The following is a 135,792-nucleotide window of genomic DNA, read 5'->3' on the forward strand; positions in this document are numbered from 1 at the left end:
GTTCGTAGCTTGTTCTTGTACGCTGTGGCTTCTTGATGGAGTTTTGTTCGAAGCTTGTTCTTGTACGCTTTGGCTCCTTGATGGAGTTTTGTTCGTAGCTTGTTCTTGTACGCTGTGGCTTCTTGATGGAGTTTTGTTCGTAGCTTGTTCTTGTACGCTGTGGCTTCTTGATGGAGTTTTGTTCGTAGCTTGTTCTTGTACGCTGTGGCTTCTTGATGGAGTTTTGTTCGTAGCTTGTTCTTGTACGCTTTGGCTTCTTGATGGAGTTTTGTTCGTAGCTTGTTCTTGTACGCTGTGGCTTCTTGATGGAGTTTTGTTCGTAGCTTGTTCTTGTACGTTGTGGCTTCTTGATGGAGTTTTGTTCGTAGCTTGTTCTTGTACGTTGTGGCGTCGCTCGTTTGTAGTCTCATGAATCATGTGATTTTTCCACCATTTTTTGAGGGTTTGCCAATTTCAAGGTTCCCTTCAGAATATTTTCCATGGCCTTTGCACAGTCGATCTACACCCCACAGGAAACGTACCTTTGAAATTTGGGCGAAATTGAAGATATCGACTTGCACAACTGTTCTGGTTTTCTCAGACCTGCTTTCTTAAAGTTTAAAACAGGGACCATATGTTCAAAAGTTACTGTAAAAAATGTAATTTTCGGTGTTACTTTAATTTCGGTGATTTCGGTAGAGAAGCCAAGCATTTCGATAGAGAAACCAAGCATTTCGGTAGAGAAACCAAGCATTTCGGTAGAGAAACCAAGCATTTCGGTAGAGAAACCAAGCATTTCGGTAGAGAAACCAAGCATTTCGGTAGAGAAACCAAGCATTTCGGTAGAGAAACCAAGCATTTCGGTAGAGAAACCAAGCATTTCGGTAGAGAAACCAAGCATTTCGGTAGAGAAACCAAGCATTTCGGTAGAGAAACCAAGCATTTCGGTAGAGAAACCAAGCATTTCGGTAGAGAAATCAAGCATTTCGGTAGAGAAACCAAGCATTTCGGTAGAGAAACCAAGCATTTCGGTAGAGAAATGGTGTACTAGCTGTGCTAGTACTTGTTAGCAACAATCCGAACTAGCGCACACGCTGCACTGCATTGCTTTGTACTGCATTCAAGACTGACGTCATGCGCTTTGTTTTGCTGCGTAATCACAAATGGCACCAGCCCATTTTTGCGGAAAAGAAAAACAAATCTTGCTTGCCCTGTTGTGCTCTTCCAGACAACGGATCGTGCTTCAGCAGTGTTTCTTTTCCTTTCGTAGCTTTGCTGCCAGCCCGAGTGTCACCTCGACACTGTATTTCTTCAGTATGTCTGACCTTACTGTCGACACCGTCAAGGCAATGCCTTGCCAAGCCCTCCGCGGCGAGCCTTCTCAGAGCGGCTTGAATCCGAAAGGAAACTTAGTAAAAGTATTTTACAGGACCGTTTGCTGGCACAACTAGCCCTTGGTAGTGAGGTCTGCTCCGGCCAGGAGAACCAGCAACATGACAGTGCGGACACGGCTCGCGAGCCCAGAAGCCCGACGTGCACCAATGCCTCCTCCGCCAGCTCAGGCGACGCGGGCTCAACGGATCTCTGCGCTCCCGTACGGGACGAGGTGTAGTCGGCTTTGTCGGCCGCCATCTTATTATTATCGGAGAGCATTGCGCCGCTCCTCACCCAAGGCCAAGGCAATGCGGCAGCTGCCGCCACTACGCCAGGCCAAGCTCCTGTTACCCACCCGATCAGCCACCTGCACCAGCTGTGCCCAAGGCTGTGCAAGAACGTATCTTGCGAGGGGAGTTCGTAGATTTTTCAAGTTTGTTGCCTGAAATTCTTGCACACTTCCGGCCCAACACTGTGATTCCGGCTGGTGCACAGCCCGAATAACGATAGCCAGCTAAATATCGTTGAGTCGGATGACGCGAAGCAGGTGCGTCGCAAGGTTCACGATAATTACACATGTAGCTACCCGGCTCGAGGCATGGACCACATACATGTCTGTTATCACGGCTGCTGCCCTACACCGCACTGCTGAACTGATTGCGTACCAGCAGTTGATCCTGACTGCTAACTGCCAGTTCTTCCCAAGCGCGTGGCTAGAGTACGACCGCCAGCTGCGGATGCTCGTGGCCCAGTAACCAGGCACGAAGAGGTTGGACACCATCGACGTGAACCTATGGCAGATAGCTGTCATAGGCCATGCACACCCAAAATGCGCTCAATGTAAGACGGTCCATCCAGGGGCGGTTTGTGTCCTTTTCGTCCCGAAGCCAGCAGCATTTACCTCCAGTGGTCGCAACCATACCAGCGACGGCCAAGAAATCTGCCGCAACTTCAATGGAGGTCGCTGTTCTTCGTCGTCGTGCCGCTTCTCCCACACCTGCAGCCAGTGTGGCAAGGACCACCCATGCATCATGTGCAACCAGCAGCAGCGCAGAGCCAATCGGCCACCCCGCCGCTCCTAGCAGAATGGCTACTGAATCGCTTGACTCGGTACGTAGCTTCTTTCCTATACACTCTGCAGACACCACACTGCTAGCTGACCACTCTGCCCGCCTGTTACGTAACCACTCAGATCAATCATGTGTTGCGTATGTTCTCCATGGCCTGCGCCGTGACTTTACTCTTGGATCTGCCGGCCAACACGACATTTGGTTTTCTCTAATAATCTACCATTGGCTTTCACTCACTCGGCATTTATATCCGAGCAATTAGCTGCTTCCTGCGCTCGCGGCGAGACCACAGGCCCATTTCCGTCACCTCCATTTCAGTTCATGCGCCGCTCTGGTATTGGTGCCATCCCCAAAAAGAACGGCAAGCCGCGAATGATCCACCATCTGTCTAGTCCGGAAGGCACCGGCGCGAACGACAGCATTCCTGCCGAGCCGCTCTCTCTGCACTACGCGAGCATTGACAACGCGATCAACATCATCATGTCATGCCCACAGCCTGTGTATTTGTCCAAGCTCGATGTACGCAGTGCATTTCGGCAGATCCCAGTCCGCCGTCAGGACTTCGCTGGGAAGGCTCCTACTACTACGAGCGCTTTCTGCCTTTCGGCCTCCGCTCCAGCCCAGCCGTCTTTGACTCAGTAGCCACAGTAGTCAACTGGATCATGCAGCACGAGTTTGCTATAGATCACCGGTTTCACTACCTCGATGACTTTCTCGATATCTCCACTGGTTTGGCTGCAGCCAACCAGCAACTCACCATCCCCCTCCGGGCATTCACGTATCTCGGCACTCCTCTTTGCTCCATCCCAGCTCGAAGGGCCATCACCATCATTGACCTTCCTTGGTATTGTCCTAGACTGCGAGCGCCACGAAGCTCGGCTACCAGAGGACAAGCTGTCCGAGATCCGTGCGCCACTCATGGCTACTATCAGCGAGCGCAGCATCGGCCAGCGTCAACTCGAGTCCCTCCTGGGGAAGCTCACTTTTGCTGCCCGAGTCATCGTTCCTGGACACACATTCATGCGTGAACTATGATCAGCGTGCCCTGAACTGTATCTGTGTATGCGAGTGCGGTGCATAAAGCCCACCTTGAGAATGGGTTTGCCGGCCCCTTAGTAGATGCGTGGCTTCTGAAGAGGGCGTTGAAGGGCATCCAGCGATGCCATGGTACGGCTGCACTCACCCCTCGCCTTCCTATAACTATGCCAATCCTACGACACCTGACGGATGCACGCTGGAAAAGTAGTATCCTGAATGGCCATGACAAGCTGCTCTACCAAGCCGCCATGCTGCTTCTTTGGATTTCTTCGGTGCGCTGAATTCACTAATGGCATCACACGGGGCTGTACTAGCTCCCCTGGTGACGGACGCCTGCAACTCTTCCTGCTTTCATCCAAGACGGACCCATTCGGTAAAGGCGTTACTAGTGACATTGGCCCGTCTGTACCGCCGTACTGCCCGGCCCGTGCCATTGTTAGCTACCCATCTGTCACTCGTCGCGAGGGACCGGAGCAACTCTTGTTCGTATTCTCGAACAGACAGCAGCCGACCAGGCAGTCATTCACAGTAACAGTATGGTCTCTTGTCGCTGCGGCCGGTGTACCATCCCAGTCGAACTACTCCGGGCATTTGGTCCACATTGGTGCAGCCACCACCGCTGCTATGGCTAGTGCTCCCGACTCCTTCTTCCGAGTGGCAGGTCAGTGGAAAGAGCGATGCGTGTCTACGCTACATCCAGACTACAACAAGCGCATAGCGCCAGCTATCGTCCCGGCTTGCTGCCGTGCCATGGATGCCATGATCCCCAACTCGGGTGAGTAATGAGCTACTGAACTCTAGCTGCGCAATGCTTGCCTGTGCTGACATTAATTGACCCTTGCTGTGCGTCAATAGTGCTTAGCTAACGGAGTGCTGGTTTCATGGGTCCACTCTCACAACTGGTGTTATCTAGCTATTTGCTGCGGCTCTGCCTTGCGCTATATTACATCCATTTAGCATTGCAGCTCTACGTTGAGCTAACAGCAGCTCTACTTTGAGCTAACAGCAGCTCTACTTTGAGCTAACAGCAGCTCTACTTTGAGCTAACCGCAGCTCTACTTTGAGCTAACAGCAGCTCTACTTTGAGCTAACCGCAGCTCTACTTTGAGCTAACAGCAGCTCTACTTTGAGCTAACAGCAGCTCTACCTTGAGCTAACAGCAGCTCTACTTTGAGCTAACAGCAGCTCTACTTTGAGCTAACAGCAGCTCTACTTTGAGCTAATCGCAGCTCTACTTTGAGCTAACAGCAGCTCTACTTTGAGCTAACCGCAGCTCTACTTTGAGCTAACCGCAGCTCTACTTTGAGCTAACCGCAGCTCTACTTTGAGCTAACAGCAGCTCTACTTTGAGCTAACAGCAGCTCTGCTCTGAGCTAACAGCAGCTCTGCTCTGAGCTAACACCAGCTCTACTTTGAGCTTCAAACCAGTTGTTTCGAAACCAGCACTCCTCAATCCAAAGATGCCTCTTTGTTGACTTGTTTGTGTGAGGGATGGGGCTAATGGTGTACTAGCTGTGCTAGTACTTGTTAGCAACAATCCGAACTAGCGCACACGCTGCACTGCATTGCTTTGTACTGCATTCAAGACTGACGTCATGCGCTTTGTTTTGCTGCGTAATCACAAATGGCACCAGCCCATTTTTGCGGAAAAGAAAAACAAATCTTGCTTGCCCTGTTGTGCTCTTCCAGACAACGGATCGTGCTTCAGCAGTGTTTCTTTTCCCACCATCCCTCCCTATCCAACTTATTCACACCATCATAATATTATCGTACCCACTAACCGGGTCCACTCTCACAACTGGTGTTATCTAGCTATTTGCTGCGGCTCTGCCTTGCGCTATATTACATCAATTTAGCATTGCAGCTCTACGTTGAGCTAACAGCAGCTCTACTTTGAGCTAACAGCAGCTCTACTTTGAGCTAACAGCAGCTCTACTTTGAGCTAACCGCAGCTCTACTTTGAGCTAACAGCAGCTCTACTTTGAGCTAACCGCAGCTCTACTTTGAGCTAACAGCAGCTCTACTTTGAGCTAACAGCAGCTCTACCTTGAGCTAACAGCAGCTCTACTTTGAGCTAACAGCAGCTCTACTTTGAGCTAACAGCAGCTCTACTTTGAGCTAATCGCAGCTCTACTTTGAGCTAACAGCAGCTCTACTTTGAGCTAACCGCAGCTCTACTTTGAGCTAACCGCAGCTCTACTTTGAGCTAACCGCAGCTCTACTTTGAGCTAACAGCAGCTCTACTTTGAGCTAACAGCAGCTCTGCTCTGAGCTAACAGCAGCTCTGCTCTGAGCTAACACCAGCTCTACTTTGAGCTTCAAACCAGTTGTTTCGAAACCAGCACTCCTCAATCCAAAGATGCCTCTTTGTTGACTTGTTTGTGTGAGGGATGGGGCTAACCAAGCATTTCGGTAGAGAAACCAAGCATTTCGGTAGAGAAACCAAGCATTTCGGTAGAGAAACCAAGCATTTCGGTAGAGAAACCAAGCATTTCGGTAGAGAAACCAAGCATTTCGGTAGAGAAACCAAGCATTTCGGTAGAGAAACCAAGCATTTCGGTAGAGAAACCAAGCATTTCGGTAGAGAAACCAAGCATTTCGGTAGAGAAACCAAGCATTTCGGTAGAGAAACCAAGCATTTCGGTAGAGAAACCAAGCATTTCGGTAGAGAAACCAAGCATTTCGGTAGAGAAACCAAGCATTTCGGTAGAGAAACCAAGCATTTCGGTAGAGAAACCAAGCATTTCGGTAGAGAAACCAAGCATTTCGGTAGAGAAACCAAGCATTTCGGTAAACCAAGCACCTACATTAAAAGTACACCTACCGGCACTAGAATGTGCACTGTGTGTGTGTGTGTGTGTGTGTGTGTGTGTGTGTGTGTGTGTGTGTGTGTGTGTGTGTGTGTGTGTGTGTGTGTGTGTGTGTGTGTGTGTGTGTGTGTGTGTGTGTGTGTGTGTGTGTGTGTGTGTGTGTGTGTGTGTGTGTGTGTGTGTGTGTGTGTGTGTGTGTGTGTGTGTGTGTGTGTGTGTGTGTGTGTGTGTGTGTGTGTGTGTGTGTGTGTGTGTGTGTGTGTGTGTGTGTGTGTGTGTGTGTGTGTGTGTGTGTGTGTGTGTGTGTGTGTGTGTGTGTGTGTGTGTGTGTGTGTGTGTGTGTGTGTGTGTGTGTGTGTGTGTGTGTGTGTGTGTGTGTGTGTGTGTGTGTGTGTGTGTGTGTGTGTGTGTGTGTGTGTGTGTGTGTGTGTGTGTGTGTGTGTGTGTGTGTGTGTGTGTGTGTGTGTGTGTGTGTGTGTGTGTGTGTGTGTGTGTGTGTGTGTGTGTGTGTGTGTGTGTGTGTGTGTGTGTGTGTGTGTGTGTGTGTGTGTGTGTGTGTGTGTGTGTGTGTGTGTGTGTGTGTGTGTGTGTGTGTGTGTGTGTGTGTGTGTGTGTGTGTGTGTGTGTGTGTGTGTGTGTGTGTGTGTGTGTGTGTGTGTGTGTGTGTGTGTGTGTGTGTGTGTGTGTGTCTTCCTTTGGCCTCTGCGTCAACGCTGCTAAAACGAAATTTCTCGTGGCAGGTAGCCAAGTCAACATGCCTGATAGAGCCGATATGAACGTCAACGGTGATACTGTGGAGCACGTTCCATCCTTCATTTATCTGGGGTCCGTCGTGACACCGGATGCCCGCTCCTCTACTGACGTCAGTCGCCGCATAGCTGAGGCTTCCAAAGCCTTTGGAGCTCTTCTTCCAGTCTTGTCGGATCGCTCGCTGTCATTAGTCAGTAAGCGAAAGCTATACGTGGCCTGTGTCTTGTCCATTTTGCTGTACGGCAGTGAGTGCTGGACGCCCTTGAAAGCTGATAGTAGACGTTTGGATGCCATCATCGCTGCATCCGCACAATATTAGCCATCCCTCGCAGTCAGCAGCAATCCGATCGCATCACGTCTGCGCAGTTACGTCGTCACTGGGGTGACCCAGTGCCACTCTCTGTTAAGATGCGCCATCGTCGTTTAGAGTGGCTTGGTCATGTGGCTCGGATGTCGGAGGACCGTGTCCCATTGCAGCTGTTGTTTGGTCGTTTGTTGGCTGCGCGCCCCTTCTGCGGTCCCAGGCGTAGGTGGAGAGACGTTGTGGCTACTGACACGAAGTCCATTCCAAACTGGTTTGATTGCGCACAAGACCGGTCAGCTTGGCGAGAGCAGGTTCTGGTTTTTCAGCCTCCTCGGGCAGTAGAGAAATCCGTACTCTGCTCATCTTGCAACCGGGCTTTCTCTCGTCCTCAAGACAAGGCACGGCACAAGTGTTTGGCTGAGCGCCAACTTCCCGTCCACCAACAGCGTGGTTCAGCACAGTGCGTCAGTTGCTGCCGATGGTTCCGTAGTAAGGGTGGGCTTGCAGTTCATCGCTGCCAGCCTGCACTCCCTGAACATGCAGATACGGCATTGACGGCGTCTCTCGCTAGTTGCTGCTTCCAGCATTGTCAACGCTGCAATCGCTGCTTCAAGTCCCGGGCTGGTTTTAACCGCCATAACTGCAACCGTGGAAAACGTCTTGCTGCAGCCGATAGGGAATCACTGCCGCTGATCTGCATGCATTGCCCGAAACGTTTCCGACGACAGCAAGATTTGACGAGGCACCAGAAGTCCTGCCAATGACGGTGCACTCCAAACTCTGGCCCCCTCCGGGGGTGACATTGCCCAATGGGCAGTCATGCTATAGTAGTAGTAGTAGTAGTAGTGTGTGTGTGTGTGTGTGTGTGTGTGTGTGTGTGTGTACGTGTGTGTGTGTGTGTGTGTGTGTGTGTGTGTGTGTGTGTGTGTGTGTGTGTGTGTGTGTGTGTGTGTGTGTGTGTGTGTGTGTGTGTGTGTGTGTGTGTGTGTGTGTGTGTGTGTGTGTGTGTGTGTGTGTGTGTGTGTGTGTGTGTGTGTGTGTGTGTGTGTGTGTGTGTGTGTGTGTGTGTGTGTGTGTGTGTGTGTGTGTGTGTGTGTGTGTGTGTGTGTGTGTGTGTGTGTGTGTGTGTGTGTGTGTGTGTGTGTGTGTGTGTGTGTGTGTGTGTGTGTGTGTGTGTGTGTGTGTGTGTGTGTGTGTGTGTGTGTGTGTGTGTGTGTGTGTGTGTGTGTGTGTGTGTGTGTGTGTGTGTGTGTGTGTGTGTGTGTGTGTGTGTGTGTGTGTGTGTGTGTGTGTGTGTGTGTGTGTGTGTGTGTGTGTGTGTGTGTGTGTGTGTGTGTGTGTGTGTGTGTGTGTGTGTGTGTGTGTGTGTGTGTGTGTGTGTGTGTGTGTGTGTGTGTGTGTGTGTGTGTGTGTGTGTGTGTGTGTGTGTGTGTGTGTGTGTGTACGTGTGTGTGTGTGTGTACGTGTGTGTGTGTGTGTGTGTGTGTGTGTGTGTGTGTGTGTGTGTGTGTGTGTGTGTGTGTGTGTGTGTGTGTGTGTGTGTGTGTGTGTGTGTGTGTGTGTGTGTGTGTGTGTGTGTGTGTGTGTGTGTGTGTGTGTGTGTGTGTGTGTGTGTGTGTGTGTGTGTGTGTGTGTGTGTGTGTGTGTGTGTGTGTGTGTGTGTGTGTGTGTGTGTGTGTGTGTGTGTGTGTGTGTGTGTGTGTGTGTGTGTGTGTGTGTGTGTGTGTGTGTGTGTGTGTGTGTGTACGTGTGTGTGTGTGTGTACGTGTGTGTGTGTGTGTGTGTGTGTGTGTGTGTGTGTGTGTGTGTGTGTGTGTGTGTGTGTGTGTGTGTGTGTGTGTGTGTGTGTGTGTGTGTGTGTGTGTGTGTGTGTGTGTGTGTGTGTGTGTGTGTGTGTGTGTGTGTGTGTGTGTGTGTGTGTGTGTGTGTGTGTGTGTGTGTGTGTGTGTGTGTGTGTGTGTGTGTGTGTGTGTGTGTGTGTGTGTGTGTGTGTGTGTGTGTGTGTGTGTGTGTGTGTGTGTGTGTGTGTGTGTGTGTGTGTGTGTGTGTGTGTGTGTGTGTGTGTGTGTGTGTGTGTGTGTGTGTGTGTGTGTGTGTGTGTGTGTGTGTGTGTGTGTGTGTGTGAAGGGAACACTGATCATCTAATTCTGGATGACACCTGAAACCTGGCAGATCCCTTGTACGGAAATTTTAATGCACCTAAAAGTACATGTTTTACAATAGACACCCTTAGCAAACAACAGTAACGCTATTTTTTACGGTACTCGTACCTTGATCACCCAAATAGCGTTGAAGCTGCAGCGTATAAACGTTATGGGGGCTGATTTATCGTTGTGACCAACGGTACGTGTTTTGGCCAAATATTGCATAGTCCGTACGCATTTCACCTTGTATCGCGTATATGGTGACAAAAATGGTTGTACCGCGCGAAATCAAAGCTACTCTCGTGGCAACAGCGTACTAAAAATAGCGTGCATCTTGCTAAAGGTCGAACCCAAATCACGGTATTTTCCCCCTTACGATAATACCGTTACAACATAACGTTGTTTGCTAAGGGTGTCTAATAACCGGTTTGTCCAACACTAACGATTAAAGGCCGGATAATCTCAAGTCGGAGAGTGCATAAATAAGAACAAAAATGAATGATGTGAAACTGACATGCACCGAACCCTTATTCAGCTGCATCACGTCGTGAATGCGCAAACTAGCCGCCTTATAACTTGGAATTTTATAAGTTATGGAGCAACGTGATAACTCTTGTTGCCTCATGCCCTCCCGGAAAAAGCTTTGGCTTTTGTCTTTCTTGCATCCCCTCATTATTATCGTGTTTTGGTCGGACTTTGAGTAGTGCGCTATCTCCTTGGAACATGCGAGTAAACGTGAACGCTGGTGGTTGTGCATGTGTCTGTATATGCCTGAGTGTGTCTTAGAGTGTGCCTAGGCATGTGTGTGTGTGGGTGCGTGCGTAATGGTAATTCCGTTGCTGGGTTCTTTCCCAGTGACCACCACTGCATAGCGGGATCTCCCAGTGACCACTACTGCATAGCGGGATTTCCCAGTGACCACCACTGCATAGCGGGATTTGTAAATTCAATTACTTCCTGTAAAGCAACAAACTTTCGCGGCGCGCAAATTTAGCGTTTTCATAATTTGGACTGATTCACGATGAGAAACTTTTGCTATTCTATCTCTTCAGTTGTACCTTGTACTGTCTACAATCAATGCACGGAGAGGTTTTATATTCGCGAATGTGTGGTGGTCGCGAAAATAGCGAAATTTAATCTGTAGCGAAAGTTTCTCACTTTACAGTAGTTCATGTCTAGCACAGTTCCCAGACCTGGCTCCGGGCTGTCTAGCACAGTTCCCAGACCTGGCTCTGGGCTGTCTAGCACAGTTCCCAGACCTGGCTCCGGGCTGTCTAGCACAGTTCCCAGACCTGTTTCGGGCTGTCTAGCACAGTTCCCAGACCTGGCTCCGGGCTGTCTACCACAGTTCCCAGACCTGGCTCCGGGCTGTCTAGCACAGTTCCCAGACCTGGCTCCGGGCTGTCTAGCACAGTTCCCAGACTTGGCTCCAGGCTGTCTAGCACAGTTCCCAGACCTGGCTCCGGGCTGAATACCACAGTTCCCAGACCTGGTTCCAGGCTGTCTAGCACAGTTCCCAGACCTGGCTCCGGGCTGACCGTGTATGAAACATAGACACACACAGACACACACAAGATCACCCACACCAACATACACCCCTCATCCTCCCCCCCCCCCCCACACACACTAGCATGGATAAACACACAGATACATTTCACACACTCACATACACGCCTTCCTTCCTTCTTCCTTCTTCTCCACTGCCATGACTGGCTAAGTGGCCCCATACGGGTCAGCTCTTGGATTAGCGCTGTCTCCGGGAAGCGGCACCAGGACCCGACGACCGACGTGACGGCGCATTCCCACGGGTTATAATTGCTATTGAACGCCGCGATGTACAACGATGCCGTGCGAGCTCATCCCCAGTCGGTGTTGGGCGACCACTTGTCAAAACTAAGCAATCTCCGACAGTATATTGATGAGAGCCAAACCAAAGCGTCTCCTGGAGGCCAACGATGTCCATTCCATACTTTTCGAGCTGACGACACACAAGGTCAATTTTTCTCTCCTCGCGAATATTCGAACAAACTTTCCTTGATTTTTTGCTTTGGACGCCGTATTCAAATTTCCGTCAGTGTCGACAAGAGTCCTGACGTTCCACGTTCCCAGAGACAGAACAACCTTTCGAGCCGCTGGTGCACGCGAGTGAAAAGACTCTGGGCGAGGGTTTGCAAGACCTCTACACCCAGGCGAAAGAGGGTCAGCATACACGCACACTCATACACACATGCAAGCACAGCCATACAATTACTTCCAGGATTAAACTTGATGGAAACCAGCTAATCTCTTCCAAGCTTCAATCACAAACTATTCCTACACAAACATGTGAGAGGGAGACTGTCATTACACCGAAAGCTGTCGGTGCCTACAGGCTAAGAAATGCAATCTTTTTGGGAAAACACACACAACAAACAAACTCTCCATAAATAACATACTTTGTGGATAATTAATAGTAACGAGAAATGTGGCGAAAATCATGCTTGCAATTCAAATTGAAATCAGAGACGCCAACAAAATTATTATGCCTGCCATTAATCACACGATCAGTGTCATCATTGCCAGGGTAAATGTAACCATGGTGATACAAATGGTGGGAAGGAGTAGTGAGCCGCTCCTGGGCATCCCGGGTGAATCACTTGTAACGACTTCATGGTTGAGAAGAGGAGCATGGACAAGAAAAAGAAAGAAACACAGGTATGTATGTCAGGTACTACTAGAGGACAATGTGTATAATCAAGAGAAGATAAACAAAAGTGTGCAACTCCGGGATGGGTTGGCCCGCGGCGGAATTATTTGTTGACGTAATCTTTTCTACGATGCACGCGCTGCGTGTCTTATGGAAGGTTTTGCCTCGTGGACTTGGCCGGGCTGTACATTACAAGGTCGGTGCCCAGCACGTGCTCTCACACTGTTCTGCTGCAAAATGCGCATTTTTCTGAAAAAAAGGTGACGTCAACCAAAAATTCCGCCGCGGGCGGGGGTATCTGCAGATTGTGCAAAAAAGATCCGGAGTTGCACACTCTTGTTTTTTCTATCCTTGGTATAATGTACAACGTTATATATATGTAGGACTCAGTATAGAGTCCAAGCACTATATGATGTCCAGCACCCTATATAGAGTCCATTGGTCCAAAATCCACTATACAGAGTCCAGGAGTCCACTCAGTTTTGATCAGCTTCATCCTGCCGCGCAATCCCCTATAAGGAGTACACTTTTTCTACAAGTCCCCTATTCACAGTCCAGGAGTCCAGTTTATCCAGTCACGCCGTCCTGTGTGTTGTGCCCGAAAGAGAACAAACACATTTTCAGTTTTGCTTGCCTCGTGGCAGCGCATTCCTTTCTCCACTTTAGCCATGGCTCCCAGTTCTGCTGTGCAGTTGCTGACAGTAATCTGTCTTGAGGTAACCAAGGAGGATAAGGAGACGTTCAAAATCAAATCTGGAAAGCGTCTTGTGGTTCTCTGAAGACGTTTCATCAGTGCGCGGGATGAAAGCAGAAATTGCAGAACGAGAAAAGTTCAGTGTTGTCCTGAAGACTGAACTGCTGTTACATACTAGAGAGACCGAATATAAGGTAAATAGGTGCGAGGTACATATTGTGACATAACTAACACCAGGGTACTAAAGGTGACACCTACATAGTATCTACTACCACATTACTCCAATGCTTTAGTAAAAAGCTAGCAACCGAATGAAATGGGCAACGCAATATATTAATAAAACAACCGAGTAAATCAATTTCGAATGATCATATATCTTGCTGAATCGAATGATTAACCCAACACTTTAGCAACAAGAAGTTGAAAAGAATGATCAACCCAAACACTCTAGCAACGAGAAGATATTACTGCTGTCTATTCTTGCTCATAACTTTGATAGAATGAATGCTGCTATTGTCACTACTCCGGCTACTAAGGATGCCATGCTATTATAGTAAAATTGTTTCAATCGTATCCCAGCCGCTCCACAGGCATGCTCACTCTGCTAGAACGTCGAGGCAGCTGTGGCTGGTTGTTGTCGGCTCGGGCTTCTTCTTCCGTTGTGCCTGCAGCATCTTTGTCAGACCCAGGGCTACGGCTCCGCTCGGTGGTCGCCTCAGTTGCTGATGGCGGGATAGTCTCCCTGACTTGCCGGCGGTTTCTTATGGCCGTGCGCACACCGTCTTCCACCACCACTTGACGGCCTTCCTGTCGTACGACACACCATTCCTTGGCCGGTTGACTATATCCGTCTTGCAGTACCACTTTACTGCCTGGCTCGAGAGCAGGGAGCTCCCGCACGCCTCTCTTCTGATCGTGTTGATGGGCCATTCGCATTTTTTGGTCAATTTGCTTCTCCCGGTTGATGATTTGACCGTTAGCTAGATTCGGCAATCGTCCTCGAAGGGCCCGTCCAAAGAATGCTTCTCCTGGTGATGTCCCAATCATCCGATTCACGGATGTACGAATGCCGAATAGCGCTTGCTGGAGTCGCTGTCTCAGAGGTAGTGATGAAGGCATCCCACTCAATCGCCTGCGCACGACGCCATGGAATCTCTCCACCATTCCGTTGGAGCATGGATACCGCGGGCTCGACTTGATATGCTTGACTCCTGCTTTCCGGAGAAAAGTTTCTGTTTCGTCCGACACCAGCTGTGGCCCATTGTCGCTAACTAGCTCCACCGGTAGACCATGTCTTGCGAATACTTCCGACAATGCTTGTATTATGACTCTCGACGTGGTGCTGGATAGCAAGAGCAACTCGGGATATCGGGATCCGTAGTCGATGACCGACAAGAAGTGATGATCCTCGATCTCCACGAGGTCCACCGCCACCCGATACCAGACTGGTAGGATTTCTGACGGTTGGAGGGGTTGTGGAGGATTCCGCTGCCTCTTCCAGCATGTCGAGCATGTCCTAGCGAATTCTGAGGCATCTTTGCTCATGGACGGCCACCATACACTTTGTCGCTACGTGTCCAGAAACGTGTCGAGTCCTGGATGGCCTTCGTGTGCGATACGGAGGACTTGGTCATACAAGGTATCGGGTATGACGATGCGATTGTTATGCATGACGATGTCATCAACCACTGACAACGAGTCCCTTATTCGAAAGTATACCTCGTCGCTGCCGTCGCATGTATTCCACTTGCCTTGTAACACTCTGTTCCTGACTCGACTTAGCTGACCATCAGTGTCTGTGGCTAGCCTGACATCTTCGCAAGAGATTGGAGCTTCCCCCAGGATTAAGCCAACATACTCCTTCATTGACCTGGCCTCTGCCGGACTGGCTTCCACTGCTTGGGAGGGGGCTCTCGATAGCGCGTCAGTACAAATCATTGACGTTCCTGGCGTATAGGTCAACTGAAAGTCGTATGGGAGGATTGCCAGCAGCCATCGCTGCAATCGGGCTGGCACCTGATCGAATTCCTTTTTTACGATTGCCACCAGAGGCTTGTGGTCAGTGAATACGATCACTTGTCGCCCCAGTACGAATTGGCGGAATTTTACCAAGCCGAAAACCACAGCCAGCATCTCTCTCTCAAGCTGCGAATACCGTGTCTCGGGATCCTTGAGAGCTTTGCTAGCGCATGACACGGGTTGAAAGCGGCCATGATTGTCCTTCTGCCACAGTATAGCTCCCAGGCCACATGGAGATGCATCCACACTAATGGCCGTCTCCCTGGTTGGCGTGACGTCGAAGAACGACAGACGTAACAATCTAGACGCGGCCTCCTCTTTGAGTGTGTTGAACTCCATCCAGAGCGAGTTGTCTGCGACGAATGGCTCGCGTTTTGCCAATGTCCTGACCGGTGCCGTTGCGTCCGCTAATCCAGGGATGAATTTTCCGAGGTATGTTAGCATACCAAGGAATCGCCGTACATCCGACTGAGATTCTGGCAGAGGCATGTCTAGGATTGCCTTCACTTTGTCTGGGTCAGGATTGACGCCCTGGGCGTTCAGTATGCTGCCAAGGTATCTAACCTCACTTTGCTTCCACTGACATTTGTCGTTGTTCAATTTCAGCTGTGCCGTTTGTAGTCGCTCTAGGACTCGCTGCAGTCGTTCATCGTGTTGCTTGATGCTGTCACCGGTGACCAGTACATCATCTACGTACACGAAGACTCCTGGGATACCAGCGAGCAGGTCAGACATGACCCTTTGGAAGATTTCCGGGGCGCATGAGATGCCGAAGGGTAACCGCTTGAATCGGAACAAACCTTCCTCCGTCGTGAAAGTTGTGTACGGCTGTGAGCTGGATGACAGCGGGATTTGGTGGAATCCAGACTCTGCGTCCAAGACCGAGAAAATCGTTGCACCGTGGATTTGGGCTGTTATTTCCTCAGCGGTAGGCATGGCTCTCTTCTCCCGAATGATGTTTTGGTTCAACTTCCTGTAATCTATACACAAGCGAAGCTTGCCGTTAGATTTGCGGCTAGGAACTATCGGTGAGATCCATGGAGTCGCCTCTTTCACTGGTTCGATAATTCCAGCCTCCAACATTCGACTTAGTTCTGCCTTGACCTCCTCGCGGATGCTGAAAGCATGTCGTCGGCAGGCAGACGCCACAGGCACGGCGTTTGGGTCCACGACCCAATAGCGGGGATCATGAGCTGCGCGTAGCGTTGCCGCAGGCTCCATGGTATAAGCCTCTTCGAATTCGTCTTCGACCACCAATGTATCTTCCTCTATTTTATTGCTGAGTCTGTCTTTCCGGAGGCAGACCTGAGGAAAGTGGCCCACTATCCCACAGTGCCGGCATCTAGTCCGGCCTGCCGGGCAAAAGGATCTTCCCGGGGTATGTTCTCCCCCACAATACTTGCACGCTCCTTTCCGCCTTTTATGTCGAGGAGGTTGTGCCGAGGCTCCTGCCACTTTCCTGGACTCCTCTCCTGACATGACTCTGTTTACCATTGGTGTCGATGATGATGATAGCGGCTGCGGAGTCGGTGCTACTGGCTGCTCGTACAGTAGCGAGTCCAGTATAGATGCTTCCATTCCTACTGCCTTTGCTGATGCCGCAGTTAGCGTCAGATCTGCGGTCGCTAGGAGTTCTCGTCTTATAGCTGATGACTGCAGTCCTTCAATGAACTGGTCTCTGATGACTCCATTCACGATTGTGTCCACATCGGTGCTGTCGAAGCTGCATTGGTGTGCCATAGCCCGAAGGGCCGACAAATAGGCTGTCATAGTCTCCCCATTCCTCTGCTTCCGACCTCTAAACCTGTGCCGTTCTGCTGTCAGGTTGATGGAAGGCTTGAAATACTTCTCCAAGGCCGTTTTCAGAGGAGTGTACGTGTCAGGTGGGACATCCCCTTCTGCCTCAGCTGTGGTCACAACCAAGCCTTTGGTGATCCGCCGGAGGTCGATTCCGCCAATATTCAGCAGCAGTTTCCTCTTCTGCGCGGCTGCGTCGATCTTCTGTAGGTCAAGGTAGGCTTCGAAGTCTTCCAACCACAAGGCGAATTCCTCAGCTTGGTTCGTGTCCTCAGAGACTTGAAAGGAACTTGGGGCTCTGCCGAGAGAACTTGCCATCTTGAGTCCTGCTTGTTCACTGCGCCAATGTTGTCCTGAAGACTGAACTGCTGTTACATACTAGAGAGACCGAATATAAGGTAAATAGGTGCGAGGTACATATTGTGACATAACTAACACCAGGGTACTAAAGGTGACACCTACATAGTATCTACTACCACATTCAGCACAGTTCAAATCTAACGAGTCAGGTACACTGACACTCTCTTTCGTTCGACGCCACAAGGATCCCCTGTTTGGCTGGCCATTGCTGCCAGTAAGACGTTTGAACGGTTTCATCAGAGCGAGGGATGAAAGCAGAAAGCGGAGAAAGAGAAAAGTTCTGCACAGTTCCAACCTGACGAGTCAGATACACTGACACTCTCTTTCGTTCGACGCCACAAGGATACCCCTGTTTGACTGGACAAGAGCTGCCTGTACCACCGTGTCAAAAGGCTGTCCAACTACATGACAGGACGATGACTGAGGTAAGGAAGCTTTTACTCGTTTCGATTGGTCTGCTGTTCTGTCGTTATGCTTGAATTTGTTTCCATTTTCAAGGAGCGTATCGTGTTTGTTTGATGTTGCTTGAATGAATGCCCTAAAAGTAATCAACCACTTCGTAATAGACCTCAAGGACTGCAAGGACTTTGCATCAATCGTATACGATCGTCTAGCTATCATCAATTATTATAATTATTTCATGAGAAATGTATTTTTATCCCTGTGAAAATTATGTGAAACTCCACGACACTCTTCCTCTACAAATTATAGTATGATGTCAAATACAATGGGATCCACAAACGCAGTGCCAGTGTACTAGTAGTAGTAGGAGGATTGCTTGTATGCCAATGACAAGAAAAAGCTTCAAGCTAATACTCGTATTCCCTGAAGTAACCGTTTTGATGTCACGAACATGACATTGTGTCAGTGAAACTGCCTCGTGACAACAAATCATTGCATTTCCATCTTGGGGAAGACTGACTGACAGCAACGCTTTACAGATTGTTCAAATCATCTCATTTCAATTTAGTTGCAGTGAAACACTGTGTACACTACATGTATGTCGGTGTGTCTGTGGGTCTTGAGTGTGCACAAACGATCTTATTCCTCGTATTACTAATAGATTATTGTCCCCACCGTCACCTGTTCACAGGTCTTTGAGTGGATTGATTTTCATTGAGCATCACATTCGTTGAGAACTTGGTAGTTGTGTGCTCCCATGCATCATTACGGTAATAAGCGTATCCTTGTGCTATCTATTTGTTGCAGGTGTGCTGATCTTCAAAAGCTTGCGGAACTGAGTGCTGCTGAACATTTGCATGGCCATGAGCAATGGTGAATCTTTCTATTGCACTCTCAGCATGTGCTAGTATTATGCTGACCACTGCACCATGTTACTCTCTTACACAACTATGTGTATGTAAACGTGCGTGTACCCGTCCCCGTAAGCATTCGTTTCGTATAATTATTTGTTATCCCTCTTGACTTTACGTGTAAATGGGTGGACGTTTGCATGGCTGTTGGAGTTGCGTGTGTATTGTGTCTCTACTCTTTTATTGGTGTTTTCTTGGCGTTCTATAAGTTTGTGTGTGTGTGTGTGTGTGTGTGTGTGTGTGTGTGTGTGTGTGTGTGTGTGTGTGTGTGTGTGTGTGTGTGTGTGTGTGCGCGCAATAGTTTGAAAACAAATAATTGATCCTGGGCTCTACATTATTCTCTTTCGATTCTTGTTTTTTTCTAGGTATTTTCTTGGCGTTGTGTGGGTGTGAACATGTGTGTGTGTGCGTGCACAATAATTTGGCAACACTGCATGATTGAGATATTGTAATTTGCAGCGTCTGCGTAGAGACCACTTGATTTGAGGATGGTGTTTGTAGGGTTTTTCATGTAGTGAAGTGGCTGCAGTGGCGCCTCAATACATATTTTTTATCTTGAGAAGTGAATGATGTAAAGGATAAGGGAGAGGCCGTTTTCTGGTTAATATTCACTGCTTACAGCAGATCCTATGTCTAATTTCGAACTCGATAGGGTATGCCTAATTGGCTGGACTTTATACAGGGAGTGTTGTCCACATAAAGACTCTTTAATCTTTATAGTTGATTTCAAAATTTGGACTCCGTACAGTTGATTTTGGACCAATGGACTCTATATAGGGGTGAAGCCATTTGGCTGGACTCTATACAGGGAGTGATGTCCATCTAAACTGAGCTCACAGTTGATTCCAATTTTGGACTCTGTACTGTGGATTTTGGACCAATGGACTCTATATAGGGGTTGGACATCATATAGGGGCTGGACGCTCTACTGAGTCCAACATATTCATACTCAATCTGTGGACAGCTACCTGTTTCGATCTCATTTGATATCGTAGGCGGCGAAAATAGAAATCGAGTGGTGAGTTGTGACATGGAAAAATGTGCGCACAAGTTATGGGATCCAGTCCACGAACCGAACCATATTTTGAACAGTCAGACTTGCACAATCTAGCACCAAACTGACCATGAGCATTGAAACATCCCACGGCAAGGAAGTGGGAATGTGCAAGCTTGACTGTTAAAAAATACCTTTAGTCAGTCGATGGCTCTTGTAGCATGAGGTCTCCTACTCATCGGTCCAGGGAAGTTCTGGGTAACTTTTCGTGTATCTTATGGCTTGTTTGTATGGGTATGTTGGGTTCTCACTGGGTTTCCGATGGGGGCAGTGCTTTCCGGAGGTAAGACCCAACAAAAGCGGGGGCCAGATTTTAGCTTTTACTGTTTTCTGATGATTGCTTGGGGGTGAAACTCGAAGATAACACACAGTAATCATTTCCTTCCTTTTGTGGGTAGGTCTGTCTGTACAGCCTGGAGCCTTTCTGTTTCAGAGGTCCAATAGAGTGAATCATCCGATGCTGCAAAGGCACTTCATGAGAGGGATAAACAACTAGACAGAGGAACAGTTGGGGCGACATACATACCGCTTGACCAACACACATTGTCAGTGAGCGGCATACCTGTACATTGTCCGCCGTCTCCATAGTAACCAGCGTTGCAAGTGCATGTGAAGTTGCCAACCGTATCATTACACATGGCATTGTAATGACATGCATGATTCCCACGAACACATTCGTCAATATCTACAGAAAGACAAAAAAAAGCAGCCAGCAGTCAATGATGTGGTAACTGTTGCACGTTGAAACACGGCAATATCTTGGTTAATCATTGTTGCCATTGTCACCATCTGAGTTATGCACCCAATGATGGCAAATTTGCCAAACAGCGCCTCCTTCTGCAAGCTAAAATGTTTGCTCTGTAGTACAATTTTTTCTTTCGCAAAGTCATGAGTCGTGGAGACTGCTCCACCTTACGCAGCCACAAAAACTGCAACCTAGCACAATTTGGAAAAACACGTAGCTATAATGTTTTGGATCCGAAATTCACGCTGGAGCCTATTCGGGCATGTGCTTTGCCTGGGTAAGGACACGCCAGCACGATTGAGCATGGAACGATACTTTCAGGCACCCGAGGGGAGGTACCTTGGGAGGCCGAGGGTGACACTGCCAATAAAGCTCCACACCGATCTGTCCCAGACGGACAATGGACAGCTGCGGAGTGCCGAGGACTTGCACCGTTTCACATATGCATTGTTCTTCCCTGCTGAGCTTGCCCCCCACTGAATAGATGTAGTATTATCACCTTTTGTTTCGCTCTTTTTCACCTTCGTTCACTTTTATTTGTCCATATAAGATTAGTTCAAGTAGTTCCCATTCCATTGTTACGTAGATTCACTGATGATTGTAACAAGAAAAGAGTTCTGAACGAATCCTCGCTTTCCCTTCCTTGTGTGCCTTGCGATAATCGTACAACATTTTACACATACATGTCGACATATATGAAATGCTTACTGTGCAATTAGTTGTCTTTGTAGCTAGTAAAGGCCTCTTTTTACGGGCAAACAGAATACAATTGACAGTGGCATGGCGAATGATTAGAACACAACACCAAAAAATGAAAACAATTGTATGTTTGAAACTCGGGTATTGAGCCAATAATAAAAGTAGAAAGGAAAAGGACATATGGAAACGAGTTAAGAGTAACTCTCCACCACTGTAACTTGATACTTTATACAGTCAGTCAAATCGCCTACTGGTCTCGTCATCGTCCAGTGACAATCGACATTCTTTGTTCCGTTGGGACTGTGGCTTTTGCTCGTTTTCGTTGCGCTTGCCTTCCCCTCTTTGGTCTTCCCATAACCTTGAACCTTCCAAGTTGGAAGGCTGTCGGTTAGCGCTACGGAGATGTGTTGAAGCTAGGTGTCAGGACGTCGAATGTCTCAGTACTCTGTCAGTTTTGTGCCTAGTTGTTGCACTTTCTGACTGTATAATATAGTATCTAGTTACAGTGGTGGAGAGTTACTCTTAACTCGTTTCCATATGTCCTTTTCCTTTCTACAATGGTATGTGTGAAAAAACGCAAAAAACGAGAAACAAAAAAACAAACAAAAAACACCAAAACAACCCCAAAAAAGCCCCAAAAAACAGGAAAATACAAGGGCACTGTTCTGCCCACCATCGTCTCCAAAACCTCACAGCCGGCCCTCCGAGATTGCCAACTCTCGCAATGCATTCACAGGACGGTGATATGACGATGGAGCACCGCGGATGCACATGATCGCCGACCGCAATAATGCAAACGCAAGTCGACACCGGACATATGTCATTGTCTGGGCATACAACTTCGTGTCCTTACTCCAAATGAGGCCACACAGGCGCTTAACAAATCTGGAGCACTCTGGCGCACAACAACCGACCGTGGTGAAAACTAGTGGAGTAAATGTCCCACGGTCCACATTGATGATATGCTCAACATACTGCAGCTTCTTCTTCCTCTCATGCTCCGCCAACAGTTTGTCGAGAGGTTTGGTGGCATAGGACGGAGCATCGGGATGAAAAACCCGGACATCCAGGACAGCATTCTGTGCCCTGGTCCACAGCCCTCGAGCCCGGATATCAGCGCGAGCATCGTTGGCGGTGATAGTTGAGGCTGCCAGAAACACCTCTCCCGAAACCGGAGCAAGCTGAGGCTCGACAGCGACATCCGAGCAAACTTCAGTAAGTAAGTCGGCAAGAATATCGCGAACTTCATTGTGCCGAATGGTGGGGACACCACCAGTAGGGCAATACATGGCATGGGCCGGACTAAACGGTTGGCCACAAGAGCAGGTAGTAGGCACATCAACGAATGCCCAGTCATACCGCAACGCCACCGCATCCCTGGAATCTCCCTTCGACAGATGATATCCAAGTTCTCTGATAGGCAGTGTGTTGAGCCAGCTAGAGACACCTCGGGAGGACAAATGCTCCAAACGACGCGCCATATCCGCCGACGCCGACTGCCGCAGCTGGCGGAACTCAGCCTCACTTGCTGTGCCGCGTTGTCTGGCAAAATCCTTCTTGGCTGTCATAGCATCTTGCCGAACACGTTCCGGTGCTTGCTTGGTCCATGATGTGTTGTTCTGTTGCAGAATTTCACTAACCTTGGCTGCTGTCATTGCTCTGGAAGTGTCGCGCCCTGTCCCGCTCATGCTGTGAAAGTGTGGAATGGCCATTCCCCCGAAACGAGTCGGCAGCCTGAGCATCACCAAATCCTCCGTGGTGAATGCATCTCGACCAGTTGCAGCCGGCAAGAACTCAGTTTCGATTACCTTGTCCAACGCTGATACTCCGTCCTCCGGAATGGGAACCGTACAAAAGAGGTAGACCCAACGACCTCGCAGGCCATGAGTCAAAGCTGCATAAGCCGCGTGAGGCTCTGTGCTGGCAAACTTTGCTTATGTGCGTAGCTCCTTGCACCAATCATCAACCCTCTCCCTCACTTGGCTGGCAACATCATCAGGCTCCCCGATGTATGAGCCCAGATATTTAGTGCTGCCGGTGACAATGCGGACACCGGTGCCTTCAAACAGATGTGAAGCCTCCTCCTCCAATCCGGGCTTCACTAGAAGTAGGGTTTTGTCCGGATTGGTGAAATATCCATACAGGCGACCGTGTTCCTGGATTGTTGTCCACCAGTCTCGAATCGCTCTCATCCTGCCAGCACCACTGGAGTCATCTGCATACCAAATCTGCTTAACGGCGTCGTGTTGCTGCTGCATATGCCGAATGATGGGGAGTGTGGCCAATGCATAAAATGCCAGGGACAGCGGGTCTCCCTGGGTAGTACCCTCCTTTGACGAAATCTCCCCGCCACCAGCCACAAACAGACGTGCCTCCGACTGATAGGGGTTTAGAAGAATGGTGGATAGTGCTGGACAGAGGCGCTGAACGTTATGCAGAGCTGCCTGTCGGTTTATGCTGTTGAATGCGTTACTGGCATCCACCAACAGCACTCCCTCAGTGGACGATTCGTTGTAGATGTCTTTCATGGCATGCACTGCTGCTTCAATGCCACCTGGTGATCCAGCGCATTTCTGAAGATGTCCGCAGGCTGCCTCCATGTCAGTGGAAGCAATGCGCAGAATAGCCTTCAATACTATCCGCCTAAGCACCTCGCCCACGCCAATAGGGCGTACGCCAGGCTGCTTGTCAAGGGCGATCAGCCGGCAAGACAGTAACGGCACCAGGCCTTCAGCGGGAAGAACACGGGTAGCAAGAAGACGAGAGAGGTCAGCAATAGCCTGGCACAGACTGGTTGATGCCCCCTTAAAAGAGGAGCACATCCGCCGCCAACATGCTGAGTCCATCCCAGACGGACCTGCAGATCCCTCCAAGTGCATCGCCACGGATTTCAGAAACTCAGCAGTGAGGCCATCGAGACGTAGGCCTTCAACACCGGGGGCATCCCCAGGCAGCATGGCTTCAGAAGGTGGTAGCCGAGCCTCCGGATGCTTGTCCAGTAATGCCTCTTTGACAGGAAAAGAGGAACCATCCCGGAGAGGTACGGTATCTTTGATGTTCAGCACACCACCCACTTCACCACGTCTGACTGGATCCAGGCATCTAAGTGCATCATGCACACGGCCCTGGCACATGAGGTCGGAGAAGTGGCGAGCCTCATCTTCCTCACCTCGCTTGCGGCCTCCCTTACGAGGCCGAAACAGCAAGTCTTGCATGCAGCGGCCTTCGCTCATTAATGACGTCAAATTCCCCGCTTGCCACTATGCCATTCGCCGCTGCAAATGCAGAGTATTCTCCTTTGGTTTGCTATGGCTACGGGTGGACTGCAACATCAGGGAAGGAAGCACGGAGAACCGGTAGAGAGCGATGCAGTCAGTGCCAGCAGAGTCAGTGAACCATCGAAGCTCTGCAACTAATAGAGTGACAAAAGCATTGCCAATGGACCCCGTCAGGATACGAAAGAACTGCTTCCGCCACTGAACGATCTCATCATAGCACGACGTTATGGACAGTTGTCCCTGATCCTCTCGCCCGATGCCCTGCACTGGTAGTATCTCCTGTTCATCTCCAGGAGTAGGAGGAAATCGAGAGTTGGCGCTCTCCTGAGCGGGACTAGACTCAGCATTGTCCTGGTTCACCGCCAAGTGTACTGGAGGCGCTGTAGGAACCAGCGGTGGCATGTCCTGGCTTTTTGTGTTGGCTGGTGAAGATGATGGTGCCGCTGCTAAAGACGCATCCCCGGCTCCAGCGCGAGTTCGACGTTGAGTGGAAATCTCACTTGGGTAAACTCTTCTCAACCAGGCAGGGGGTTGATCGCGCCAATCCACGCTTGGGTGAAGGTCGGCGCCAGACCTAGTTGCGCTGTGTACAGGACCATCCTGACTGGCAGCCTGAGATGTAATGCCGTTGACAACTACACCATCCACCTGGCTGTGGGTAACGCGAGTTCCGGAACTACATGTAGCGCCGTCACCCACACCAGTGCTGTGGCCACAGGACACCCCAGCCCCAACGCCTGGAGTGCTATTGTTGTCTTTGTAGCTATAATAATAATAATTTTAATAATAATTTCAAATGGTGAACGGTACTATTCGGCCAATAAAATGTAAAGAACTCTTTCTCTCCTCTCCTCCATGCGCTCTCACAGCCGACTCACTGCTACCCTCCGTAGCCATTACACACACCAACCAAGAAGGGGTTGCAGGTAGATACTGAAATTCCTCCTGACAGCTGTTTCGCTGTTTTGCTGGAGAATTGTAACTTCTCATTCTCACACTTTGCCCGTAATCTTGCGCCCATGTTTTGTAGTATAAATCTGACCATCTCCACCTGATATCATTCTATTCAATATCACTTTCTCTGATGAGCCTTATGAAGGCGCAACAGCTGTCAGGAGGAATTTCAGTATCTACCTGCAACCCTTTCTTGGTTGGTGTGTGTAATGGCTACCGAGGGTAGCAGTGAGTCGGCTGTGAGAGCGCATGGAGGAGAGGAGAGGAAGAGTTCTTTAACCCTTTGGAGTCCGTAACTTTCTTGCTTCCGCAGAATTTGTGGCAGTCACGAAAATGCGCACTTCCAACATAACTTTGGTTCTACTTCACCGATTTTGAAGATCTTGGGCTCGTTGGAAAGCTCTTGATGAGAGGAATACAATGAGCCCAAACTCGCCAAGAGAACTATTCATTGTCCGCCACAACGCGGCTCAAACGCGAGTCCAGCTCCAGATCTGAGACGAAATCGGTCTCCTGTAGCCATTTCACTGAATCTAGCTCGGAACTGCTCACATTTTTTCGAGTAGAAGCTTACCTTGCCGTGACTTCGCGCCGCGCCGGTCCTGGCACGTGCCGCCTGTCGTGAAGCTGGGAAAATCCCATTTTTCACGCACTGCTGACTCGCAGCACGCAGCGCAGAAATTTCGAACTGTTTGATCGCTCGCCGCTCACTAAAACTTCATCACAGAGACTTCGTACCTGTTCGAGGCGATAGCTGAGAGTTTTCTCTACCATCTAGACCCTTCGATTGTTGAATTTGGTCAAGATTTGGCCGAGAACCGAAAGTTTGACTGCGCCCACATGCATACAAAATGCCCATGGTTCGGAATCGAACCATGGACTCCAAAGGGTTAATAATAATAATAATCTGAAGTCTGAAGAAAACGTTGAACGGTCTCTGCTTGGATGACGACTACACCATAGCTCAGTGGTTAGAGCATCGCTGGCTACAAGCGAGGGTCCCTGGTTCGAGTCCTGGTGGTGACAGTCAATTTTTTCTTCAGACTTTTCCCGTTTGTCTCTTTCCCTCAAACCAGTTAATATTTTATGACTTGGGGCTCCCCGCGTGCTAGTTTGTACGTGAAGTGTGTGGGTTACAGTGAGGGCTGCGTCCCACCCGCCTGTGTGGATTCACAGGAAGTGTGAGTTACGAAGTCTGAAGAAAACGTTGAACGGTCTCTGCTTGGATGACGACTACACCATAGCTCAGTGGTTAGAGCATCGCTGGCTACAAGCGAGGGTCCCTGGTTCGAGTCCTGGTGGTGACAGTCAATTTTTTCTTCAGACTTTTCCCGTTTGTCTCTTTCCCTCAAACCAGTTAATATTTTATGACTTGGGGCTCCCCGCGTGCTAGTTTGTACGTGAAGTGTGTGGGTTACAGTGAGGGCTGCGTCCCACCCGCCTGTGTGGATTCACAGGAAGTGTGAGTTACGAAGTCTGAAGAAAACGTTGAACGGTCTCTGCTTGGATGACGACTACACCATAGCTCAGTGGTTAGAGCATCGCTGGCTACAAGCGAGGGTCCCTGGTTCGAGTCCTGGTGGTGACAGTCAATTTTTTCTTCAGACTTTTCCCGTTTGTCTCTTTCCCTCAAACCAGTTAATATTTTATGACTTGGGGCTCCCCGCGTGCTAGTTTGTACGTGAAGTGTGTGGGTTACAGTGAGGGCTGCGTCCCACCCGCCTGTGTGGATTCACAGGAAGTGTGAGTTACGAAGTCTGAAGAAAACGTTGAACGGTCTCTGCTTGGATGACGACTACACCATAGCTCAGTGGTTAGAGCATCGCTGGCTACAAGCGAGGGTCCCTGGTTCGAGTCCTGGTGGTGACAGTCAATTTTTTCTTCAGACTTTTCCCGTTTGTCTCTTTCCCTCAAACCAGTTAATATTTTATGACTTGGGGCTCCCCGCGTGCTAGTTTGTACGTGAAGTGTGTGGGTTACAGTGAGGGCTGCGTCCCACCCGCCTGTGTGGATTCACAGGAAGTGTGAGTTACGAAGTCTGAAGAAAACGTTGAACGGTCTCTGCTTGGATGACGACTACACCATAGCTCAGTGGTTAGAGCATCGCTGGCTGCAAGCGAGGGTCCCTGGTTCGAGTCCTGGTGGTGACAGTCAATTTTTTCTTCAGACTTTTCCCGTTTGTCTCTTTCCCTCAAACCAGTTAATATTTTATGACTTGGGGCTCCCCGCGTGCTAGTTTGTACGTGAAGTGTGTGGGTTACAGTGAGGGCTGCGTCCCACCCGCCTGTGTGGATTCACAGGAAGTGTGAGTTACGAAGTCTGAAGAAAACGTTGAACGGTCTCTGCTTGGATGACGACTACACCATAGCTCAGTGGTTAGAGCATCGCTGGCTACAAGCGAGGGTCCCTGGTTCGAGTCCTGGTGGTGACAGTCAATTTTTTCTTCAGACTTTTCCCGTTTGTCTCTTTCCCTCAAACCAGTTAATATTTTATGACTTGGGGCTCCCCGCGTGCTAGTTTGTACGTGAAGTGTGTGGGTTACAGTGAGGGCTGCGTCCCACCCGCCTGTGTGGATTCACAGGAAGTGTGAGTTACGAAGTCTGAAGAAAACGTTGAACGGTCTCTGCTTGGATGACGACTACACCATAGCTCAGTGGTTAGAGCATCGCTGGCTACAAGCGAGGGTCCCTGGTTCGAGTCCTGGTGGTGACAGTCAATTTTTTCTTCAGACTTTTCCCGTTTGTCTCTTTCCCTCAAACCAGTTAATATTTTATGACTTGGGGCTCCCCGCGTGCTAGTTTGTACGTGAAGTGTGTGGGTTACAGTGAGGGCTGCGTCCCACCCGCCTGTGTGGATTCACAGGAAGTGTGAGTTACGAAGTCTGAAGAAAACGTTGAACGGTCTCTGCTTGGATGACGACTACACCATAGCTCAGTGGTTAGAGCATCGCTGGCTACAAGCGAGGGTCCCTGGTTCGAGTCCTGGTGGTGACAGTCAATTTTTTCTTCAGACTTTTCCCGTTTGTCTCTTTCCCTCAAACCAGTTAATATTTTATGACTTGGGGCTCCCCGCGTGCTAGTTTGTACGTGAAGTGTGTGGGTTACAGTGAGGGCTGCGTCCCACCCGCCTGTGTGGATTCACAGGAAGTGTGAGTTACGAAGTCTGAAGAAAACGTTGAACGGTCTCTGCTTGGATGACGACTACACCATAGCTCAGTGGTTAGAGCATCGCTGGCTACAAGCGAGGGTCCCTGGTTCGAGTCCTGGTGGTGACAGTCAATTTTTTCTTCAGACTTTTCCCGTTTGTCTCTTTCCCTCAAACCAGTTAATATTTTATGACTTGGGGCTCCCCGCGTGCTAGTTTGTACGTGAAGTGTGTGGGTTACAGTGAGGGCTGCGTCCCACCCGCCTGTGTGGATTCACAGGAAGTGTGAGTTACGAAGTCTGAAGAAAACGTTGAACGGTCTCTGCTTGGATGACGACTACACCATAGCTCAGTGGTTAGAGCATCGCTGGCTACAAGCGAGGGTCCCTGGTTCGAGTCCTGGTGGTGACAGTCAATTTTTTCTTCAGACTTTTCCCGTTTGTCTCTTTCCCTCAAACCAGTTAATATTTTATGACTTGGGGCTCCCCGCGTGCTAGTTTGTACGTGAAGTGTGTGGGTTACAGTGAGGGCTGCGTCCCACCCGCCTGTGTGGATTCACAGGAAGTGTGAGTTACGAAGTCTGAAGAAAACGTTGAACGGTCTCTGCTTGGATGACGACTACACCATAGCTCAGTGGTTAGAGCATCGCTGGCTGCAAGCGAGGGTCCCTGGTTCGAGTCCTGGTGGTGACAGTCAATTTTTTCTTCAGACTTTTCCCGTTTGTCTCTTTCCCTCAAACCAGTTAATATTTTATGACTTGGGGCTCCCCGCGTGCTAGTTTGTACGTGAAGTGTGTGGGTTACAGTGAGGGCTGCGTCCCACCCGCCTGTGTGGATTCACAGGAAGTGTGAGTTACGAAGTCTGAAGAAAACGTTGAACGGTCTCTGCTTGGATGACGACTACACCATAGCTCAGTGGTTAGAGCATCGCTGGCTACAAGCGAGGGTCCCTGGTTCGAGTCCTGGTGGTGACAGTCAATTTTTTCTTCAGACTTTTCCCGTTTGTCTCTTTCCCTCAAACCAGTTAATATTTTATGACTTGGGGCTCCCCGCGTGCTAGTTTGTACGTGAAGTGTGTGGGTTACAGTGAGGGCTGCGTCCCACCCGCCTGTGTGGATTCACAGGAAGTGTGAGTTACGAAGTCTGAAGAAAACGTTGAACGGTCTCTGCTTGGATGACGACTACACCATAGCTCAGTGGTTAGAGCATCGCTGGCTACAAGCGAGGGTCCCTGGTTCGAGTCCTGGTGGTGACAGTCAATTTTTTCTTCAGACTTTTCCCGTTTGTCTCTTTCCCTCAAACCAGTTAATATTTTATGACTTGGGGCTCCCCGCGTGCTAGTTTGTACGTGAAGTGTGTGGGTTACAGTGAGGGCTGCGTCCCACCCGCCTGTGTGGATTCACAGGAAGTGTGAGTTACGAAGTCTGAAGAAAACGTTGAACGGTCTCTGCTTGGATGACGACTACACCATAGCTCAGTGGTTAGAGCATCGCTGGCTACAAGCGAGGGTCCCTGGTTCGAGTCCTGGTGGTGACAGTCAATTTTTTCTTCAGACTTTTCCCGTTTGTCTCTTTCCCTCAAACCAGTTAATATTTTATGACTTGGGGCTCCCCGCGTGCTAGTTTGTACGTGAAGTGTGTGGGTTACAGTGAGGGCTGCGTCCCACCCGCCTGTGTGGATTCACAGGAAGTGTGAGTTACGAAGTCTGAAGAAAACGTTGAACGGTCTCTGCTTGGATGACGACTACACCATAGCTCAGTGGTTAGAGCATCGCTGGCTACAAGCGAGGGTCCCTGGTTCGAGTCCTGGTGGTGACAGTCAATTTTTTCTTCAGACTTTTCCCGTTTGTCTCTTTCCCTCAAACCAGTTAATATTTTATGACTTGGGGCTCCCCGCGTGCTAGTTTGTACGTGAAGTGTGTGGGTTACAGTGAGGGCTGCGTCCCACCCGCCTGTGTGGATTCACAGGAAGTGTGAGTTACGAAGTCTGAAGAAAACGTTGAACGGTCTCTGCTTGGATGACGACTACACCATAGCTCAGTGGTTAGAGCATCGCTGGCTGCAAGCGAGGGTCCCTGGTTCGAGTCCTGGTGGTGACAGTCAATTTTTTCTTCAGACTTTTCCCGTTTGTCTCTTTCCCTCAAACCAGTTAATATTTTATGACTTGGGGCTCCCCGCGTGCTAGTTTGTACGTGAAGTGTGTGGGTTACAGTGAGGGCTGCGTCCCACCCGCCTGTGTGGATTCACAGGAAGTGTGAGTTACGAAGTCTGAAGAAAACGTTGAACGGTCTCTGCTTGGATGACGACTACACCATAGCTCAGTGGTTAGAGCATCGCTGGCTACAAGCGAGGGTCCCTGGTTCGAGTCCTGGTGGTGACAGTCAATTTTTTCTTCAGACTTTTCCCGTTTGTCTCTTTCCCTCAAACCAGTTAATATTTTATGACTTGGGGCTCCCCGCGTGCTAGTTTGTACGTGAAGTGTGTGGGTTACAGTGAGGGCTGCGTCCCACCCGCCTGTGTGGATTCACAGGAAGTGTGAGTTACGAAGTCTGAAGAAAACGTTGAACGGTCTCTGCTTGGATGACGACTACACCATAGCTCAGTGGTTAGAGCATCGCTGGCTACAAGCGAGGGTCCCTGGTTCGAGTCCTGGTGGTGACAGTCAATTTTTTCTTCAGACTTTTCCCGTTTGTCTCTTTCCCTCAAACCAGTTAATATTTTATGACTTGGGGCTCCCCGCGTGCTAGTTTGTACGTGAAGTGTGTGGGTTACAGTGAGGGCTGCGTCCCACCCGCCTGTGTGGATTCACAGGAAGTGTGAGTTACGAAGTCTGAAGAAAACGTTGAACGGTCTCTGCTTGGATGACGACTACACCATAGCTCAGTGGTTAGAGCATCGCTGGCTACAAGCGAGGGTCCCTGGTTCGAGTCCTGGTGGTGACAGTCAATTTTTTCTTCAGACTTTTCCCGTTTGTCTCTTTCCCTCAAACCAGTTAATATTTTATGACTTGGGGCTCCCCGCGTGCTAGTTTGTACGTGAAGTGTGTGGGTTACAGTGAGGGCTGCGTCCCACCCGCCTGTGTGGATTCACAGGAAGTGTGAGTTACGAAGTCTGAAGAAAACGTTGAACGGTCTCTGCTTGGATGACGACTACACCATAGCTCAGTGGTTAGAGCATCGCTGGCTACAAGCGAGGGTCCCTGGTTCGAGTCCTGGTGGTGACAGTCAATTTTTTCTTCAGACTTTTCCCGTTTGTCTCTTTCCCTCAAACCAGTTAATATTTTATGACTTGGGGCTCCCCGCGTGCTAGTTTGTACGTGAAGTGTGTGGGTTACAGTGAGGGCTGCGTCCCACCCGCCTGTGTGGATTCACAGGAAGTGTGAGTTACGAAGTCTGAAGAAAACGTTGAACGGTCTCTGCTTGGATGACGACTACACCATAGCTCAGTGGTTAGAGCATCGCTGGCTACAAGCGAGGGTCCCTGGTTCGAGTCCTGGTGGTGACAGTCAATTTTTTCTTCAGACTTTTCCCGTTTGTCTCTTTCCCTCAAACCAGTTAATATTTTATGACTTGGGGCTCCCCGCGTGCTAGTTTGTACGTGAAGTGTGTGGGTTACAGTGAGGGCTGCGTCCCACCCGCCTGTGTGGATTCACAGGAAGTGTGAGTTACGAAGTCTGAAGAAAACGTTGAACGGTCTCTGCTTGGATGACGACTACACCATAGCTCAGTGGTTAGAGCATCGCTGGCTGCAAGCGAGGGTCCCTGGTTCGAGTCCTGGTGGTGACAGTCAATTTTTTCTTCAGACTTTTCCCGTTTGTCTCTTTCCCTCAAACCAGTTAATATTTTATGACTTGGGGCTCCCCGCGTGCTAGTTTGTACGTGAAGTGTGTGGGTTACAGTGAGGGCTGCGTCCCACCCGCCTGTGTGGATTCACAGGAAGTGTGAGTTACGAAGTCTGAAGAAAACGTTGAACGGTCTCTGCTTGGATGACGACTACACCATAGCTCAGTGGTTAGAGCATCGCTGGCTACAAGCGAGGGTCCCTGGTTCGAGTCCTGGTGGTGACAGTCAATTTTTTCTTCAGACTTTTCCCGTTTGTCTCTTTCCCTCAAACCAGTTAATATTTTATGACTTGGGGCTCCCCGCGTGCTAGTTTGTACGTGAAGTGTGTGGGTTACAGTGAGGGCTGCGTCCCACCCGCCTGTGTGGATTCACAGGAAGTGTGAGTTACGAAGTCTGAAGAAAACGTTGAACGGTCTCTGCTTGGATGACGACTACACCATAGCTCAGTGGTTAGAGCATCGCTGGCTACAAGCGAGGGTCCCTGGTTCGAGTCCTGGTGGTGACAGTCAATTTTTTCTTCAGACTTTTCCCGTTTGTCTCTTTCCCTCAAACCAGTTAATATTTTATGACTTGGGGCTCCCCGCGTGCTAGTTTGTACGTGAAGTGTGTGGGTTACAGTGAGGGCTGCGTCCCACCCGCCTGTGTGGATTCACAGGAAGTGTGAGTTACGAAGTCTGAAGAAAACGTTGAACGGTCTCTGCTTGGATGACGACTACACCATAGCTCAGTGGTTAGAGCATCGCTGGCTACAAGCGAGGGTCCCTGGTTCGAGTCCTGGTGGTGACAGTCAATTTTTTCTTCAGACTTTTCCCGTTTGTCTCTTTCCCTCAAACCAGTTAATATTTTATGACTTGGGGCTCCCCGCGTGCTAGTTTGTACGTGAAGTGTGTGGGTTACAGTGAGGGCTGCGTCCCACCCGCCTGTGTGGATTCACAGGAAGTGTGAGTTACGAAGTCTGAAGAAAACGTTGAACGGTCTCTGCTTGGATGACGACTACACCATAGCTCAGTGGTTAGAGCATCGCTGGCTACAAGCGAGGGTCCCTGGTTCGAGTCCTGGTGGTGACAGTCAATTTTTTCTTCAGACTTTTCCCGTTTGTCTCTTTCCCTCAAACCAGTTAATATTTTATGACTTGGGGCTCCCCGCGTGCTAGTTTGTACGTGAAGTGTGTGGGTTACAGTGAGGGCTGCGTCCCACCCGCCTGTGTGGATTCACAGGAAGTGTGAGTTACGAAGTCTGAAGAAAACGTTGAACGGTCTCTGCTTGGATGACGACTACACCATAGCTCAGTGGTTAGAGCATCGCTGGCTACAAGCGAGGGTCCCTGGTTCGAGTCCTGGTGGTGACAGTCAATTTTTTCTTCAGACTTTTCCCGTTTGTCTCTTTCCCTCAAACCAGTTAATAAATAATAATAATAATATTAATAATAATAGTATTTGATAACCGCAATCAGTAATACAAGCTGGATCGACATTTGGGTACACTTTATTCATATAATGTAAAACTTTGGAGACAATGTGCAATAAAACGATGAAAATGTGAAGAAATGGTGTAGAGAAAATGAGGATTCAAACAAGTTTTCGTACAACACTCATCAGGAATCTTCGTTGTACTAAAGGACAATGAAAACAAAATTGAACTATTATAGAAAATATTAGTTAGAGAAATAACACTAAGAACAACAGCAGTGAAATTTACAAGTGTGAATTTTATCAATGAAGGCGAGAACAATAACGAATGTGTGTACTAACACTAAATTTGCAACTGAAAAATGAACAAAGAAGAGAAAGGTACAGAGTGATAACAAACAACAGCAGTACATTACAGACCCACCCTGCATATCAGCAGCTCCCACACCATCACCAACAATGCAATATACAGCAACCACAACTAATCTACCATCCAAGCCCACTATTGAAAGACCAAGACGATCAACAGCCAACTACAACAGAAGCTACGCACTCAATGGACAAGGGCGCAAGGAGGGACGTGACAGCAGGGTGACGGCCGAGTCCCGTTCAATGGACCAAGTCAGGCGGGATAACAGAGAGAGCGGAGAGGAAGCGGATGATGGGACGTACGGCGAAGGGAGCAATGAGTCGGAGAGCGACGATTGTAGTGATCGTGAGAGTGCCGGTGAGAGTGTTAGTGGTGTGCGTAGGTTTCGTGGTAGCAAGTCTTCAGTGTACAATCATCTGTTGGCCAGTCCTGATTGTTGCAATTCGTATTCCGACTCTTCTTTCACTGTATTGTGCCGTGGTCGTCATTGTTATGGACTACAGTTAAAAGTGTTGGAAGCTATCTATCAGCGTCTGTACAAGCCTAATTTGTGTGTACAGAAGGATAGTATAATTGGGTTGAAACTGTTCAAGTGAAGTGTCATGTTTTGTGCGGCCAAGCTTGGCCGTTAATTTTCTAGGTGTAATGTACTGCTGTTTCCGAGAGCAGCCCCACCAGCAGACACCACATCGGAAGGGGAAACGACAGTACACGTCACTTGTCAAGGTACCGTACTTAAATGACCAGCTTGCAAGGAGGGTTCGTCAAGTGGTCAGGTCGTTTGATAGAGATGTGCGTGTGGTCTTTACGTCCGGTCGCTCAGTAAAGAATATGATGGTCTCGTCGTCATTCAGCAAGCCACAATGCCCCAGGACGGTACAGCGGCAGAGGGAGAAGAGGGGGCGGGGTCGGCCGGCGGAATGTCGTGCATGCGATGGTGGTCTGAAGCGTAATGTTTGTATGTCCCAAGATGTGGTGTACTCTATGAAATGTACCATCTGTCAAGAAGAATACGTCGGGGAAACAGAAAGGACAACACGCAAGAGGACTGAGGAGCACTACAGACAAGCCAAGAACGCGACATTGGAAAAGCCATGGCGAGACCATTATCGACAAAAGCAGCACACCTTCCCATCGTCACCGCAGTTCTCGCCAGCAAGCAACGGTCATAACTTGACCGCAGAATCATGGAGGCACTGTTCATGAGGAAGAGGAAGCCGGCAGTGAACAGTGACAATGGTTGGCGACTGTTGGGTAATGTGTAAATATATCTGTCATAATTTGTGCAAGAATTTTTGCACTGTGTGTGTGTGTGTGTGTGTGTGTGTGTGTGTGTGTGTGTGTGTGTGTGGGTGTAGGTATGTGTGTGAGTGTTGCTAGAAGTGTGTATTTTTCTGCTTTGTACTCACACTAGTAATCCTGCACTATCACTGCACTATATTTTCACTTCATACATATCACAAAGAATAATAATCTCGCTTCCTGTGGTATTGCAACATTTTACGCTATACCATCACACCTTTGGCCACTAGTACTTGTCACATACATATAAACCCCTGTTTTGTCTACAGTAGACCTATTCCTGATGATGGGCCTTGCCCGAAAATTTGATCTAATGTATATCAATTGCAGTGTAGCCTAGAGACCGTTAGAGAGAGTGTGTACAAAGTGTGTGTACAAAGTGTGTGTACAGGATGTATGGATTCATGTATAGAGTGGTGTTCTAACAGTAGATACATACTTTGGCATGTATAGAGTGGTGTTCTAACAGTAGGTACTTACTTTGGCATATTTAGAGTGGTGTTCTAACAGTAGATACTTACTTTGGCATGTATAGAGTGGTGTTCTAACAGTAGGTACTTACTGTGGCATGTATAGTTCCATAAAGCACCGATACATCTATAGCCAGTGTTGCAAGTAAACTCTCCTTTTGGGGCATTGTCACAGCTTTGGGAACAAACTGTTGAATTGAGACCTGCAAGAACGAAAACAAGCTAAATCGTTGGGTAATGAACTGCAAGTATTGGAAGTGGGCCCAACAGAGATATGGCTAGCATAGACGGCTGCTGCGGCAGCCGCTGCGGCCCATCATCAACATGCATCATCCTCCACACTTCTCAAATAACGCCATGAATAGGAGATGCAAGACATGCATCACAATAAACTACCCGCTTATGACACTGCTTAGTCATGATCTCCGCTTGCTCGCCAACAGCTACACTAAGCTCATCATCAATATTATACCCAACAGGTGACGATTCCGAATGCAGAGCATTTATCGGTCAGCTTTGAGTATTTATACAATGTATAAAAACCAGCATTTGCCAAATGGAAGGAAGAAATAGGGACGGGCTGGAATGAGATACTTATACGCATGCAACTGCAGAATAGGCGAAACAGAAATTATCAAAACAGTCCTAACAAAAAAGAACGGTCAACAATTTACTTCAACAAATAAAACTTGAAAAACTGCTGAGTACTGCACTGTAATACTAAAGAGTTTTTGGATTCTAAATTTCGGAATTATTTCTGGAATGTGGTGGCAGGAGTCGAACAAGTAGTCGAACTTCCGGAAGTGTTTTGGCGAAAGGCCATGGTTCTCCAAAATACATTCTCGGCTCTTTCCTGGTTGGGAGCGCATATTTGAACATGTGTGTGTTTTTGTTTTCTGCTGCTCTCGCTGATCATATCTGAAAATTTCCCAAGTGTGTAGTTTTGGTTTTTGCTGGTTTTCGTTGCTCCCGCTGATCTCCCCATGTTGACTACACCTTCTCACACTCCATATTCCTCTGCCATGGAGCCTACTGACAGTACAAGACAGTAGTTCGCCAACCTTGCCTTCAGCTGTTTGATCACTCAGTCCACTGTCAGTTCGTCCTCGTCTTCGAACCGCACCCAAATTCGGTCTGACCTGCACATGGATTTGATCCTGCTCAGGAAACTCCTATTTTGTGCTCAACCCCTTTCTTCGCGGCTCTGTGGGATTCTAGGAGACTGCAAAAGTTCTAGCCTCCGAGCAAATTATGCAAATTGTATTTGAAGTACTATTCTACTAATGAACCTCAGCCGAGAACTACGAAGTCGAAAGCTACACAACAAGTGTTGCCATATACACATCAATTACTAATACTCAATCTACTAATAAATCAATTACTAATAATTATTATAACCTAGCTAACTGCCAACTATGCAAAGCTGGCATCACAGACATTAAAACAACTCATTGTTTTAGCACGAGAATCAAATTGTCAGCTGCGCACTCGCAGCCACACGTTTCCCACCTTCCAACCCGGCAAATATTGAGATTTTGATAAAAACGATTCAAAGCTTTTCAATTATTTTGTAATACTTGAAGTATAAATAACTCGGACGGTGAGCCAATTAAATAATTGTGAAAAGAAGAAGGACAAAATGTTACGAGTTATGACTAACTGTCCACCAACGTAACCAGATTTTATACAGTCAGCGAGTGCAACAAAATGGCACAAAACTGACAAGGAGTACTGAGACCTTCGGCGACCTGACACCTAGCTCCAACACTTCTCCAAGGCGCAAACCAACAACCTTCCAACTTGGAAGGCTCAGGTTCGGAAAGGTCCAAGAGGGACTCAATGCCATTTTGTTGCACTCGCTGACTGTATAAGATCTGGTTACGTTGGTGGACAGTTAGTCATAACTTGTCACACTTTGTCTTTCTTCTTTTCACAATTATATTAATATAAGTTAAAGAATTTGAACTCAGATGGTGAGCCAATTTAGTTATGATGAAGAAAGGAAAAGGACAACATGTTACGAGTTATGACAAACTGTCCACCAACGTAACCAGATCTTATACAGTCAGCCAGTGCGACAAAATGGCACAAAACTAACAAGGAGTACTGAGACATTCTGCGACCTGACACCTAGCTCAAGCACTTCTCCGAGGTGCAAACCAACAAACTTCCAACTTGGAAGGCTCAGGTTCGGTCCAAGAGGGGAAGGAAAGCGCAAGGAAGAAGAGCACGAGTTACGCATCCTGGCAACAAAGAATGCCGAAAGTTACTGAATGATGACGAAACTAGTAGGACTATTGGACAGACCAGCCTTACTACAACTCGACGACGCAAAGCAACAGACCACCCAACTTGGGAGGCTCAAGTTTATTTAATAAACATAGAAGGGGAAGCTAAGCAAAGACGAATTGCGACAAACCGAAACGCCAACATCCTACTGAACTCCACTATCATGTATGATGGACTAGTTATGTACAATAACAAGTAGTTCCACACGGCGTACGTTTTGCAGAATAGGTCATGATGGCTCATCAGGTGTGCAAAGTTGAACTGAGATGGTGAGCCAATTTAGTTATGATGAATAAAGTCAGTGTTGAGCCATTTTGTCGCACTCGCTGTCTGTATAAGATCTGGTTACGTTGGTGGACAGTTGTCATAACTCGTAACATTTTTCCTTTCCCTTTCTTCATCAAGAATAATAAATGCCGGCTTTGAGTATCAAAGCCAAGTTAGCCCACGCGGGCACATGCGCAGTGATGGTCTCATGATGCATACCATTAATTATTATTCTGTGCCGAGTATGATCTGTAATTTGAATTTTTGCACTGCTGCTACTGTTGCCTTTACGTGCGCTGCAGTAGCTTAATGAATGCAGTTTGGTTTGTCTTTCCTTTGGACAAGAAGTGCTTTCCGTGTCAGGCTGGTAATTTCTCTCGCTTTCTGTTCAGTGGTCCGTCCGTGTTCGGATTATCTTGTTATAATGCCTCCACGGCGAGACCGGTCGGCTTTCTCTGCTGCGCAGACCGCCGAGTTCCAGGCTCTTATCACGTCGTCCCTTTCCGCGGTGCTGCCTTAACTAGCTGTTGCCCCAGTTGGCATTGCGGACCCTCTGCTACTCCGCCCGTTCTGGCAGAGCCAGAGCCAGCCGTCTCCTTGTTGGATTCATCGGCAGTAGGCGTTCAGGAGGAGCACGTTTCCGCCTTACCTGCTAGTTTCGCTCCCGCGGTTCGCCGGCCTCCAGTTTCTCAATCTGTCCCTGGCGGGTCGGGCGCAACAGCGTCGTTGTCTCCACCAGCACCAGCCGCGAGCTCCGTCACCTCGTCTGGTCTCACCGCGCCTGGGGCTTCGACTTTGACTCGTCCTCACCTGCCAAAGTCTGGTAAGCCCTCTCGTTCTGTCGATGTTTATAGCCATGTGGCATTGGCTCAGATCGCGAAAGTGTTGCGTGGGGACTTTATAGATTTGAGCTGTTTGTTGCCCCTGGTCATTGCGTCGACCCCCACTGCTGAGCCTCATCCTAAACGGATTCGCGTGTCCGAAGAGGACGGCGATTTAGTTATGACGGCGTCCTCATCGTCACGGCTCAGGATCGCCTCGCTCCAGTCCTGGCTGGAGGGTTGGGCGATTTATTGTTGTATCGTTGCCGATCACCAACCGTCAAAGTCCTCCGAGCTGCTGGGTTACCAGCTCATTATTCTCCAGTCGGCTAAGAAATTCCGGTGGGCTGCGGTGGCCGATTACGACACCCAGTTCCGCCAGAGAGCCTCTCGGTGTTCGGAGGTCCTCTGGAACAAGACCGACATGGACTTGTATGCTCGTTGTTTTACGGGCCAGTCCCTACCTATTTGCTCTGCTTGCCACAGGCCCGGTCTCCTCGCTGCCTCCTGCTTGTCTAGCCCACGTGGCCGGCAGCCACAGTCGGCTGCTAGGGCTTGTGATGCGTTCAACCGCGGACGGTGTAATTTTCGCTCCTGCCGATTTCGTCATGTGTGCTCCTCTTGTGGCGCGGGAGACCATCCACGCAGCCAATGTACTGCCTCCAGCAAGTCCACGTAGCGTGCCTGCGGCTTCTCCCTTGTCTGAGCATCGCCCGTGTACTCCTGTCCATGTCGCCTCCCTGGCGGATGAGCTCCAGTCCCATCCTGACAGGGATTTCGTGGCAACACTCCTCAATGGCCTGCGTCATGGCTTCCACATTGGTTGTACTGGTCCGCGCTCTTCCCTTGTTACTCTAACCTTGTTTCCTCCTATGACAATCCTGATATTGTGAGTGAGTACTTGGCCAAAGAATGTGCTCGTGGCCATTCCGCTGGTCCGTTCTTCCGGCCTCCCTGTGTTCCACTTCGTTCCGCTGGTATTGGTGTTGTCCCCAAGAAGTCAGGTGGCCACCGGCTTATTGTGCATTTGTCTGCTCCTGCGGGCCACAGCATTAATGACTGTATTCCAGCTGACCGCTTCCGCCTTATGCATATAACCGTGGACGACATCGTTCGGCATGTGATTCGTCAGGGAAAGGGTTCTCTAATGTTTAAAGTAGATATTCATCACGCGTTTCGCAATATTCCGGTCAATCCTAATGATTAGCCCCTGCTGGGCATGGTGTGGTAGGGTGTGGCAGGGTGTGGCAGGGTGTGGCAGGGTGTGGCATGGTGTGGCATGGTGTGGCATGGTGTGGCAGGGTGTGGCAGGGTGTGGCATGGTGTGGCATGGTGTGGCATGGTGTGGCATGGTGTGGCATGGTGTGGCAGGGTGTGGCATGTTGTGGCAGGGTGTGGCAGGGTGGTCGTTATTACGTTGATAAGGTCCTCCCATTTGGGATGTGCTCCTCACCGGCTTTGTTCAGTGTTCTCGATGATGCTGTGTGCTGGATCCTGCGGCACAATTATTCTATTCTTTCCATGGAACATTATCTTGATGACTCAGGGTCAGGGTCTATTTTGTCCATGGCAACAGGGGTTTTCCCTACAGTTCGTAGTCCGTGCATGTTGCAGCACACTTTAGGGGTATGCATGGGGGGATCAACACTTTTGCACCAACCTGTATATCCAAAACAAAAGCCAGCAATAAACAAAGTCAACCTTAAGAACTCTATTACTGCTTTGAATGTCCCATGTGACAACAGAACACTTACTCTTTATATATTCTACAGAGTCTGCTACAAATGTGGGTATATTTGGTCGTCCTTGAGGAAACGCTCTGCAAAGTTGATGATCCACAGTTAGGCTGTTGTTTTGGATATACCTGAACACGACATCAAAGTACATGGCAGTTTCAGCTAGTGACATCCTGCTAATTCATTATGAAAACTCCATGAACCCTACATGCAACCTGTATGCACCCTGCAATGGAGAAGTGGTTGACGTTGTGGAAAGACTCACATGCCTGGGGAAACAATTCTTCATCTCCGACAAAACAACTGCAGAGCTGTGACGTCTTTTGACCCAGGCAAGACAGAAAGTGGGCAGGCTTGAACCCATTTGGGAATGATAAATGAGTAAGACAAAAACATTCGTCGAGGAGATAACAATTTAGCTATCGCATCAAGAAGGACGAGCTGGAGTGGCGTCGGATTATTTTTCACTGCCCAGTAATGGAGCCCACGCTATAACAGTCAGACGAGAACAAGGTAGCACTAGACTGAAAAGGAGTTCTGATACATTCCACATTCCATGGCAAAGCAGTGAGCTTGAGCACTGCTGGATAGCACTAAACAACGGCCTTCCAACTTGGGAGATTCATGGATATTATTGATAATTCTAGAGGTGGCGCTTACCTTCCCCTCTTTGGAATTATGACTAATATGTATGAACCTAGGTATATCAGTGTGTGTTTTAGTTGTTATTATGATACGGCATTCCACTGATGAAAATCACAAGAAAACGTTATGGAACTTAACTTAACTTTCTTCATTTTTTCCCGGTGTTATGAGCGTGCAATTGTAATAGGTAGCCGAGTGGTAGGCGCGGTGAAATCAACAATAATTACTTTTATTCTACTTTCAGGTACACACCTGAGATATAATCGTTCGTGAAAGATGAAGCGGCAAAATAAATAACTTTCTCTCCGGTGCTCACCTAGAGGCTGAATCCTTATTCTTCGAGTTAGCTTTCATTGCTATCCAATCTAATCTAATCTTCTCTTCATCAAAACAGAAATGCGCAGCCGCTTTTATGCAGCAGACGACGTACGCTTACATACGGAGATACACTAAATATACATCAGGCAAAGCTCCGTATTAGTTCCGTACTGCTTCCGTATTGGTCGGGCAGGGATACTACACCCTCCCTTCCTACAGATAATCACGCCCTCGTGATTTTCCAAAAAATTAGTGAAGAGTTACGAACACAGCGTCAACCGGAAGATGGCAAATTATATCGGAAATGATAACGTTTAGAGTAGACAGAAGAAATGAACTGATAACAAATCATAAAGTAGAAGCACACCAGGTTCACACGACCTCACGGGGTCAAAAGGGGAAAGAACTGTCCTCCAAATAGGACCTGAAGCCACAGCACTCTTGCTGCACAACGCTGGCACAACCCGCCAGGAACATCGCAGTTCAAAAACCGAACTGAATACACTATAACTATAAGGGGCGTTGTCACACACATTGTCCCACGTTAGCTGGGTAAGCCGTGGCTCACCATGATCAGACGCCTACCAAACTAAACTGGATTCACACACTCGCATAAAGGAAGACTGAAGAGAACAGGGAGACTGAAGGAAGACAGGAAAGAAAATGCCATACCTGGAATCAGCGTTAGTAACCACGGCGGCGGCTGGAGCTACGGCGGAGAGCAAGCCAGGTGTTATCTTCATCTTGGTTGAGCCGGTCACTCAGAGCGGCTAGCTCGGCGTCAGACAAATGACCTCCCTCCTCGTCTTGAATCGTGGTCTTCACATTGTCGATAGCATCGCTTTGCGCGACGTAAAGAGTGATGGTCTAGCCAGGAAGAGTGTTGACGAAAATCTGCATTCCACCACGGAGACAAAGTACCAAGTGAATAGTGGACTCCTGCTGAACGTTGTAGTCACTCAGGGTTCGGCCGTCTGCCAACGGCGTGCCGGCGAAAATCAAACGCTGCTGGTCTTGGGGAATACCCTCCTTGTCTTGGTCAGCAGCCTGCATGTCGTCCTCCTCATCAGCTTCGCCATCACCACCGGTAGTATACGTGTAGGTAGCGGGTCGCTTGGAATCGCCATTGGAGTCTCCAGTGGACGCCATGCGGAGGGAAGGGTGATCCACTCTAGCACCCTGACTGAGCTGCAGGCTAATAAGCAGTACCAGGCCGAGGAAGGCAAGAAACATGATTCTCATCTTGATTCGTCGCACGGAGCTGTAGCGGGTTGAGCCATCGGAGTCTGGGGTCGAATCACGTTGTTTTATTTAAAACTACACCGCTGCCACCAATGTAATAGGTAGCCGAGTGGTAGGCGCGGTGAAATCAACAAGAATTACTTTTATTCTACTTTCAGGTACACACCTGAGATATAATCGTTCGTGAAAGATGAAGCGGCAAAATAAATAACTTTCTCTCCGGTGCTCACCTAGAGGCTGAATCCTTATTCTTCGAGTTAGCTTTCATTGCTATCCAATCTAATCTAATCTAATCTAATATTTTATCAAAACAGAAATGCGCAGCCGCTTTTATGCAGCAGACGACGTACGCTTACATACGGAGATACACTAAATATACATCAGGCAAAGCTCCGTATTAGTTCCGTACTGCTTCCGTATTGGTCGGGCAGGGATACTACACAATTGATCTTTTTTATTGCAATTTTATGATTATTTTCTCCTCATCGATTGTTTAAAGCGGAAAGAGATTGTTCTTAATCGGGCGTATGAGCATGTCCAGGTAAATTGGAAAACGGGTTGAGATATACTCCCCGTGTTATACTTTAACCCAAATGATATGGAATTGAGATTCCCGCGGGTCACGTGATTGTCGCCTTGGGGTTGACCAATGACAGATTAAACAGCGCAGGGTGGAAAGCGCGGTCCGGCCTGCTCAAAGGTGATGGAACTGGTTCCACTAACCGTCGTCAAGTGACGACGAGCAGTGACGACGGGCAGGAACAGATTCCACTGCACGTCGTCAGTGACGACGGTCAGGAACGGATTCCACTGCCCATCGTCACTTGTTGACGGGCAGTATTCACTGAACTGACTCTCTACTTCATGGTCTTTCATTGTTAACTTACCGCGTGGTTGTTACCGTGTGGTTCATAAAATACAAGGCACTAGATTGCGCGGAAACATTGACTAAGTGGAAAAGGAACAAGATCAAAAAAAGATCTGATTACTAAATAACTAAAGCAGAATTGCGACTGTTTACAACCACAACTGTCATCATGGCGCTCCAACATTTGATCTGGAACTGGGAGAAAAGAAGCCCCTTTGTTGAACAATATTTACGATGTGAATGAGCTCCTCCAAAAAATTGAGGAAGGGACTGAGACTTTTACTGCGGAGTCGCTCGCGAAGGAGATCTTGGACAGGCCGGATGAGCCTCAACCAAAGCGCGCAATACTCAGCAACCTGCAGGACCCGCGCAATTTGCCGAGGTTACCGATCAAGACCTGCGAAAAATCCGTAAGAACAGTCAGAATGCCTGACGCCCTGTTGACAACGTCAATGGCAGCAAGAGAAGAAAAACAATCACAATGAACTACTACGATGACTACAGAAAACAATCAGAAAACACAATGCGCATGGGCACTTGGTGTGCATGTCATGTATCTCTTTATTTGGATTGGGTGCACACGGGAAACACGTTCCAGTCAGTCATACTCGGTCAGTATTGCTGTTCATCCAGCCTTTGCTGCTATCGCGGCGGGGGCTGGATTCCGCAGTACTGCCCTCGTACTTGTGCAGGAACCTGTACTTCTCACACGGAAGCGTGATGCGCTCATCAGCAATTTTACAATCGTTTGGATGTCCAGTTATTCAACCTGGCACGACGAACCCATACCAATCAGCAGACCGCTGTTGTTGATGTTGAGTATGCGGACGATGCAAACTTTGAAGATGGTTCGTGGGAGCATGCTGTGTTGGCTTTGACGGCTTTCCAGGATGTTTCTGCCGAATTTGGCCTCCCTGTGAGTATACCCAAGACCAAATTTATGGTGGCTGGTGTTGGTGTTACTGCAGTTGATATTGCTGGCATTCTGCTTCATGGATAGGTTGTGGAAAATGTTCTTCCTTTGTTTATCTGGGTTCTGTCATCACTCCGGATGCGCCTTCTGCGGGAGATGGGTCGAGGCGTTTGTCACTCGCCTCGCGTGCCTTTGGATCGCTCCAGGATGTGTTTGCTAATCGTGATCTTTCACTCCATGTGAAGCGCCAATTGTATAACGCCTGTGTGATGACAGTGTTCCTGTAAGCTTCGGAGTGCTTGTGCCCTTTGCACTGTGGCCTACGGCGCCTCGATAGCTTCTACCACCAATGCATACGTAGCATCCTTTGTGTTTCGCAGACACAGCAGTGGGAGGAACGCATCACCAACGAGCAGGTCCGATAGATGTGGGGTGATCCATCGCTATTGTTCTCCCGGCTTCGGAAGCGGAGGCTTGAATAGATTGGCCATGTGGCTCACATGCCAGATGTTCGTGTGCCCAAGCAGCTGTTGTTTGGCTTCCCGCCGTCGCCTTGGCCTGAGTGTGGCCCCCGTCGTCACTGGAGGGATGTGATTTCGGCTTATCTTCGGCACATTGGCATTGAACATCTGGCTTGGTATGGGATTGGGCTGTCTTATCTGCCACCGTTCGTTTCGCCGGCCAGGTGACAAAGCAAGGCACAAGTGTCGCGCAGAGGGGAGTCTCCCCATTCAGGATCAGCGTGGTGCTGTGCAGTGTGGTACATGCAGGAGGTGGTTTCACTCTCTTGGTGGCTTGCGTGTGCATCATTGTTCGCCCCTGGAACGAACGGAAGCGTCCGCACCGGCATCATCTATCCCGCTCAACGTCCCAGCTTCTCTCTTGTGAGTAGTGTGACATGCAATCGACAATTCAAGTCAGAGCCTGGTTTCAGACGTCACAAGTGCAACCGTGGCCATCGACCAACCAAGTCTGACAGAGCGCCAAATGGTGTTTGCTGTTTTCGCTGCAACCGTCAGTTCCTTCGACAGAGTGACCTGAGTCGTCATCTCCATTTCTTCTCCTGACAATGACTCTGGCTGCTTTTGGAGTGGTGTGGCCCTTGTGGTAACCAAGCTACAGTAGTAGTAGTGTGTGTGTGTGTGTGTGTGTGTGGGTGGGTGTCGTCGCTTGCGCATGTGGGTGTTGGTGCGCGCGCATGTGTGTACGTGACATCATCTTGTATCGGTATTGTGGATTAATGTGTACTGCGATGGACTGCGACAGCACACATTATGTGCCAAGATGTGCTCCTGGTGATTGACAACTGTGTTCTGTTGAGTGGAAAATGAGCAAATGACAGATAGCTTTTGGTACTGTGCGAGTGTGTTAGGCAATCAATAGCCAATTCCAACCTCTTGCATTGGCTGTCAGGTTGAATAGGGTCATCGTGTGCATTTACAACAGTGGTGACTTACTTCCTATTGCACTACAGTAATGGCACATTAGCTTCAGTGTTCATGTCATTCTATACTGGAGTATTCTACGTATTGAACTTTTCAGTAATCCAGTGGCTATTATGGGGGTGGCTTTATTGGTTTTTTGTTTGTATTATGCAGCATCCCGGGTGTTGTGAACCCTCTGGTTCTCTAAAGTGTCAGGAACGAACGACCCTACACGGCACGAGGACAACTATTTATTCTTAACAGTATATTTCACTTCCATCGACTAACAACAATGAACAATGAATGGAACAACTGAATAACTAACACTAAAACCACCAGGTAGTTATAGCGTGACAATGACAGCGTAGATGAGAAAAGCATACACATACAACATACAACTACAGCGCACACAGCAAACCGCGCATAACGCCTGTAGCGTATGTCACGTCGTAATCATCAGCGGTACGGCGGAGTCGGGATACAGCTGCATTGAAACGAACACAATGTCACAAGCGAGAAGGCCTTTCACTCTCGAGAACTTGTCGTTTCACAACATTCTTCCCACCAAAGGGCTTCTCACCGCCGTAAAACAACTCACGAGTCAGAAACGACCGGGGCTCTGACTACACACCCAGAACGAGTCATCCGCTGCTGTGGGGGTGGCCAAGGTGGAATACTACCAGTGCTCACCATTTCGGCCAACTGAGCAATGGTCTGCAGACTTGTGCACTTCAGATCAAGCTCTAACGTTGGCTTCACGAGAGCACATACCGGAATGACTGCGGAGCTACCCAGGATCGCGATGGCAAACTTATCCATCCGCGGTTGGGTTGATTCCGCACTGAACTGCTTCACCTCAACATTCTCAACTCCAACGTGCTCTGCATCGATTGCGGACACCAATGCTGCAGTCACAAATGACGCCTTGGCACCCGAGTCCAGCAACACGCGAAGCTTGCCGCTGTGGGATGTCACACACGGCACTGGACCACTGTCTCGTGGGGCGGGCGCTGGACCAGATAACATACATCCGATCTCCGTGTTCCACACATACTCGCCGCTCACTTTTTCCGTGCTAACTTCTTCCGTGCTAACCAGTATCACCCTTCTCAATTCCTTAGCTTCTGCTGCTTGCGCCTCTACGTCTTGCGCCTCTAACTCTTGCGCCTCTAACTCTTGCGCCTCTAACTGTTGCGCCTCTAACTCTTGCGCCTCTACGTCTTGCGCCTCTACGTCTTGCGCCTCTACGTCTTGCGTCTCTACATCTTGCGCCTCTACGTCTTGCGCTTCTACGTCTTGCGCGTCTACGTCTTGCGCTTCTACGTTGTTCGGCCGAGACTCCAGCTGCTTTTGAGCGTCTCCGACCGATGTTGCCACGCTCTGTACCGACGCAGTGCGCCTTGGATCTGATCCTCCCACTGGCTTCAAGCACTCTTCTGACCGCTGCTTGTCTGTAAGCAAAGTCTTACACGCCTTGTCCGGCGTCCTTCCGGGCGAGGCAAGCAAATCTCGCTTTGCTTCCTCATAATATGTACTGACGGCGATGCGCTCGGCCATCTTCTTGAGCTTTTCGTTAAACTCTGCGCGGAGCGCACCCTCTTGCCGTCTAGCACTGCGCTCTTCAAACACCTCGCTCTGTCGCAGCCTCTTCTCCACGTATTCTCTCAACCTATCGCCTTCAAATCCATACCGAATTCCGTTAGCGATAAAGCTGGCTTCAATGATACATAGTTCCTGTGCCATGCTCGCTTCGTATCCTGGCGTGGTTGCCAAATGTTGTGAACCCTCTGGTTCTCTAAAGTGTCAGGAACGAACGACCCCACACGGCACGAGGACAATAATTAATTCTTAACAGTATATTTCACTTCCATCGACTAACAACAATGAACAATGAATGGAACAACTGAATAACTAACACTAAAACCACCAGGTAGTTATAGCATGAAAATGACAGCGTATATGAGAAAAGCATACACATACAACATACAACTACAGCGCACACAGCAAACCGCACATAGCGCCTGTAGCGTATGCCACGTCGTAAACATCAGCAATACGGCGGAGTCGGGATACAGCTGCATTGAAGCGAACACAATGTCACAAGCGAGAAGGCCTTTCACTCTCGAGAACTTGTCGTTTCACAACACCGGGTCTTAAAAGACCATGGGGAGTACTGCTGTTGTATGTGAAGAAAATACCGTATTATCTCTAATATAAGTACAGTCTCCAATAATAGCACGTCTCCAATAGTAGAACACCTTGGGGCGGCATTCAAAAAATAAAGTGCTCAGTCTCCTTTATAAGCACACTATGTAAATTCATTATCTGTACCGGCGAAAAACCCTGAAATGTGTGTGTCTGACATGAGTTTGGCATGGCAACATGCCTCTGAAATGAGGTTGAAATAATAATGGAACAGTCTCCAATAAAGGAACGTCTCCATTAATAGCACGGGGCGTAGGTACATTGAAAAAATAAAGGACCGTGCTTATATTGGAGATAATACGGTATGATAAGGGAAACTGAGAAAAAAGAAAGAAGAAAGAGAGAAATACTGTGAACAGCAAATCTACAATGATGCATGTACAATCTATTATACAACTAATCTGCTAGAAAGAGACGTAACACAAGCAGGTATTATTATTTCCCCTTTATTCACTTCTTTCGAAGGCGATAAGCCAGACCCACCGGGAAATATTTCCATGGGTGGGACAGCAAAAAGAAAGTGAAAAAACGAAAACAAAAATAAATAAATAAATAAAACCCAAAAACCAAAGGGACAAGAACTAGTTGAAGGAAGAGGAAGAAAGGAAAGAAACTCAATCCGAACTCCAACGTCAAAACAATAATAAAGAATTTGCAGCGACAGGCAAAATACATCAACCAATGAAGGGAGTAGTAACAAAGGAAATATCAGTCTTTATCAGTCGTTATTCAAGTCTCTTAGCTATTGAACATGCAAACGCAGCAGAGGTGCATCTACATGTTAAGGATAGTTCTCAGTATTTTAATCGAACGTTGTATAGCCTCCTGTTGCACAATAGCCAGGTCTCCTCCCTGCACAGTCCGAAGGCATTGAGGAGTCTCCCCCACCAAGCCTCCCAGGGCACCGACAACCACAGGGACTACGTCAACCTGGTTGAGGGACCAAATCCTCGAAATCTCCCGCTTCAAATCATAATATTTCGAGCGCTTTTCAGCCATTTTCTTATTGATGTTGTTCTCACCAGGAACGCTGATGTCTATAATGTAGGCGATGCGCTCCTTGTCATCGACAAGGAGCAGATCGGGCCTGTTTGCTGATAGTTTCAGGTCAGTTGGGACCGAATACTCCCAATAGAGGCGATACTGATTACTCTTGACCAATGCCTTGAGCTGGTGGTCGAATCGTGAAGCACCAGTAGGTAGATCTCGTGCTTTACACATTTCGAAGTGCACATACTTTACTATCCGGTTATGTCGTTCAATGTAACTGGTCCGAGCAAGAACTGGGCAGGCACTGACAATGTGGTCAATTGTTTCTAAGCTGCCCTTGCAAAGCCTGCAATTGGCATCAGTTCGAGGAATTGACTTCATTATGACGTATTGGTAATTTTTCGTTTTGAGGGATTGGTCTTGTGCTGCCATAATCATGCCTTCAGTTGAAGGTTTCAGTGTCCTTGATTTCAACCACATGAAGGTAAGCTCCTTATCCAGGCGATTCTCCTCCAATCGGCTCCAATATCTCCCATGCAGCGGCATAGTGGAAAGTGTTTTGGATTTTCGCTCAGCGCACGCTTGTTTAATGGTATGCTTATTGGGTAAAGCTGGTCCAGCTGCTGGCAGATCCAAACTCGACAGGAACTTAGCGGCCTTTGCAGTTATTGAGTGGCTTTTTGTTGTAGGTTTTTGTTGATGATACTGATAAAGCAGGCTTATTCTGTCTATTGGGCTGGTACTCATGTAGCGGGCCAGGCCACACATGCTCCGGCCGTGCATATCCTCACAAGAGACCAAGCCCCGGCCTCCATCTCCCCTCTTCATGTAGAGCCTGTTGACTGAGGCTTTGGGGTGGTGAAATCCAGACGCAGTCAAGGCTGATCTTGTCACTCGATCTGTGGTCTTGATTTCAGCCTCGGTCCAATTTACGATTCCATAACTATATGTCATAACCGGCATATTATTATTATTATTATTATTGTGGAAGAGAAAAAGACATATGGATACGAGTTCAGAGTAACTCTCCATCACTGTAACATGATACTATATACAGTCAGAAAGTGCAATAACTAGGCACAAAACTGACAGAGTACTGAAACATTCGACGTCCTGACACCTAGCTTTAACACATCTCCGTAGCGCTAACCGACAGCCTTCCAACTTGGAAGGTTCAAGGTTATGGAAAAGACCAAAGAGGGGAAGGCAAGCGCAACGAAAACGAGCAAAAGCCACAGTCCCAACGGAACAAAGAATGTCGATTGTTACTGGACGATGACGAGACCAGTACGATATTTGACAAAGCTTTCGGCTTGTACAATTCGTTTTCGCAAAGCTTCCCTTTCTTTACTTATCTTTGATATTTATGACCCACCCAAGTTGGGTGGTGTGCTGCTTTGCTGCTTCGAATTGTAGTTAGACCGCTTTGTCAAATATCGTACTGGTCTCGTCATCGTCCAGTAACAATCGACATTCTTTGTTCCGTTGGGACTGTGGCTTTTGCTCGTTTTCGTTGCGCTTGCCTTCCCCTCTTTGGTCTTTTCCATAACCTTGAACCTTCCAAGTTGGAAGGCTGTCGGTTAGCGCTACGGAGATGTGTTAAAGCTAGGTGTCAGGACGTCGAATGTTTCAGTACTCTGTCAGTTTTGTGCCTAGTTATTGCACTTTCTGACTGTATATAGTATCATGTTACAGTGATGGAGAGTTACTCTGAACTCGTATCCATATGTCTTTTTCTCTTCCACATTTATTTATGGCTCAACATCCGAGTTTCAAATTGCACACCTGATGAGCCGTCACGAACCATACGGCGAAACGTACGTCGTGTGAAACAACTTGTTTTGTAGTCAACTAGTCCATCACAATGTCATGCATGAGGAGTACTGTAGGAGTTTGGCTTTCGGCTTGTACAATTCGTTTTCGCAAAGCTTCCCTTTCTTTACTTATCTTTGATATTTATGACCCACCCAAGTTGGGTGGTGTGCTGCTTTGCTGCTTCGAATTGTAGTTAGACCGCTTTGTCAAATATCGTACTGGTCTCGTCATCGTCCAGTAACAATCGACATTCTTTGTTCCGTTGGGACTGTGGCTTTTGCTCGTTTTCATTGCGCTTGCCTTCCCCTCTTTGGTCTTTTCCATAACCTTGAACCTTCCAAGTTGGAAGGCTGTCGGTTAGCGCTACGGAGATGTGTTAAAGCTAGGTGTCAGGACGTCGAATGTTTCAGTACTCTGTCAGTTTTGTGCCTAGTTATTGCACTTTCTGACTGTATATAGTATCATGTTACAGTGATGGAGAGTTACTCTGAACTCGTATCCATATGTCTTTTTCTCTTCCACATTTATTTATGGCTCAACATCCGAGTTTCAAATTGCACACCTGATGAGCCGTCACGAACCATACGGCGAAACGTACGTCGTGTGAAACAACTTGTTTTGTAGTCAACTAGTCCATCACAATGTCATGCATGAGGAGTACTGTAGGAGTTTGGCTTTCGGCTTGTACAATTCGTTTTCGCAAAGCTTCCCTTTCTTTACTTATCTTTGATATTTATGACCCACCCAAGTTGGGTGGTGTGCTGCTTTGCTGCTTCGAATTGTAGTTAGACCGCTTTGTCAAATATCGTACTGGTCTCGTCATCGTCCAGTAACAATCGACATTCTTTGTTCCGTTGGGACTGTGGCTTTTGCTCGTTTTCGTTGCGCTTGCCTTCCCCTCTTTGGTCTTTTCCATAACCTTGAACCTTCCAAGTTGGAAGGCTGTCGGTTAGCGCTACGGTGATGTGTTAAAGCTAGGTGTCAGGACGTCGAATGTTTCAGTACTCTGTCAGTTTTGTGCCTAGTTATTGCACTTTCTGACTGTATATAGTATCATGTTACAGTGATGGAGAGTTACTCTGAACTCGTATCCATATGTCTTTTTCTCTTCCACATTTATTTATGGCTCAACATCCGAGTTTCAAATTATTATTATTATTATTATTATTTGTAAGAAAGGTTTGCTCCCCACACCGGAGCTCGCGCTATTCCGCCGACTTTACTTGACACTTGACTGACTCACGACTGCCATCCAGAGCACACGAGAAGTCCATCGAACCTTCGACTCGGCAAACCTACAAGAAAGCACCACTCCCTGCTCAATACACAGTGTTTCGGGGAATTCACCCCTCATCAGTTGAGCTTGAGTAGGCTGAGGAAGATTGTGCCTGAAGAGCACCACTTATATAGTGCTCTCCAGGCACAAACATCACCAGGGATACAAACTTACAGAGACGCTCCGCTTCCAGCGCGATAAACACCTCGTGAACACCAGATATCAGCGTGAGTCAGTGTCGCTCCATGACGGTGAGACAGACGTCGAGGACCCTCGGTCATTCGCAACGCTGTCACCTCCAAACCAACTAGTCGCAAGCCCGCAAGCCTTTCTTACAAATCATCGCCGAAGTCGCAACCACTACTTCGTATTATTATTATTATTCAAAGAATCTACGTGGAGATAATAATTTTAATATAGCTATGAATAGGATGAAGGCCGCAGACATCACGCAACTACGTTACTTGTTCGACATGTATTTACTGTGTATTCTATAACAAAAATATTATTGAAAACCCATAATCGATTTTCTTGTTCCTATCATCAGTGGGAAAAATACGGAACTAAGGATACAACCAAAGACACTGAAGTTAAGTACTGTAAATAGAACTCCATCTTTTGAGCCATTTGGTTTACCAATTTGAGTGCCTGAATAGAGTCCCATCTTTTGAGCCACTTGGTTTACCAATTTGAGTGCCGGAATTGTGGTAGCCGGTACGTTGGTAGGACCCTTCAACACCTGACCGCACGTATCAAACAGCATGTACCACTGCATATTCTGCCGGATGCAGCTAAATCCAAGCGGCCGAAGCGTGGCCGACCGCGCAAGAATCCACCCCCTGTGCCAGTGGTACAGACTGAGCCAACACAAAATGCGATACCGTGTGAGAGGGCTAGGCTGCCCAAGTTACCAACTCCAGCAGCACCACCGTTGCCCTTGCCACCACCAGAACCGCCACCGGCTCTTCTTGTGGCGGGGGCTGCAGTGGACCCACCTACACCCGCGCTGGCATCACCAACTCTCACACGAATTGCCACGGCTCCCACATTAATCCAGAGACCTCGGAGGGCAACAGCAAACTACTCCACAGATATTTATGCCAGAAACGGCCAAGGACCGCGCGTTGTGGACAATACCAACAGAAAGAAGGTCGAGCAGGATCATGAGTCAGTGAGTGAAGCGGAGCTGGAGGAACATCTCCGCTCACGGGACGAGCAGCTAGCAAATGGGAGACAAGTGGTCTGTACAGAAACGGAGGATGAGACAGGTGATCAGAGGATAGAAGAGCAAGAGGAGCAATTGGATGACGAAACGGTTGGTGAGGAGACAGAGAACGAGGCAGATGATGGTGGTGATGATGATCGTGAGGATGACGAGCGGAACGAGGAAGAGGATGATGAGATGGACGAGGAGGAGTCGGGTGGGAAGGAGCGAGATGAGGCGGATGAATGTGTTGATCGTAAGAAGTCAGCTGTGTATCTACACTTGTTATCTCGTCCTGTCGGTCTTAGTGTGTATGATGACTCTCATTTTTCTGTACTGTGTCGTGCGCGTTATGTCCAACAGTTGAAAGTCCCTGAGGCAGTCTGTATACGTATTCATAAGCCTGTTTTGTGTAAGCAGAAGGAGCACGTTGTTGCACTGAAGTTGTATTCGTAGGTTGACACTTCGTTTAGCGCCTTCTCACCTTTGGTTACGTAATCTTGTTACCTTTTTGCGTTTCCTCTATTGGTTTTATTGCACTTGTATTTTGTTGTTATTTCTACCACATTTCTATTTACAGTACTTAACTTCAGTTTCTTTGGTTGTATCCTTAGTTCCGTATTTTTCCCACTGATGATAGGAACAAGAAAATCGATTATGGGTTTTCAATAATATTTTTGTTATAAAATACACAGTAAATACATGTCGAACAAGTAACGCAGTTGCGTGATGTCTGCGGCCTTCATCCTATTCATATTAAAATTATTATTATTATTATTATCTCTTTCCCTCAAACCAGTTATTATTATTATTATTATTATTATTATTAGTGGGGGCTGCGTCCCACCCGCCTGTGTGGATTCACAGGAAGTGTGAGTTACGAAGTCTGAAGAAAATGTTGAACGGCCTCTGCTGGAATGACGACTACACCATAGCTCAGTGGTTAGAGCATCGCTGGCTACAAGCGAAGGTCCCTGGTTCGAGTCCTGGTGGTGACAGTCAATTTTTTCTTCAGACTTTTCCCGTTTGTCTCTTTCCCTCAAACCAGTTAACATTATTATTATTATTATTATTTTCACTAGTTTGAGAGAAAGAGACAAACGGGAAAAGTCTGAAGAAAAAATTGACTGTCACCACCAGGACTCTATTTATTATAATTATTATTATTTGAAAGTAGGACGGAGGCAGAACATATTACAAAAAATGTATTATCTACGCATGCATCTACGCAAGAGTCACCACCAGCCAATTAGGACATGTGTCAAAGTATTGAACGTTTTCGTTCCCTTCTTGTCAAAATACTACAGGGAATGATGGAAATAAGCTAAAAGACTACAACTATAAGGAAAAGAAGTTCAGAAATATATCACTCCAATTATGTGTAGAAGTGACACGAAAAAATAGATGTGAAGAATGAAGAAAACAGCATGCAAATCCAATAAGTGACAAAAACGTAGTGACAAGAAAAAGAGAGAAATATCAAGAGACAAAGGGATCTATTTCGCACCTTCACGACGAACAGTGCCAAACAACTGCAAAGACAACACATTCTCCTTCTGAACACAAAGCTCAGGGTCTAACTTCCGTATGTACAAAGCTTCCAACACGGCAAGATGTAACAAAGACCTACCACGCGACAAAACAGAGAATACATCATCGGAATACCACTCACGACAACTAGCACTGCCTGATAGGTGACACTTGATTGCCGAGGTACCGTTTCCCTGACCCGACGACTTGGCCGTTGTCACCTCTGATCCTGCTGCTTGCGAATCTCTCCCATTACGCCCTGCGTCCCTGCAATTCCGATTGCCTCGGTCGAGATCACTGTGCTGCTCTACGTCCAGTCTGTCCTGCTTCCGTGGTCTAGCTCGTTTCTTCACATTAACCGTTGTTGTCACTTCCAGTATTAGCTCTTTTGATTCGTCATCAATTCGTCTCCTCAATTGGCTTCTGGTGACTGGATTGTCCAGATGTCAGTTTCGGTGGTTTCCGTATCGGTCTCTTCTTCTTGTTGACTGCTGTTTGGGTTGGCTCTAGCCCTGCGCCCGACGAAAAGGAGGAGGGGTCGGCAAGCGTATCCACAGCGGACTTGGACAAGTCCACCTCAGACACAGACTGCACTGGACACTTCGGTGGACGACCACGCCGAGGCCGAGAACCACGTGCAGTTACAGGGACAAGATGCAACGGTACATGTTGACGAATCAGGGAGAGGGCGTAATGGGCGTAGTGGGAGGGCAGGGCAGGACAGGGCGTAATGGGAGAGATTCGCAAGCAGCAGGATCGGAGGTGACAACGGCCAAGTCGTCGGGTCTGGGAAACGGTACCTGGGCAATCAAGTGTCACCTGTCGGGCAGTGCTAGTTGTCGTGAGTGGTATTCCGATGATGTATTCTCTGTTTTGTCACGTGGTAGGTCTTTGTTACATCTTGCCGTGCTGGAAGCTTTGTACATACGTAAGTTAGACCCTGAGCTTTGTGTTCAGAAGGAGAATGTGTTGTCTTTGCAGTTGTTTGGCACTGTTCGTCGTGAAGGTGCGAAATAGATCCCTAGATTTCTTGATATTTCTCTCTATTTTTCTTGTCAATACGTTTTTGTCACTTATTGGATTTGCATGCTGTTTTCTTCATTCTTCACATCTATTTTTTCGTGTCACTTCTGCACATAATTGGAGTGATATATTTCTGAACTTCTTTTCCTTATAGTTGTAGTCTTTTAGCTTATTTCCATCATTCCCTGTAGTATTTTGACAAGAAGGGAACGAAAACGTTCAATACTTTGACACATGTCCTAATTGGCTGGTGGTGAGTCTTGCATAGATGCATGCGTAGATAATACATTTTGTTGTATTATTATTATTATTATGGAGTTGGCTTCATTTCACTTACGTTGTCATGACATGAGGTAAGAACCCCATCACCGGGCCAAAAGAGACCAAGGGTAATGAGAGAAAAAAATAGATAAATGGCCAACGCAATGAAGACCGAAGCAAAAAAGGATTAAAACCAAAGCAAAAATATTGAAAGCCGACGCAGAAACTGAGAGACGGACAGAAATAAGCAGAACGATGGAAGAGGCCAGGACATATTCGAATACAAAAAGATCGAGGAGGACAGGACATATTCGAATACAAAAAGAGTAATCACAAAAATGGACTACCAGTACAGGAATAGACCTGTAGAAATAGAGGAAGAGATTAATGCCGGACATACTCAAATGGCAAGAGAAAAATCAGGCTGTAAAGATCGTCATACTGCACATCCATGGATGTCGAAGCAAATGCGGTATTGAAGGTTTATACGGACTAGCTCTACCCGTAACATGAGGAGCCTAATGCCGAATGCCAAGAACCGACTTGACGATGTTCAGTGTGCCCAGGATAGCACATTGCTGAGCCCTTTCAATGCGCAGAGTGCCTGCCAATGCCAACACAAAGTGTGAGAGGGACACACCAGTCAGTCCACGAAGCTCCCCAACAACCAGGGGCACAAAGCGGACATCATCTACATGCCAGATGCGCCGCAGCTCTTGGCAAAGGGGAGCGTACTTTGTTATTTTTTCGGCGATTTTTGTGGGCACATTCTGGTCCAATGGAACACTGACATCCATCAGCAGCACCTGTGAGCTGGACCGCAACACCAGGCCTGGACCGTTGTGGCGCACTTGCGTATCCGTTGGGATATATGAACTCCCACAGGAGCTTCATGTCAAGATTTTCCGTGACAGGCACAAGATGATGCTTCAGCGGGTTGCTTCCCGGCCGACCCAGACCATGCCGCTTGCATAGTGCCCAATGCACCAACTTGATGAGCGTGTCATGCCTTTCGATATACAGTGTTTTGGCTAGGGCTGGGCAACAGGCCACAATGTGATCAACTGTTTCTCCGCGAGTGCCGCAAACTCGACAAATGTCCACAACGTCTCCCCGTCCAATGACCGTGACCTGATAGTGCCTGGTCGCAATGGCCTGATCCTGTACAGCCAGCAAGAGTCCCTCTGTCGCAGGCCTGATCGTTGGCGATTTCAGCCAGCGAAAACTCAAGCCCATGTCCAAGCCAGCATCAGAAAGTCTTCTCCAGAACTGGCCATGGAGAGGCTTACCTTGGATAACGGCCAGGCACCGGAGAGCAACGGCCTTCTTGACAATGACTTTTGTGGCAGTCTCCAAGTCGGATAGGTCAAGTTCACCCAGAAGTCTGGAGGCTTGACGTGTAACTGATTTTGACGGTGCCACATCATCGTCGTGATGGCGCTTAACAGCAGCCAACAGTGGCACGTTTGGGTGGGCTTGTAGGTACCCCGCCACCCGGACACGGGTTCTATCCAGGAGATCCCGGAATGATAAAATTCCTCGACCACCCATGCCACAAGGCAGGTGGACCCTGGTGGCAGAGTCCTTGGGGTGGCGGGCGTGTGCTTTAAACAGTGCTTGGCGGGTCTGTCGGTCGAGTTCCTCTATCTCTGCCTTTGTCCACTCAACGATGCACAGAGAGTAGAGGATGACTGGAATGGCAAAGGTGTTGATGGCTTTGACCAAGTTCCTGGCGTTCAATTGAGACGAGCATATCAATTGAAGACGGCGGCCGAACTCAGACTTTGCTGTGGTCTTCAATTCGGTGGCGTGAAAATGTGCTGATTCCGGGACACCAAGGTACCTGTAGGACTCCTCCGCCTGCAGCTTAGCAATGGCGTGGCCCTGGAGTGTCTGGAGAGCAGACTGCTGATCGCTCTGGGCTCTCCCCCGTTTCATAGTGAGCCAGCTAGACTTTGACGGGTTGAAATGCATACCAATGCAGTCGCCCATTGACTCCACGACATTGGTCATGGAGAGCAGATTATTGTCGTTTCGGGCGAAGAGCTTCATGTCGTCCATGTATCACAGGTGCGATATAGGGCACACGTGGGCCGATGGGCCACAGTGGTAGCCAAGACCCGTCCTGGTCAACTCGCCACTGATCGGATTTAGAGACAGGCAAAATAGCAGTGGAGAAAAGGAATCGCCCTGGAAAATGCCACGGTGGATAGATATTGGGCGACTGAATGCACGGGGTGTTTGACCAGGCAGTACCATTTGCGTTCTCCAATGATCCATCATGCTTGAGATGCATGAGACAAGATTGTCTGCAAAGCGGGTAGATCAACAGGCATCTCCGGATCCACTGGTGAGACAGGCTATCGAAGGCTTTGCGGAAGTCCACCCAGCACGTCGAAAGATTCCGACTACGGGATGCTGCATCCTCTAGAACCATCTTGTCGATCATTAGTGGGTAAAGGCATCCACCACGCCCTGGAGTACAGCCAACTTGCTCATCTGCAAAGATATCCTCTGAAGATAAATGGCGGCGCCACATGGCAGCAGCGAGTAAGGATGTGAATATCTTGCTAATCGTTGGCAGGCATGTTATTGGGCGATAATTCTCGGGCCTAGAAAGGTCTCCTTTCTTAGGCAGTAGAGTGGTGATACTAAACGAGAACCAGGCCGGCGACTCTGTCTCTGCATCCAGGATTGATTGAAAGGAGACCACAAGACGCTCGTGGATAGACGAAAACTTCTTCCACCAAAATGCATGGATCTTGTCCCGTCCTGGGGCTTTCCAGTTGTTTGATTTCTTCAAGATGTCCCTGAGGTCCTCCAGTTGAAGAATGACACGGTCTTGTTGTTGAATCTCCTCACAGTCCCTCTCCCAATTATGAAGCCAAGCACCGCCACGCAGCTCCACGGGTTGTTCAAGTATAGATGACCAGAACTCAGTAACAGCCTCAGCCGATGGATGCGCAGCAGCCTGGTCGACAGGTGGCTGCCCAGGCATTTCCGTAGACTTGATCATAATGCGGTAGAACTGTCGTTAATTCGTGACAAAAACACGATTCTCCGACCTGCGTGTTGCCTCTAGCTAATAGCACCGGATCCGTGCGGCTGTTGCTTCTAGCTGCATTTTCGTATGCTCCAGTAGCTGTCGGGCCTGATCCAAAGTCTGAACTTTATATTGCCGGTGGATCCTGTGCTGCTTGATGTTGGTGTCAGAGAGGGATCCATCACGCAGGAAGCTGGTCAGCCGGGAGACGTCAGCCGTCAGTGCACAAACTCGTTTTTCAAGGCGTTGTCGCCAGGCAGGCAAGGAGCGTTCTCCTCTAGCTGTGTCAGGGGAACCATCTGTATTGATATCCAGCAGTGAGAGTACAAGCTTGGCCCCAGCATAGACCATGTCACTGATCTGGCCAAGCGAGGTGGTCTAATTTCGCACCTCACGGTCACACTCCAGGAGTCTAGGGAGTATCTTGTTCACACGGGCAGTGGCAGAGGCCAGAGACTTCCTGGCCACGTGCCTAGGTACTGGTAGGCTCGACCTGGACTCTGGAGTAGTTGCACTGCACTGTTCGTAGATTTCAACAAGTTTGGCGTAAAGTGGTGTACTATCTGGCTCGAACGCACCCAGGGTGTCACTAGCGTTGGTGCCAGTTTGCATTGCTGCGCCAGTGCCATCACCCGAACCACCTGATGTAACTGAGTTGTCAGGACTAGCTCCACGCAAACCATCAACAGAAGCGTCCAGCAACTCACTGTGGGTGGCCTCAGCAACGTTTGGGCTAGTCACCATGCCGTCACACGAACCAGGCACCAAGATCGACGCACCAGACTCACCCAAAGCATTCGCCTCCGGCAGCTCCGCAGGCACAGCGTTATCAGTGCCAGCCGTCACGAGCAATCCGTCCCTTCCAAACCGAGCCTTTATCTCATCAAATTCGATGTCGGTAATCTTTTTTGTTCTTTTCACAAACCTAAGCTGGTCCATGAGGTGCTGCTTAGACAACGGTCGGTCGAAGCGCAGCTGAGTCCATTCCATCGGCATCCGGTCTCCGTACACACGTACCGTACCGCCGACTGAGGCTATAAGATAACATCTTGCAACATGGATGCAGTGAATGGGATTTTTTAGGAGCTGCATCTGCGCCTTGATCCGAGAGGGTGGTGGCGTTCCTGCGGATGCGGAAAACTGGGCCTTTGGCCGAGTCTCACGCGAACCGTGAATTTTTTTTTTTTTTGCAACATCTTCGTTGTCCTGTCGGCTCCATTTCAACCTCCTGTTGGCTGGCTCGGACATACACTAATGGCAAATACTACACAAAATGATAGACAAGGGCTACTTGACACGAGGAATGCAACAGTGGGAAAAGCGAAAAGGAATAGGAGCTAGCAGTATGTGGAGAAGCCCACTCTGCCAGAGCTCCTATTTTTCAAACTTGCTTCTGCATCGCGGTTATTATTATTATTATTGTTATTATTTGGGACTCGCCGCGTGCTAGTTTGTACGTGAAGTGTGTGGGTACAGTGAGGGCTGCGTCCCACCCGCCTGTGTGGATTCACAGGAAGTGTGAGTTACGAAGTCTGAAGAAAACGTTGAACGGTCTCTGCTTGGATGACGACTACACCATAGCTCAGTGGTTAGAGCATCGCTGGCTACAAGCGAGGGTCCCTGGTTCGAGTCCTGGTGGTGACAGTCAATTTTTTCTTCAGACTTTCCCGTTTGTCTCTTTCCCTCAAAACCAGTTAATATTGTTATTATTATTACTATTAAGGACACTACACTACACCATAGCTCAGTGGTTAGAGCATCGCTGGCTACAAGCGAGGGTCCCTGGTTCGAGTCCTGGTGGTGACAGTCAATTTTTTCTTCAGACTTTTCCCTTTTGCCTCTTTCCCTCAAACTAGTGAAGATTATTTTTATTATTATTATTATAGACAACACCTCATGGCATGAAAAGAAAATCAGCCAGTACGGGAGATGAGGGTATTAACCAACCATGGTGAATAGATAATTAAAGAAGAAAAGTAACGGTCAAGACGGAGAAGCATGGGAGGGACAGGTGATGGTGAATCTAGTGAGCAGATTTTAATGTGTCCAGGTCCAGGAAACTGGCATTGCGCGTAGTAGCGGGCGGTCCAAGCCAAGCAGAGTAGGCAACAAAGAGTGTTGAGTGTACAAGGGAGGCCGTTTTAGCCAAGGATAGGGCAACAGAGTGTCATGTCTGGGGGCCATCTGTGGTTCGCAATCAGTTGTACACGCTAAGATGAGGAGGATGTAGAGCTAGTTTAAATTTGCGAGCCAAAGTGCATATTAATTTTTGGCAGTGGGTTGACAGTGGACAAGCATTATCAAGGGCATACAGGGCATATAGACATATTCATAAATGAAATATCTTCAATACCCATGAGCTACATTGTATATGATAATTATATCATTATATCATCGTTTTAGCTCAATTTCTTTCCCATGTCATAGTCCTGTTTATCATGTTCAGCATAAGCGAAGTTGTGAATCAGGCTTGCATGGTTGAGTCCAACGCGTACATGCAAGTAATAATAATAATAATACAGGAAGCAGAAGAGTAGAGAGGGGGAAGTCTAAACAGGATACGAAGAAGTTTCCTATCGTGCTTTCGAGACGCTCAGCGAGAACCGAGGACAATCCACACCAGCTAACAGCATCGTGCATAAAAAGAGGCAAGATAATGGAGACCTAGTCGGGATCTGTTTTTTCGATCTTGCCAAGGCCTTCGATACCGTCTGGCACCGGGGGCTCTTGGCCAAGCTTCGTGGATCGTTTACTGTAGACGGCAATCCCCTGCTATGGCTGACATCTTACCTAACTGGGCGAACGCAGTACGTCACGGTACATGGGACGTCCTCAGCCAACACAACAGCACTATCCGGAGTTCCCCAGGGTTCCATCCTCGGTCCCCTTCTTTTTATCTTATACGTCAATGATCTGCCCGCAGCTGCCCCGGGCACATCACTATTCGCAGACGATACAACGCTCCTACGGGCATCTCCTAACATCACTGGCCTGATGAGTAACCTAGCTAACGGGATTCAAAGAGTAATTTCCTGGATGTCGTCTTGGCGGTTATCGCCCAATCTGTCTAAAACTAAAATCATGCTCTTTCCTTCTCAGCCTGATGTTCCACCCCTCCTCCATCCCACTTTCCCCCAGCCTATAGACATAGTCTCCAGCCATAAGCATCTTGGCATTTTCATTGACTCTAATCTTTCATGGGAACCCCACATCGATTACATATGTAAACGATCAAGTTCATCTTTAGGAATCCTCTCTTTTCACTGTTACCATCTCCCAATCTCTTGTAAACTCCTCTTTTACTCAGCCTACATACGCCCCATTTTTGATTATGCAGATACTGCTTGGGCTGGAATTTCCACAGCCCGTGCTGAAAAGCTCAAAATTCAGCACAAAAAAGTTCTAAAAATCCTCCTCCGGAAACCCCGCATGCTCCCATCTTCCACCCTTTATGCCCTTGCTCACACTACCCCTTTGTCTAAGAGACGTAATTCACATCTTGTCACCCTTATCCATTCTCTCAAACTCAATCTGTGTCCACCTCACCTCCACTGTTTCAACTGGTTTTCTTCCCGTAGCACGAGAAACCTCCTTTCCCTTCCGAAACCCAAGTCCTCCTTTCTACTTCACTCTCCCCTTTTCACTGCGTACTCTGCGTGGCTGGCACTTCCCCAAAAAGCTAAGGACCTTTCTTCCCTCCGCCTTTTTAAGAGCCTTGTCGCGCCTTGACTTTGATTTTGTGTTTCTCATTTTGTTGCAATCACTACTTATCCATGCCGGTTCCTTTTTTTCTTATCCTCCCCTTCTCCCTTCCTTGCCGTGGTTGGCTAACACCCTCTCTCTTTGTATTGGCCGGTGTTCTCACTGTGCTATGAGATGCTGCAATAAAAAAATAAATAAATAAAATATAATTTTGCATTTGACAGGAAGGTGGAAACAATGGGGACGTATAACACCCAGGGCAGAGCTTGAACTGCTGCAAAGAGCATCAACATGGTGCGACCAAGAGAGACGATCATCAAACATTATTCCCGGAGGTGTATGGTTGGAAACAACCTTTATGGGTTCTGGAAAATCAAGATGGTGTAAAAGTGACATGGATGAGATTGGGGGAAGGAACATTATTTCGGTTTCAGTCAGGTTGGGTCTAAGTCGCCTTGTTTGCATCCAGCGTAGGACACTGCATATCTGAGCCGACACTCAAGGTACAAGAACCGCTGAGGACGAGGATGCTGACAGTAGGGTTGTATCATCAGCAAATAACGAGACACCTGGGTCTGTAGAGGGTAAATCATTTACGTACGCTAAGAATAAAAGAGGTCCAAGTATGGCGCCTTGGGGACCTCCAGAAGTCTCCGGTAGGGGATCAGAGTCGATGGAGGGCAGAAAAAAACCGTGATCGGTTCCTTAGATAGGACTCCAGCCAGGAGAGAGCAGGGCCAGACACACCAAAGACAATATGTAGCTTGGCAAGGAGGCCACGATAGCAGATGGTATCAAAGTCAAAGAAACAGAGAGCAATATGGTGTCAAGCATCACGTATGGTGGCAATGTATTGTACTAGACAAGCTAGTTGGTCAGAGGGTGAGTCGTTGCGGCGAAAGCCAGATTCGAAAGGGCTAAGGCATGGTGAAATGTGGCAATACAACTGGTCATAATATATTTTTTCACATACTTTTGAAAGGGAGCAGAGAATAGATATTGGACGGTAGTTTTAGGCTTGTGATCGGGAGCCTTTACACTTGTAGATGGGCGTAACCTTAGCGATCTTCCAACGATCAGGAAATACGCCAGAGGAGTAGGAAAGGTTTTTTTAATTTTTTTTATGAGAACACAAACCTACAAATCATGTTGAAAGACAAAAAGTACATTGGACTGGGTGGGCGCTATCCACAATGCCAGTTGATAGCTGTGCTGATGAAATACATGCACTCTGCCGACCATGGGTCTCGGCGTCACAGTGCCGTGTATGCATCAAAATTAATCATAAGTTTATAATGAGCCAACATGAGAAAGTGACTAAAGACAAAAAAATGAAATAAAAAATAAGACAAAACAAACAAGAAGGGAATAATAATAGTGGAAAAAGGGGGAGATTGAGAGATGTGTGGGTAGCTCTCGAGTGATACGGCAGGGTGAATCTAGACCAGAGTGGCTGGCAACTTCGTCGCTGTGCAGCAGTGGCTTTCAGAGGTGGTCTGTAGCCCATAGCCGTTCAGTGTGTAGCAAGTGCTTCCATGCAGCTGCCTTGAAGCGGTGCAGCCATTGCAGGGACATTGGTGGCTGGAACAGGGAGGGTGGCAGTTGATTCCACAAACTGATGTGGGCACACGGGAAGGATCGCCTGATGTACTCTGGTGCAGCTGGTGGCAGGGTATTGAGGAGCTGGTGAAGATGGTCACCGCATGCTTGTGTCGGGTTCGTGGACAAACCACAGTGGGTGCAGCTGGTGGGACAATGTTGGTCAGCTGTTGTGGGCTTTCGATACACTGAAGCTTGTACATGTAGCACTGCCCAGAGATAGTGCGTCGTGTAGCCAGACTATGGAGGAGCACATCTGGTCCTATTATGGCCATTGCCTTCCGCCAAGAGTACATAACCCCCCAGAGTGTGCAACTCCACTATGGGTGCTGTCCCGACAGAATTTCAAGTTGACGTCATTTTGATGATGCAATGCGCACTGTACACGGATTATCAGACGAATCCGGAACCTGTGGTTGACCGAAGCCGATCGATCCTGTACAAATTATTACAAAGAAAAACGTGTGATGCGTTGACACCCGTACACATGTTGTAAATCACTGGTGCAAGGAGCATTGCGTCATAAATAATGACGTCAACTTGAAATTCTGTCGGGACAGCAGGGTATGTGGGAGTTGCACACTCTTGGGGGTTATGTACTCTTGCTTCCGCTGAATGCGGTTGAGCCTGGCCAGATAGGTCGGGGCAGCAGACATCCAGACCAGTGGAGCATACTCCAGCATAGGACGAATGAATCCTCGGTAGACACTCAGACAGCCATTGGTGTCAAGTATCCGAGCGGCTCGGCTCAAAAGCCCAAGACGTTGACTTACTCTCACCGCCATGCTGCTGATGTGCTGACGAAACGAGAGCATTGAGTCGAACAATATACCCAACAGCTTCAGTGTTGATGCCTGGGCAATGTCGACACCACCAAATGAGATGCCTGGAGTGGCTGGGTCCAAGGATCGTGTGCACAGTAGCTGCTGTGACTTGGATGGCTCAAATGTCACCCGCCACCGCTCACCCCACTCTTGAAGGCCATGTAGGGCATCTTGTAAGGAGGCATTGTGGGGAGCAGCAGTTCCTGGTTGCAACAGGCTGTATAGCGTGGTGTCATCAGCAAAGGAGCTAAGGCGCGTTCCGGGGGTAAGACATTGGTCGATGTCGCTGACGTAGATATGAAATAGAGTCGGCCCGAGGATACTTCCCTGAGGTACTTCCGCGGTGATAGGCTGAGCAGATGAAGCTTGACCGCTGACCACAACTTTCAGTTGGCGGCTATGTAGGTAGTCCTGAAGCCAAGGTTGAATATAAGGCACAGTGGGCACGCCAGAGATGGAGCCAGCACTTTGAGAACTTCATTTGGTAGGGCATCAGGACCAGGGCTTTTGTTGCTTTTTAGTCTTTTTTGATAGCTGTGAACAGATGTTGTGGTGGTATGTACAGAGCGCAGATCAGAAGACAGGGTCGCAGAACGTTGCAAAGGTGGTATTGGAGAGGAATGGTCGTCTGGTATACCAGCTCATGTGAATTGCGTATTGACAGTATCAGCTACAGACTTGGGGTCAGTCACCATCAACCCCTTGGAAGCTAATAACGGAGGTATGTCTTGACGTGTACCGTAACGTCCGCTGCAAACGCCCATTTCGCTGCAAACGCCCACCCCAGCGAGTACGAAAACGGCTGTAATGCCTACAAACTGCCTACTTACCCAGAGGCTCTACAAAAGCGATTGTCAGAATCTTGCTGCAAAGAAAAACTTCTGTCGAGATTTTCCTTTCATTCGATAAATGAGTCGTCTTTGTGTCAGGTCGCTCTCCATGTAGCAATGCCGTAGAATCCATCTGGTTTTCATGAAATTGTGGCACTTGCAGAACGGAACAGTGATTGTTCTGACGAAGCGTCAGTCAACGACTTGACTGCTCGCAGTATTGCAGTTGCAAGTCGAACAGGGTATGTCACAGTATTGCAGTTGCAAGTTGAACAGGGTATGTCACAGTATTGCAGTTGCAAGTTGAACAGGGTATGTCACAGTATTGCAGTTGCAAGTCAAACAGGGTATGTCACAGTATTGCAGTTGCAAGTTGAACAGGGTATGTCACAGTATTGCAGTTGCAAGTTGAACAGGGTATGTCACAGTATTGCAGTTGCAAGTTGAACAGGGTATGTCACAGTATGGCAGTTGCAAGTTGAACAGGGTATGTCACAGTATTGCAGTTGCAAGTTGAACAGGGTATGTCACAGTATTGCAGTTGCAAGTTGAACAGGGTATGTCACAGTATTGCAGTTGCAAGTTGAACAGGGTATGTCACAGTATTGCAGTTGCAAGTTGAACAGGGTATGTCACAGTATTGCAGTTGCAAGTTGAACAGGGTATGTCACAGTATTGCAGTTGCAAGTTGAGCAGGGTATGTCACAGTATTGCAGTTGCAAGTTGAACAGAGTATGTCACAGTATTGCAGTTGCAAGTTGAACAGGGTATGTCACAGTATTGCAGTTGCAAGTTGAACAGGGTATGTCACAGTATTGCAGTTGCAAGTTGAACAGGGTATGTCACAGTATTGCAGTTGCAAGTCAAACAGGGTATGTCACAGTATTGCAGTTGCAAGTTGAACAGGGTATGTCACAGTATTGCAGTTGCAAGTCAAACAGGGTATGTCACAGTATTGCAGTTGCAAGTTGAACAGGGTATGTCACAGAAGCTAGTACAAGCTACACCTACGAAGTCGCTGCTAATTTGTTGAAAACTATGAAGTGCTCGAGAAAAACCCTTGCCTTTGAGCGTTGCGTGATTTGGAAATGATCAGAAGTGTATTTGGTTCCTGCAATACTCTGTTCTTTGCTACCTTATTATTCGGAAGAAACTCCCATTTGGATTTGCGAAATAAAGCAACCATCATCATAAAATCACTTTGAGCTATCTCGTACCTAGTGCCCAAAGAGACTTTCAAACCAGGAAAGTGGACATAGTTTACCGTAGCAAAACGCTCTTCCCGCTACGGTATGAGACGCATTTTTGTACAGTAGAGGGGAGAGTGCATGGAGTCAGTGTGTACAGGCCAGCAGATTTTGCATAAATGGGGTGGGCGTTTGCAGCGGACTTTACGGTACTAGTTGCCCTTTTGCGAACAAAGGTATACAGGTTAGGCCTGGAGGAGGGGTGAGATAGGGTGGTAGTGAGCGAACGTAAATATGCTCGATACTTAGAACGTGACAATGACTTCACCAGATTGCGCTGTTTTTTTTGTACAAAGAAATATTAGCATAGGTGGAGTACTTCTTGCTTAAGCTGTAGTAGTGGTATATGAGATTAATTGCACCTTCGAGATCTTTCTCGAGCCAAGGGATCTTGGGGTTATGGCTGGACTGACGAGGGTGGTGGCTGCCATGTTTGGGTGTAGCGGGTTTAGCTCCGTATTGTGGCACATAGAAGGAGAGCACGTCATCAAGAACTGTGGTAAACTTCTCCACAGCTTCATCAACAGTAGTGGAGGTGAATAAAAGATGCCAGTAAAAAAAAAAGAATAAAAGATGCCAGTCACAGGAAAAAAGTGCAGAGTTGATGATTGACCGCGTGGAGGATGTAACCTTGCAGAAGGCATGTCCGGAGGGGTAGTAGTCTGGGAGCAGTTGTAAGAGGTGTTTGCAGTGGCAATGTTGTAGTTTAGCGTTGCAATGACTTGCAAATGAAATGATCCGATGCAGCAAGCGGGGCAGCATCATCAACAGAGCGTACAGAGAGGGGTGGTTCGTAGCAAGCAAGTCCTGACAGGACAGTCTTCCATTTGGAGCGACACAGGTGGGGGAATTGACAAGCTGCTGGAGGCCAAAGCTGGAGAACACATGTGATAGCTCCGTACCCGCACGCGAAGTGGTGTCACCACTCCACCAGTAAGAATTGTGGGGGTTGTAGTCACCGATAAGAAAATATCAAATAAAGATAGGTCCAAGGAAGGTAAGTTTGTTGCAAAAGGAGATGATATTAAAGGGGAACTACACCCAAAATAAAAAACGTCATGGTCCGTAGAGTTTCGGGCGGTGAGTCGAATGGTGAAGGTCCCACTTCGATCCGACCAAGCGTTCTTGAGATAATTATATCAGTTTGAAATTGTCCTTTTCGGGTCCGTGCCGTGACGTCACAAATTCGTGACGTTATCGAGACTTGGTGATACTTTGGCCAGATCCAGAAACACTGGGATTTCAGATCTTCTTTCTGTTTGTCCATGGAAGAAGAGGGTATTTGTACGTCTTTCTCAATATTAGTTTGCATAACTATGACGAAGTTGAGTAGATGGGCGTGTTTTAATTCGTTTGAGCCCTTCTTATAGCGCACCTCCCTCCTGCGTGCGTCGTCAAACTTACTTTTGATCCGGCATTGTAATCTTGAGGAGTTTGGTGAACCTGAAGCGGTCCAGCACGCTGATGCTCTGATTGACTTCGTGAAGAACACGGCGGTACTCAAGGAGAAGGTGTTCCAAGTCAGCGGTGGTCCTCTCCAGTTCGTCCTTGATAAAGGCGCGTTCGATTCTCCATGGCTTCTTGGCTTTAACTCTCTGCACCCGCTTCTTGGTGGAGCGGGGCGCAACGCAGCACATAAGGCAGTTCTGTAGAAAGTCATCATTCTCACGACCATGGATGATCCGGCCTATGCACTTTAAAACATAATACAGGTCTTGAATTAGCCGGTGGTTCAGTCGCCGTTTTAGAGAGGTAGGCGAACAAAAGTTATATACACACAACAAGAAGGTTGTCAATTTCATAATACTAAAAGCTTTTCATCCATTTCATCAGTAGTTACATGGACGACTGTTTGTTACTCCTGTGATACTATTCCACTCATTCTGGGATTCTATCACCATTTGTCGAAGTGGGCGAAGAAGGGTTCGGCTGAATCGCTCCGTGAGACCATTCGACAGTGGATAATAAGCACTGCTGAATTTTGTTTTACCTCCATGTCCTTGCACAGCAGCTCGTTCCCGTTGCTCACAAATTCTCCTGCTCTTGTAGCAGTTGAGCACCCTTGTGTGGGGTAGCGCTTTTGCTGTTTGCGTTATGCAGAGCTCACTGACTTGACAGTTTGAGCACTCTGACAGGGTATGTTCGTGCCTGCTTTAATTAAATAATTAGGGTTTTGGAAAATGTATTTTTCATTGCCATTAGGTTTGGCCTCATTTCCTCTGTGCTGCGCTCATGAATCCACAAAGGACGAAACAGGTCTGTCCGCAGATTGAGTATTTACCTCTGGTATTGTGACTGTGAAAAATACATGAAGTTTCAGGAAGATGTGATGCAGCAAAGTAAAAATATTTCAAAACTCATACCCCTGGGGTCCGTTTGGATCCAACTACTCGGAATAAGGGTTAACTTACAAGAACTGAAGGGCTGAAAGGTTGGCAAATACATTTGAAGGAAGGCTTGCAAGTGGATTAGTCACCAGGAATCTACAAAGAGAGAGGAGAAAAGGGGACTAAAATATTGGCGAATATTTGGGTTCAGTGATGGCCGCTAACATACCAGGCGGTAAACCTTTATAGGAGGAGTAGAACACAACACTGTGTGTCAATGAAGCTAACACTTTCATAGAATAAGTAGGTCATAAATTTTGCGGACTAGGATGCGGATGAAAGTAAAAGAGCTCTGTATCCTTTTGTGAAAGTTTTCTGTTTTAGGTTGTCCCATGTCAGGAGTTTTTTTTGCCCTGGCCATGGCGACAAATTCAAGTAGTATAGTGGTTGACCCCCACAAATATGGGAGTCCTTCGCTCAGCTCAGTTCTTACAAACAAATGTAGTGATTGCCTAAATGGCCTGGCCGAAATTTGTAGTCGAAATACAGCGAGAGCGACGTGAGGCAGCAGATCGAGCGAAGCGCTTGATGTCCAAGATTAATCTGCTCACCCGGAAGGTTGAAGAACTCTCTATGAAAGCTGCTGGATCATCGTCATTTGATCACGGTGATGGAATTTCGTAGAGGACAACAAAGACAGTGGAGTATATGAAGTTGTTTGTGAACGAAAGCCTGCCGGAAGGAAGTGTGTGATGTTCGTCGGCAATCTTCCCTGCAGTGCAGTACCTGAGAAGATTGCTGAGTTTGTGACCATCAGAGCAAGTAAAGCCAAAGTGAACGTCAAGATCTACGAATGCAAAATTTTCCAAAAGAAAAGGTCCTCCTCGACACGCCTTGTTCTGGATGCTAAGGGTGCAGTACTAGTAAATTCGAGAGAGTTCTGGCCTAGACCTCTGTACTGACGTCTATGGAATTTCGACAAGTATGATTCTACGTCTCCACCATCCCGATCACCTGCGGGTGATGATTAGACAATGGATCTGTTAAGTGGCTTACCAAATATCCGTACTGAGACACGCCCAGCTGATGAATTTTCTGGTGCCATCAAGGGATCATCTATCAACTCGGAATGACCAGCACGAGGGTGACGACCAAAACGCTCCGACTGTACCTAACGAACGCCTTTGGCCTAGCCTCCAAATTTGGTGACTTCCGGCATGCTCTCGCACTCCACTCTCCCGATAGTCTCCACATGACCATGTTCTGTAAATGAGTGTAACAGACTTGAGGGCGACTATTGAAGGAAGAATAGGTGGGAAACATAAGAGGTATGGAATATCCTAATGACCCTGCCTGCCATGACTGAATCAGTGCAGCATTCGCATGGCCTCCAGTTGATCTTGCATACGAGTGGAACAGACTTGAGATCGATCATGGCATACGTGGTGGACACAATAGGTATGGAACACCTTACTGCATGTGTCTGCCGCGGTTGAATTGGAGCATTAGCTTGGCCTCCAGTTGATCTTCCATGATTCCTTTCTTGGCACTTGCGAGGGCTGCGAGCAGGGAGAAAACACGCTCAGCAGCCACGGAAGATGGCACAAGGCAGAATGTAGCCAGGGCTGCCCTCTGCCAATGTGGAAGGCTACTCTGGTTCTTCCACCAAGGTAGACAGTGGTCGCATGCTTCGACGTCTGCAGCAGCCACCAAGAACACAGGCAATTCATCGTTTAGATGTTGAATGGCCACATCTTGGCCCAGAGAAGGAAGGCGACGAAGCTGGTCTACGTCCTAATGAGTTGGTTGCAGTTGACGGGCTTTGGCTTGGCAGAATTTGCGGAGGATTCTGTACAGCTGCACGGCCAGCATGATCCCGCACACCCTTAGTACCGAGAGTACCAAACGTCTTGTTTGATGATCAGCTGGCTTAGTTTCTCTCCACCTCTATCCTTATTGGTGTGCTGCTGTGGTGTGCTGCTGGGGTCGTAGGTTGCCTTGTTTGACAACATGATCAGAGGCACCCATAGGGGCAGGCTTTTGATGGTGATGTTATTGTGGCTGAAGCTAGAGATGGCCAGGTCCATGCACGATGTAGGTGTGTGGCAAAGGAGATGTGTTGTGTGAGGCCACGAGTCAATGCAAGTCCTCACCAAATGCATCATTGGTGTCGCTGGAGTGCCACAGGCAGTTCTTAGCGTTGAAATCGCCAAGGAGAAGTATCTCATCCTGGGATCTTTCAACTAGCTTTATGGCTCTCTCCAGTTCCATTACGAACTCTGCCGGGTTGGACCGTGGGGGACGGTAGATGTTCCCTACCACAATGGAGGCTTGGCCGGTTGTTATTCTAATCCAAATACATTCCGCTTGAGTCATGGGAATGGTAATTGTCTCGTGTTGGCAGCTGTGTGGTATGTATGTGGCGACTCCTCCACCAAGGTGTCCCGGTCCGCTCTTATGAGTTTGTAGCCGTTGATGGCGTACATCCCGTCGCTGTCCGATGGATCAGCCCAGGTTTCCTGGATGGCGATTATTGACGGTTGTTGCAACTCTGCCACGTGGCTAAGCTCGTCCATCTTGTTGAACAGGCACCTGACGTTCGAGCTGATGAAATTCGAGACTCCCATTATTATTTTTTATTTTGGTAATTTGTTTCGTGATTTTTATGTATTTCCGCAATTGAAGGTATTGTTCCCACTGATATTGTGTGGAGAACAACGTTACTGAGTCTGTAGGCTAGGATTGAGTATCCTGTGACACCAGTGGGCTGAAGCGTGAGCCCTGTGCTGGGGCAAGGGGTTGGCTGTGGCCAGGGTCGATGTTGTTGCTCTCTTTTTGTTTTTTGGAATTTTTCAAATCAGGTGAGGATTCCGCATTGGGCCTGGGTCTCCTGCGTCGTTCTATTCTTCACTGTCTGATGAGGGGGTGGGTGATGATGACAACAAACATGCCAAAACAATTGGGGTGAAATTCAATTGTCAGAGTTTTGGTGACTACCACGACTTGTATCTCAAGACAGACGTGTTTCTCTTGGCTGACAACTTTGAGAATTTCAAAGTAGAAGCTGTCAGGACGTATCAGCTGGATCCAGCAAATTACTACACTCTGCCTGGGTTTGCCTGGGATGCTCTGTTGATGTACTCAGGTGTGTCCTTAGAAATAATGACAGACTATGATCAGCACTTGATTGTAAAATCAGAAATGAGAGGTTGTGTGTCGACGGTCTCACAACGATATGCTGCTAATAATCACTATCTGTTGTGTATCACTGGCCGATTATCTATGTCAGTCCATAACACACAACAAGAGCTTCGGTTGTTGTAGCTTGACTCTGGTCAAGGCTACGAGTAAGATCATTTCAAATAATGAAGTCGATGATAAGAATGAATTCGGCAGCTCTTTCACCAACCGGAAAGAGCTCTTTGTTTCGGGGATAAACAGCAGCAACACCATTACGAGCACACTATAACCATATGAATACTACAGAAAAAAGCTGAGTACGGTGTAGTGAGCTGGCCAGAATGTAATGATTACTGGAATGACAAGAGACTATAACATACAGCAGTGTGAATGTAGCACATCATGAAGGTGTGAGTACGACACATGCAGTGATGTGTAGAATGCAACATATGACAGCTAGGTGGTGTAAGAACAACGCAGTCACTATCACTACATCACTCCTTCTCCCAAACAAAAAGCCGGTGCCGGGGAAAGCAATAGAAGGAATTTAAAAAAAAGAAGAAAAAGAGAGAACACAATATGAAGTTTTGAATTTCAAAGCACCCAATGGAGGAAGATAGGAACTCAACTTCAAAAAACACAAAAAGTTGTCAAGTTGAACTTTCAGAGTGAGTATGATGCATTGTTGCAATCATCTTTTAGGATAAACTGTCTGCGTAGAGCCGTGCCTTTTCAGTAAATTTGATATGCCGTCCGGAGCGAGTGACTGAACCATCGACGAATGAGCGCTTGCCGGAAGCAGCTGGAATGTGTTCCTTCGAAGCAGGCTGGCTTTCACGTGCAGATGAAGGTTGAGAGAGTGGCATGTTGTGGCATGGCGAGCCCGGAGGCAGATCCACAGACGGTAGACATGCCGAAACAGCACCTGGCACTGTAGACTGACCAATCCGAGCAGACGGTCCAGTTCCGGTTCTATCTGGTTCTGGCACTGAAGGCTGACCGATCCGAGGAGCCGCCTGTGCTGGCGCTCGCTGAAGGTCCACCTCATGACGGCTGAAAGACGGGTTCGCTGACGACATGGGTGGAGAATCGTCCGGGCGATGCGGTGAAACAAACTCTCGTACATGCTGCCTATTCCTCAGTAGGTAGCGAGAGCCATCGGTCACTCCTACCTGACGGCCGAACTGGTTCACCACAGTCCATGACTGAGACTTGTCGCAGTACCCGTCCTGCACAGTGACTTTTGTGCCGGGCCGAAGCTCAGAAAGCATTCTCACGCCACGTCGGGAGTCGTGTTGTGCAGACATTTCAGCTTTTGCTTTCAGCTGGTGCTGGGGATTCACAACGGTGGGGTGGAGTTGTGCCGGGACTCTTGTACGCAGTGGTCGAGAGAACAAAGCTTCACTTGGTGATGTACCGAGCATTCTATGCCTCGAACATCGAATGTCAAACAACACTTGGTTAAGACGCCTCTGGAAAGGGAGATGTGGCTTAAGAGCAGACAGTCTCTCCCTTAACACTCGATGCAGACGCTCCACCATGCCATTCGAGCGGGCATACCTTGGGCTGGATCGTACATGTGTAATTGTAAGCCGGCTGAGAAATGAAGACATCTCCCCAGAGACAAACTGAGGGCCGTTGTCCGAAACTAAAGTCTCGGGAAGACCAAATGCAGAGAATACCTCATCAAGTTCATTGATGACGGAAGCTGAGGTTGTCGAGCGCATTATCTTCAGAATAGGGTACCTGGAGCCATAATCGACTATGGAGAGAATCGAGTACCCCTCAATGGATACTATGTCCACTGCCAGCTTTCTCCAGACGCCAACAACCTCAGTCGGTTGGAGCTCTTGCGCATTATTGGTACGTCTCCTCCAGCATTCAGAGCAGCGTTCCACGTATGTGCTTGCATCCTTAGTCATTCCTGGCCACCATACTCTCTGGCGCAGGGTGTCTTGGAAGGCCTCTTGTCCAGGATGTCCTTCGTGTGCTAGGGTCATGATCGCTGTTCGTAAACCTTCAGGAATAACGAATCTGCCACCGAACATTAAGATGCCATCTACCACTGTCAGCTGATCACGGACGAGATAGTAGGGGTGCTCCGGTGGCAAAATGTCAAGCCACGAATCATACAGTACGCGTTGAATCACTTTGCTCACTACTGGATCATCTTGTGCAGCACAACGAATGTCTGCAATGCCTACTGGAGCGGCTTCCAAAACTAGGCCAACATACTCATGGAGAGAACGCGATTCGGCTGGAGAAGCATCAGTAGACGCTACCGGGGCTCTGGAAAGTGCATCAGTACAGAAGAGCTCCTTCCCTGGAACATGCTTGAGGGAGTAATCGTACGGCATGAGCGCGACCAACCAGCGCTGCAATCGAGGAGGCACATCGTCAAATGCCTTCTGCACAATCGGTATGAGAGGTTTGTGATCAGTGTACACCTGTACATGACGACCCAGAACATACTGGCGAAAACGGGTCAGTGCAAACACTATGCCGAGCATCTCGCGCTCCATCTGCGAATATCGGGACTCTGTGTCCGTGAGCGTGCGGCTGGCGCAAGTAATGGGCAGCCATTGTCCAGCCTTGCTTTCCTGCCACAGAATAGCTCCCAGACCAGAAGGTGAGGCATCGGAGCTGATTGCTGTCGGTACGTTTACATCCGGCTGGAAATAGGCAAGTGTTTGCAATGAAGAGACTACAGCTTGCTTAGCTGTGGAGAACGCTTTGAGAAGATCATCGTTCACAGTGAATGGTTCACGCTTCATCAGCTGGCGTAACGGCTCTGTGGCTTCAGTCAGGCGAGGAACAAACTTTCCTAAGTACGTGACCATACCCAAGAAACGGTGTGCATCCGCTACAGTCTTTGGGGCTGCCATGTCGGCGATAGCGCTTAGCTTGCTGCTGTCCGGCTGAACTCCATCTCTGGTCAACGTGTGGCCCAGGTACTTGACCTGGTCTTTGCCGATGTGACACTTGGCCCAGTTCAGCTTGAGGTTTGCTGCCTTCAGGCGTTCCAAGACACTCGCCAGGCGAGCATCATGCTCAACTTGATTCCTTCCGAAAATCAATATGTCATCTATGTAGACAACAACACCCGGCAGGCCAACTAGAATATCCGACACCACTCGCTGAAAGATTTCGGGGGCGCATGAAATACCAAACGGCAGTCTCTTGAATCGATACGATCCACAGTGTGAAGCAAACGTTGTAAACGATCGTGATTCTTCCTCCAGTAACAGCTGGTGGAATCCCGATTCGGCATCCAACACTGAGAATACTTGTGCTCCTGCTAACTCGCTGGTTATTTCGTCTACCGTTGGGAGAGAATGGCGTTCTCTAATGATGGACTTATTCAGCTGTCTATAATCCACACATAACCGGAGTGTACCGTTAGACTTACGGACAGGCACAACAGGCGAGACCCAAGGCGATGCCTCCTTCACAGGCTCAATGATGTCAGCCTTAGCCAGGCGTGCCAACTCCTTTTCTATGTCGGCTTTGGCGCTAAATGGAGGGCGACGAGCTGGTTGGGCTACCGGTCTAGCGCTCTTGTCCACAGTGATAGAAACTGGAGCAGTTTCAACAAGACGTGCTGTATCCGCCATGTGTGCATTCACAAGCAGTTCCAATTGTGAGATGACATCTTGTCCAAACAATACAGAACGCTTGCCAGCCGGTACAACGAAACATTCACAGAGAATGGTGTTGTCTCCTACAGCAATATCGACGTCCGCCATGCCAAGAGTCTTCACTTCGCCACCGTTGTATGCTCGAAGTATGCGGTCACTTGAGCGGGTAGGCTGCACCACATCATCCGTGAGAATGGTGCGTGTTGCTCCGGTGTCAAGCAATCCCTCACATGGCTTGCCATTCACCATCAGTGTCATGGTGAACTGGCCTCTGGCTGCCTTATCGCTGCACGCGAAAATAGAATCATACACCACTTGTGCAGTGTCACTGTCTTCCTCCGCATCTACTGCATTGGCTTTGTTAGGCTTGCGTGAGAGACAAACCGCTTCGAAGTGGCCAACTTTCCTGCAGCTGTTGCAACGGACATGTGCTGCTGGGCAGAACTGCTTTCCATTGGCATGCATTCGACCACAGTACTTGCAGCCAGGACCTTTCGTGATTTTCCTCTTGAGCTGGTGCTTGGGTTCACTGCCTGACACAGCCGCTGTGGTCTCTGGCTTCACACATGCTGCTACACTAGGTCCTGGTTCACTGTTGTACAAGTTGGAGTCCAAAAGTGATGCTTCCATAGCAACTGCCTTCGAGAGAGCGTCCGCCAAAGTCAGCTTAGGCTCCTTCAATAGTTCGCGCCTCGAGTCTTGCGACCTCAATCCAGCAATTAACTGGTCGCGGACTTGAGTATTGACTACCGTGTCAACATCTGTCGATGCGAAACTACACAGTTCCACTTTCTCTCTCAGCCGACTCATGAAGGTTGAAACCGATTCGTCCGGCAGCTGCCTAATCTGACGAAACTTGTGCCGCTCCGACGTCGCATTGATGGACGGTCGAAAATGGCAACGAAGTGACTCAGTGAGGGCTTTGTAAGTGTCTCCCGGGTTATCGTCAGTTGCATCGTCTGGAACGGGAACGACTAAACCTTTGACGATCCTCCTGACATTGAGACCGGCGAGATTCAAGAAAAGGCACTTCTTGTCTCCTGGGTCCGTCACTTGGCAGATCTTCATATAATCATCGACATCTTCTAGCCAGAGATTGAAGTCTGCGCCCGTATCTCCACCATAGCCAGGAGAAAATTCTTTCGGAGGTCGTCCCTTTGCCATAGCGTCAAGTTGCTTGAGCTGTTCACTGCGCCAGTGTAGTGAGCTGGCCAGAATGTAATGATTACTGGAATGACAAGAGACTATAACATACAGCAGTGTGAATGTAGCACATCATGAAGGTGTGAGTACGACACATGCAGTGATGTGTAGAATGCAACATATGACAGCTAGGTGGTGTAAGAACAACGCAGTCACTATCACTACATACGGTGCTGGCCAATTCGGCACTAGCACCCCGAAGAGAAAATACAACAGTACAATACGCATAGCAGATTTAGGCGCACAATGCGCAAATATGGAGTTCATTAGATTATTCTCGCGATTCGCGACACTCCCGGGCGAAAGAAGCAAACAAAAGAAAAGAAAGCTAGCGGAAGGGCAATTAAATTGCAGACGCAGTCGACAAATCTGGGAAGACCAAATAATTATACGATCATAGAAAGAAAATAAAGTACATAACTAACTCACAGTGCATCATCATCCCTCAGCCTACGAACCATATTCTGGAATTTCTGAGCAGCAGCGTGGCGTGGCCTGGCTGGTGGTGTGACGGATGCGTCGTTGTGAGTAGCAGCTGGTTCATGAGTGACGGAGACTTGACTGGCATCACTAGCTACTTCGATAGGATACAAGTGGGAAACTGGGCGACGGACCTTTTGGATTTGGATTGGATTTTTATTTATAGTGATGGCTATAACAGACAATTGCCTAATAACAATAGACCCACTCGAGGGAAAGATGCAAAAAGATATGAATAATTAATATAATGGACTACCAGACCTGTTTCTGAGACGCAAGCTGCACAGTCGATGATCTCACCATACTATCTTGGCTGTCATGAATATCCACCACTCTGCCCAGCCTCCATGTCCCTCTTGGCATGACGCTCTCCTTAACCAGTACAACACTGTTCACACGCGGCTCCGCATTCTCGCTTCTCTTGGCTGGAGCACTAAGTGGGCATTCTCGTAGGCTGGTAAGACACTGCTGGCCTGGCTTGCAAATTATAATTAGAGCTAGATACAAGAAATTCTGTGTCATCATGTACATTAGTATCAAGAAAATGGGGAACACGAGATAACAATGGAGGGATAAGAAATGAGCTGGTGTGAGAGGATCCCCCACCCCCCAGAACTCGTCAGCAGGTGGCCTGGTGTTCAAAACAGCTGTGGTATCGATGCCAAAGGGTGCGCATTCTGGCTGAATATCTGTGATCAGAGTGTCATCTTCTGCAACATACTCTTCAAACTCATCAGGAGTGGGTGTGGTCAACCGTACAGGATCCTCCCCCAAAACTCGCTAGTCGGCATATCCAAGAAGTCAGAATGAGTGCACTGAGGGTCAGGAACGTCATGGACCATGAGTGTGGACTCGTCGGGTTGGACCTCCAAGTGGGGAACCTTTCCTGTGCAGATGAAACCTAGCTTAGTGTCCAGGAGAATCAGGCCATCTGGGAAGTGGGTGCAATCTGTCAGCACAAAGTCAAGTAGAAATCTGTCCCAACCAGAATGTCAATCTCGATATGTTCGCGAGTGAGTAGGCGCTTGAGCGACGGATGTGTCTGGGTATCCAGCGGAGTCTTCAGAATAGGACAACAGATCTAGCTTTTCACCCATTTCATCAGTAGTTACATTTACACCCGTGATGCACCACAGTGCTTCCAACATGCATTGAATCAACTTTATGCCGATGATATCACACTCTATATCAGGCACAAGTCCATCCACATCATCACAACCCAGCTGAGTGCTGACCTTGCCGCTCTGGATCGCTACCTAGATCAGAAGGGACTGGTGTTAAACCCGTCCAAGACTCAGTTTGTCCTGCTCAGGCGACCGGGCAAGGAGCTGCCACCTGGCACCGCAGTCAACTGCCGGGGCACTTCCATAGTCCCATCTGCTTACGCTCGGTACTTAGGAATACTGGTTGACGAACATCTGTCTTTCTCAACCCAAGAGGATGCAGTATGCGCAAATGTCAATCGGAAGGTCGGAGCATTTGTCCATGCAAAGCAGAATATCAGCATTTTTGGCAAACGACTTTTCTATTTATCAATCATTCAGTCCACATTTGAGTTTGGCAGCACTGCTTATATTCATTGCTTATCGCAAACCTTTATGTCAAGCTTCTTTCTGCCAGCCGCGTAGCATTAAAGAGAATATTTTCGTTGGATAGAATGACTCCCACCACTCTTCTATACAGTCATACTAACTTGTACGACCTTGTGAAACGCCTCAACTTCAAAACCTATGTCTTTGTTTACCGCTGCCTAGATGGACTTCCTAGTCCTCTTCTGCGAGACCGCTTTACCTTGCGCGTCCATGGTGCTCGCACTGCAGCCACCACCCGTGGCCAAGTCTCTGCTGCTCTTGTTCTGCCCCCCGCTAACACCCGATATGGCTTTAGTGCACTTTCTTATTTGGGCGCTGCCAGGTGAAATACACTTCCACTGGCTTGCCGCATGTCTAGTTCACCAGCTGAATTTCACTCATCCATCAAATTATACCTAGGGTTCCCTGTAAAAAGGCGCTCACGCCTGTTGGGAATTACCTAGTAAAAGAAGAATAAATAATAATGAGAGAGCTTGGAAGCTCAGGGACCTACGCTATGCTTTTTTGCCTTGATGATCTACACAAAAAAAAGTATAGGGATGTTATAAATTCTTTAAAAAAATTCTAAGCATAACCTGGGATTCGAACCCGCACTATTGCGCGCCCTGCATGCAACCCCCGATACACTTCGCATACATACTAATTCTTCCAAGTTGTTTCACATTGTGATCTTGCATTTGAAAGCCCTATTTGAATATGCATTGTGGCCAGCCGTCTTTGATGGCACGGTACGGTAGGGGATAGGTACGGGACAGGTACGATCGAGGGTAATACGACACCGTCTCCCGTACCGTACCGTCCCATCAAACACAGCTGGCCACATACAGCTGCCCGCAATATTCAAATAGGGCTTTCAAACGCAAGATAATAACGTGAAGCAACTTGGAAGAATGGGTATGAATGCGAAGTGTATGGGGGAATGCATGTAGGGCGATAGTGCGGGTTCGAATCCCAGGATATGCCTAAAAAAAAATAGGAGATTTGAAAAATTTATAACATCCTATGCTTTTTTGCCGTCAGATACGGATGGCGCCAGGCGTGACACAAACAAACACACAAACAAACGCCCAAATACCAAATTAAAGCTGTGTGGACCCTGGCTAGCGCCAAACGTTACTGAAGTAACGTCTTCTGCATAGCTACGGGAATAAATAACGAGAGAGCTTGGAAGCTCAGGGCCCTACGCAATGCTTTTTTGCCTTGATGACCTAGACAAAAAAAGCATACGGATGTCATAAATTCATATAAATTTTCCCTTTTTTTTTAAGACAAAACCTGGGATTCGAACCCGCACTATCGCCGTGCATGCATCCCCCGATACACTTCGCATACAAACTAATTCTTCCAAGTTGCTTCACGTTATGATCTTGCATTTGAAAGCCCTATTTGAATATGCATTGTGGCCAGCCATATTTGATAGCATGGGGACAGGTACGGGACAGGTACGGTCGAGGGTAATACGACACCGTCTACCGCCTTGATGACCTAGGCAAAAAAAGCATAGAGATGTTATAAATTTTTCAATTCTTCTATTTTTTTAGCATAACCTGGGATTAGAACCCGCACTATCGCCCTACATGCATTCCCCATACACTTCGCATTCATACTCATTCGACCAAGTTGCTTCACGTTATGATCTTGCGTTTGAAAGCCCTATTTGAATATTGCGCCCAGCTGTCTGTGGCCAGCTGTGTTTGATGGTACGGTGCGGTACGGGACAGATACGGGATAGCGCCAGGCGTGACACAAACACACAAACACACAAACACACAAACACACAAACACCAAATTAAAGCTGTGTGGACCCTGGCTAGCGCCAGACGTTACTGAAGTAACGTCTTCTGCATAGCTACGGGAATAATAATAATAATGCATGGACGACTGTTTGTTACTCATGTGATACTATTCCACTCATTCTGGGATTCTATCACCATTTTGTCGAAGTGGGCGAAGAAGCGTTCGGCTGAATCGCTCCGTGAGACCATTCGACAGTGGATAATAAGCACTGCTGAATTTTGTTTTACCTCCATGTCCTTGCACAGCAGCTCGTTCCCGTTGCTCACAAATTCTCCTGCTCTTGTAGCAGTTGAACACTTTTGTGTGGGGTAGCGCTTTTGCTGTTTGCGTTATGCAGAGCTCACTGACTTAACAGTTGGAGCACTCTGACAGGGTATGTTCGTGCCTGCTTTAATTAAATAATTAGGGTTTTGGAAAATGTACTTTTCATTGCCATAAGGTTTGGCCTCATTTCCTCTGTGCTGCGCTCATGAGTCCACAAAGGACGAAACAGGTCTATCCGCAGATTGAGTATTTACCTCTGGTATTGTGACTGTGAAAAAAACATGAAGTTTCAGGGAGATGTGATGCAGCAAAGTAAAAAAAACCAAAAATCATACCCCTGGGGTCCGTTTGGACCCCACAACCCAGAATGAGGGTTCAACTTACAGCACTGAAAGGCGTGGTAGGTTGGCAAACACATTTGTAGGAAGGCTTGCAAGTTGATTATATTCCAGGTGTCTACAAAGGGAGAGGAAAAAGTTCATTAAGAATATTTGCGAATATTTGGGTTCAGCGATGGCCGCTAACAATCGGGGCGGTAAACCTTTATAGGAGGAGTAGAACACAAGTCAGGGATCTGAAAAGAATTGCATGAAAGCAAGAATGTGATAAGTAAATTGGAACCGGCTAATTCAAGACCTGAATTATGTTTTAAAGTGCATAGGCCGGATCATCCGTGGTCGTGAGAATGCAGACTTTCTACAGAACTGCCTTACGTGCTGCGTTGCGCCTCGCTCCACCAAGAAGCGGGTGCAGACGGTTAAAGACAAGAAGCCATGGAGAATCGAACGCGCCTTTATCAAGGACGAACTGGAGAGGACCACCGCTGGCATGGAACACTTTCTCCTTGAGTACCGCCGTGTTTTTCACGAAGTCAATCGGAGCATCAGTGTGCTGGACCGCTTCAGGTTCACCAAGCTCCTCAAGATTACAATGCCGGATCAAAAGTAAGTTTGACGATGCACTCAGGAGGGAGGTGCGCTATAAGAAGGGCTCAAACGAATTAAAACACGCCCATCTACTCAACTTGGAGTGGTGATAATGCAGCAAAGTGATTACAATGACAAGATGAATGCTATTCTGGCCGATGCATCGAAGTTTCAACACCTGGGACCGACCGAAACGCATGACCGCACTCACCTTGATGAACGCGCCCTGCAGGCATACCTATTGCGATACAAGAAGGCTGGAAAAATACTCAATATAGATTACAACCGGATCCGACCCGTTGGCTCGTGCCGACCTGTCCTCTACGGCGTGCCGAAAGTACATAAGAAAGACGTGCCCCTTAGACCTACCCTGTCGATGATCAATGCTCCCCAACACGAAATGGCCAAGTGGCTAGCCGAATTGCTAAAGCCAGTCCTGAACAAATATTCCGCCCACACAACCAGGGATACCTTCGAGTTGTTGTTTCAAATCTTTATTCTCACGATAGCCAGTGGCCAATAAGAGATAATAGTGTAAGAAAGGAGAAAGAGTGAGGAAGAATTGGGTGGGCAGGGCCTAGGGGTTAATGACTACTTAAGTGTACGGGCAGGGATGGTCGCTACACGAGCATACAGAGTTGTGCAACAGCAGGGATATCTCGGATTTGAAGGGAGTACGAGAAGGGATTTCGCGAAGCTGGGCGGGCAAGCAATTAAAGTAATGAAGGGCCTTGTACGTTGTTGTTGTTGTTTATTTTACTTCACCAAATGAACAGGCAGAGATGCGTTCGCACCTGCCCATAGGACAGGTTCTCACAGAATGATGAAGGGATGATACGCAAGGGAAAACATGGTTCTAGCCAGGTCAATATAGTAGGGGGCGGGCATGGGAAAAAGTTACCCCATGACCCATTTTTTCCATTGTCCAAAATTATCTTGCCATGCAAAATGCAACATACAGGGTGAACCCCGACTTCACTCCTCACAAATGTGCCTTTATGAACCCTCTAGTAGTGACTATCGACTGTATTTTCGTTGAATGGTGTGAAAAAACACAAAAATGGGAAATGATTAGGGGGGAGCACTTTTTCACAGGGGGGCGCGCAAACGGAGTAAGGGGGTGCTGTGCCCCCCTACTCCCCTTTGGCTAGAAATCTGGAAAACAAGAAATGATAATATTAAATATAAGACAGAAAGGACCAAAAGAAGAAAAGGAAAATATTATATGACGACAATTTCATGGAGTCAGAAATAGAAAGACAATAATTTTATTGAGTCAAAGAATATAAAGACAATTTCATGGAGTCGGGAATACGTGGTTGATGTTATAGTCATGCATGCAAAAATGATTGATAGATGAGAAGGCTGGAGTTTATGGCAGATAATAAAGGTATAACGAGGATATTCACAAGGTAAGTATATCAATGGCAGAAACAGCTTTTCGGAAGGGACCAGGGACACCTATCACTCTGAAATCAGAGGGGAGAGCGTTCCAGAGAATGCTTCCCCGAAACATCATGGTCGATCGTCCCGCAGGCCCACGAAGAAAGGGAACTTGAAGCAAGTTCGACACTTGTCCCCGTGTGTGGCGCTGATCCTCCGGAACAGTCCCTGGGGCCGTTCGGGTGAATAATTGGTGAAGAAGGGAGCTACAGGAGGAGTAAATGCATCGATACCCGTCTACACAACGATGCGTTCGTTCACGGTGTTGAAGGACGTCCTACCAACCCATCATTTAAGTCATGTAATCTACAACTTTGAATGCCGGAATTGTGCTAGCCGGTATGTTGGTAGGACTGTTCAGCACCTGAGCGAAGGCATCAAGCAACACACTCCTTTACACATTATCCCACGCAGCGCACAACTGGAGCGTCCCACGCGGGGAAGACCCCGTAAACAACCACTACCCCCGCCAACACAGGAGCTAACGTCCCACTTGGCAAGTCCATCATTGGCTCCCGTGGCCATGACCAAGTCACTCCCTCCACCAGCGGAGGTGGATGTGGCTTTGGCGACGCCACGTGTGTTGCATGCAGACACATTTGCGTCATCATCGCTTGCTGCATCACCGGCAGAGACGACAGCAATACCTACCTCAATATCAATGAGACCCAGAAGAACAACTGCGAATTACACCTTGACCTATTTCAGTACGGAAGTACAGAGCCAACGGAATGCACAACAGGAGCGTGAGACAAGGGATGGGAGGAGACGAGACCTGATTGCTCCAAGGCAGGACGCCGTTGAGGAGGATTCGGCCAGTGAGTCCAGTGAGTCCGGTGAGTGTGAGAGCGAGAATGATTGTGTGAGTAAGAGTGGGTGCGAGCGTGTGTTTTCTAGTAGGAAGTCATCAGTGTATAAGCATCTTGTATCACGTCCTGATTGCTGCAAGGTTTATTCTGATTCTTCTTTTTCTGTTTTGTGCCGTGCTCGTCATGGTTATAAGTTGCAGTTGAGTGTGTTAGAAGCTGTTTGTCAACGTATTCATAAGCCTAATCTGTGTGTCCAGAAGGACAGCATTATTCTTTTGAAATTGTTCTAGTAGCAGCTTGTTCTGTCTGTTTGGCCCTGGTTGGCCATGGTGTCATATCTTGTGTCACAGTATACTAGTAGTCTTTACAAGTTCGTTAAGTGCTTTCGCAGTTTTTCCTGTTATTACCTTAGTGCTAGGATTATCATTTTCATAGGTGTTGTTTAGTATCTTTCTGGATTGTTTTTCATTAGTACAACGTACCTTCCTGAGGAGTGTTGTGCGAACACTAGTTCGAAATACGATTTTTTGTTCATCATTTTCTCCATATCACATTTTTTCTTTCCTCCATGTTCTTCACTGCCTTCGTATCCACTCGTTTTTTGAATACAATAAAAACTAGGGGTGAAAGTGTGCATGCAAAACTCGAGTACGAGTACTCTATTTTTTTCCGATCGAGTATTCGAGTATACGACTATTGCCTGCACTGTCACTTTCCCCATTTCCAGCATCACGCCACATGCCACGGTTCACTTGTCCGCATGCACACACATTACGTACATACATGGATCACGTGTTCACGCACTCACGCCCGACCTCAATAACAATAGCCTTGAATAGGGCACAAATGTGCAGTATTATCAGATGTGATATCAATCATATCAATCATAATATTATCATCGATATGTGACGGTGAAATTCTCACAACAGCCAACCCTAGAAGGCAACCAAGAGCCACTAGTCAAAAATAAATTGAAACTAAAAGAAGTACACACAATCAGTGATTCTGAGCTCCACTGAGGAGACTAAACGCGTTCAAACAGCCAGCTGCTCAGAAGTTAATTAAATAAATGAATAAAGAAAGAAAGAACTGATGGAACATCATGATACGCACTGGCTGCAACTATCTGTCTACAGGTCAGGCAAAGGAGGCAAGTCATCGGCTTCTTCCTCTGCAAACCTCTCAAGCCGTGGCATCAACTGCTGGACCGCCACAGGGGCAGCAGTTCTTGCTGCCTGAAGACCACTGTTTGCATGAAGGAAGACGAGTGCATCAACGTTCTCGTGCGTTAGACTTGCTCGTAGTTTGCTGACAATGATGCCAGCCGCTGAAAATACTCGCTCCGACGGCACAGAGGTGGCAGGTATGCACAGCACGCGCTTTGCCAACCTTGCCATGGTGGGAAACCTGTCCGCATTCGTCCTCCACCAATCGAGTGGGTCCACAGATGAGCCTACTTGTTTCTCCGTGAAGAATTGGGTTACCTCCACCTCACCATCCGATGCTGCCGATGAAGTTGTGGATGGCTCGACGCTAGGGCACGTGAAGAACAACGACATGTCCTCTTCCATAGGTCGCTTGGCAGGTGGCTCCAGAATACATTCGTCATCAGAGCTGCTCCCATCACTGTCGGCAGTGATTTGAGCACACACCCGGCGAACAATCTCTGACTTCAACTCGTCCTTGTCTTCGTCACTGTCCAAGAATCCGAGGCTCCGTGACCTGGGATCCAGTGCTGCAGATACAGATGGCAGCGAGATTGGGTCAAATGGATCGAGGGAAAACTTCACCTCGATTTCCATCGCCAGTGATTTCCGGAAATCCGCAGCCGATGCCGAGAGTTCTTCATTCGCAATACGAAGACCACGTAGCAAAGACTTGGCCACCGGCACCACCAACGTCTGTGTACAGTAGGTTTCCCCACCAAGAACAGTGGTAGCCTTTGCTGGTGCCTCCAGTGCTGCCACTATCTCCTTGGCGAGATTCCACTGGTGGTCCTTCAACTGCAGGTGCCGATGGGAGCTCTTGGTCAGCTCGGGGTCTTCCAAAACCGCCATGATTGGCAGCCTCAGGTGAATCAGGCGCTGGAGCATCAGAAAGGAGCTGTTCCATCGCGTTGGAACATCCTGAATGACTCGTAGAGGAGTGCCAGACTTGCTACCTGACGCCATAGCTACTTGCTTCTTGTTGAGCGCCTCTGTGCTCTTGGCACTGTGGCTGAAGTGGCCAACAAGTTGCCTGGAAGAAGCCAGCAGTTTCGTGACAGGCCTTGATGCTGTTATAGCATGCCTGATGCAGGTTTGCAACCGATGGGCAGCGCAAGCTTGGTAATCCCAGTGATGTTGGCTGCGAAGAAGTCTGCTGGCTGCCATCTGGTTTGGTGCTTCATCATGGACTAAGCACTGCACAGTGTCATGCGCAATGTTGAATCTGCTAAGAACTGCTTCTGTGCTGGCAGCAAGGTTTTCCGCTGTGTGACTCCCGTTGAAGCGCTTGGTCTCAAGAACGTGCGACACCAGTTTCCAGTCGTCCGTGACATAGTGGCTCGTGTACGTTACAAAGGAGACCACAGCCTTCGATGTCCACGCATCCGTTGTGATAGCAATTGATGTAGCACCTGCTAATTTTGTCACAAGCTCCTTTCGTGCAGCATCGTGCCGCCGACGCACCATGGATGCGATGGTCGTCCGTGAGGGAACGGTGAATGAAGGTTCCACGAAGGACAGCAATTGCCTGAACCCAGGATCGTTTACTATCCCAAGAGGACGCATATCAGCAGTGACCCAGTCGGCGATTAGCCCCCGAATCTGAGTTGACCTGGCCGAATTACAAGTTCTCTTCGAGTGCGATACTGCAAACGATTCCATTGGCTTTGTCCCAACCGTGGTACGTGTTGCTGCCGCTGCGCTGCGCTCGCTCGGCTCGCTGCCTTTCTCACTTTCCCTCTTCTCCTTGTAACTTTGGCATGTTAGCAGATGATTGGACAAGTTCGTTGTACCACCCGTATATTTGTATTTGCCCTGGCAATGTTTGCACAAGACTTGCTTTGACACAGGTTGGGAGAAGTGGTCCCAGACCTTCGATCTCTGACCGGTCTTTCGTGGTAAGCCAGCCCCGCTTGATGACGATGCTTGTTGCAACTCCATTTTTCGTCAGACAACACTACACTTCACTCAAGCCAACTACTGCAAACGAAAATCACTCAACTACGAAAGGAACTCTTGGATGTGACTGCGAGACCCACGAAGAAAACTGAAGGAGCAGCGACAGCTAGCACGTCTTCTCCGAGTTTCGCTACACGACTGTATTCACGGAGCCCTTCACATCTTTCGTTATGTAAACGGCTCCGTAGTACACGATTGACTCCCGCTCGATCCCACGCGCAGGGATTCCTGCTCAGCTCAACCGCGCAAACCGGTACGGTAGCTATCCGTAGTCGCGTGTACAGGAACTGCTCTCCTCCCAACCAAAACAGTTTTCCAGAACCTTTCCAGAACCAAAAGAAGTGCATGCCGCACTGCCCCTGACACTGGAAGCGAAAAGGTGAGAACTCAAACTGCATGCAGCATAGGACAACTTTGAACTAGGTACGCGGAGCGCCGCACTGACACTTGGCTACATGTACCACCAGACCATTTGGCAGCCGTATGCGGCATTGCGTGTTACTTTTAGCGAGAGTACGCTAGTAGGTCTACTAGTAGTACTAGTACTCTGCACGCCTTCTGCCAGGTCTGGGCTGTGCACGTAGGTCTACGAGTATGTGACTTGTGACCATGGTTGTAGACTGCATCCACAACAGTTGTCAACACTGTACATGCATGCATGCATGATCGAGTACTCGATTTTTTTCCGAGTACTCGATCGTTCAAAAAAAGCGATCGAGTACTCGAGTATTCGGTATAATCGTTTCACCCCTAATAAAAACCTTTGTGAAATGTCGGTTCAGCTCGTTCTGTTGATCGCAATTCTAAAACTATTGTCGCCTCGACGCCTAGCCTATTTACACATTCAACTTAGAACTTGTACTTTTTTTTCTTTTTTCCTTTTTTCTTTTTTCCTTTTTTCTTTTTTCTTTTTTTCTTCTTTTTTTCTGCTATGATAGGATTCGAACCCACGAACATATGATTAAAAAACAATGATAATTACCACACAAGCTATAGGGGCTTTGTTAGAGGTATACTGAACTAATGTGTATAAGTGGTCTGCATTGAACTCGGGGATCATTATTGCTCCAGGATGGAGAAACCCACGTAGGTGGGTTTGTTCAGCACCACTCTGCACTTGAAGAACTCCACCGCAACCAGATTGTTGTCGCATACGATACTGCCTTTGTACGTTGGCTTACAGATGGATTGGCGCAGTCTGCTCATCTCTTCCTCAGAGCGGATGAGTTTCACATTCAAACGGCGATGAACGTTCTCCATAGTCTTACCGAAGACGGCGTTGTTCACGAGTTTGTAGAAATCCTTTTCAAACTCTGATGTTGCGTTCTTGTGGAGATCAGTGTTCAGTTGGATGTATGGACGCATCCACGGACGTTGTGAGAAGCGGAGGATGCAATGGACGTTGGTCACTTCCATACCTAGAGCAACATAGGCAGCTGCAGGTTGACGTAATGACATACGTAGTGGGTTTTCGGTAGTAGAGTGAGCATCACTTTCGTCTCTTTCTCTTTGCTCAAGCCGAGCTCTTGCGCAAGTTGCTGCTGATGTGGCGGCAACATGTCATCCGTTACGACGATATTCTCTGGACAAGGGGGGTAGTCGTTCAGAGCATCGTGGAGGCTGGCGGGAATTGACAGATCGCATTCCACGATGTACCCCACGGAAGAATCGTTTTGATGCGTGATGGTTATAGCCTCCACGAGATCATCGCTGATGTCATCCACGAATCTGAAGTTGCTGGTAGGTAGGTGGTGCTGCATCGCCCAACCGTAGAGGTTGTTTGCATCGACGTACTGCAGGTACGATGTTGGCTGCGATGGGTTGTAGTCATCGGGGATGTTGCTGTTGTTGGCTTTGGCGTGCCTCAACACGTTCATGCTGATCCCACCACGAATGCCATGTTCGATGAAATTGTGCATCGTCGAATCTGAAATAAGATCTAGCTGGATTTTGGTTTCCTTTAGTAACGCACTCCACGCGAATCCGGGTTGCGTGTAATAGTTTGCAGGATCCAGCAAATATGTAGCGATCGCCGTGGTTCGAAAAGTTTTAAACACATCCGCTAGCAAGTAGGCGTCGGACATCAGATACAAATCATGGTAATCGCGTAGAGTGGTGCAGTTGAACTGATCCCACACCGTTCTAGCGTGCTCGTACTCCACGGCCGTGACACCTGCTCCAGACAACGATGAATAGAACTTCTCTCTTGGAGGAAGACTATCCTCTTCAAAGCGGTTGAAGGAATCCATATACTCATATGGATAAACACCTTTCCGAAGCGTGAAGATCCATCTTTTCAGAATCTTCACCATGCAGATCACGCATGTGAACGAATGCTTCTTTCGGTGTTGCCTTTGCAAGCTTCTCCAGCGAAGTGCTCAGAAACGCGAACGAGTCGATGAACACAAACTGCCTCCACATCATGGCGATGTACTTCTCCGTATTAGATTGTACAATGGTGATCTCCCCACGCTCCACGGTGTGCTTTTTCCTTCAGCATCCAGGTATGTTACTTGGTCTATCTTCGTCTTACCGAAGTGACGAACGATGTGATGAGCATCAAACCCTTTCAGGTTATGGAACACTACGGGAATGTGTACTTTAGCAGGTACGATGCGTAGCTGTAGGTTGCAGGACTTGTGCGCAGCTCCACGAAACGCACCCGTCATGTGATCATGATCGCGCACGCGATCCGACCCCAATCAATGGTCGCATATCCAACAGTTCACAGTGTTCCGGAAGCTGGTTTCCTCACCAGGTGTCAGGTTCATGGGATGGCGATTCTCCAAATCTTCACGAATGGATACTTCTTGCTGCTCCAGGGAGATTAGAAACTTCAATACTGCGTCTCCACCTGTATTTTGAAAAGTATCTGTCACGGTACCATCAATGCGTACGACGATGTACGCTGCAGAACACGGTACGTGCTCCGCGTTCTGCGTTGTACGATTTCCGACGTTCTTAGGCTGTGTGTATTGTACGATAAGACTCTCGAAATCAGCATAAATCACGTACGGGGTGCGGAGTTGCTTCTCATATTGCGTGAAGCGCAGCTACTCTCCCTTCTGCGGCATCACCGCCCGCGCAACAAGGTGATCTTTACAAAACATCTGGTGGTTCTCCAGAGCCGTCTGGCTGCTCAGCACATTCAAGCATCTGTAACACACCTTGCGTGGCAGGCAACTTTTGTTGGCTCTCAACCAACTCATATTTGTTGATAAAGACCCAATGTTGATCCTCACACTGATTTGCAGTTTCACCGGAAAACAGGAGTAGATTAATAGCCTCCTGCAGATCTCCTTTTCTCGTCAGTCGCAGTGGAACGACTGTCTTCCCGTCTTCCGATATACCAAAGACATTGATGGACAGATCCGCGTTGTTGCTTTCTAGCGTTGTGATGGCAGAGATACCTGCTGGGAACTCCACATCAGAAAAGTCCAGCTCATTGACGTACGGGACGTACTTACTCACACGGTTGTGGTTTGCACCAACATCTTCATGGTGCTTGGCGACCAACAGCGCCCACCTCAAGCATTGGTTATCGCTGTTGATGACGTTAATACAGGCTTTCTTAGCCTTTACAGTATGTGGTCGGGTGGGGGGGGGGGGGGGAGAGGGGTGAACGTCCTACCAACAATATAATTCCAAGTACACAGCCTCTACGTCATCGATGATCCAACCTGATCCGTTGCGCACAAACTCATCGATTTGAGCATCGATCTCCGCTGAATCATCATCCAATATATAACATACATCATCATCATTCAAGATGATGGATGTTCGCGCGCGAACGTGGAAGGTTATGTAAACCTTGTCGCCCGTAACACCATCCTGCTTCATCAGACGCAGCCGGAGGATGATTGCTAGTTTGTACCTACTAAACATGATGAGATCAGTATGAAGCAACTCGCTAATGCTCCTATCCATCAACCGCTGCAGTGCTGCGGATCCTGATACTCTCCAGGGCTAAAGTAGCACACATAATTCCGAAGAAGTCCTCTATTATGCAGGATTTCAAAATCGAAAACTTTGCTCACTCTTCTTGGCTCCATTATACACAATCGAAAACTTGCATCATTCGAAGTGGATGGGGTTCCATCAATTCCTGCACCTCCTTTTATCGGAGAAAAATGCGCCGGTTAGTAGCTCAACCGAAATGCTGGAATTCCTCGGAACAAGCTGGAACATGCTAAAATGTGTTGATGGTTCGGAAACCTTCTATTTGATTCCGAGAGCTTGTGTAGGGCGTACTACTCGGAGAAAAAGCGCGGGTTAGTAGCTCAACCAAACTGCTGGAATTTCCCGGAACAGGCTGGAACAGGATGAAACCTGTTCATGGTTCGGAAACCTTCTAGTTGATTCTGAGAACTTGCGTACGGCTGTACAATGATCTACTCTATATCAACACTTTACAAACGATGTGTACACTCAGCTGGTGTTGACGTTGTGTGGTGAAGATCTACGGTGCAAACGATGTGTACAAAGCTTGAGCTGCAACTCTTTTGACTTACGCTACGTACGCTGCGCCTACTAGTCTATAGTATGATTCCTACCAGTAATTCCCGTCAGTATTCGCGCGTTTCATGCTTTGATGTGTACGAGCTCACCTCGAATTGATTCGTATGAGCTGGTTCAAAAATGCCAAACCTATTGGGAGTATTGTGAGAAGGAGTAAAGTGCGCGAAAACTGGCAGAAATCATATCAGGTAACTGCCAACACTCCTTCGCTGCACCTCTAAGATTATAGTCTTTCCCCTTCCCTCTTGATCATACGAGTAGATATGTGGAAGCTAATGGTGACAGTGGATGGTTCTTGACAATCGATCTTCCTGCGATTGAATAAAAAAATACGTACGTAGTTTTTTCTCTTGTTGTGTGAAGCACATTATATTATGTTCTAGTTATGTGGTGCATTATGCCTTTGCTCGTAATTCAACTATTTATTCGAACTACCTGACAATCAGAATGTGAATAATAATAGTATCCTTTCCTCCATCCGAATGTGATTACGAGTCTATCCTGCGAAATTGAAGACTTTGATGAGTAGAAGTAGAATGTACCTGTGCACATACTTGAACATGTAGAAAAGAGGATAGTGGCGAGTTAGTTGGCATGGTAATATTCTTGTGCAGTATCTACATGTAGGTGTTATTAGGACTATTGGGATTATTAGGACTATTGGGATTATTAGGGTTGTCGTGGTGATTGGGTTAGCGAGGGAGACTTGTAAGAATTATCCATAAAAAATACAATAATGATCCTCGAGTTGCATGCAGACCACTTATACACATTAGTTCAGTATACCTCTAACAAAGCCCCTATAGCTTGTGTGGTAAGTATCATTATGTTCGTGGGTTCGAATACCCTCATAGCAGAAAAAAGAAAGAAAAAAAAAGAAAAAAAAGTACAAGTTCTAAGTTGAATGTCATGCATTATTAGGGCTATAACAGTACGACTATTAGGGTTCTATTCGATGACGTCGCATGGTATCACATGACAATCAAGTTGATGACGTCATTATTCATCCTTCGTAGTGGGCTTGTTCTGTATCAATGACGTCAGACAGATCACCTGGATGACGTCATTGATACAGAACAAGCCCCCTCTTATCTACTCATGACGAATTGACGATGTGTGTAGATCTACTATGCAGTCATGTAGAACGTCGTATGATGCAATTTTTGGCCTCGTAATGCCTTATAATTCTCGTAATGCTCCGGGTGGTGTATAAAGCTCGGTATAATGCCGGGATTATTCGCTAACACCTATCTGAGAATATCAAAGTATGTGTGAAAGTGGATCTCTCCGATTACGGTCAACAATTTGCAGGTATGTTCTCTTTGGAGTGTACATCAATTGTGCAAAGCCCTTGAAAAAGTTCTGAAGGAAACCTTGAAACTTGCATAACCCTAAAAAATGGCCGAAATATCAAGTTATTTATGGGTCTACAAACGAGTCACGCCACAGCGTATACGAACAAGCTACGAACAAAACTCCATCAAGCCAACCTTGCCTCACGTTAGAAGAGTTCCGGGAGCAGTACCGCTTAGCCACGCAAGGATCCCAGAAGACGAGGGCCATCACCCCCTAACGCAACAAATGATCGTCTTGAAATAGCCAATTAACAAGCGCTGGGAAAACAGCCAGCTACGTCCTCCATTGGCAAGAATTATACTCCGACAGATAGTAGAACACCTTTTCTAGCGCTGGAGGCATGTACCCCATCTTCCTTTTGGGGTTTTCTTGATAGAAACCTTTTTAAACTTTTCCACTCGACCATGCTGAAGTACGGCCAAAGTCGTACGTGCCAAGGAAAGCTCGCCCCTCTGCAACGTCTTCTCAGCAATTTCTACTCCAAAACTTCTCCAAACGCCGCAGAAGAAAGTGTATTGTTGATTCTGACATGAAAAAGCAGCGGTGATCTCTTGTCACTCCACACGGCTGTCAAGAAGCGCAAACTTAGAAAGATGGCGTCGGTTCGAGATGGCATGGTAACCGTGCACGTGCCGTGGTCCGTGACTTGCTCATGTATGCACGAAAATGCAAGTCACACACTCACAAAGATCGCCTTTGCATTCGGAGAAAATATCTTCGGCTCTTGTTGGAGGTTGGCGAGGTTTGCCTAATCTTTACTTGATTGCGATGCCGGTATGTCCTCTCAATAATTAGAACAAAGAGAGCTGATGATCGCTTCATTGTTGAGTAGAAGTAACAATCAACTCTCCTCGGTGCCAAAGGCAGACGACTGCAATTCCACAACGCTCATTTCAGGATGATGGAAACAATAATCGTGCACACACGTGGACCATTCCGTCATCCCTATTCTAGCCGATAGTCCACCCAGCAAGCAGATATTGACTAAAAAGATAAGGACAACTGCGGGAACGAGGGATCGCCCAGCAAATACACTTCAAGTCTTGACTCCAGTCGAGAATTAGGGTCTTACTCGAGAACTTCAACACTACAGAACTGGTAGATGGCACGAACGAGCCGGGCCAGGGAGGATGCTCGGGTTCAACTTGCTATCGTTTCAAAGAAGTTGCATGGCGACAACGAGGAACTGCGTCGCCCGCTGGATCGAACAGTCCGGGCCAGAGAAAACACCCGAGAGGAACAAGAAGCAGCCGAAATATGAAGTATAAGCTCTATGTTGGCAAATGAGCAGAACAAGAAAGGAAGATTGGTGGAGGAAAAAGTCTCGGCGCTAAGAATTGATAGCCAGAATGGTTTTGGTTTTCCGAGATGCAGAACCTCTGACGGAAATCACAACCGCCATTGACAGCAACCGAACCGCAAGGTGCTGGTTACACCGAGATGCGGGATTGCCGGTCATCCGATATGGTCTATCTGCTGGGCCGTTCACCGGGCGAACAAGAGGCCGTTCCAGAACGGCATGAAGCGCAAGTGTTGTTGGATGGCGGATCTCTTCACCTGAGGAAGTGGAGGAGTAACAGCAATGCAGTTCTCGAGCCTATTCCGGAAGAGGACCGAGCACCCGACCCGATTGAGGTCTGGACCTGTGAAATCGCTGGCAGTCTCGTGCAGTGTCAAGGACCAGACCTTCACCTTCTCCTACCATCCTCCGGAATGACTTCTTCAGACCAAGCGGACGATTCTGGCTAAGATGCACAGGATACTCAACACTATCGGACAGATATTGCAAATTTCCATTCCCGCCAGGAACATGTTCCAAGATCTTTGCCTGCTAGGACTTCACGATACTAGAAACAATTATAATTGTCCTTGTACACGCTAAAAAACCCAAAGGAGAATCAGCTTGAAGACCAATTCACGCCTCCATTGTTGTTTTCTCAGAAATTTCGAGTCCAAGCTTAACAGTGTAGTTAAACCCTCATTCCATGTTAACTTTTTTACTACGTTACCAATTTATTGGGGTCCTTTTGCACCCCAATAAACTGGGAGTGTAGGAAAAAGGCAACATGGAATGAGGGATTATGCCTGTAGAAGAACATTTTCTTGTAGGGCCTCATACGTCAGTGGATGTCATCCATCTATTCGGTGACCATGGAGATAAATACCAAAACTATCGCAATTGTTGCACCTTCCTGTGTTCTATGTTACTGGGGTCCATTTGGACCCTGCCCGAATTTTCCGTAATAAAAGTGAAACCAATCATGAACCCAAAACTATGTATTCATCTCGGTTATGCCGTTTTCGTTATGCAGAGCTAACTTACTTCCTCCGCGTCATCGAAATTGTTGCAGTTTGACTAGTGATTTGTCACTTGTTACTGACAACTCCACAAGCTAAACCATACAAAATTACTACACAGCATGATAGTCTGAAGGCTAGAGTAACGTTCCAGGACAGTTTCACTGAGAGATTTCACCCAGAGATGAAGGCCTCGTTGTCGCAGATGTCAATGGACGCAAAAATATCGTTCCGAAATATTTCAAGGAAGGTTGTAAGTTAGTTGGTTGCGCCTCATCTCAAACGCTTTGACTTTCCCCACAGGACAAGAGCAGCTATGATTGTCGTCTGCTAGTTCTGGATGATTTCTACTTCACCACCAACAAAATAATTCAAGTAAAGCTATCTGGTTCGGCCTCATTTTCTCTGTTCTGCACAGAAAAGTCCACAAAGGACGAAACAGGTCTGGAACAGGTCTGTGTGCAGATTGAGTATTTCGCTCCTGCTCTTGTAGCAGTTGAGCACTCTTGTGTTGGGTAGTGCCTTTGCCGGTTGCGTTATGCAGAGCTCACTGACTTGTCAGTTTGAGCACTCTGGCAAGGTACGTTCGGGCCTTGTTTATATAGGGCTTTGGAAAATTAAGGTTTTAATTGCCATCAGTGTTGGCCTCATTTCCTCTGTGCTGCGCTGATGAGTCCACAAAGGACGAAACAGGTCTGTCCACTGATTGAGGATTTTGCTCCTGCTCTTGTAGCAGTTGAGCACTCTTGTGTGGGGCAGCGGTTTTGCCATTCGCGTTCACTGACTTGTCAGTTTCAGAACTCTGACAGAGTACGTTCGGGCCTGGTTAATTAAATAGGGATTTGGAGAATTTACTTTTCAGTGCCATTAGGTTTGGCCTGGTTTCCTCTGTGCTGCGCTCATGAGCCCACAAAGGACGAAACAGGTCTGACCGCAGATTGAGTATTTATCTCGGGTATTGTGTTGTTGAGGAATACATGAAGTTTCAGGGAGATGTGATGCAGTAAAGTAAAACTATTTCAAAAATCATTCCCCTGGGGTCCGTTTGGACCCAACAACCCGGAATAAGGGTTAACTTACAGAGTCGAAAGGCGTGATAGGTTGGCAAATACATTTGTAGGAAGGCTTGCAAGTTGATTATGGCTCAGGTTTCTACAAAGGGAGAGCAGAAAAAACCAGTAAGAATATTTGCGAATATTTGGGTTCAGCGATGGCCGCTGACATACCAGGCGGTAACCCGTAATAGGAGGAGTAGAACAAAATCCACGTAATGAAAACAATTGCATGAAAGCAAGAATGTGATAAGTAAATTGGAACCCTACTCAAACACAGCAAATTCAATGAAGCGAGTACTGTCATAGAATAAGTATGCCATACACTCTCAGTAGTATGACAGAAAAGAAACATGCTAAGAGAAATGGCATAATGTACTTGTACCTAACACTATCACACTCCAGCACACCACAGGAAATGACTGCATCCTACCCTCGGCCATCTCCAAGGTGCGAAAGGCATTTTTAGGGCGATGTTAAGTGGAGCGCGCTCTTCTCACGCACATGTGTTTCGCGAAGTACCGCAAAGGATAGCTGACATTGCAGGTAAGACATCACTTGCCCATAAGGTTTGCCGTCATGCTTCGCCAACATGCCACGCAAGCGCTTAAGAAACATTCGTGGGATGTTCTGCCACCCGTGGAAAAGACAAGCGGAGTAAATTTCCCACGGTGATCATGCACAATAGACAACCTTAGCAAAAAACGATATGTTGTAACGGTATTATCGTACGGGGGAAAATACCGTGATTTGGGTTCGACCTTTAGCAAGATGCACGCTATGTTTAGTACGCTGTTGCCACGAGAGTAGCTTTGATTTCGCGCGGTACAACCATTTTTGTCACCATATACGCGATACAAGGTGAAATGCGTACGGACTATGCAATATTTGGTCAAAACACGTACCGTTGGTCACAACGATAAATCAGCCCCCATAACGTTTCTACGCTGCAGCTTCAACGCTATTTGGGTGATCAAGGTACGAGTACCGTAAAAAAATAGCGCTACCGTTGTTTGCTAAGGGTGTCTATTCTCTTCATTGTACTGCAATTTCTTCTGCCTCTCGTGTTGCAGGAAAAACGCTGAAATATTCCTACTAGCACATGGAGCTGCATCTGGATGGAACACTAGTGCATCGATAGAATTTAATACGTTTTGCGCACGAGTCCAAAACCCTCATACTCGAAGTACGTGAATGGCCGACCTTGTGTCACTTGCTGTGATTGTACTGGCTGCAGTGAATACTTCACCCTGAAAGGGAGCTAACAAAGGTTCAATCGTTACATCAGGCCAAACTATAGCTAGCAAATCAGCAAAGATGTCACACACTTCGTAATATTATTATAACATTGTTCCTGACGGTGGGGAAGCCCCCCCCCCCCCCCCCCCCCCCGTCGGAAAGCACATGGCATGTGCTGGAGTGAAATCCTTGCAACATACAAACGTTAATGGTACATCTTTCAGAGGCCGTCCATACCTCAATGCAATGGCATCGCGGAAGTCACAACTCGACAGGCTGAAACCATGCTCCTTCAAGGGAAGAATATTCAGCCAGCCAGAGACACCCTTGGCGGAAAGATGCTCAAGCTGGCGAACAGTTGATGCATCTGGCATCCTACGCACGTCAGCACATCGCAGGTTATCGATTTCCACGCGACGTTTTGCAGCAGCAGCTTTGGCAAGCTTGGCGGAATTACAGGCCAGTTCAATAGAAACCGATGGAGATGACGCTTCTTTACAGTCGGTTTGTGATTGAAGGAACTCGAACAAGATTATAAGATCATAATAAAAACAAGGCATTTATTTTTATTATATATATTTTATTACTTGCATGTACGCGTTGGAGTCAACCATGCAAGCATGATCCACAACTTCGCTTATGCTGAACCTGATAAACAGGACTATGACAGGAGAAAGAAATTGAGCTAGAACGATGATATATATAAGTTTCCGTGCATGGCACGGTAAGTGGAGTTAGCAACACACCAACATCCTTGCCATAAGCAACACTTGTACATGCATAACATGCATGCACTCCGAATTCCCGCGTCTCCGCACGGGACTGTGCGCAGCATGCGCATTACTCCAATTCGCCATGCTGTTGTTTCTTGCTCTTCGCTTTGCTGTGCTGACGATCAAATTGTTTGACTATCGCGGCCAGTTTCTGATCAATATCCGATCAACCATGTCTCTGCCAGTGAGCGATGTCCAGCCAAAACGCTCTTTGCTGCGCTGACGCAGTGACAGTCAAATTGTTTGACAATCGCGGCCAGTTTCTGATCAATATCCGATCCGAATCATGTCTCTGTCAGTGAGCGATGTCCAGCCAAAACGCTCTTTGCTTTGCTGCGCTGACGCCGAGTGACGGTCAAATTGCTTGACAATCGCGACCAGTTTCTGATCAATATCCGATCAACCATGTCTCTGTCAGTGAGTGATGTCCAGCCATAACGCTCTTTGCGTTGCTGCGTTGACGGTCAAATTGTTTGACGATCACGGCCAGTTTCTGATCAATATCCGATCAACCATGTCTCTGTCAGTGAGCGATGTCCAGCCAAAATGCGCTCGGCTCAGCTGCGAAACGCACTGGCATCCCGCAATTATTTAGACCCGAGCGGAACAAAACCTACTCCGCAGACTCGCCTGCTCGAGTTGAAGTTGGTTCCAGACTATTGTACGCGAGGACTTGGCCGATCCGGCAGCGGAGAAGAACCTAGCCGAGGCAACTGCAGCCCCATCCCTGGGAGACTTTTGTCGGGAGGAGGTTCGCGCTGCAGCTCCAGCCGTGCTGACAACCCACACGCCGGCGCCTCCGATCCAAGCTCCGCGCAACGTTCGTGCGGCGCGGGAGCTCTCCCACGCACGGCAGGGCCCTCTGCCTGCGTTGGCTGTCGCCACGGCCACCTCAACCGCCGCAGGTAAGAAAACCTTTTATGCTACGGTGCCGAAACCCGTTCATGATAAGGTAGTGACTGGCCAGTCGTTGACACTGATTTGGTTCCTTATTGCCAAGTGACTAGTCAGTCCCAAGGGGACACCAGCCGTAGCGTTTTACAACGTGGCCACTACAGCTCCTACGGCCCAGCCCAGTGGTTCTGGCACCTGTAAGCGGGCAATTCAGTCCAGGAGAGTCGAGGACATTGGCGCCTTTCTCGACGCTTGCACCACGGATTGTGCGACTTACGCAGCAGCACACCTCTCCCGGGCCCCGGAGCTGTTTTCGTACCAGCCCATAATCTTGAAGATGGCTCGGAAATTTAGGCTCCAGGCTGTGTACGAGTACGATCAATCACTTCGCCCCCGTTTCGTAATATCCGATGCTCTGGCATTGGCATTGTGCCCAAGACGTCTGGTGGTGTGCGCCTCATCATGCACCTACCTGCTCCTAGCGGCTCTGGCATTGATGACGGCCGTTCCTTTGACGCGCTCCCCATACATTATGTCACTGTGAACGGCGCAATACACTGCATTTCCCAACACAGTCCCCGAGCTCTCCTCTCTAAAGCTGACACGAAGTATGCCTGGCAGCTTTGGCCTGTTTCCCCTCATGTCTGGCCCTGGCTTGGCATTTTTGGGAAGGTTCGTACCATGTAGATAAGGCACCACCATTTGGCCTTAGATCCTCCCCCTTCTGTTCAACAGACCGGCTGATGTGGACTCTCAGCCCAACGGCGACTCTGCAATGATCCTGCTAAGTCTCTTACTCGTCTTCGAGTACAGCGCTTCCGGACTCTCAGCCCATCTGCCGACACAGTGCTGACACACCCTGCACAGTCCACCTTCCAGCAGTTGACGACACAACCATGGACCTCATCCGCCAGGGCCTGGCGGACAGCTCCAACATGACATGCGCTTCGCTGCCGCGCTCCGAACGCTTGTCGCCCTGCGCCAGGGCAAGCCACACTCGGGGACTGATCAGTGCTGGCAGCATTGTTCCAGATCCTGTACTTTGAGTGCATTGCCCACTATGCTAATGGCCAGCCACATTGGACGGCACTCACATCAATTGCAGTGTAATAGTAATGCAGATAAATCCTGTTTGGATCCGGTTGTCAGCGCTGCCGGACTCGCATCCCAACTGCCGAAGTGGTGCCAACACGACCAGCGCAGTCCACCCTCCATCAGTTGATGACGCAACCATGGACCTCATCCGCCAGGGCCTGGCGGACAGCTCCTGCACGACATACGCTTCGCTGCAGCGCTCCGGACGCTTGTCGCCCTGAACTAGGGTAAGCCATACCCAGTGACTGATCAGGGCCAGCAGCATTGTTCCAGATCCGGTACGTTGAGCGCATTGCCCACTATGCTAATGGGCAGCCGCATTGGACGGCACTCACATCAATTGCAGTGTAATAGTAATGCAGATAAATCCTGTTTGGGTCAGGTTGTCGGCGCTTCCGGACTCGCAGCCCAACTGCCGACGCAGTGCCGACACAACCAGCGCAGTCCACCCTTCAGCAGTTGACGACGCAACCATGGACTTCATCCGCCAGGGCCTGGCGGACAGCTCCAGCACGACATACGCTTCGCTGCAGCGCTCCGGACGTTTGTCGCCCCCGCACCAGGGCAAGCCACACCCAGGGACTGATCAGTGCCAGCAGCGTTGTTCCAGATCCGGTACTTAGAGCGCATTGCCCACTTTGCTAACGGGCAGCCGCATTGGACGGCGCTCGCATCAATTGCTGTAAATAGTAATGCCGATAAATCCTGTTTGGGTCATGTTGTATTTTTGGGAGAACAGTAAGGATCGTGAGTCAGGCCGGCATTGAGCCAAGTGCGCCTATATTCGCTCACAAGTGCATCCTTTAAGCCATCCCGTAAGGGAGAACAGTAGGGATCGTGGGTCAGGCCGGCATTGAGCCAAGTGCGCCTACATTCGCCCACAAGTGCATCCCTACTGCATGCTCGTGTATTGACACATCTGAATTCAACAGTAGGGATCGTGGGTCAGGCCGGCATTGAGCCAACTGCGCCTACATTCGCCCACAAGTGCATCCCTACTGCATGCTCATGTATTGACACATCTGAATTCAACAGTAGGGATCGTGGGTCAGGCCGGCATTGAGCCAAGTGCGCCTACATTCGCCCACAAGTGCATCCCTACTGCATGCTCGTGTATTGACCCATCTGAATTCAACAGTAGGGGTCGTGGGTCAGGCCGGCATTGAGCCAAGTGCGCCTACATTCTCCCACAAGTGCATCCCTACTGCATGCTCGTGTATTGACACGTCTGAATTCTCGCCGGGCAATTGTTGCCCCAGTTAGTGTCGGCATTGGCCATACTAACGCACAGCGGTGCTTGCAATACTAGCTCTGGCATTGGACCAGAATATTGCATATTGTATGCGGCAATTGTTGCCTATCTCCTGGTAATACAACGCGTAGTAGCTCCCAAACAGGTCGGCTTGTTGTGTGGTTGGTAAAATGATATAATTATCATATACAATGTAGCTCATGGGTATTGAAGATATGTCATTTATGAATATGTCTATAATAATAATAATAGTTACAGTTCGCATGTCACTCATGGAAGGATCCATGGGCTTAAAGCATCTGTCAACGAAATCCAGGCAGAAGAGCCGACAAAAGGCATCTCATTATTGTTAGAACGTATCGCAGTAAGAACAACTACGCAATACTATATTCCTATTATGTCATTGAATATTGCAGCCCGAGTGATAATAATAGTGCTATTTCCTGAGTTTGACTGTTTCAGGACCTGTCGGAATATCACGATGCACAGATCTTCATACATAGATCTCGCCATGCGGGTCGGTCATGGGCAATGGCTTGCAGGCTCTGCAGAGCGTCTAAGTTCCCGAGCAATCCGGCATTGGCTTGGCGCAGATCTCCCACCAATGCCTGCGGCAGGGTCGTCCGCGGTCTACCCCTCCAGCATTTCTATTGCTGATTGGCGAAATACGCGAACATAGCCATAACAGCTGGGGATTCATCTGCCATCCGCAGGATGTGGCCAAACAGCCTCCAGCGTGATCTCTTGACCATGACACTCAAGGGTTCAGCTTCGCATCTGGCATAGAGAGCATCATTCGGTATTATTTGTGGCCATTTCACACCGATGAGTGACCTTAGCTGACGGCGGTGGAAGGAATCCAGGCGAGACAGAACGGTCACACTGACCCCCCACATACCCGAGTTGTACGTCAGTACTGGAATAATAAAAGTGTTGTACAGCCGCAGACGCAACTTCTCGCTGATGTGCTGATGCCTCTTCCAGAGGCTCCATAGGGACTGAAATGCTGCAGTCGCCAGCTGTTTTCGTCGCATAATATCCTCTTCGTCGCCCAGCAGCGAACCCAGCTTGCGCGTTGTCCTCCACTCTTCATCGATCCTGTCCGCACTTCTGAAGATGTCTGTATACTCAGTTTTGTCCCGGTTCATGATTAGGGACCACTGTGGTAGCACCGTGCTGGCAGTCGCCTCCACATCCGCCAGCCAGGACTTTAAGGTGCTGACAAAGTCTGCATCATCCGCATATACAAGTTCGAGCGGCAGACCGTTGTCCGTGAGAGGTCTTGCTGGCACCTCTTGTCTTAGTTGTTGAGAACAAGGCATACTTGCCCAATATTGACCACTTATTCGATATCGTTCAGGGTAGCTCCTATATCACCAAGCTTGACTTGCGCGCGGAATGCAATCAAATTGGAACCCGCCAAGAAGACGTACCAAAGACGGCGATAAACACCACACTTGGATATTTCAATATCCGTGTAATAGGATTTGGTTTAACAAACGCTCCTGCAGTCTTCCAGGCCCTGATGAATGATGTATTCCGACCCTGTTTACGCCAGTTCATTGTGGTGTTTCTCGACGACTTCCTGGTCTTTAGCAGAGACAAAGGACCAGACCTTCACCTTCTCCAACCATCCTCCAAAACGACTTCTTCAGACCAAGCGGACGGTTCTGGCTAAGATGCGCAGCATACTCAACCCTTTCGGACAGATATCGCCAATTACCATTGGCGTCAGGAACATGTTCCAAGATCTTTGCCTGCTAGGAGTGAGTTGGAACGACCAAGTACCCAGGAACATGTTCCGAGATCTTTGCCTGCTAGGAGTGGGTTGGAATGACCAAGTACCCAGGAACATGTTCCAAGATCTTTGCATGCTAGGAGTGGGTTGGAACGACCAAGTACCCAGGAACATGTTCCAAGATCTTTGCCTGCTAGGAGTGGGTTGGAACGACCAACTACCCAGGAAGGAAGTGCAGAGGTGGATTCGTTGGTTTGTGGAGCTACCGAAGCTCGAAATAATCAAAGTCAATCAATGCTTCAAGGACAGCGCACGGCCTGCTTTCGAGGCAAAGCTCACTCTGCATACGTCCACAGATGCAACACACCATGGCATTGCCGCAGCCAGCCATATCCAAGTTGAGTACCCAGAGGGAGACATTAAGGTGACTTTGGCATTTGCCATAGCACGTGCAGCGCCCATGAAGAAGGTTACCATCCCCAGGCTCGAGCTTCCTGGTGCGGCCTTCGGAGTACATGTGAGTGCTGTAGTTGGAAAAGCACTCGGTATTCCGGTCAAGGAGCACGTTTTCTGGACTGACTCCCAGAACATTCTGTGTTGGATCAGATCACACTCCAAGGACCCAGCCTGCAAGGTCATCCGCGGCAAGAAGGCCTGTGACCTGGCTGTAGAGGACGCTTGGTGGCGGGGATCCTAATTCGTGAGGAAGTCGCCGGAGAACTGGCCACTCACGGAGCTCCACAGGCCAGTAGAGCTACCCATTGAGTTGAAAAGGAAGGTGGTGATGACGTACGCGACCCGACTAGTGGACGGCCCAGTGCATCTTTCCCGCCAGATAATGTGGTGGAGAGAGTCAGACTTGAAAAAGCTGCAAGTCAGGACCCCAGCTCTCACATCTCCGCAACCTTGCACGGACATGTGTAACAGTTCTCACCTCATGCCCAGCACCTGAGGTACACACTACGCTTATTACCAGCTTTCACTCTTATTTGTCATATATAACGTGTTGGGTTGATGAAGTTGATTATTCCTTGGAAACGGCCTTTCCGCTACAATGGTAGCTTTGAGGATGGTTGTCCTCAACTTGTGCAATATCTTGGTCAATGTCGTCCTACAAGCCATCGTTTCCCTGATAATGTATGCCAGCTACTTGCAATGCGCTGTGGGACACGCGCGACTGCGTCTCCAGCTCTTCAGCCTTCAGCTAACGCATGCCAGTGCAGCCTACGTCTGCTCCCCCTCTCTTAGGCCGGGGTGGAGACTGCCGCTCGTGCTCTGAGCTGACCCCAGAGCCGCCATCTTCTCCCAACTTCAGGCTCAGAAACGTCAATGAACCTCCAGTCTTTCCTGCTCTTGTAGCAGTTGAGAACTTTTGTGTGGGGTAGAGCTTTTGCCATTTGTGTTATCCCGGAGCTCACTGACTTGTCAGTTTGAGCACTCTAAAAGGGAAGGTTCAGACCTGGTTTAATTAAATAGGGCTTTGGAAAATGTATTTTTCACTGTGACCAGGTTTGGCCTCATTTCCTCTGCGCTGCGCTCACAAGTCCACAAAAGACCAAACAGGTCTCTCCGCAGATTGAGTATTTACCTCGGGTAATGTGTCTGTCCACGACACCAAACATCACGTCACGTACAAGCTCGCAGCCAGATGGGCGGCATGTGTGCCCGAAATAGGTCAGTTTGCGTATCTTGACCCTGGCTAGCAGCTGTCTCTGTACTCCCAACTCCACCAGGATACCATCTGGCTGCGAGCTTGTACGTGACGTGATGTTTGGTGTCGTGGATGGTAAGAGAAAGCGTGGTCGTCCGAAGATTTCCTTTGCTGACAATATCGTTTAGTGGACTGGTATGTCTCTGCATGAGAATTGCCAGTTGGCATCTGACAGAGATGCCTGGCAGTCGCACTGTGCATCTACTGCTTACACAGCTGCATAATGTCGTTTATTAAAATTATTATTTTAAATTTTTACAAGAGGTCGGAGGCGGATAATACTTTAATAACGAAGGTAGGTGTTGGGTTGTAAGTATCCACGCAAACACACATCCAGTCAAAATAAGGCACTTGTCAAATTATCCGAACGTTTTCGGTCCCTTCTCATCAAGGATTTTACAGGGAATGGCTCAAGTTGGAAAGACTAAAACTTATATAACGTAAAGATATGAGATAACAACACTCGTGACAAGGTGGAAAATTATCAAGTTCAGCACGACACAAAACTCGAAGGAAATAATAATAGTGACAAGAACATAGTGAGCAAATTAAGTTGCATTGTTAACACCTCGACGAGGAGTAACACCAAACAATTGTAGCGACAACACATTTTCTTTCTGTACGCAAATTTCAGGATCTAACTTACGGATATACAACGCTTCTAACACAGCCAGATGCAACGCACATCTACCACGTGACAATATTGAGAACACATTATCACTGTACAACTCGCGACAATTGGTCAGTTATGGAACGAGTTTTTTGCATGGTTGTTGTAGACTCCAAAGGTACCTACTTGCAAAATTTGAGCGAAATCGGAGAGATGGCCCAGCCCAGCTTTCATGGTTTTCCTCAGAGATGCTCTCTTAAGAGGTTCGGCAAATCATGTTGCATTTTTCAGCGTACCAAGAGTGGACAGCCTAGGTATGGTTTGCTTCAATCCCTCTCAATACAAGACAAACCTTTGAAGGACATTTCAATGAATTTCATTTTTGGGTTGCCTGAGAGCATGTCTGAGAATACCAAAGTATGGGTGCAAGTGGAGCTCTTCGATTTGGGTCAAAATTTGCAGGTATGTTCTCTTTGGGGTGTAGATCAATTGTGCAAACCCCATCTTCCTTCCGCCCCTCTGCAGCGTCTCCTCAGGAATTTCTACTCCAACACTACTCCCAACGCCGCAGAAGAAAGGGTATTGCTGACTCTGACAAGAAAAAGCAGCGATGATCACTTGTCACTCCAGACGACAAGCTTCTTCTTGCGCCACCAATACTTTTTTGTGCGACTGTTGATGCTAAAGTGACTGAAGTCCTGATCACAGTTTTTGAATTATTTTGCAAGATGCACGGTGAGATCGCGTGCTCTGTGACGTAGAATGACGCTTCCTGGATCACGACACGCGGCCATCGATCGTGATCGTTCCTTGAACGCTACTCGGAACAGACCGTGATCTGGTGATGGCTGAGGTAAGAAGCGCTGCATTTCCTGTCCTGGTCAGGACATTTCCTGTCATTGGCAGGACATAGAAGAAGAGGAGGCGAGGAAGAAGAAGTCTGCTGGACCAGTCTTTGTCTCAGGCGCTCAAGCACCATATCCATGCCGACTCACCTACTTCAGATCTATCATTTTGCCTGAATTTTTTTATTTTTTTATTAGTTACTACCCGTATTTGACAGTTGCTCAGGAACAACGGCTACATAGGCTGTTCAAACGTGCCGCTCGGGCTGTCTACAAGTCGCCACCGTGGACCAGTACTGCTCCCCTGCTAAATCGAATACATCTATGTGATCTACAGGTTTCCGTGCACTTGAATATGTTTTGTTTCATCTGGCGATGTTTGCATGATGCATGTAGCACCCTATTTCAGTCCTTTTTTGCTGTCTTGCCCTCAACTCGCACTCGAGGAGACCAAAGCAAATCGCTTGTGGTCCCACCTGCTAGCACTGCTTGTTCTGCTAAGCGCCTAACGCACGCTGGCGCATTATGTGGAATAGATTTCCCCTAGCAGCAAAATGTTAAAATAGGTATTTGGATTTCAAATCTCGAGCCTTGCAGTATACATTATCAGCGACTTACGTTTTCCAATGCCCACTGGATTGATATCTGTTCGTTGCAACCAACCTTCCGTTTTCTTTTCTTTCTCTTATATCTACTTTTCCACAATATCCTTTCACATTTTTATTCACAGTGGGTCCAATGTTATTAGGCATTTTGCCTGTTTTGATTTCCACTATAAATATAATAATTATACATACATACATGCACATAATATGAGGGCTGTACCACGAAGCTCCAGCCTAGGGATGGTAACCTTCTTAATGGGCGCTGCGTGTGCTATGGCGAATGCCAAAGTCACCTTGATGTCTCCCTCTGGGTACTCAATCCGGATATAGCTGGCTGAAGCAGGGCGTGTGCTGCCCTTGAAGCATCGGTTGACTTTGATTTTGCCAAAGTTTCGGTAGCTCCGCAAACCAACGAATCCGCCTCCGCCCTTCCTTCCTGGGTGGGCTAAGCAGGTTAATCGTTCCAGCCCACTCCTAGCAGGCAAAGATCTAGGAACCTGTTCCTGGCGCGAATGGTAATTGGCGTTATCTGTCCGATACGGTTGAGTATGCTGCACATCTTAGCCAGAACCGTCCGCTTGGTCTGAAGAAGTCATTCCAGAGGATGGCAGAAGAAGGTGAAGGTCTGGTCTTTGACTCTGCATGAGACTCCCAGCGACTTCTTAGCTCCAGACGTCAATCCCATCTTGTCTGATTCGAGTGCCACCATCGGGTCTGGTGCTCGATCCTCTTCCGGAATAGACTCGAGAACTGCATTGCTGTTACTCCTCCACTTCCTCAGGTGAAGAGATCCGCCATCCAGCAACACTTGCGCTTCATGCCGTTTTCGAGTGGCCTTTTATTCGTCGAGTGAATGTCCAAGCGGTTAGACCATATCAGGTGACCGGCAATCCCGCATCTCGGTGAAACCAGCACATTGCGGGTCGGTTAATGTCAACAGCAGTTGTGATTTCCCTCAGAGGTTCTGCATCTTGGAAAACTTTTGGCAACCATTCTGGCTATCAACTCTTAGCGCTGAGACTCTTTCCTCCACCAATTTTCTTTTCTTGTTTTGCTCATTTGCCAACATAGAGCATATACTTCATATTTCAGCTGCTTCTAGTTCCTCTCGGGTGTTTTTTCTGGCGCCGACTGCTCGAACCAGCATGCGGTTCCTGGTTGTCGCCATGCAACTTCTTTGAAACGATAGCGAGTTGAACCCGACCGTCCTCCCTGGCCCAGCTCGCCAGTTCCAGCTCATTGCTCCATGTGTCCCTGTCGCGTTGCCATCTCAGGGCTTGATGTCGCTGTGCGTCTGCGTCCCTCTGCAGCTGCTCCACTTCAGCGTGTAAATGCTCTAGCTGTGTTTGGTAGGCCAGCTTCCTCAACTGGCTCTCACGTCGCTCATCAGCAATGCTGGAAGTCCTTGAACCCTCCCTTCCAAGGCGTCCGTTTGCAAATTCAATCGACGTGTCGTTGTGGATCGCCCTGGTGCCATCGCTAGCGTCTCGTTTCGCAGCTTCCTCCATAAATCGGTGTCCGCCTTCCCCTACTCGTTGATAGTGAAGGTCGCGAGAGGGCCACAAGCTATGAGAAATCGGAGGCTATCGCACGGTTCTTTTCGAAGAAATGCAGTGTACCAGGCAGCGACCTTACTACGATGGATTTACCGGACACGGCATTCGCTGGCCCGCCTGCACTAACGACAGTCCACTTTCATCCCGATGCAGTCCACCGGCTTTTAGCTCGCCTGGACACCTCAAAGGCGGCTGGACCCGACGGAATTTCCGCTCGTGTCTGAAGGAATGCGCCAGAGAACTTGCCAAGCCACTTTGTCAGCCCTTTGCCTTTTGCTTCCAGCACGGAGTCCGGCCACAAATGTGGAAGACTGCCAACATGGTTTCAATCCACAAGCGATCTTCTCGATCCACCTTGAGGAATTATCGCCCAGTTTCACTGCTGAGCATAATCTCTAAGATCATGGAGATTAGAGAGCGATATCAATCGTCAACTCATGAATCACCCTGAGTGTTACAAACTCCTGACACACCACCAGTTCGGGTTCCGTCGCCGCCTTGGGACCTCAGATGCGCTACAGGCTCCACACCATGCCTGGATCACAGCCATCGGCTGAGGCGGTGCAGCGCGTATCCTAGCCATGGATATTGCCAGAGCATTCGACCGTGTGCCCCATACTGGCCTCCTCCACAAAGTCCGCCATCTTGGCATTGGCGGCCTCCTTCATACCTGGCTTTCTTCCTACCTAGGGGGACGGTCCATTCAATGCTTGGTGGGCGGCCAAACGTCATCGCTGTACACTATGTCAGCAGGAGTTCCCCAAGGAAGCATACTCGGTCCCACACTCTTCCTGATTTACTTGAACGACGCCTCAGAGGCCCTTTCACCCGGAGCCCACCTGGAGGCGTACGCCGACGATACTACCTTGTATAGCCTGATATCCCTCGACACATCCCCAGTCGAAGCAGCATTGAACCTCCAGACTTCTGTTGATCGCTTGCATCAGTGGGGCCGCAGATGCCGCATCTCCTTCGAACCGTCGAAGTACTAAGCCATGACCGCCACTCTCCGCAGAACCCCCATCAATTTGCATTGTCTTCGGCGGCACTCCTGTCCTTGAGGAGAAGGCTCTATCTTTACTTGGATTGATCTTTGACTCGAAGCTGTCATTCAGCACTCATCTCCGGAAGGTTGCCGCTCGAGCCAAACAATGCCTGAGTTTCCTGCGCCGTGCATCGCACATTCTCTCTCCAGCCAGCCGCGCCACAGTATACAAGGCATTTGTTCGACCGGTTATGGAGTATGCCCCCCTCACCTGGATAGTTGCTCCGCCCAGCTACCTGCAACGCCTGGATCATATCCAATGCTGTGCTCTGCGAATCATCGGTCCAGGTGCACTGTTACCTAGCCTGGCTATCCGTCGCACTGTCGCCTCGCTTGCCTGCCTATATAAGCTGCATTACCTGGCTTGCTCTCCGCAGCTGCTCTCTGTTTTGCCACCGCGCCATTTCCCCTCATCCGGCCCCAGAGCTCGCAGCGAGCATGGTAGTGTCATTGGCCATGACCACCAGCTCCAACACCAGCTGCTTGCATCTGTCCCGCTGGCATTGAAGCCCTCGTTCCTACACTGCAGTATTAGTGACTGGAACTCCCTCTCCGCCGCTCTTCTGTCCCAGCCTCCCCACAGCAAGGGAATGCAAGCATTCGCCATCTGTGAAGCACAAACTGGCTCTGGGCAGTCGACTCGCTATGATTATGCTCTCGCGTGTCTATTCCTATCTATGCACCACAACTGTCTTGGACAATCGACTCGCCATTATCAGCCATGATCAGCCATGATCAGCCATGATCAGCCATGATCAGCCATGATCAGCCATGATCAGCTATGATCAGCCATGATCAGCCATGATCAGCCATGGTCAGCCATGGTCAGCCATGATCAGCCATGATCAGCCATGATCAGCCATGATCAGTCATGATCAGCCATGATCAGCCATGATGATGCTCCTCTCAGACACAACCCTTGTAATGTGTTAATTGTCTCACAGTTTCTCCCGGACACTCGCTGCTGTTAACCCTTACTTTCTTTTCACTTTGCTGACTCGTACAGCTCTATCTTTTATTTAGGTGTGTGTGTTTGGCCGTGATGCCAAGACCTCAGGTCGGCAGAGCCATCAATGCCCCACCATCACTTTTGCGTCTCGGTGCAGCCGCTGCTCAATAGTTGTCACGTTCGTCTTATTCTCAGTAACATTGTCTCCCTTTATTATTTTCGAGCTGGGAATGTGAACATAGTAAAAAATCCATGTATTCGGTGTAGGCTCGAACGGATTATGCCGTCAAACTTTTGGCATAATTTCGGGGTTGAAAATTTGGAGCATAATTTGGCATCCTTTCGGAGGTAGGAGCCTTACTACATGATTGTACCACAGTTTTAGTACATGTATGTAGGCTACACAATTGTGTGCAATGCACCTGATCAGTGCTGGTAATCTGCATGTATAAGCACTGGGAGGTCGTGCAGATAGTGCTTTCATTGAAAAGCAGGGTGGAAATCATGGTGTTTTCATGAGATCCTAGTGCCCCGTGGCACAACATTCGTCACAGACACAAGCTCCCTGTTTCTCTTATTGGGTGGAACTTAGAAGGTGTTCTTTATTGATCTGTCGCTGTTTTCGGGAGTTGTGTGATTATAGGAAAAGCAGCGTGCAAAGTGAGTCGGACATCGAGTCGGACATGTATGGAAAAGTGTTGTATCGTCCTCTTTACAGAGGTCACACAGTGGGTGCCCAATCGGGCAAAGCACAAGCGAAAAGGGTGCCGCGAGTCAGTGCTGTCATGCAGCAACATTCTCCCCCCTGGTTATGAACCGTGGGAGAGTTGACATAAACATGCAAGAAAAGAACAGAAGAAAAGCGAAGAAGACAGTATTAAAACCTAGCAGCCATCGTGTTATTCGAGTAGAAATAAGGGTGGATGATCCATGGATGCACAAAACAAGAAAAAGAGAAGAAAAAACACAGCGCAGCTAGCTGCAGCTCAGAAGTGCGGGAGGTATGACAGCTCTACGACCGCACGTCCAGTACAGAAATGTTTGCGCCGGGTCGGCGAAAAACGCTACCTGATGCGATCTTCACGTCGAGGACACGGACAAGAAATTGCGGCCTGGATGGACAGCTGAGACGACACCTTTGGGCCAGGAACCCCGTGGTGCATTGTCATCCGCGATAATGACAATGTCGTTTACGACGAGCTGCTTCGTTTGGCGGTTCTACTTTGCGCGGCGAGCGAGGGTCGGAAGGTACTCACGAACCCGACGGCGCCACGAATGTTGTCACTCCCAGATGCTTTGTGAGGACTCACAGTTTGCAAGCATTGTGCAACATCAGACACGCTTTCCAGCTGGAATGTTGAGAAGCTAGATGCAGAGGCTGGACCATGTGGTATATGCAGCTCAGGTGGCCGCATAGGGTCATGCACAATGTCTCCAAACAATTTACTGAGTGACTCAAGCGGCACTTCAGGTTATTTCCGTGTCTTCTGTCGGCCTGTGACATCGTTCATGACAGCCCAAAGTTGCCGTTGATCTGATGTGTCACATCTCTTAGTGAAGTACAAGTTGCGCAGACTCCTGTCCAACTTCCGTGCTTTGGAGCGAGCTGATCGGTGTGCTTCTAGAAGGTTCTGATCGGTTTTGTCTCGGAGCCAGAGACGATGCGCCCGGTTCCGTTCACGAACACTTGGCTGGGGCGGTGCCGCTTGCGGTCCCGGTCCCACTGCCTCCTCCTGATCCTCTGCCATCGGTTCTTGCGGCGGTGGAGCTTGCCAGAGGCAGACCGCGAGTAACACTGACAGCTGCATTAACACTACAAATGCCGGCTCAAAAAGACCCACCTTGCATATCAGTAACTCCCACACCAACACCAACAACGCAATCTACAGCAACTACAACTAATCCACCATCCAAGCCCATAATTGAAAGACCAAGACGATCAACAGCCAACTACAACAGAAGCTACGCACTCAGCGGACGAGGGCGAAAGGAGGGACGTGATAGCAGGGGGACGGCCGAGTTGAGTTCAATGGACCCGGTCAGGCGGGATGGACGAGACAGAGAGAGTACAGAGGAAGCGGAGGATGGAACGGACGGCGGAGGGAGCAGTGAGTCGGAGAGCGGTGATGGGAGTGATGGTGAGAGTGCCGGTGAGAGTGTTAGTGTTGTGCGTAGGTTTCGTGGTAGCAAGTCTTCAGTGTACAATCATCTGCTGGCTAGTCCTGATTGTTGCGGTGCGTATTCCGACTCTTCGTTCACTGTATTGTGCCGTGGTCGTCATGGTTATGGACTACAGTTAAAAGTGTTGGAAGCTATCTATCAGCGTCTGTACAAGCTTAATTTGTGTGTACAGAAAGATAGTATAACTGGGTTGAAATTGTTCAAGTAGAGTGTCGTGTTTAGTGCGGCCAAGCTTGGCCGTTAATGTTCTATGTGTAATGTACTGCTGTTATGTGTTATCACGTTGTCTTTCCTTTCTTTCTCCTTTGTTCATTTCTCGCTTTGATTGTTAAAATTCACACTTGTAAATTTCACTGTTGTTGCTCTTAGTGTTATTTCTCTAACTTAGATTTTCTTTAATATTTCAATTTTTGTTTCAGTGCCCTTTAGTACAACGACGATTCCTGATGAGTGTTGTACGAAAACTTGTTTGAATCCCTTTCTTTCTCTACACAATTTCTTCACATTTTTCATGGTTTTATTGCACATTGTCTCCACAGTTTTACAATACATGAATACAGTGTACACAAATGTCGATCCAGCTTGTATTACTGATTGCGGTTATCAAATTGTTGTCTCCTCGCCGTTTGTTCAATTATTATTATTATTTTTTTAATATGGCAATAAGTAGGACGACCTGAAGTGACATGTGGACTACTTTATTAACAATAAAGTAGCCCAACAATGTAAGCGATGGAGACGATGCAAGAAACAACCTAAACACCATTGTCCAGACAACGTCTAAGGAACACTACGCTCAATGCAACACTACGATAATGAAATCGTGACTTCAGCGCATGGTTCAGAATATCTATCTGAGTCTGGCTATATCTCGACCTGAAGTATTTAAAAATTCGACGAGGAGACAATAATTTTAATATGGCAATAAGTAGGACGAGCTGAAGCGACATGTGGACTACTTTATTAACAATGTAAGCGATGGAGACGATGCAGACTCAGATAGATATTCTGAACAGCATCAGCATCGCTTGCTGCATCACCGGCAGAGACGACAACAATACCTACCTCAATATCAACGAGACCCAGAAGAACAACTGCTAATTACACCATGACCTATTTCAGTACGGAAGTACCGAGCCAACGGAATACACAACAGGAACGTGAGACGAGGGATGGGAGGAGACGGGACCTGGTTGCTCAGAGGCAGGACGTCTTTGAGGAGGATTCGGCCAGTGAGTCCAGTGATTCCGGTGAGTGTGAGAGCGAGAATGATTGTGTAAGTAAGAGTGGGTGCAAGCGTGTGTTTTCTAGTAGGAAGTCATCAGTGTATAAGCATCTTGCATCTCGTCCTGATTGCTGCAAGGTTTATTCTGATTCTTCTTTTTCTGTTTTGTGCCGTGCTCGTCATGGTTATAAGTTGCAGTTGAGTGTGTTAGAAGCTGTTTGTCAACGTATTCATAAGCCTAATTTGTGTGTCCAGAAGGACAGCATTATTCGTTTGAAATTGTTTTAGTAGCAGCTTGTTCTGTCTGTTTGGCTCTGGTTGGCCATGGTGTCATATCTTGTGTCACAGTATACTAGGAGTCCTAACAAGTTCGTTAAGTGCTTTCGCAGTTTTTCCTGTTATTATCTTAGTGCTAGGATTATCATTTTCATAGGTGTTGTTTCTTCTCACTCCATTTCTCTTTATTAGTATCTTTCTGGATTGTTTTTCATTAGTACAACGTAGCTTCCTGAGGAGTGTTGTGCGAAAACTAGTTCGAAGTACAATTTTTTGTTCATCATTTCTTCCATATCACATTTTTTCTTTCTTCCATGCTCTTCACTGCCTTCGTATCCACTCGTTTTTTGAATACATTAAAAGCCTTTGTGAAAATGTCGGTTCAGCTCGTTCTGTTGATCGCAATTCTAAAATTATTATTATTATTACTTATTTTTAATTTTTACAAGAGGTCGGAGGCGGATAATACTTTAAAAACGAAGGTACGTTTTGGGTCGTAAGTATCCACGCAACACCCATCCATCCTCATTATTAGTTTCCTTCGAGTTTTGTGTTCGTGCTGAACTTGATAATTTTCCACCTTGGCACGAGTGTTGTTATCTCATTTTCTTTACGCTATATAAGTTTTAATCTTTCCAACTTGAGCCATTCCCTGTATAATCCTTGATGAGAAGGGACCGAAAACGTTCGGATACTTTTGACAAGTGCTTTATTTTGACTGGATGTGTGTTGCGTGGATACTTGCGACCCAAAACTTACCTTCATTTTTAAATTATTATTATTATTATTATTGAAGTGTGTGGGTACAGTTAGGGCTGCGTGTAGTATCCCTGCCCGACCAATACGGAAGCAGTACGGAACTAATACGGAGCTTGCCTCATGTATATTTAGTGTATCTCCGTATATAAGCATACGGCGTCTGCTGCATAAAAGCAGCTGCGCATTTCTGTTTTAATTTGATTAGATTAGATTAGAGTAGATTAGATAGCAATGAAAGCTAACCCGAAGAAGAAGGATTCAACCTCTAGGTGAGCACCGGAGAGAAAGTTATTTATTTTGCCGCTTCTTCTCTCACTAACAATTATATCTCAGGTGTGTACCTGAAAGTAGAATAAAAGTAATTCTTGTTGATTTCACCGCGCCTACCACTCGGCTACCTATTACATTGATGGCAGCGGTGTAGTTTTAAATAAAACAACGTGATTCGACCCCAGACCCCCATGGCTCAACCCGCTGCAGCTCCCTGCGACGAATCATGATGAGAATTATGTGTCTTGCCTTCCTGGGCTTGACCCTGCTTATTAGCTTGCAGCACAGTCAGGATGCTAGCGTGGATCACCCTTCCCTCCGCATGGCGTCCACTGGAGACTCCGATGGCGATTCCAAGCGACACGCAACCTACATGTATACTACCGGTGGTGATGGCGAAGCTGATGAGGACGACAACAGGCAGTCTGCTGCCCAAGACAAGGAGGGTAGTCCCCAAGACCAGCAGCGTTTGATTTTCGCCGGCACGCAGTCGGAAGCAGGAGCCCACTCTTCACTTGGTACTTCGCCTCCGTGGTGGGATGCAGATTTTCGTCAACACTCTTCCTGGCTAGACAATCACTCTTTACGTCGCGCAAAGCGATGCAATCGACAACGTGAAGACCACGATTCAAGACGAGGAGGGAGGTTATTTGTCTGACGCCGAGCTAGCCGCTCTGAGTCACCGGCTCAACCAAGATGAAGATAAAACCTGGCTCGCCCTCCGCCATAGCTCCAGCCGCCGCCGTGGTTACTAACGCTGATTCCAGGTATGGCATTTTCTTTCCTGTCTTCCTTCAGTCTCCCTTTTCTCTTCAGTCTTCCTTTATGCGAGTGTGTGAATCCAGTTTAGTTTGGTAGGCATCTGATCATGGTGAGCCACGGTTTACCCAGCTAACCTGGGACAATGTGTGTGACAATGCCCCTTATAGTGAATGGTGATAATTATATAGTATAGTGTATTCAGTTCGGTTTTTGAACTGCGATGTTCCTGGCGGGTTGTGCCAGCGTAGTGCAGCAAGAGTGCTGTGGTTTCAGGTCCTATTTGGAGGACAGTTCTTTCCCCTTTTGACCCCGTGAGATCGTGTGAACCTGGTGTGCTTCTACTTTATGATTTGTTATCAGTTCATTTCTTCTGTCTACTCTAAACGTTATCATTTACGATAAATTTTGCCATCTTCCGGGTGACGCTGTTGTTCATAACTCTTCACTAATTTTTGAGAATCACGAGGGCGTGATTATCTGTAGGAAGGGAGGGTGAAGTATCCCTGCCCGACCAATACGGAAGCAGTACGGAACTAATACGGAGCTTGCCTCATGTATATTTAGTGTATCTCCGTATATAAGCATACGGCGTCTGCTGCATAAAAGCAGCTGCGCATTTCTGTTTTAATTTGATTAGGTTAGATTAGAGTAGATTAGATAGCAATGAAAGCTAACCCGAAGAAGAAGGATTCAACCTCTAGGTGACCACCGGAGAGAAAGTTATTTATTTTGCAGCTTCTTCTCTCACTAACAATTATATCTCAGGTGTGTACCTGAAAGTAGAATAAAAGTAATTCTTGTTGATTTCACCGCGCCTACCACTCGGCTACCCATTACACTGCGTCCCACCAGCCTGTGTGGATTCACAGGAAGTGTGAGCTACGAAGTCTGAAGAAAATGTTGAACAGTCTCTGCTCTGATGACGACTATACCATAGCTCAGTGGTTAGAGCATCGCTAGCTACAAGCAAGGGTCTCTGGTTCGAGTCCTGTTGGTGACAGTCAATTTTTTCCTCAGACTTTTCCCGTTTGTCTCTTTCCCTCAAACTAGTGAAGATGTTATGACTTGGGGCTCCGCGTGCCAGAGTGTACGTGAAGTGTATGGGTACAGTGAGGGCTGCATCCCGTCCGCCTGTGTGGATTCACAGGAAGTGTGAGCTACGAAGTACCAGCCTGCTATGTCGGATACCGCCAACCATGCATCGACCAGGCGCCAGGTGCAAACTGATGGTGGTGGTGGTGAGAAGGAGAGCTCTGTGCCAGAACTTTGCAGCTTAGAGAGCGTGGCGTGGGTGTACCGCCATATTGCCAGGTGTTTTTTACCACCATATTTATCAGCTTGGCAAATCATTTCATCTAAATGTGGCCTGATATGAAAAAAGCCAAAATGTGTGATTCCATGAAAAGGACATCACGATACCAGAAACAATTTGCTGGTTAACTCATGTTTATCTCGCTAAACTCCTGCTTGGGTCAGACAGTCAGAGAGTCAGAGAGTGGTCGAATAGCAGTCCAAATTGAAATCTTGATGAATGCGTAATCTTTGAAAGACAATTCAAAACAAAAAGGAGTTTGTGGACACATTGTGCAGCATATAAGTCAATCAGCTACCAAAACAAGATCTGTCGAGTTTCACTGGAGTGTCCGAAATAAGAATAATGCACGAAGTAAAAAACCAAAATAGAATCAGCTTGAAGACCAATTCACGCCTCCATTGTTGTTTTCTCAGAAATTTCGAGTCCAAGCTTAGCAGTGTAGTTAAACCCTCATTCCATGTTAACATTTTTTTACTACGTTACCAGTTTATTGGGGTCTTTTTGCAATCCAGGAACGTTTTGGCTGGTATTCTTGCAAACTCTCCATTTTATATAACTATTGTGCTGTGTTACCTTCCCATAGACCAATGCTTTGACCAAACTGCATTTGTTGACAGCTCTGAAGTTTGCCGGGATAATTTGCAAGTTGCAAAATACCAGCCAAAACGATCCTGGGGTCCAAAAGGACCCCAATATACTGGGAGCATAGGAAAAAAGGCCACATGGAATGAGGGATAATGCCTGTAGGAGAACATTTTCTTGTAGGGCCTCATACATCAGTGGATGTCATTCATGTGTTCGGTGAACATGGAGATAATTACCAAAACTAACCTCGAACCCAAATTAATTATGGATCTCGGTTATGCCGTGTATGCTGATGATACTACGTTATACACGTCTGTCATGCCTGGACAGACCACAGAGGCCGCCGCAGCTGCACTTCAGACAGCCGTAAACCAGCTGGAAGCCTGGGGAAGTACTTGGAGGGTTACCTTTGAGCCCTCTAAGTCACAGCTGATGTCCGTGACCAGGAAGCTGGCCCCTCCAGACTTCCCCCCTGTCCAATTCCTTGGCACCCCTGTTCCTGTCAGCAGCCAGTTGAAGCTCCTTGGGGTGGTGTTCGACGAGAAGCTCAACTTCAGCGCCCACCTCCACCAGCTTTCTGTGCGCGCACATCAACGCCTCCATTTCATGCGGAAGGCAGCCCCCATCCTGGATGCTGCTGGACGCCTAACCGTCTATAAGGGCTTTGTAAGGCCCATACTTGAGTATGCCCCACTAGCCTGGCTTGGTGCTGCCCAGACCCACCTTGGGAAGTTGGACACAGCACAGCGCAAGGCCATGCAGATGATTGGACCCACCACCGTCCTCCAGAGTCTGCGGGCCAGACGGACGGTTGCAGGGCTGTCTTATCTCTACAAGGTAGTTAACTGCAAGGGCCCACCCCGTCTGACACGCATGCGCCCTCCCCCAAAACCACGGGCCGATACTGTTCGAACCCGCCGGCAGCATTATGCTCAGCGCCAGCACGGGGAACAGCTCTTAAACACCACCCCCGGCACCAGTCCCGATTACCTTCGACGTTCCTTCCCCTACTGTTTCCTTGAATTGTGGAACAGCCTCCCCGAGGACGTCTTTCCCCGTCTGGCCAATCACTCTCCACTCACAGCTTTTAAAAAAGGTGTCAACAAACACATTGCAGACCAGCCATGGTCTTGGGACGTGCTTTGAAGCCCATCATGTTGATCGTCTCACTGTTCTTTCCAGATCGCACCTCTCGGTTTGGGGATGTGCATTGAAGCACCCCATACTAACGGTCTATACTGTCCTCTCTTGGTCACCACTCTCCCTATTACCTATATTGTAATTACCATTCATGTATTGCGCTTCAGATTTTCTTCCGTTTTTGTCTCTTGGTGCGTTACCGGCATGGCGATACTGAGACCTAATGGTCAGTGGAGTGCCTGTAGCCTCACCAGCACTGCTACTATCTGTGACTGTGGCGACCACCATTCAATGTCTCGTCCTCCCCTAACCGTACCCCAACTCTCTCTCTCTCTCAGCTCTCTTTTTATCTGTCTTTTCTTACTCTTTTTTCTTTGTCAGCTTTCCTGGTGGTTATGTGCTTTTTCAAGTAAATAAAAAAAAAAAAAAAAAAAAAAATGCAGTTTTCATTATGCAGAGCTCACGGACTTGTCAGTTTGAGCACTCCGGCAAGGTATGTTCGGGCCTGGTTTAAGTAGGGCTCTAAATAGGGCTTTGCAAAATATATTTTTCATTGCTGTCAGGTTCGGCCTCATTTTAGCTGTTCTGCTCTGATAAATCCACAAAGGACGAAACAGGTCTGGAACAGGTCTGTCCGAAGTGCCCAGTATTTTGCTCCTGCTCTTGTAGCAGTTGAGCACTCTGGCAAGGTACGTTCTGGCCTGGATTAAATAGGGCCTTGACAATTTTATTTTTCATTGCCATCAGTTTTGGCCTCATTTCCTCTGTGCTACGCTGATGAGTCCACAACGGACGAAACAGGTCTTTCCGCAGATTGAGGATTTCGCTACTGCTCTTCTAGCAGTTGAGCACTCTTGTGTGGGGTAGCGCTTTTGGCGTTTGGGTTATGCAGAGCTCACTGACTTGTCAGTTTAAGCACTATGACAGGGTACGTTTGGCCTGGTTTACTTAAAATAGGGTTTTGGAATTTTTCATTGTCATCATGTTTGGCCTTATTTCCTCTGTGCTGCGCTCATGAGTCGACAAAAGATGAAACAGGTCTGTCTGCAGGTTGAGTACTTATCCAGGGTATTGTGTTGTTGAGGAATACATGAAATTTCAAGGAGATGTGATACAGCAAAGTAAAAATATTTCAAAAATCATACCCCTGGGGACCCTTTGGACCCCACAACCCGGAATTAGGGTATACTTACAGTACCACAAGATTTGGTAGGTTGGCAAATACATTTGTAGGAAGGCTTGTAAGTTGATTGAAGTTCAGGTGTCTACAAAGGGAGAGGAGAAAAGTTCATTAAGAATATTTGCGAATATTTGGGTTCAGTGATGGCTGCTAACATACCAGGCGGTAAACCGTAATAGGAGGAATAGAACACAAGTCAAGGATCTGAAAACAATTGCATGAAAGCAAGAATGTGATAAAAAAATTAGAACCCTACCCAAACACAGCAAAATTCAATGAAGTGAGAACTTTCATAGAATAAGTATGCCATACACTCTCAGTAGTATGACAGAAAAGAAACATGCTAAGAGAAATGACATAATGTACTTGTACCTAACAATATCACACTCCAGCACACCACAGGACGACGGGTCATTTGTTGGTGAGCCTGAGGCGGTTGCTGGTCTGGGTGAGGAAGAGGGTGGATAGTTGGTCGCGGAGAATTGCGGAAGCTGTCTCGGTTTGCCAAGACGGAGCCACATGCTGCCTATGCAGCACTGACCTATGGTTTACGGTGTAGGTGGGTGTACCTTTTCCGCACTGTGCCCCTCCCGGGTGAGTGCGTCAAGAGCTTAGACAATATCATCGCTTTCGAGTTTTTCCCAGCACTGACGGGTCGTGGTGCCTTCACCGAGGAGGACTTACGCATGCTGAGACTGCCCACCCGGTTGGTTGGTCTGGAAATCCTGTCGTTCCAGAGGATGAGTCAGACGGAACTTGGCGCGTCAGTGAAAATGACAGAGGCTCAGGTTGCTGAGCTAGTCAGCCAGAACAACACATCCTGGGAAAGACGCCGGACTGAATGCATAAGGAAGGCTGCTTTTAACCCAAAAAGATGCACCGGCAAGCAGCGAGCTGCATCAAGTGAAAATGACTTCAAGCTGGTCGAGCAGGCTGCATCGCTTGATGGGGCTTGTCTACTTGGCCACCTGGCGTCCCGAGGGGTGTCCAGCTGGCTCAACCCACTGCCACTGCGGGACCATGATTACCACCTCTAGAAAGGAGATTTCCGTGATGCTTTTGCGCTGCGGTACGACTGGGCACTGGCGGATGTCCCGTTAACCTGCTCCTGTGGCCGTCCATTTAGTGCAGCCCATGCCATGAGCTGCCTGACTGGAGGATTCCCGACAATACGGCATATCGAAGTGCGAGACATCCTGGCTGATTTGCTCACTGAAGTGTGCGTGGATGTTGCTGTGGAGCCAGTGCTCGCGCCACTCTCTGGTGAGGTGTTTGTCGCCGCGTCTACGAATACAGGGGATGATGCCCGGGCAGACATTCGCGCGAGGGGGCTGTGGACCCGGGCCCAGAACGCCTACATGGACGTTCGAGTATTTCATCCTGATGCGCCTTCCTATGCTGCGTTTTGGCAGAGCACGAGCGCAGAAAGAAATCTGAGTTTGCTGAACGCATAATCAATGTGGATCGTGGTACATTCACTCCTCTCACCGTCCAGGAGCGACACTATCTGGTGTTCACGAAGTGTTTGTCGCGCTGGAAATGGAGCGTCTCTGCAAGTTTGTATCCCTGGTGATGTTTGTGCCTGGAGAGCACTATATAAGTGGTGCTCTTCAGGCACAATCTTTCTCAGCCTACTCAAGCTCAACTGATGAGGGGTGAATTCCCCGAAACACTGTGTATTGAGCAGGGAGTGGTGCTTTCTGGCAGGTTTGCCGAGTCGAAGGTTCGATGGACTTCTCGTGTGCTCTGGATGGCAGTCGTGAGTCAGTCAAGTGTCAAGTAAAGTCGGCGGAATAGCGCGAGCTCCGAAGTGGGGAGCAAACCCTTTCTTACAAATAATATTATTATTATTTGTAAGAAAGGTTTGCTCCCCACACCGGAGCTCGCCGGGCTCGCCGGGCTCACCTTTCTTACAAATCATCGCCGAAGTCGCAACCACTACTTTGTGTTATTATTATTATTATTATTATTATTAACTGAGGGAAAGAGACAAACAGGAAAAGTCTGAAGAAAAAATTGACTGTCACCACCAGGACTCGAACCAGGGACCCTCGCTTGTAGCCAGCGATGCTCTAACCACAGAGCTATGGTGTAGTCGTCGTCCCAGCGGAGGCAGCTCAACATTTTCTTCAGACTTCGTAACTCACACTTCCTGTGAATCCGCACAGGCGGGTGGGACGCAGCCCTCACTGTACCCACACACTTCACGTACAAACTAGCACGCGGGGAGCCCCAAGTCACAAAATATTAACTGGTTTGGCGGGTGGGACGCAGCCCTCACTGTAACCCACACACTTTACGTACAAACTAGCACGCGGGGAGCCCCAAGTCATAACATATTAAGGTGCCTGGGGCGGTACAACTTTTTTGGGAAAATTTGACTTCATTTTTGAGTTTATCGGCAAGGCAGAGATGAAATTTGAAAATGTTTTCGGGTGAATGTCTGGAGAAGAGCCTTCTCTAGCCTACTATAGTTTTATTTTTACTTTTGGACTAAATTTGAAAACGTTTTATGAAAGGTTCGTGTTATTTTTTCACGGACCTTTCATAAAACTTTTTCAAATTTTGTCCAAAAGTAAAAATAAAACTATATGAGGCTAGAGAAGGCTCTTCTCCAGAGATTCAACAGAAAACATTTTCAAATTTCATCTCCACCTTGCCGATAAACTCAAAAATGAAGTCAAAATGTGATCAAAATAACCCCTAAAAAGTTGTACCGCCCCAGCCACCTTAACTGGTTTGAGGAAAAGAGACAAACGGGGAAAGTCTGAAGAAAAAATTGACTGTCACCACCAGGACTTGAACAAGAGACCCTCGCTTGTAGCCAGCGATGCTCTAACCATTGAGCTATGGTGTAGTCGTCATCTCAGCAGAGGCCGTTCAACATTTTCTTCAGACTTCGTAACTCACACTTCCTGTGAATCCACACAGGCGGGTGGGACGCAGCCCTCACTGTAACCCACACACTTCACGTACAAACTAGCACGCGGGGAGCCCCAAGTCATAAAATATTAACTGGTTTGAGGGAAAGAGACAAACGGGAAAAGTCTGAAGAAAAAATTGACTGTCACCACCAGGACTCGAACCAGGGACCCTTGCTAGTATTATTATTATGGAGTTGGCTTTATTTCACTCACGTTGTCATGACATGAGGTAAGAACCCCATCACCGGGCCAAAAGAGACCAAGGGTAATGAGAGAAAAAAAATAGATAAATGGCCAACGCAATGAAGACCGAAGCAAAAAGGATTGTAAAAACCAAAGCAAAAATTAATATTGAAAGCCGGCGCAGAAACTGAGAGACAGACAGAAATAAGCAGAACGATGGAGGAGGCCAGGACCTATTCGAATACAAAAAGATCGAGGAGGACAGGACATATTCGAATACAAAAAGAGTAATCACAAAAATGGACTACCAGTACAGGAATAGACCTGTAGAAATAGAGGAAGAGATGAATGCCGGACATACTCAAATGGCAAGAGAAAAATCAGGCTGTGAGGACCGTCATACTGCACATTCATGGATGTCAAAGCAAATGCGGTATTGGAGGTTTATACGGACTAGCTCTACCCGTAACATGAGGAGCCTAATGCCGAATGCCAAGAACCGACTTGACGATGTTCAGCGTGCCCAGGATAGCACATTGCTGAGCCCTTTCAATGTGCAGAGTGCCTGCCAATGCCAACACAAAGTGTGAGAGGGACACACCAGTCAGTCCACCAAGCGCCCCAACAACCAGGGGCACAACGCGGACATCATCCACATGCCAGATGCGGCGCAGCTCTTGGCAAAGGGGAGCGTACTTTGTTATTTTTTCGGCGATTTTTGTGGGCACATTCTGGTCCAATGGAACACTGACATCCATCAGCAGCACCTGTGTGCTGGACCGCAACACCAGGTCTGGACGGTTGTGGCGTATCCGTTGGGATATTGAACTCCCATAGGAGCTTCATGTCAAGATTTTCCGTGACAGGCACAATATGATGCTTCAGCGGGTTGCTTTCCGGCCGACCCAGACCATGCCGCTTGCATGATGCCCAATACACCAACTTGACGAGCGTGTCATGCCGTTCGATATACAGTGTTTTGGCTAGGGCTAGGCAACAGGCCACAATGTGATCAACTGTTTCTCTGCGAGTGCCGCAAACTCGACAAATGTCCACAACGTCTCCCCGTGCAATGACCGTGACCTGATAGTGCCTGGTCGCAATGGCCTGATCCTGTACAGCCAGCAAGAGTCCCTCTTTCGCAGGCCTGATCGTTGGCGATTTCAGCCAGCGAAAACTCAAGCCCAGGTCCAAGCCAGCATCAGAAGCTCATCTCGAGAACTGGCCATAGAGAGGCTTACCTTGGATAACGGCAAGGCACCGGAGAGCAACGGCCTTCTTGACAATGACTTTTGTGGCAGTCTCCAAGTCGGGTAGGTCAAGTTCACCCAGAAGTCTGGAGGCTTGACGTGTAACTGATTTTGACGGTGCCACATCATTGTCGTGATGGCGCTTAACAGCAGCCAACAGTGGCACGTTTGGGTGGGCTTGTAGGTACCGCGCCACCCGGACACGGGTTATATCCAGGAGATCCCGGAATGATAAAATTCCTCGACCACCCATGTCACGAGGCAGGTGGACCCTGGCGGCAGAGTCCTTTGGGTGGCGGGCGTGTGCGTTAAACAGTGCTTGGCGGGTCTGTCGGTCGAGTTCCTCTATCTCTGCCTTTGCCCACTCAATGATGCACAGAGAGTAGAGGATGACTGGAATGGCAAAGGTGTTGATGGCTTTGACCAAGTTCCTGGCGTTCAATTGAGACGAGCAGATCAATTGAAGACGGCGGCCGAACTCAGACTTTGCTGTCGTCTTCAATTCGGCGGCGTGAAAATGTGCTGATTCCGGGACACCAAGGTACCTGTAGGACTCCTCCGCCTGCAGCTTAGCAATGGCGTGACCCTGGAGTGTCTGGAGAGCAGACTGCTGATCGCTCTGGGCTCTCCCCCGTTTCATAGTGAGCCAGCTAGACTTTGACGGGTCGAAACGCATACCAATGCAGTCGCCCATTGACTCCACAACATTGGTCATGGAGAGCAGATTATTGTCGTTTCGGGCGAAGAGCTTCATGTCGTCCATGTACCACAGGTGCGATACAGGGCACACCTGGGCCGGTGGGCCACAGCGGTAGCCAAGACCCGTCCTGGTCAACTCGCCACTGATCAGATTTAGAGACAGGCAAAATAGCAGTGGAGAAAGGGAATCGCCCTGGAAAATGCCACGGTGGATAGATATTGGGCGACTGAATGCACGGGATGTTTGACCAGGCAGTACCATTTGCGTTTTCCAATGATCCATCATGCTTGAGATGCATGAGACAAGATTGTCTGCAAAGCGGGTAGATCAACAGGCATCTCCGGATCCACTGGTGAGACAGGCTATCGAAGGCTTTGCGGAAGTCCACCCAGCACGTCGAAAGATTCCGACTACGGGATGCTGCATCCTCTAGAACCATCTTGTCGATCATTAGTTGGTCAAGGCATCCACCACGCCCTGGAGTACAGCCAACTTGCTCATCTGCAAAGATATCCTTTGAAGATAAATGGCGCCACATGGCAGCAGCGAGTAAGGATGTGAATATATTGCTAATCGTTGGCAGGCATGTTATTGGGCGATAATTCTCAGGCCTAGAAAGGTCTCCTTTCTTAGGCAGTAGAGTGGTGATACCAAACGAGAACCAGGCCGGCGACTCTGTCTCTGCATCCAGGATTGATTGAAAGGAGACCACAAGATGCTCGTGGATAGACGAAAACTTCTTCCACCAAAATGCATGGATCTTGTCCCGTTCTAGGGCTTTCCAGTTGTTTGATTTCTTCAAGATGTCCCTGAGGTCCTCCAGTTGAAGAATGACACGGTCTTGTTGTTGAATCTCCTCACAGTCCCTCTCCAAATTATCAAGCCAAGCACCGCAACGCAGCTCCACGGGTTGTTCCAGTATAGATGACCAGAACTCAGTAACAGCCTCAGCCGATGGATGCGCAGCAGCCTGGTCAACAGGGGGCTGCCCAGGCATTTCCGTAGACTTGTTCATATTGCGGTAGAACTGACGCTCATTCGTGACGAAAACACGATTCTCCGACCTGCGTGTTGCCTCTAGCTTATAGCGCCGGATCTGTGCGGCTGTTGCTTCTAGCTGCATTTTCGTATGCTCCAGTAGCTGGCGGGCCTGATCCAAAGTCTGGACTTTATATTGCCGGTGGATCCTGTGCTACTTGATGTTGGTGTCAAAGAGGGATCCATCACGCAGGAAGCTGGTCAGCCGGGAGACGTCAGCCCTCAGTGCACAAACACGTTTTTCAAGGCGTTGTCGCCAGGCAGGCAAGGAGCGTTCTCCTCTAGCTGTGTCAGGGGTACCATCTGTATTGATATCCAGCAGTGAGAGTACAAGCTTGGCCCCAGCATAGACCATGTCACTGATCTGGCCAAGCGAGATGGTGTCATTTCGCACCTCACGGTCAAACTCCAGGAGTCTAGGGAGTATCTTGTTCACACGGGCAGTGGCAGAGGCCAGAGACTTCCTGGCCACGTGCCTAGGTACTGGTAGGCTCGACCTGGACTCTGGAGTAGTTGCACCGTACTGTTCGTAGATTTCAACAAGTTTGGCGTAAAGTGGTGTACTATCTGGCTCGAACGCACCCAGGGTGTCACTAGCGTTGGTGCCAGTTTGCATTGCTGCGCCAGTGCCATCACCCGAACACCCTGATGTAACTGAGGTGTCATGACTAGCTCCACGCAAACCATCAACAGAAGCGTCCAGCAACTCACTGTGGGTGGCCTCAGCAACGTCTGGGCTAGTCACCATGGCGTCACACGAACCAGGCACCAAGATCGACGCACCAGACTCACCCAAAGCATTCGCCTTATTATTATTACATGTATTATTATCATTATTAAGCTTCCGTGGAGATAAAAATGTAATCAACGCAATAAATAGAGTAAGCTACGTACAAACCGGCTAAGAGACTCCCCCATCTATGCTTCTCTTGATCTCTTTAATAGCATCCCACCCAGCATCCAGCAAATCAACCCCAGACGAGATTTCAAAGCAAACATCCTACCACTTGTCATCTCTTCCGTATGTACTTGCTCACATTGCTCAGCACATCTATAGCTCCATTGCGCCCAGCCTACGTGATTAACTCCCAATTAGTATTGCCATCGCTACTGCCTCAGCAAAGCAGCTAAACTTTGATCTCTCTGTATCTGATCCCCGTGCCTGTAATTATTTTTCTCTTATTGGCCACAGGCCATCGTGAGAATAAAAGAATTCAAAGCTGCGCACTCAGTGCAAACACCATAAGCAAAACTTGTTTTCATGTAAATAAAGAAGCTTGTTCCTAAACGTTTTCGTCGCCATGTCATCAGAGGATTACTGGCAAATCAACAATAGCTCTTAACTCAATATATATATATATATGCACAATGCAAGTAATAAATTAGACCCTAACTAGCGCGATAAAATGAGAGCTGAAAGAAACATTACACCATTCAACGATATCAGGTGACAAGAGATGCGATAAATTCACCACCAGAAAGTTACCATGCAACCACAAACGAGAACTACTGATCTAAATTCACAAACACTTTCAACGTAAACAAATTCTTTTTCTGCCTACACAAAATCGGCTTGGTGGTAAACATGTAGATAGACTCCAATACACGCAAATACCTTTGGCTACGTGAACGAGACCAAACAGAAAAGCAATCATCAGCATAACTAGAACGACAATCAATATTCTGAACAAGATGGTTGGCAACAGAAGATTCATACACCCTAACAACGCTACTAGAACCAGTACATACTTTGGAATTACGTGACAATGAAACCGACCTGACATTCCTTGCCGCTACTGCCAATCCAGACGAGGCCGATGTAGATGTTAGTACCAAAGGCACGTCCGTTCCTGGCACTGCCTGCTGCGATGATGCTCCCTCTGACGTTCCAATGGCTGTTGATGTTGATGAAGAGGAGGGAGATGAGGAAGACGCTGACGACGACGATGACGACAACAACGGAGACGATAAAGACTCTGCTAACCTCGCCCTAGAGCGAGTCACTGGTCCCGCAGACACACCATCCGGTGGTTTCCTCGGTGGCCGGCCACGCTTTTTGCCACCGGAGGTAGACACACCGGATGACGGTACCAAGTAAGTCAAAGAAGCCGAAACCGCAGATACCAACGATGATGACGGGATAGAAGGAAGAGACGGTAAAGACGAAGGCAATGACGAACAAGCCGATGCCGACGAAGAAGACAACGACACCCCAGTTGGTTCCGTCTCCAGCGAGAGTGCACCTCCAGTCGCAGTACCAATCTTTGGGGGACGACCTCGTCTAGGCCTTGACGACCGTGCCTCAACAGGCATAACGTGAAGAGGCACATGCTGGTGGATCCCGTGCCACCAGGTGCTGAAGGGTCCTACCCACATACCAGCTCCCACATTGCCGGCACTCGAAGTTGTAAATAAGATAATTTAAGAGTGGGTAGGACATCCTTCTTCACCATGAAGGCACGAGCTGTTGTGTAGACGAACCGGACACTAACATTACGAACGTTCGATTCTACAGCTGACTTAACTCGACGTTGCATGGTACGGCAAACAGCTTCACCCTTCCAAGGCAAACAAAGACACACCGGAGTGGTCTCGGAGGACACTTCCTTCGTTCCAACCAGTGTACTAACTACGACATATTTAGATATCACATACTCCGGGTACCCTTTTAAACGAAACAAAGTGTGTAGTGTATACCACCTCGAGTGCAAATGTGGTGATAAATATGTCAGAGAGACGTACCGCAGCCTCGCCACCAGGACAAAAGAACACAACGGCGACGCACGCAACACAGTGAGCGGCACCGCGCTGGGTGAGCATTTCGCAGCCAAGCATGCATCTGATCCATTGCCATTGGGAGCAACGGCCTTCTCGGGTATCCGGGTTCTCGGTTCTGAGCGTGACCGCCCCAGGAGGAGGATCCGGGAGGCCATCAAAATCAGGGAGCGATCCCCGGAAATCAACAACAACAGTGGCTGGGATCTGCTATAACACCACCTGTGCGGCCTTATTGGCTTCTAGCATGCGTTCTGGGTGATGCACTCGGCACATGTGTGTGGGCAAAGCATACATTGCAGACCATGGTAGTGGTCTGCAATCATCTTTCTCGCTCAGCTACCTTTAGCATCATGCATGGGATGTTGTTGTACTGACCTGTGCGCTTTGCCGGCGTTGAAAACAGCTGTTATTTACTGCGAGTGGCGCCTCACTGGTGGTGTGAGACTGGAACTGGGCTTGTATCACTGCTGAAGCGCAGTATCTACTTTCCTCGCCGTTTGTGCTTGGGTTGTCATGTATATGAGAACTAGAGGAGAAAACGCCAGACCCACCAGGACTCGAACCTGGGACCCTGCTTGTCATGAGCAATGCTCTAACCACTGAGCTATGGGACCAGGCTGAACCTAGAAGACGCTGACAAGTTTTTCACTCCAAAGGCAGCTCACAACAGTCCTGGTGGGTCTGGCGTTTTTTTCTTTTTTCAGGCAGTTCACTTCCCCGACTGATCCTTTGAATTTGAAGTTCTCCCAATCCTTTCCAAAATTTAATCACTTTCTTTCACGTGCCACACATACTGATGGCACTTGGGTCTTTTTCCCTCCCCCAGGGGACCAACCACGGTCAGTTTCTGGAAACTACCAGAGGTGAAAGAAAGTGATTAAATTTGGAAAGGATTGGGAGAACTTCAAATTCAAAGGATCAGTCGAGGAAGTGAACTGCCTGAAAAGAGAAAAAACCGCCAGACCCACCAGGACTCGAACCTGGGACCCTGCTTGTCATGAGCAATGCTCTAACCACTGAGCTATGGGACCAGGCTGAACCCAGAAGGCGCTGACAAGTTTTTCACTCCAAAGGCAGCTCACAACACGTGCCACACATACTGATGGCACTTGGGTCTTTTTCCCTCCCCCAGGGAACCAACCACGGTCAGTTTCTGGAAACTACCAGAGGTGAAAGAAAGTGATTAAATTTGGAAAGGATTGGGAGAACTTCAAATTCAAAGGATCAGTCGGGGAAGTGAACTGCCTGAAAAGAGAAAAAAACAACTTGGGTGGGTCATAAATATCAAAGATAAGTAAAGAAAGGGAAGCTTTGCGAAAACGAATTGTACAAGCCCAAAGCCAAACTCCTACAGTACTCCTCATGCATGACATTGTGATGGACTAGTTGACTTTTTGCTCGTTTTCGTTGCGCTTGCCTTCCCCTCTTTAACAGGTCTATCACTCCCCCAGATTGGAATGAAACAGAGTTCGTGAAACTTATGCTCATGGTCACGTCTGGTGTAGAGTTTTCATCCGACAATATTATGTACAAACAGAATGATGGAGTCGCCATGGGATCGCCTTTGGGACCAGTCTTGGCGAACATATTTGTTGGCTTCTGCGAGTCGTCTATTGACCCTTCACTTTGGCCATCAATGTACTGTCGTTTTGTTGACGATGTGTATTGTCACGACGACGACAAGGAAACCTGTGATAGGTTTATGGAAACTCTCAACTCCTTACATCCAGCATTAAAATTCACATCAGATGGTGAAAACAATGGTACCCTTTCTTTCCTGGATGTTAGTATTTCTCGTAACATGGATACGCACAACATGGACACGACCATTTATGGAAAGCCCACTTTCACAGGCTTGTATATCCCATGGTCAAGTTTTACTCCAACTAAGTCCAAAACACACCTCGTCAAGGCCCTTGTCTACCGTGCACATAGGATATGTTCCCCTCATCTGCTGGACGAGGAACTAGAACGACTCTTAACCATAATGACAAAGAATGGCTATCCAAAGACACTTTTAATGAAACTCATCAACCAGAAACCGACCTTGGAAAAGACGATCACTTTTGGGCCAGAAAGATGCCGTGTGGTACTACGTTTGCCATGGGTTGGTGCCGGTTCTTCGTGCGTCGAGAAGGAGGTGCAGAATATTGTTTGTTTCTCTTATCCGTGTGTCAAATTGTATGTCATCTTTGGGACGACCCGTGCGTTCAGCTTGAAGAAGGACGTTCTACCTACCCTAAGCAAAAATAATTTAATCTATTTCTTTCAGTGCCGAAATTGTGAAAATCAGTACGTAGGTAGAACCTTTCTGCACCTGGGCGCACAAACTCGTCAACATGTACCGTTAAATCTTGTCCCTGTAGCTGCACGTGGTTCTCGACCTCGGCGTAGTCGTAGTCGTCCACCGAAGTGTCCAGTGCAGTCTGTGTCTGAGGTGGACTTGTCCAAGTCTGCTGTGGATACGCTTGTCGACGCCTCCTCCTTTTCGTCGGGCGCAGAGCTGGAGCCAGCCCAAACAACAGTCAACAAGAAGAAGAGACCAATACGGAAACCACCGAAACTGACAATCGAGCCCCGGACGAGTCACCAGAAGTCAATTGAGGAGACGAATTGATGACGAATCAAAAGAACCAATACTGGAAGTGACAACAACGGTTAATGTGAAGAAACGAGGTAGACCACGGAAGCAGGACAAACTGGACGTGGAGCAGCACACTGATCTCGACCGAGGCAATTCGAATTGCAGGGACGCAGGGCGTAATGAGAGAGATTCGCAAGCGGCAATATCGGAGGTGACAACGGCCAAGTCGTCGGGTCAGGGAAACGGTACCTCGGCAATCAAGTGTCACCTGTCGGTCAGTGCTAGTTGTCGTGAGTGGTATTCCGATGATGTATTCTCTGTTTCGTCGCGTGGTAGGTCTTTGTTACATCTTGCCGTGTTGGAAGCTTTGTACATACGTGAGTAAGACCCTGAGCTTTGTGTTCAGAAGGAGAATGTGTTGTCTTTGCAGTTGTTTGGCACTGTTCGTCGTGAAGGTGCGAAATAGATCTCTTGATATTTCTCTCTTTTTCTTGTCACCACTTTTTTGTCACTTATTGGATTTGCATGCTGTTTTCTTGATTCTTCACATCTATTTTTTCGTGTCACTTCTACACATAATTGGAGTGATATATTTCTGAACTTCTTTTCCTTATAGTTGTAGTCTTTTAGCTTATTTTCATCATTCCCTGTAGTATTTTGACAAGAAGGGAACGAAAACGTTCAATACTTTGACACATGTCCTAATGGGCTGGTGGTGACTCTTGCGTAGATGCATGCGTAGATAATACATTTTTTGTAATATTTTCTGCCTCCGTCCTACTTTCAAATTATTATTATTATTATTATTATTATTGTAGAAGAGAAAAGGACATATGGATACGAGTTAAGAGTAACTCTCCATCACTGTCACATGATACTTTATACAGTCAGAAAGTGCAATAACTAGGCACAAAACTGACAGAGTACTGAAACATTCGACGTCCTGACACCTAGCTTCAACACATCTCCGTAGCGCTAACCGAAAGCCTTCCAACTTGGAAGGTTCAAGGTTATGGAAAGACCAAAGCGGGGAAGGCAAGAGGAACGAAAACGAGCAAAAGCTACAGTCCCAACTGAACAAAGAATGTCGATTGTTACTGGACGATGACGAGACCAGTACGATATTTGACAAAGCGGTCTAACTACAATTCGAAGCAGCAAAGCAGCACACCACCCAACTTGGGTGGGTCATAAATATCAAAGATAAGTAAAGAAAGGGAAGCTTTGCGAAAACGAATTGTACAAGCCGAAAGCCAAACTCCTACAGTACTCCTCATGCATGACATTGTGATGGACTAGTTGACTACAAAACAAGTTGTTTCACACGACGTACGTTTCGCCGTATGGTTCGTGACGGCTCATCAGGTGTGCAATATGAAACTCGGATGTTGAGCCATAAATAAATGTAGAAGAGAAAAAGGACATATGGATACGAGTTAAGAGTAACTCTCCATCACTGTAACATGATACTTTATACAGTCAGAAAGTGCAATAACTAGGCACAAAACTCGTTTTCGTTGCGCTTGCCTTCCCCTCTTTGGTCTTTCCATAACCTTGAACCTTCCAAGTTGGAAGGCTGTCGGTTAGCGCTACGGAGATGTGTTGAAGCTAGGTGTCAGGACGTGGAATGTTTCAGTACTCTGTCAGTTTTGTGCCTAGTTTTTGCACTTTCTGACTGTATAAAGTATCATGTTACAGTGATGGAGAGTCACTCTTAACTCGTATCCATATGTCCTTTTCTCTTCTACATTTATTTATGGCTCAACATCCGAGTTTCATATTATTATTATTATTATTCAAAGTATCAGTCGGGGAAGTGAACTGCCTGAAAAGAGAAAAAAACGCCAGACCCACCAGGACTCGAACCTGGGACCCTGCTTGTCATGAGCAATGCTCTAACCACTGAGCTATGGGACCAGGCTGAACCTAGAAGGCGCTGACAAGTTTTTCACTCCAAAGGTTCAGCCTGGTCCCATAGCTCAGTGGTTAGAGCATTGCTCATGACAAGCAGGGTCCCAGGTTCGAGTCCTGGTGGGTCTGGCGTTTTTTTCTCTTTTCAGGCAGTTCACTTCCCCGACTGATATTTTGAATTTGAAGTTCTCCCAATCCTTTCCAAATTATTATTATTATTATTATTATTTGAAACTCGGATGTTGAGCCATAAATAAATGTAGAAGAGAAAAGGACATATGGATACGAGTTAAGAGTAACTCTCCATCACTGTAACATGATACTATATACAGTCAGAAAGTGCAATAACTAGGCACAAAACTGACAGAGTACTGAAACATTCGAAGTCCTGACACCTAGCTTCAACACATATCCGTAGCGCTAACCGACAGCCTTCCAACTTGGAAGGTTCAAGGTTATGGAAAGACCAAAGAGGGGAAGGCAAGCGCAACGAAAACGAGCAAAAGCTACAGTCCCAACGGAACAAAGAATGTCGATTGTTACTGGACGATGACGAGAGGAGTACTGTAGGAGTTTGACTTTCGGCTTGTACAATTCGTTTTCGCAAAGCTTCCCTTTCTTTACTTATCTTTGATATTTATGACCCACCCAAGTTGGGTGGTGTGCTGCTTTGCTGCTTCGAATTGTAGTTAGACCG

The 135,792-nt window shown here is 48.1% G+C and overlaps 3 protein-coding genes across 3 annotated transcripts; all 3 read right to left on the reverse strand.

Moving 5' to 3' along the window:
• Positions 1-11,734: 11,734 nt before the first annotated feature.
• LOC135828703 (slit homolog 1 protein-like) lies at positions 11,735-99,335 on the reverse strand. The gene is made up of 8 exons (XM_065341126.1): positions 99,199-99,335; positions 97,751-97,822; positions 82,541-82,612; positions 70,087-70,158; positions 40,735-40,844; positions 35,696-35,806; positions 19,955-20,077; positions 11,735-12,114 (listed from the first exon to the last, which is right to left on the reverse strand). Exons 1-8 carry the CDS (start codon positions 99,333-99,335, stop codon positions 12,005-12,007), a joined length of 807 nt encoding a protein of 268 aa, XP_065197198.1. The 3' UTR covers positions 11,735-12,004.
• On the reverse strand, positions 86,246-88,480 carry LOC135828663 (E3 SUMO-protein ligase ZBED1-like). The gene has a single exon (XM_065341088.1). It carries the CDS (start codon positions 88,478-88,480, stop codon positions 86,465-86,467), a length of 2,016 nt encoding a protein of 671 aa, XP_065197160.1. The 3' UTR covers positions 86,246-86,464.
• A 4,287-nt stretch (positions 99,336-103,622) lies between the features above and the next one.
• LOC135828704 (uncharacterized) lies at positions 103,623-104,297 on the reverse strand. Its single transcript, XM_065341128.1, has one exon. It carries the CDS (start codon positions 104,295-104,297, stop codon positions 103,623-103,625), a length of 675 nt encoding a protein of 224 aa, XP_065197200.1.
• Between the last annotated feature and the right edge of the window lie 31,495 nt (positions 104,298-135,792).

This window comes from Sycon ciliatum, chromosome 12, assembly GCF_964019385.1.
Source record: "Sycon ciliatum chromosome 12, ocSycCili1.1, whole genome shotgun sequence".
Lineage (NCBI taxonomy): Eukaryota > Metazoa > Porifera > Calcarea > Leucosolenida > Sycettidae > Sycon > Sycon ciliatum.

Coding starts and splice junctions, on each gene's coding strand:
- LOC135828703 (XM_065341126.1), bottom strand. CDS start 99,335: ATGCCAGATGCATCAACTGTTCGCCAGCTTGAGCATCTTTCCGCCAAG. Junction 82,613..97,750: donor CTATCACGCCTTTCGACTCT/GTAAGTTAACCC, acceptor CTCCCTTTGTAG/ACACCTGGAATATAATCAAC. Junction 70,159..82,540: donor CTACCACGCCTTTCAGTGCT/GTAAGTTGAACC, acceptor CTCTCTTTGTAG/ATTCCTGGTGACTAATCCAC.
- LOC135828663 (XM_065341088.1), bottom strand. CDS start 88,480: ATGGAGTTGCAACAAGCATCGTCATCAAGCGGGGCTGGCTTACCACGA.
- LOC135828704 (XM_065341128.1), bottom strand. CDS start 104,297: ATGCCTTGTTCTCAACAACTAAGACAAGAGGTGCCAGCAAGACCTCTC.